Source organism: Lepeophtheirus salmonis, chromosome 6, assembly GCF_016086655.4.
Source record: "Lepeophtheirus salmonis chromosome 6, UVic_Lsal_1.4, whole genome shotgun sequence".
Classification (NCBI taxonomy): Eukaryota; Metazoa; Arthropoda; class Copepoda; order Siphonostomatoida; family Caligidae; genus Lepeophtheirus; species Lepeophtheirus salmonis.
In genome coordinates this window covers 20853919-20998097 of record NC_052136.2, presented here as the reverse complement: position 1 = coordinate 20998097, position 144179 = coordinate 20853919, and the positions used below count along the sequence as shown (strand labels likewise).

At 29.0% G+C, this 144179-nt stretch overlaps 1 protein-coding gene and 1 long non-coding RNA gene across 6 annotated transcripts; one reads left to right on the top strand and one right to left on the bottom strand.

Annotated features, from left to right (window-relative positions):
- Window positions 1-63504: 63504 nt before the first annotated feature.
- Window positions 63505-127732, top strand: LOC121120280 (uncharacterized). Of its 4 annotated transcripts, none has more exons than XM_071889211.1 (4): window positions 63505-63718; window positions 77820-78074; window positions 115824-117120; window positions 126692-127732. In XM_071889211.1, exons 3-4 carry the CDS (start codon window positions 116223-116225, stop codon window positions 126928-126930), a joined length of 1137 nt encoding a protein of 378 aa, XP_071745312.1. In that variant the 5' UTR covers window positions 63505-63718; window positions 77820-78074; window positions 115824-116222; the 3' UTR covers window positions 126931-127732. The 4 variants fall into 4 exon arrangements, with proteins under 4 accessions (XP_071745312.1, XP_071745311.1, XP_071745313.1 ...); XM_071889210.1 differs by having other exon boundaries at window positions 115824-117129; XM_071889212.1 differs by lacking the exons at window positions 63505-63718; window positions 77820-78074 and adding an exon at window positions 104271-105097 and having other exon boundaries at window positions 115824-117129.
- LOC121120278 (uncharacterized) lies at window positions 121544-126696 on the bottom strand. Of its 2 annotated transcripts, none has more exons than XR_005864990.2 (4): window positions 126497-126696; window positions 125820-126443; window positions 125472-125596; window positions 121544-121813 (listed from the first exon to the last, which is right to left on the bottom strand). It is a non-coding gene; the product is annotated as an uncharacterized lncRNA (long non-coding RNA). The 2 variants fall into 2 exon arrangements; XR_005864989.2 differs by having other exon boundaries at window positions 126331-126443.
- Window positions 127733-144179: the final 16447 nt, after the last annotated feature.

Below are 144179 nucleotides of genomic sequence, written 5' to 3'. Positions count from 1 at the left end.
ACATAAAAGCAATATTGAGCAAATATCAAGTAAAAGATGAAATGCCCAATATGTTTTTTACTTCATATGATTATGTTTCATGGGTATATACCGGTCCATTAGAGGCTTCTATTCAAATTTTTGAGTCGATCTAGCCAAGAAAGGTAACCATAGTGTTAAACATTTATTTGATATATAAAAATGAATGTGTCTCCAATATGTCCCCTTTTTTTTGGCGACGTGTATGGGTTACTTGTTGGGCATTCAAATAACTAATCAGAATATTTTATGAACGAAAATAAAAAATAATTTGTGCAAGAATACAAATGTAATACACACTCTATTTTTAAAGAAATCATTGAAGCTTTCTTAAATATTGAAGAACCAATCGTTAATTTGCTTAATAGCAAATAGTAGACTTCACACATATATTTATATTGATAAACTAGAATTATGACTATTATATCATATATTGTAAATATATAATATACATAGATTTGCAATTCAAAACACGTTACAAAATATACAAGCATGAATCAAAGTCAATATTGAAGATGTACTGCAAAAATAAAAGAAGGCAGAAATGAAATATTTTTATGACTTGTGTATACTATGTGTAGTATGTTCATATATCATATTGTTTAAGTGTTTTTTTTTTCTTTTACATATATTTTCCTTTAAAAGGGATTTTTATTGTCTTTTAATTTGGGTATAAATTTAATTAAATTCTGTGAGAGGAATTGATTTTTGTTAATAAAAAACTAGAATCTATTCGTTTATTTAATAACCCTTTAGCTCCAATTATTATATATGAATGTTGTGTTTCTTGCAACTTGTATAAGCAAATTGTACAAGTTGAAATTTATCAGTCTATAAATAGATTATTTATTTACAACATTCTAGTTCCAATTACCAACTATTCACTGATACTATCATTTCATTTTAATCCATTAAAAATACATGACTTTAATGTATGTCTTAGTATTATTTGAACCCTATAATATGACACACAGAATACTCATATCTTAGTAATTTGTATTAAAATGGTCAAAAATTTCAACTTCACGAAACCGCAATCGGTTCATAATACCATATAGTGTGGGTTTTTTTGTGAATCCAAAACAAGTTGACACCTCAATATCTAGGCAACCCTGAGATTTATCTTAATGAAAGTGTACTCATCAGATTTAACTGACAAAACTGTTAAAGAATAATACAAAATCCTTAAAATGTCTTCTGAATACGAACGTTGTTCGGCCATTATTATGTGTCATTGTCCCAAACACATGCCCTAGGATGCAAATACCTTCATACGATACTAATTAATGTTAACAAATCGAGTGTTACACTAGAGTTTTAAATTAGGGAAGTTGTTCTAAATCGTGTAATTAAAACCGTACTTATTCGGGAAACCCCAACATTTTTAAGACCTATATTTTTTGGGACAAGGAAATGTGGCCTCATGACTCACTGTATCTGAACCCCTTGGACTACCATGTGTACAATAAACGTCCGAATAACACTGTTGACTCCTTTTGGGCTGCCATTCTTGAGTTAGTGGCCAATATGGACAAAAAGTATCTCATCAAGGTTCTTATCAAGTTGGAAGCTGTGGTTGAAGCCGGAGGTGATTGATTTGAGGGATTGACTTCATTATGGACCCCTTCATTGTCCTTAAATTTTTTGGATTTAAAATCCCCATCCTGTAACCGAGGAACAACTACATTAAGACTTGCAAGCGTATTAGGTCATATAACCTCATACCTAGCCCCAAAACCAAGGAGTGTTGCAACAGTTCCGAGTCTTCCCACCTCGCTTATACAACTTGTATGCAAGATATGTGTAATAATATATATTGTTGATAATCCTGGAAGAGACAAGGAATACCACCAGAGGGCGTTGATTTTGCTCCTCTTGGGTCTCAAAATATACACCATGTTCATCTATAGTAAGCAAAGGAATGTTGTTTTTGTTATTATTCTCCTACATGTATGTATGAAAAACGAATACACAATATAGAATTGGGCTGCTGTTGGTGGAGCAAGCACCAGCCCTCCTCCTCGTCGCGTAAATACATTAATTTTGTTTAATGTGAATTTGGTGTCAGGAAAAGAAGGAGAGAGAGAGAAGCAAAGGAAGATTTATGAGAATGTCTAATTTATTCATTGGTTGTTGCATTTTCTGCTTTTTATTATTGTTTTTCGTTGTTCCTTTGAGTTTTTGTTTTTTGTTTTGCTTTTTTTACCTCTTCATTGATAATCATGGTGACGAGGTAAGAAAAAAAGAAGCAAAAGCACAACACCTTTGCCTTGATTTATGTCTTAATTTTCTAAAACCCTACGAATTAATCATACTTATAATATCTTTATACAAAACCACGTCATCACTAATATATATATACATTAATCATGTCACAATACCAATACCGGTTTGGTCACTAAAATAGATATCGTTAGTCTCTTTCGACAAAAAACATGTTTGTGAATGTATAAATTCCAAAATTTAGCATCTCCGCGAATCGATCCTAAAAGTTATCCTGATTTACTTTGCATAATAGCCATCAAGGACCAATGTTTATAAGTTTGATTCCACTTGTAATCAAGTTTGTAAACTAACCTTACTTGTTCATAATTTAGTTTAGATATATGTCTGATAGAGGACGCTTTTAATTATAATATACCTAATTACCAATGCAACTCTACATTACTCGCTTACACTTACAGAACTGTATGCAGAGTTTTGATGTCTTTTTTTTAATGTATAACCCATTTTATATTCTTGCTGTTGTCATAAAGGATAATTATAAGAAATTATGGTAGGTTAAATCATTGTACGACTGATTTTTTTACATACATGTACTGGTCCAAATACTAATTTAGTAGAGTATTAATAAATATGCATCAACAACTTGGGTAACAACGAATAATACTAAGATATAAATGTATAAATATATATCGTATACGATTTGTTACTTTATAAGTAAATTGTACATCTTAAAACTATAAAAATAAACTTAATCATTATTATGAAGATTTTAAATTTGGTAAGAATAAAGCAATTATAACTGTTTAATCCATATATGGTCAATATAATAATCAGGTAATTGCTGAATATTTTGATTGAAAATTAACAATTAATTATTAGTATTCTCTAGCACATTATCAAGTTTAAATGTTCACACTTCTAAAACTCGTTAATACCCAATAAATAATTAATTTTTAAAGAGCAAAGATTAATGATAGCATCAACTTATACATACACAATAATTGAAATGAGTGACGTTATTAATATTAAATAAATCCTTTTAAAACGTAGAAACTGTAACTTCTACAATCTATTTATACAAGTTAATATATAGAAATCGACACATATATGTCTTGTTTTCGTTTAAAATATATTAAAGTATAATAATCTATTTTGCTATAATATGTATGTACATTGAGAATTAATATTAAAAAGATGGGAGTATGTATGTTCGTACGTATACAGAAGAATGAAAGAAATAAGGCTCCAGATGTTTCATCCTCTTTTCATTCTACGTATAGAGAGAGGAAGAGACGAATTTGGTCGTTATTAAAGAAATTCAAAATATGTATATTAATTGAATTAAAAAAATACATCGTTTTTGTTTTCTTGAGAAATTTTTACTTAAATCAAATTTATAGAGTGATTGATAAATTAATATAAAAATTGTTCTGTACAAATTGCAATTTTGTACAAGTTACAACTTGTATAAGTTGCTGCCAAAAAATGATGTTAACATTTTTATATGAAAGAGAAACATTACTTGAGAGGATAAAGCAATAAGTGAATAATATTCCAGGGAAGATCAATATATGCATTAGTGGATTGACTATTTTAATACAAATTAAAAAAATATGCGTATTTTGTGAGACAGTTTAAAATTTAAATGTCCAGGGTTATTTTACTCAAATATATATAAAGCGATATAGTTAACATGTAATAGAGAATCAACACAAAGCAATTCTGACACAAATCAAGAAAAAAAGATAATTCCCCTCTAAGATCCAATTTAACTGTTTTGACATCATATATTCTACATATATCCCAATACTCTATATACATATTCTATTTAGGTATTGGATTATTATTCAAATTTAAGGAATTAGATGATATGCATGAGAATGTCAACTATATTCTAATCTCTATATTAGATTTATGAAACTCTCAAATACATCAAGTCGTTTAAATACTTATGATTTCATTGAAGCAAATAATTTGTGTTGATTTTAAGTGGATTTTGTAGCTTTTTCAAAGGATGAATCCAAATTATTTGTTAATAGACATTTTCAATAATTTGACGAAAAGTACAAAACTAACCTATACTCAATTTTGAGTAAAAAAATAATTCCACTCTGTTTTATGTTGATGAGCCACAACTTAACCATTAACCATGTATATAGATATATGCAGGCTATTTGTTCTGTATTTAGCTGACCTCTTGTTCCATACTCTCTGCTATAAGTAATGAAGTTATTAGAAAACCCTGCCAAGATCGTTAAAATATGTTGTATTTAGCCAGTGAATGTTTTTATTTTTTTGTTTTTTTTAAACTTCTACTCCAGGCCGAGGCGTGGTTTTTTTGTTTTTTTTTCTTCCCCTTCACGCATTTCAAAATAATAATAATAATAAAGAAAATTAGTGATGTGTTAAGCTCAAATATGTGTGTGTATGTAAAATATGTTTGACATCAAGACCCAAAGTTCATGAAATTCATTTTAAATAAAATCCTTTTTGATTTACCCCTTGATGAAGGAAAAACATGATGGAAGAAGGTAGATAACTAGTGATAGATTCCATATTCTCCCCCCCCCCCCTTATTTTTATAAAGCTATAATTTCTGTTCCTGGGCTGTTTTTTTTTTTTTTTTTTTTTCAAAGGTAGAATTATCATATGTACATAACATACTGCCTATATTCAGGCATAGATGTATCTCTATGTCATAATTATACGTTTTGTATTTTGTAGGAAGACGAAAAAAAGTTACATGTTTTATTTTTGTTAATAACAATAACGAAAAAACAAAAAAATAGACTCTACACATGATCTTAATTATCAAAATCACGTTTTGTTAGGAAAATTTATAGAACAATATCCAATGTTTAGTTATTACAAAAAATTATTGATTTTACGATTATTAAAACGAAAATTCTTTATTCAAGATGTTTCATTTATTTTAGAACGCAGCCTTTTCTCTGAAAACCAAGAGAAAAAAAAAGTCTCAAGCCCCAACTATGGAATTATTATTCAATAATTGTCTAGAATTGTTCAAATCTTTCGTACAAAAAATAATGGAGAAAGAAAAGAAAAGAACGTCGAACTCAAAAATGTTCCTAATATGCTCTTTCTCAAAAATGAGTCTGGATTAAATTTCTACTGGCAATTAAATTGTCTTATTCTTATATCAAGACGTTATTTTTTATAAACCCATTGTATTAAAGTTCGTATATATTCGTTGAGCAGTAATAGAAAAAGAATATGATAGATTGAAAAGTCATATCGGAGCTATAAAATATTATAGTATAACTGAAGGATAATACTAAAGCTAATATTCTTGTGTATCTCAATCCATCTCAAAAATTAGAATTTAACGTCCTGATTGGACCGAAATAGGTAAATATTTAGGATGTAAAATAATAGATAAGTATTTCTTTATTTTCTTAATTTTTATTTCAGATTGTTTTTGTGTTGATACGCCACAAAAATCAACAGTTGACAAAAAAATACAGTGAGGTAACGCCGAGTAATATATTAAATATGCTTTAAAAATCACTCAACCTTGATAAATATATATATATATATTTTTTGGATAACCTTTTATTCAACCACTTTTTTTTCTTCATGGAGTTTAATATCCAAACACTATATATATATTAAATTGAATAGAAACCATCGATATATTATGTACATAAGGAGGGTTCATACAACTGATACGATAACATGTACATATATTTTAATTCCATTTCGTCTTCTTTCTTCTTCTGGGCAAACAACATTGGCTCCCCCTACCAGATGGTGCTCATATTTTTGTGAAAATTACTTTGTTGTTGTCTCCTAACAGTTGCAAATGACGACATCCTTTTATTTATTAAGAATGATTCAATTATTTTTATTAAATAACTGTCCCTTTATAACATATTCGGGTTTTTTTTTCAATTGTTAATATTAAAGAAATGGGTAATATAATAAAAGAAGGCCTTAATTTCATGAAAAAGTTTACTATGGTTATGATATTTTATCAGGGCCGTCCGCGGAAGTATATATATTTTTTAGGGTGTGGGGGAGGAAGCTTGTTTTTAGGAATTATTTTGAAAAAAAAAATCAAAAAATCAACTTTTCTGCTGTGAAAAATTTCAAAAATTCACAGCTATTCAAAAAAAAAAAAATTTTTCGGAAAAAAATTGATGAAATCCATAGCCATTCTGAAAAAATTTCAATAGTAAAACTTTTCAGTAAAAAATTTGAAAAACTGATAGTTATATACAAAAAATTTCAAAACCTGATTGTTATATACAGAAAATTTCAAAAACGGATAGTTATTTAAAAAAAATTTCAAAAATCAAATTGCAGATATACATTTTTTTTCAAGTATTAAATTTTTGTAGAAAAAGCTTTCAAAAAACCATATTTATTCAAAGAAATCAAATTTTTTTGTAAAAAGCAAAAATTCCTCCAGCCCACCCCCTCCAGTCCTGCTTCTATAAAATAAATAAAATTGATTTCCATTATAATCAATTAAAATAAGCATAAATTACCAGACTAATAATATATCTAAATGTCATCACACTCGTTCCACCTATTGGCGAATAAATTGTAATATAATATAGATAATAGGACTTTACATAGGCTTTATTGAACAAAAAGTTTACTCTAGATTTGATATCTAGATTAACAATATATTTAAATTTCATCAAAAAGGGGATTTGTGTACAAGTTGATATCTTGTTACAATTAGTTTGTCTGATTATTTAATTTATGTGCTACATCAACCATTTTAATTACCAACTATATATAACACATTCATTCTATCATTTCATTTCCATCTATCAACATTACTTATGTAATACAGGCTTTATATTATATGTCACTTAGTACTTATATGATTAATTAGTAGTTTTCATTTGAAAAAATATGGAGAAAGGTCCTTAATATATTTTGTAAGTCAATATAAAATCAATCTAGAATAGTGGCTTCCAACCTTTCAAATATAGCGAACCATTTTAGAACCTTTAATCAGGAAACGGTTCCACTTCTTCAAATATCTTATATATATTATGTATTCATACTCCTCAATTTTTCCTCTTTAGTAACATCCCGAAATAAATTTGAGGAATCAAAAGGAAATACCAATTTTATTCTTACTTTTAATTTCAACACCGTTACCTTTACTGTTACACGCAATCCTTCTTCTAACCAAAAAGAAACAGGAAACTAACACAAAAATCAGTTAGTAATTATCAAATAAGTCAATCATACCAATTGGTATTTATCTCTTAAGTACTTCCAGACTATCATTATCATATTATTTATCCACAATTTTTAAAATGAATACAAATGTAGATATTTCATATTTATACATATATTAATACAGTTTTATAAAATTTCTTAGTAATATTTCATTAAAAGCGTAGTTATATACTTGTACTTGTATATAATAACTAAAAGTTGCCACGTAAATACCGGCCAATAAATATACAACAAGTGATTAATAAGAAATTACATTCCTATCCTTTTCGAAACAGTGAATAACTACTTTATCACAACGAATATATTTGGCAATTATGAATAAACAAGGGAACTGACAACAAAATACATTGTCTATTTTTGTGTAAGCAAGGTAACGACTTTATAAAGAATAATTTTGTTTGAAGTGGAAAAATTGTAGATTTAACATTTTTGCCACTGTATGTAAAGTTCGAACAACACTAATACCCACGTAGTAAATATATATTAAATTAAATAGTCAAACAGCTGTTGTTATGTTTATACAACTACATCATAATATATTGATTATTATTTAATAAAAATGATGGAGAATGATATCTCCATAAAGTTATGGCCTTAATCTTTATTTCTCATCAACTTCCTTTTTCATCTTTTTCTCCAGTCTACCTGATAATAATTAAAATATCTCAGCGGGGCAGAAAAGGACTTAGTGGGTTAAGTTGATACAAGACGCATCATCATCAAGGGCTTTGGGTATATTCATAAGGCAAACTGCATCAGGAAGAAAGGCATTTTACATATATGTAATAGATGTGTGTATCATAAATTATTTGGGAGTACGTAACAACAGCAATATATTTCACACTTTTATTTTATACTTTGGAAAGTGGGGAAGGGACAATATAATAAATGCTCTTGATCATGATGATGCTAAGGATTGGAAAATGAAGGAAAGAAAGAGAGAGAAAGAGGGGTGAAAGAGGAGGAGAAGGGGGTTAGTGAGGAGGGTACACTTGGAAAAAAAGGAGGGGGAGAGAGAATGAGTAATCCCTTATTTTAATGGGGGAAAGAAATTAGAAAAAAAAGGAAAGAGGACCACTTTTTTTTTATTCTTAAAAAAAAAAAGATTACCCCATTGAAAATAAATAAATACTCACGCAACCTCTTATAATATATGCTCTGTGGAAGTTGTAAGTAAAAAATGAGGTTTATAATTTTAAATTAAGGATTGATAGTTAGTACTAAAGAGTCAAGGATAATTGAATATTACATTGAATGGGATTTAATATTTTACTATTTTGATATGAATGAATAAAATATTAGTATTATGTGGTCCATTTTAAAGTTCAAATGCCCAGGAACATACATAATAACCAAGAAATTTAAACAGCTCGAAATCGACAACATCGATTAATTACAACTTGTACAAACATTAAAAATTTAAGCAAGATATATACTGATTTATTGTATTTAACCCGTCATCACAAAACATTAACAAATAAAAATCAAGAAAAGGAGAGATCCCTATTTATGTATTTACTTGATATATTGTATTGGTATATTTCAGTCAGTTTAAGGGCTTGTATTCCAATTTATGGGATGGATTACGATACACAAGAGTGTGTGCTTTTATTGAATAGGGCACAAGTTGTCCTGAATATGACTCTTTTAAAATATAATAATCTTTCAATTTATAATGATTTAATTATGAAAATGAATTTACTCAACTTTCTGTACAATTTGCAGGGCTTTCGATTAATAAATCAGAATAATTTATTTATAAAAGTTGGTGGTAATTAGTCAATAAATACAAATCAAAGCCAAAAATCTGCTAGCTCTATGAAGTGTTGACGTGGCACTTATTATTATTAAAAAAACTTATATATGTGTATATATAAACAAAAGACTCCAGCAACATTTTTCGGAATCATTTCATATGTATGTTTATAAAAAGGATATGAATGGCTGTAGAATGTAAATGTATCTATGAATGCGTGTGTATGTATGTATTAATGGAAAAACGACGGAGAAGAAGTAATATTATAATATATTATGAACAAGCAGAACATAAAAAAAAGCAGCAAGAAAAGAATAAATCATAAGCAAAAAACATTTATTTATTATTATATGGTATATGGAAGAAAAATTCGGGAGGCTGCAATATGAAGAAAAAAAAAAAAAAGAAGGGAAAAAAAAGGAAAAAGAAAAAGCTCAGAAGAAACTCCCAAAATTTATATTGGATGTTTTGTGTCCTTTTTATAACTTATATATACATATAGTTTGGATTAAATGTGACATTAAATGCGTGCAAGTATTTTTGTAGTTGCAACATGAATAATATCTTACTTTCTAAAGCATATTATTTTTATTAAAAGTCATTCAAAGTCCTTGAAAATTATTCAAAATTCATATTGAATTAGAAACGCAATGAATACTGAGAGACATATAAAATATTTCCTAGAAAGCAGTTGATAGCTGGCAATCTGTAAAAGTTTTTAAAAAATTTAAAAAATGATCTCGTTACTATATAACTCTGGAAGAAAGAATGGGCAATGTATAATGCAATAATTAGTGTGTGTGCTCATGAAAGACGAAGAGTAACACTGACAGTTGGCCCGGGAGCTAAAAGTGTAAGTCTTTGTTGAACTCCAAGTAGAATTGAGGATCTATATTGTACTAATTCCCGTTTAATATTTGAAATTTTATAGAGAAAATTTTAAACTGGAGCATAATTTCCCCGAATGAGGAAAACAAATTCTAGTAAAAAGGAAACATTCCTTTATTTGGGGAGGGCTAATTCCCCTTCTTCCCACTCCCTACAGACGTTCCTGATAAGTGTTTATTTCCTTAACATCATGACAGCTAAACTGTTTTCCTCCAACAAATTTTCAGAATTATCCTGTTCAATACAACTCAAATTAAAGAGGTCTAAACAATGGCATAATTTTGAGCACATTTTTAGTCGTTGATAAACGGACTGACAAACTTTGCTTTAATAACATCTATAATATATATTTCCCCCTTTCTTTTATTTTTTAAAATGACGTGCTGGCCTACTCGTTGCTACATTGTTATTTTTTAAAACAGCTAGTCACGCAGTTTTAATATATTAAGGGCACACTCAAAAATAGATAAAATATATCTTTAAATGACCTGAAATACATCAAACTTTACTTTAGTCAGTTTTTATATTGTCTTTAGAGACAAAGTCTTTGTATTGGTTTGAAAATAAGGGATAAATCCAAAAACGGGACAATTTATTATATATAGGTATATATTTATAGTAATAAAGCAAAGTTTATTTGTGTGTATTTATAAATTGTTAACCCAAATGAAGGTATTTTGGATCGAAGAAATTAATGTATATCTTGCAATCACTTAGTATGTAGCATTGAGTGTGTACACAGAGTGTACTGATTATAGTGGTCCCTGATGTATAACATATTCATATTTTTAATTAAGAAATAACAATGTAGGCATGTTAAGGAAATCTTCTCAGCTTTTTGCATGTAGCATTGAGCGTGTATACAGGGTACGCTGTATTTAGTGCTCCTTGGAGTATAACATACACATAATTTTGATCGAAGAAATAGTCGTATTTATGAAATATTGCTGGCCTTTTGGTATGAGACATTGAGGTCATATAAAGGAAGAACGTTGTTTGTACTTGAGTGCTCTAGAGAGCAAAATAGTGAAATAATATAGTCATATATTTTTTTCCCTTAAACTCTTATGATTATGTTTTTCATAATTGAGGAGAGAACACGTCATATATGTAAGTATTGGGTAGTTTCGTGCGAGTCTGCTCATGAAAAACAGAGAGTAACAATGAAGATTTTGAGGGAGGTTTATTCTATATTATTAAAGCAAATTTTGTCTGTTAGCTGGCGCTTAATTACACTGGACAATGCCGGGTCCAACCAAAACGTATATATATATAACAAATAGCAAAAAAACAATGTCCTGGTCTTAACTAAGAAACACGTTTTTTGTTGAAAATTGGTTTGCTTTTTAATTATTATTTGCTGTATACAGTGGAGTCCTCATGGCACATTTCAAGCATCATTTTTAAGGTAAAATGTTATTCTTCCCATCAAGAAGAAGTCTAAAATTAATGCAGGAAATTGTTTTTGATCCACTGTTTTGTAAATCAAAAAAGTAGCGTCACACCTAGTACAATAACTCACAAACTTACGATCATATTGTCATGTAGTTTTGATAGATCTCTTTTGAAGGTTGCTGCTAACTGAACATGGAGTGAATAAAAAAAGATAGCGCCATCTATGTTTTCAGTCCATGTGTTTAAGACAAAATTGTGAGGATGCAATGAGAGGAAGAATAAATGTAAAGGAAACAGGTCAAAAGAAACTCCCGAGTTTGTAAAAGAAAATGTTTTGTCCTTATTCTGACTCCACTATATATATTATACAAACGCAAATAAGTTGGTTTTTCTTGCTTCACTTCTTCTCCTAGAATCTTCTTTTAGATTCAAGGAGGGGAATGCGTAGAAGAAGAAGAGGAATATTTATAATAATAATACATACAAGTAAGAATAGTATGTATGGATACCAACTTGTATTCTAATCACGTAAACCTTCTATGTTCAAAAATATTTTGATTCAACCTGTATGAGTTTTCTTCTTCTTCTCCTCTTTTACCTACATCTTTTATTCTTCTTCTTCTTGTGGTTCATACATGTACGTACCATGTACATATTTTTTAACATGCTGTTATATATGATGGTTCGGGCAGTCTCATGTAAATGTTAGAGTACGTACATATATACGATTGAACGTACGAACGTAACTTCAAGATACGATCAATAATGGCTTTATTATTATTATTATGGTTCTTCTTCTTTTTATTATTATTTGTGTATCGATGATTTATAGAATCACATAAAGGCGCCCATTTTTTTTTTTTTTTTTTTTTTTTTTTCATTTTTTAAATGATGAAAAAAGAAAATAGAAATATTACGAACATCTCTATTTGGTAGGTGAGACACATCTATGGTAGTAGTAATAATTACGAGGTTGTACCTAGTAGTGATAGGTTATCTTTTATTGGGTTTGAGACCTTAGATTTAAATTTAAAATTATAAAATTTTGTCATTTTCGAGTTTTTAAATTTCTTTTGTGTTTGAGTCGACATTTTTTTAAAAAGGACAAGAACATAATTTTGGAGTTCGGTTGAGTACAAGAAATTTGTGTTGGAGGCGGGTTGGCGATGAGACAATATACCAATTAACAAGTTTGGTCGAATTGTTTTTTTTTTGATAATTTTCACAAATCATCAAACCTACAGAGTAGGTAAATAAATTACAGAAAACGTGATTTTTATTGAATTAAGAAAAGACAACCCCAAAACCAATTTCTGATATCTTTAAAGACTTTTTATTCAATATGTCCTCTCCCACAAACAATAACAGTCTCCATACATCGGTGAAGAGATTGGTAGCTCTTGCAGAGAAAAGCTGTGTACATGGCGTACAATACTGTCATATTGACAGATCGGAGCGAATCCAGATATGTATGAAAGGTGTTACATACAATTTTCTCCAAGACACCAAAAACTGCAAATTTCAGAAGAGATAAGGCCAGGCCTGGAGAAGGACCAGATGGATGTAGGGGAGAAGTTGGCCGTATTGTTGCTGAAGAAGTTTTGATTTTTCTAAGCTGTAAATGAACTTATTGATATTGTAGGGATTCCGGATGAAGATCCCAACGTTCTTTGCAGCCTTCTCGGTACTGAAAACGTCGTTCTGTCGATTGCACACACGGTTTTTTTGCTCTGACATTTTTACACATATAAAATGTCATAAAAACAAAAATCAATAATTACTGCTTCAAATGTAGCAAAATGAAACCCCTTGATAAAAAATAACTGAGATAAAATCATAATTGAATACTAATGCAAGTTTTGTGTTACAACTCTGTATATTAAGTGGTCAGGCAAGGGAAACAGAACAACCAATTACTTATTTCAGGTGATCTCTTAAACAGAATGTCCTATTTTGTTACAATACTAAATTTGAAAACTGTATATACTTGGTCGGTGACACGACTACAACAGGTGACTATTAGATCAGGTTTGATTGTATTATAGATGGAATGTAGTTGTATCTCTTCTTTAATACAATACATCGCTTCATCTTTTAAAAAGACAGTCCATCGTCTGTATTAGTTTTTTTCTGTTCTTTTGAGTTAAATACTACATAGAAATTTCATCTTATCTCGAATTTTTCGATTAGTTTAGATTATAGTTGCAGTTCAATTCAATTCGAATTTCCCAAGTAAAACTATAAATTTATTTGAGTCCTAGTTATCAACAAAAAGGAAAGTCGAGTTTTGTCTGATTTTGAGTAATACTGGGTTCCAACACTATTATTAATATATTATCTGTTACTGGTAGATAGGTAGGTAGGAGAATAAAAGGCGTACTAATAAAAATTTGCATAATAAAAAGGCCCCTTTTACATAGATATGTATGTGTGTAGGTCATGTAAGGATCCATAAGACCATAACTGAACTTGTATTCATGTACATACATATTATATTGGGGCTTCCAAGGAAATCTATCAAGTTAAGACGATGATTTTGATTGTATTCTTCAAATAACTTGTCCACAAACTTTTGCCCTCAGATTGATAAGCTTTTTTTCCTAATTACTTTTACCGCAAAAACATAAAATATCTGTTATAACCAAAAATTTCTGCTTTTGTGGTCGACAGAGAGTAACATTTTATGTACGATCAATTCGCTTTTTTTTCGAGCAATAAAACGTAAGCTTCATTAAAAAATTTTTATTTTTTTATTTTTTCTTTATATTTATCACAAAGTTGACTGTTTCACTTTACAACCAAATATTAGTTTCATCATTCTGATCAAAAATGAGGAATTTATTAGACTTCCAAAGAAAAGTTAACTTTTTTGTACTTATAAGGCAAAAAATAACACTAAATCACCTAAAGTTTGTATAACTTTTTTTTAAAGGTTCTAGGTAATAAAAACAGAAATTTAGAGATTAGAAAAGTCATTTTTAATCAATCACAAACAGACCATCTCAATCTGGGGGCAAAAAAAGATAAAATTTAATGGACTTTTGATATTTTTTTAATATTTCTTGAAATAAATTATTATGAATAATACTTTAAATTCCAACCTGTATAAGTCACGGTTTCAGTAACAGAATAAGTAAATGGTCAAAGAAATTATTTAACAATAATTCAATTTGAATGACCTTATTGGAAACAAATAAGGTATTATAAATAAAATGAAGGCTCTCTACCAGTGTGTTTATCAACTAGTTGTTTGCAATCTATAAGTGAGCTCCAAATGACTTATAAATTGGTTGTTGGAGAGTCAACCAAAAATGTTTTATTAATCATATTAAATACTCATCACCAGTACTAATAAAGTATGATGGCATCTACGATTAAAGATAATTTGAATATGAGTTGAAAAAATTTTATATAGAAAATCATGCTAATTAATTATGTTTTAGATCATTATAGCGAGTGCTGATTTTCTCTAATTGAAAACAATCAAAAGGGATCTTGGCTTATTGTAATGAATAAATATGTGTGCGTGAGAATAATTTAGAAACATATAAAAAGGAACAGAAAAGAGGCCTAAAATCTGTTTGTAATTATTCCAACTATAGAATGATTATTTAATAATTGTTGAAAAATGTACACAGTTTACGTACATGAGCTACTTCCAATTCAACAAATCAAAGTTGTTCAGAACACTTATTTGAGGAATAGAAATAGGAACATCGGCAGCTGGCAACCAAATATTATGTAAGTTTATCACAGATTATGCATTGTATTGGAATATTATGTAATAATACTTTTCTATAGGTTTAGTATTGTGCTACCAATATATCATTGAATGTGCCCATCCTTGTTCTAAACAAATTGGCGGGAACGCTTCCTCACTAATTTGCAGCTAGTACACACAACACCTACCAGAATTTTCACCTCGACGGTGGACTTCAAAGTGTCTATATCGAATTTAGAAACTGCATTGACCATAGTCTACAGTTCAATGTCAAAGAAGTTGTGATCAGTTGATGAGAGGCCGAAAAGTGATGTTCCAAAAATTGTTTTTCCATCAATCTTCTCTTTCATTTTCATTGTGAACTGGAAACTCATCTTGCCATTGCAATATGTCTGACTAGAGTACAAAACTGTATATACACGTAACTTATCACCAATAATACTTTATACCTAAAGAATTAATATATCTTGTAAATTCAATTCAACAAGTTTGACAAAATTACTTTTTATTTTTTGCTCTTTAAAGAAGGGTTTTTTCTTTTTTCTCTTTTACTCCCTTAAAAACAATTCTTTTTATATCTATCTTATATATAAATAAATAAATATCAACATAAATCCAGATAAAGAGAAATGGCTTCTAAGAAGAAACAGAAGGGGTTCTCTTCTCTTCGTCTTTTCTTCTTCTGCTTCTATCCCTCCTCTTTTTTCTTTTTCTTCTTCTTTTCTTATCCCTCTCATATATTTAACTCTAATCCTTCATTCTATATTTTATATAATACGTACATATATTATATACATATATATATATATATTAGGCTGTCCCGTTTTTGGGTTAATAATGGTTCCTTCCTGCACAAAGACTTTATCTGCCGGAGAGGATAAAAAAACTAATTTTGGCAAAGTTTGAAGCCTCTCAGAAGATTTTTAGCGTGGTACAAGTAATGTTGGATTGGTTTTAAATTACTAAAAAGACAGCAGTCCTTTCAGTTCGGTCCTAATAAAATTTGTCAGTCCTAGGGCAGGTCCTTAGCAGTCTTTGATGGTAACGACAAAAGCTGAAATGACATAACTACTATATCCTTCCAGCTGGTCAACATTAATTAGAAAAGATAACTGATCAAAGCTTGTTTTAAAAATAAACTAAGGATAAAAGATGTGCTCAATAATTATTTGCAGTTACCTTGTTGAAAAAAGTACTAGTTTTGCTGTAATAATATAGACTATAAATCCCCAAGAAATTCTGAGTCCTACTCTTCGTCTTTCAAGAGTACATTTTCAGGTAACTACTCAATACTTATATCAATTCAATTGACGTGATCTCTCTCCAAGAAAGAAAGAATAACCATAGAGGCTGATAATTTCTTTTTTAACATTTTACAATGACTGAGGAGTACTTTAGTCTTTATATTCCTCACTAACAAAAACAAACATATCAATGCACCACTTATGCTAAATGCAAACACCCTGCAAGAGTTAGTTTATTTTTACATATCAGCGTTTATATTTTATTCACATAAACTGAAAATGCATATGAGTTATGATTTACATCAGAGAGCAATAACAAAAAAAACAGAGTTGTTTAACAAAAAGGAGGAGTATTAATTATTTTTGTTCAAACTGAAAAACTTAGTGACCATTTTTGCTGAAAATTTTTTTGCTTTATTCAGTTTTTAATGAAATAACAAGTTTCCAGTTTGAGTTAAAGCTTCTACTGAACATTAAATTGCAATAATTGAAGCATAAATAAAGGAAATAAGAATGCATTCGTAGATTTCTCAAACAACCCTTCTAATAACATAAGGTTTATATTGCTACAAAAATTTTGTGGATATTTTTGTGATGACGTATGTATTTTAATCAATTTTTTTATACATTAACAATTATTTAGTTTAATTAAAAGCTGTTACTCTATTTTGAATTTTAAGAATCGGCACAAATAAAGGAAAGAAGATTGATTTTAGAACCCCCTTAAATGTAGTCTCCATATCTCATAATATCAAAATCTTTAACCTTGTTGTACTTTGTTAATATCAATGTCTAAAACATATAATTTATAAACATTGGCTTAATTTGACCTATATTATAATGAAATGTTGTCATCCATTTAAAATTCCATGGTGACTGCAATTTTGGGACCATCTAATATATGTTTATGTGAAATTGCTGGTGAGTCTCTCTCACTCTTTTTCTAAAAATAGTAAAAAATTGACAAAATGTGATTTCTAATATTGTTATACAATAATATGTTGTTAACATACATATTATTTTGGAGGCATTCGAATGCAATTGTTTTAAATCACGTTTGGCAAAAACACATGTTTAAGAAGATAAAATAACCTCTACATAATTTGTACACTTTTTTTCGCTCTCTTTCTTCCTCTTTTTTTCTATTAAATCTATGGTTATATATACATCTTTTCCGACACGTAGCTTTAACCACAGAGTCTACGTGATGAATCAAGATATCACGTGCCAATCATGTTTTGATTGAGATGATGATAAAACCGTATAAATAAAGACATTATGATTGCGAAAAACCTTAGTGGATCTTGTATTGTGAGGAGAGGGAGAGTATAATGAACTTTTTATTACTTTATATTGAACTGAGTAAGTGTTCAGTAGCATGCTTCATAAAACCAGACCATAAGAAATGTGTATGTATTTATTTGAACCAAAATATCACCCTTCTTCAAAATCTAATCTTCTCTAACAAAAATTATGAGATATAAATAGTCCAGACTTTTCTGACTAATAGATCTTTGTTAAAGTTGCTAATTTTCTAACTTGCAGGAGTAGGCAGAACTCCTTGGATTTACTAAGCGTCGACAAACAGATAAACTTTTGAATTGAATATTTATATTTATATGTACTCTCCTATTCTCTTTCTTTTTTTAAATTTGAATTTTGCTAAACCCACTTTTTCCTCATTGTTATTTCTACAAAAATTAAGTATCGACAGACAAACTTTGCTCTATTACGAAAGAGTAATTGGTTATAGGAGAACACAAATAAAGTTCAAAAATGTATAAAAAACACCATTACAAATATATGCTTGATGCATTCTTTGTTTTGTTTTTTGACCCAGGAGTAATGGGGAAGTGGAAGGCTTTGGCAAGATCAATTTAATACATAAATATTAGTGACGGATCTTGGGTACATATAAAACCGTAAATTACTCTTATTAAATTAAAAATAACAGTAAAAAAGACCAAAAGGTAGGTTTGACCTAAACTCTCCGATATATTTTGGTTTTTTTTGTTTTGTTTTTTATATTTGACACGAGTTAATTTTGAAAGGAGAGCCTAAGAATATAACCTAGCATAATAATAAAAAAGAGTATTTTTCTCAGTTTAGGACTGAAAACCAAAAAAGTACGCAAACTACCCGAATATTTTTTTAAAAAGAGCTGGATATAAAATTAGGACCCAAAATCTATCATTAATAAATTTCAATTATATATATATAAAGAACGCAAATAATCTATGAGGACCCCTAAATATGTACCATTCATGCTGAAATGTGTTCAAACTTGTTTTCTGAGCCAATGAAAATATATTTATCAATGAGGAATAAACTCCCTTACTCTTCGATATATCTATCAAAACAACCCCAGTGTACAAGTACATTTTAGAAAATATGATATGAAATGGGTTCACACGGTTCCATACAATGGTTATTTAATTGAATTCGGGTTCATAGTTACATATTCATAGAGATCTACACATAAATGTATATGTAAATATATTTTTAAAAACAACCAAGGATTTCAATTGGTTCATTATCAAAAAAAAAAAAAAGTTCACCCCTTGAAATTCCCATCAACCTCCACAATTAGGCTCTAGACTAACTGGAGGTTGTACTGTTATAATATCATAATAATTATGTATTATGACTATACAATATATATATATTTATGAATATTCATATGACCATTTAACGAATTTTATTTCATATTTTCACAAGCGTTACTGCCATTAACAGATGTCCCATATATTTTGATAGGTATATTGCGTACAAGTTGGGATTTTGTACAAGTTTTAATTTGGATAAAATACAAGAAGACTACAAAAGTTGCTATAATAATATTTGCAGACATAAAGTAATTTTAAATAAAGAATAAACAGTACTTGTGATAAGTATAAGTTCCATTATATCAGGGATTTCTAATAGGTGGACCGGAGACAGCCTTTTTGTTGAATCTGATATTATGAAACTATAGAAATCTTGCGTATCCCAGTTTAAAAAGACCTGATCTAAACTTACCGGATATAGGCTTATATATTTGGTTCACCTTTGACTTCCACAAAACTTAACGTCTGAGCCGTAAAATTTCTTTATTGAGAATCCCCATATTAGAAGTTGGTTCCTATGTTTGACATTTCTGATAAAAGGAACTTATATTTCCAAGAAAATTACACACATATAAAAGATAAATGAGTGCTCTTAGGTAATTGATCAAAGTGAAATGATGTCATCAATCTTTTTTCAACATCTTTTTTTTTCTGCCTAAATGTTGATACCATTGGACTGAATGGTATAAAAACATATTTTCTTTTACACAAGATCTTGATAACTTTCGTGAAAAAGTCCTTAACCTAAAGGGGACCATTAAAAGATATATATTCCAATTTAAAAAAATGTGAATATAAGCAAAAATAACTTGTTGAACCAAAGTTTTACAACTGGAGTAGTATCTATAGCGTACTACTCTATATGTTATCGCTCACTCAATCATTTAAAAAAAACGACCAATCATTTTTAATATGGCAAGAAATAGTTGTAGACCTTAGGGGAATCTTAGTCCACTAATTTGTCTATTTACTTCACTTCTAGGTAAGCTATGGACAAGAAATTATTATAATAATATGTAATAGCATTAATTTTTTTTAGGCTGAGCTACTAATTGTTACGTATATATATTTCATGTGGAGGCAATATTTTTTCATAAAATTACAAATTTGTACTCATATGTTGCATTTCAATAAAAAGTGAAAGATTTCTTTATTTTCCCAGTTATATAAATAAATGACGCATATTATTGCTAATAATATATTAAATATTTTAAAATATGCCGAAAAAGTAATTTGGTCCTTATAGGATTAAAGAGAAGTAACATTGATTTAGGGTCATCTAGCGAGTAAAAAGTTATTTATGAATGTCTGAAAAAGAATCACTGCGTCCACTTTAAATAGTGCTCCCTGATATATATTTCATATACCTAAAGAGTATAAACAAAGAAAAATGATGTAAAATATAAAGGGAGGACTGTATAAAATGAATGAAATGTCACATGTGTTTACTTCAATTCATATTAAAAAAGAAAAAAAAGTGTCTTCAGATGTGGTTTAGCAGTGATCTAAAGTACTTCATGGCTCGATAAATCTTTTTTTTTTTCTGGAACAGTCCTTTGTTTATTATTATTCTTGACGAGAGAACGTCTAAGTAATGAGACAGTACTGTGGGTGAATTTCCTAAACATATGCTCCATTTGGATAATTGGTGTCAGCTCAGGGCTTAACAAAGCCCTTGGGCAGATGAATGTAGGCATTATAGTCAATTTTAGGGCCAAAAAGTGGGGTAGCATGACTATACCATATGATGAGATGACACCCAAAGCCATAACTGAGGCTAGAAACTTGGTTTGGGTGACTCCTTTCACTTCTTCAATTGACCCAGCAATGCACCAGTTGTAAACAGATCCACGGTAAAAAGCGTCCTGTCGGAGAGTAAGATAAACACACATCAGTGTAAAGTAAATCAACAATTTGTTGCCTCGATTTTTGTTACTTCAACACCTTACAACCAAATGCCACATGGCACTCTTCCTTTAAAAGCTTGAAATCAAAGTATTCCAAATATGTAATTGGATCAGAAGAGTATCAACTATTTTAAACATAAAAAGCTAATTACTCAACCGGAAAGTTTTTTCTGGCCACCTTGTATATTATAAAAGTAAAATGTGTATGTTCGTTGGCGTCGGGTAATACTACTGGTTGTTAATAGTCTTTTGAGTTTTTGTTCGAAGTCGTATTTCAACCTATATTATTATACGAAATTATATTCTTTATTGTGGTATAGTATCGTTTAAACAAGTTTAAAAATATAAATAAAAATTGGACTATAAATATGAGTTATATGAACGATTTTGTTGGCTTACTTCTGGAAGGACACTGGTCCATATAGGGATATATAGAATGTCTTCAAAATATTGTGGCTCATTTAAGGAAAGTAAATATGTATTTTATGAAAGATCGTTTACAATTATAAATGTATATGTACTAGAAATGAAATATTTATTCTTGTGTCTTATAATATGTATTTATTCTTTTCCTCACTATATCCTCGAGGGATCTGCTATGTTTTATATTTTTGTCTTTTAGTCAGAGTAACTATTTTTACATTTCAGCATCTATTTTCAAACAACAATATACAGCAGAAAAAGTTTTTAAATTAGAAAACGAAGAAGTAAAGGAGTGATACAATTGAGCCTAGTAATCATATGAAGAAGAGAAGGAAGTCTCTAGACGACCATGGAAAATTAAACTGACAAAAAAAATTAAGTTTATTCAAACAATGTGTATTTTGTTGAGTGTGTTTTTTTTATTCTTTGATATAATTAAATGCACCATAAATTTTTAAGAGACTGTTGTTGTTTTTTTATTTGAGAATATATCTTTTTTTTTTTTTTGAGTACGTAGATAGAGTTATAACTCTTACTTATTTATCGATTGAAATGTATCTTGCGTTAATGATGCAAAAAATTCCCGTAAATCATTACTTACATCATACACTTATTTGTAATAAAATACCGGAAAAGGTAATAATGTAATAGGTAAAAAAAACTGTTTAATCCTTCTCTGAAGGTGTTTATTTGAGGTGGACGGGTCTAAAACAGTGGTCTGGAGCAGGAGTAATGGAAGTATTACTTCTTACTGTTAATGAAATAAATAAATATACAACATGTCACTACAGGAGTGTCCGCTGGGCGATGGCTGTAGGGGCTGTTGCACCCCCAAAGGAATTTTGTGTTTTACTAAAATTTCTGCTGTTAAGGATAATACAAATTCTGGATTTTTGAATTTTTTCAATTTTTTTTCCAAAATACTTAGATATTCACAGAAAATATAATTTTTTAAATCTATTTAAAAAACTATATATGCTAGAAATTTTTTCAAAATTTTTAAATTAAATGTATGAAATTTAATCTTTATATTTTTTCTCAAAAATAATCAATATATAAAATTTAATTTTTGAAAATTTTGGAAATTTTGTTTATATAGCCATATAATACACTAGTGTTATATGATATGTGATGCATAAAACATGCATGGCCTTCCTATATGGGAAATAAAAGAAAATGAGGATGACGGTCGTACTACTGCCAATTTGTAGAATGTCTGAGAGGAGAGCACAGACAGCTGTCAGCTGTAGTTGTATTAGATGAGTTGCAAGCAGTCGCAAGATAAAGAAAATAAAAAAAAATCCCACTTTGTATATAAAAAGGACATATAAGCTCGAATTACTCCGATGTCAATCCTTAATTATATTTCAAGTTCAAGAAGTACTTACACTTATAACTGATGTAAACCCTCATTGTTACTCTTAGTCTTTCATGAGCACACGTAGTAGTTACTACTTATAACTTAAATATATGTTTTGTCGTTCAGAATTAAACTAAAAAATTATAACAACAACTAAAAAAAATAATGAAAACTTTTCAGATTTTCAACTTGAAAAAGCCACTCCCGTTTTTGGGACATATTTGATACACCTCTGAGTGCTTATTTAAACTAAAAAAGACGTACTACTTATTTGACAAGTTTCTAATAATTTTTGAAAATTTTGAAGGACTTTTTATAAGAATATGTACGCATGCTGTTGTTTTCAAGCTATCATCAGGCAATCTAAACTGCATTTCCTTTTCTTAATATTTTTTTTCTTCTACTACTAAAATCACGGTACTATCTAAATTGCTTTTTATATACATAAACGTGTGTATCCACAAGAGGAAGAGAAGACGAAGAACAACGGTAATAAAGATAGGAATATTCATCATGTTTAATGCATAAATCATTGCGAAAATAAATTAATATTTCGCAACTTTGCATCAATAACATGGGGGGTTCAAAGAGCCTGAAAAAAATTTTTTTTTTTCCTTTTTGTTTTAGAATTTTGAGTTATGGCCTTTTTCGGTTTTGTTTTTCTTCGTGATTTTGTAAAGATGATTCTTCTTCATGATTCAGTATGTACTGTTATACTAGTGTTGATATTTTATCCAGACCCATTTTTCTCGAATCGGTCTTAAATTATTTTTTCCAACAACATTTGAACAGATATTTTGTCAAAACCGCATTCTTAGGCCGTCGGCCGAAATTTAGTTATTTTAAATCGTAGACCTTTTTTTTTTATATTGGATCTGTTTCTATATTTTTGTGTGTCATTAGTATAAGTATTATTATCATTTTTTTGCTCAGAGTGTTTTCAGAATTTTTTTTCTTCTAAGACCCATAAACCCTTTCGGACCCAAGGGACACTAGTGTGTCCCTTTGCTTATTTTTCAACCTTTTTTTATATTTTTTTATTTGATATTCAAGATGTCAAACTATATTCCATATTTAATAATGATTGATCAAAAATGTGTAAAAAATATTTTTTTAGCTATTGAATACCATCATTTTTCCACATTTTCAAAAAAGAAAAAAAAACTTAAGCCCTTAAAACATTGAATTTTTAAACTCTAAAACAACTTATAAAGGTAAAAGTCCGGTTTATAGTTTCCAGACCAAAAACCTTCACTAATAGATGCTTACTTTGTTGTAAAAAAAGATCTATATTGATATTTAGTACTAAATATAGAATCATTAACAAATCTATGGCTATTTTAATTAACTTAAAATAATCCTAATTCGATCCTAATCGATCGATTATTTTCTAATGTATCAATTAATTACGCAAATATTTATCAATTAACAATTAAAAGGCTTTCAATCAATTGGTTATCTATTATTAAATTAATAAATATCCCCACTCACTAATGTTTTTACAATAATTTATATTTTTTATTTAACTCTCTGTAACTTTCTTTCCAATCCTTACGCGAATACAATCCTGGGTGTTTTAGCCGCATAAACATTAAAATGTGTATTTTGGCAATACACTTAACATTTTTTCCCCTTAGTAAATGTTACATATGATATCGAGTAAAAACATCAGTGAACAAATTGAAGTAAATTAATGATTATCTAAAATACTAGTTGGAGAAAAGAATATCCGATTTTGCAGACAATAGAGCAGTTTTATTATATTTTTTTTTATTAGACTATTTCTGAATCTCAATAAAGCATATCCTGCCCCCCTCCCCCACAATATATATTTTTTTAAATCAATAATATTAGTGTAAATATATATATATTTGAAAAAATAACTTATTTTTTACGTAGTATTTCATATTTTTAAGAAAATAAGTTTCATTTTTTATGATATAGGGTACATTTTTAATCTTTTGTATATTAAGAATTTGAAAATCTTGGGAACATTGACGCCTTGTCCCCCTCTCCTGATACAAGTATAAATTTTAAGAAAGCTTTATTAAAAGGTCTCCTGTTTTAAGAGTGTCACTGCACAAATGGGCTATGTCTAGTTTTCAAATTTAAAAAATTTACCAAATAGAAAACCTGGTTTAAGATGTTAACTGCATTAAGAAGTATCTTTTTCAGTATGGGAGGTACCAGGCCTTCCGCCACGGCTATGGGCGATTACATTAATGACTAAGAGAGCTCAAACAAACATCTATTATAGTCTTAATATTGTTAAAATTCTATTGTTAATTAATAAATTATATCTTGCTGAAGTCAAAAATTGAAAGGGTTCAGATTTTAATGGGCCACTCGGTAGCTCTGAATACATAGACTAAATAAATATAGAAGCCTAAAATAATTCGATTTGTTAAGACTTCAACAGAAACGAGACTCACAGATTCTAATAAGCCAACCCCCGCATCAATAAAACTTGGCGCATATACCTATGTACCTTAAGTAAGCAAGTAGAAATATTTTTCGATTTTTAAAAAATAAATAAATGATCAAAACTTTTTTTAACGTACCTACATTTATGAACAATTTAGTGTTTTTAATAAATAAAAGTCAAAAGTTGATTTACTATGTGCCTACTTCGGAATCCCAGTAGTATCTTGAGAAACCAATTTATAAATTTTGGTATCCTGGGAAATTCCGGAATGTGATAGCTGATAAAAATACAATAGAATTTAATTATTATGTATTATATTTCTTGATGAAAACATAAATTATGAGTAAGTCGTAAAAGATTAAAAAATAATTATTGTTCATTACATTGGAAGATGACTTGCTATGATTAAATATTATTTTTTAGATTGATAATAGTTGCTTTGTATGGGTATCATCATCTTTTTTTAAATACACATATACCACTATTTGCAGTGGCTAATACTTTATTTCTTAAATCTTCAATATGTATACAGCTTTATATCCAATATCCAAACTCAACCGAAATATTGTATAAAAAAAGTTTGTACTTATGTCTGTCGACATCTCATTTTAAGTGTGTATCTAATATTTTAAAACTACGTGACTACTTGGTCTAAGAAATAGCAATGTAGCAAAAAGCCTGTGAAGCTTAGGCTCAGCACGTCCTATTAGAAAGAAATTAAAAGGGGAAAGCATTCATATATATTATAAGATCAAAGTTTGTTTGTCCGTTTATCAACGTCTTAAAACTCCGAACAATGCTCCAAATAACCCTATATTTAGGCATTTTGTACTAGCATTCCTAATATGATATTGTTATAATTCACAAATTGTAACTTTTACATATACATTAGTAGTATTTAGTTTATGAGTAATTAAGATATAATTAAATCAAAATTGCAGGGTTTGCCTGTTATATCAAAGATAAGAATTAATTTCCCTTGTGTTTCTTCAAGCAACTATCCTTTCAACTACGAAAAATTACATTTCGCTATTTTATGCTTGATAAAACTGCGAAAACAGAGAAGTTTTTTGTGCTGGGGAAAAAAATATTACTACGATTTATTTCGTTTAGTTTCGCCACAATTTGTCTTGTTTTCGTCACATTAAGTCTGGGTTCTTTCATCCAATGGAGAAAAAATTTACTTTGCACAGATGAAACATTAATTTAAAAGGAATATCGTATTTATTATTAAATCAAATTTTGTCTGTTTGTAGACACTTTATAGTTCCGAGCAATACCAAGCACACCTGTTGGTTGCTTATATATTTTTTTTCTTTTGACTAATTGATGCCCAATTTTCTGCTTTTATAATTTTACAAAACGCCGTATCATCCTTATTTTCAGCTTTCATAATCAGCTGGTGTAGATCAGGGGTCTCCAAACTACGACCTGTGTACCAAAATAATATAACAAATTGGTAGCTAAGATGTGAATAAGCAATTAATATATTTCCAATCTTAGACGGTGAAATTTGCTTTATGAGTTAGAAATAATCTTATAGTACTTTAAATGAAAGTTTACATATGATACTATAAAAATACGTAACAATTTACTTTTTCAGTAACAAAGTAGTCAGTTACCACAGAGGGAGTTTTTTTAATTTGTTAAATGAATAGAATATATTGATTTTACCACAAAAAAAAATGATAGTTTTTCAAGGTTTGACCTTAATTCATAATATTCTTCATTTAAATAAAAATCCGCAAAAGTACACATTTTGTAATCATAATACAAAAAAACATATGATTATTTTCTAACCAATATTAATGTATACTAGGTTAGGTTTGTTCGGCATTACCCGGGACGTTAAGAAATTAAAATTAAGTCTTCTGCTTAACATAAAATAAAAAATATTGACTGCGAAATTTTAAGAATTATTCTCGCTGCATGTTGGTGTTGGTATGTATATTTGTATCCTTTTTATTAGGAGATAGGGTATGTTTTCCCGACGTTGCCCGGGACGTTAAGAAATTAAAATTAATTAAAAACTCTTCTGTTTAATATGAAACAAAAAATAAAGACAGTCAAAGCGTTTGAAGCGTTATTCTCAGGTTGGTTTTATAAGGAGATGAAGTAAGTTTGCCCGGCGTTCCCCGGGGGCATAAGAAAATTAAAGTTATTAATGAAAAATTAATGTGCTTAATATAGAATATAAAAAGAAGACTTTAAAATTTTAAAAATTATTCTCACTGCATGTTTTGCACAATTTTTTTAACGGAGATAGAGTAGATTTTCCCAGTGTTGCCTGGACATTAAGAAATTAGGACTTTAAAATTTCAAGAATTATTCTCGCTGCATGGTTAACGCAGATTATTATTATAAGGCTTAGAGAAGAAAGAATATTCAAGTTAAACGATCGTTCGCTCATCTTTCATCCGTTCATTGGTTTGGCCTTGATTCCCGGACAAATACACCCAAATACATACATTCGCATTCAATATATAAATATTGTATATATTTGTAATTGGGTATATCCCTATTTTAATCATGTGAATTTGTTGACTAAAGTATAGTTTTAATGGTGGTCAAAGTCAGAGTCTACCTTTATAAGTACATTGGTATACATACAATATATGATAAATGAATTATTCTTTGTAGTGTTTCCTACCAAGATTTCTTGGAGTTTAACACCTACAGGAAATTCCAGGGATTTATTAATACCAAAATTAATTGCAGTTTTTTTAATATAAGCTTAATTTAATAATAGATAATTAATTAAATTAAACGTTAAATACATATTAAATGTATTAAAAAAAGAATGATATATATTTTACTCATTTTTAGCTCGTGGGTCAGGTTGTGAATTTTAAAACTCCATAAAAATTTAGATCGCTCAATTAATTATTGGTAATTCAATAAGACGTTATGAAACCTACAAATCCTAACTTGTACGATTTGTTTGTACATGTTAGAACTTCTACACAACATATACATGGTATATGTATTTTAAATGATAGAGTCATTATTTTAAACTGTGTGTGATGAAGTGATAAGGTATGATTTATGAATATTTATATACATATTTCTCAGCTTAAGCTCGTACGTAATTTTTAAAAAGATATATTACCTCATCACAGAGTGTTATAAAATGCATTTCTGATAGAAAAATTAGAGTTAACTTGAAAATAAGGTTTGTCATATATATATATATCAATATAAGCCTTTGCGTTTAATACTTTTTGGGGGTTAAGGATTCTTGAAATGCTTGGGAATGAAAGGGCTTTGAATGTTAAATGAGTTCACTATCTACAAAAATAGGACGTTTGCTTAAGTCTACTAAAAGTTTATAATAAAAGGATTTATAATATTCCCATGTATAACAATATATACTGTCTAAAAGTTGCAATTTTGTACAAGTTGTGATTTGTATCAGTTGTACCGACTTAAAAAAATGAGATAAAACCTTTAAGAGATGAATTTAGAAAACTATTTGTTAAGAAAGCAATTAAATATTTATTCTCCATGGATGGTCGATATACAGGGTAGGGTGGGGGGTGGGAAACATGTGTATTTATAATACGTGGCAATCCGGCTGTAGCAGTAGTTGTGGAGTAGGCGTGATTTCATTATAGAATAAGATTCTCAAGTTTTCTTGAGAATACAGTTAATTGCTATCATGTGTTAAAAAAGTGAGGAACGCGTGTTTTTCGTCGAAAATAAATAATGCAAAAATATGGTTCACATATTTTTTATGAAATTAAACTAATTGCTATTTAAATCTTGAGTTTTATGGACGCGATTTATGAAAATCGTATATTTGCTTCAATCGCTTATATATAAAAACGACTATTTCAATTCATTTTCATAATTTGAAAACTCCTTTAATGCAAATAACTCAACTTTTGAAGGCTAAAAATTGGTGCCATGAGATTTGTTGTATTACAAGAATTCTAAACGTGTGCTGGTAGTTCAAATTAGGTAATCGGAACTGCATTTTTTTAATAGAAAAACAGACATTTTTTAAACCTATGCCAAATCGCCAAAAATATTATTTAATGAGATAATCCTCCACAACTATAATGATAAAATATTTAGCCAATTGTTTAAATTTTTGTAAAAACATAGTTATTCCTTTATAACCTTTCGATATAAATTTATTTGAAGAGAAACACAGAAATGAAAAAATCACCGGCTATTAAAATATCAAAATTCGGGTTATTTAACATTGAGGGACGTCACCTACTTGATTTAATTTTCAAAGGGATGTAAAATAGAGCTTTAAATGCTTGCTATCATTAAAAATAAAAAATAAAACTATACTGATTTATAAAACTTGTTTTATTGCCTTTTGGAAAAAGGAAATTATCTTGTCATACCCTGTATTGATGATGTAATTTTGGGCTATTTGACAATAATTACGCATTTGTCTTAAGTATTCTTTGGTACATAAAAAATTTCAACTGTAAATAGATAATAGATCAGTAATTTTAATATCACATCAAATGATACGATCAATTAATACTTGGTAATAAAATAGAACATTGCTTGTACAGAAATCTCAGCTTTTCAACAGCATATCCATATAAATATATATGGAATACTTTAAAACGGGGCAAAAAAGTAATTATGTATTATAAAATATAATTGTACTTGACCCATTAATAACAAGACTGTACTTAATTTTCCATATCAAATCCAGTTTTTGAGAATTATATATTTTAATATTTTGAGTGTTTTACCCTTTTTTTAAATTTTGAATAAACTCATCAAATATATTTTGCTGACAATATTTCCTGGATCGGAAAACCTCTTGATGTGTCATTTGTTTTTAATAAAAATATATTCATTAGAATCAATATAGCGTAATGAGAAGTATGTGTTAGCAAATTTTTTAAATTTTGGAGTCAAGTGTAGTTTACATATTTAGAAAGGTCACAAAATTACACAAAAGGCAAATTTTTCGTTATTAACTCTAATAATGAATTAATATTCTTCATATTTCTTATTAAATAAAATGGTTTAAATTCCTATTTAATTTTTAATGTGCTACTTTGAAGCCTTTCTTAGTAAAATAGATTTGATGAAAAAAACAATAGGAGTTTTCAAACTTGTCTTCGAAAAAGGTTTAGGACTATTGAAGTTTTGGCCTACATTCAATATTTAAATGTCTTTCATCCAGATTTTAAAACAAGGTTTGCTGAGGTTTTGACTAATGACACATCGAACCCATAAGTTGAAATTGAAGACATGTTACGAAAAAAGCTGATTGGAAATCGCTATAATGAAGAACTAAAGGCTTTTGGCTTAAAAATGAAAATCCCTATCGTGAACCATATTGAATACGAAAAAAACTAATTATGAACTCGAGATCCGTGCATCTTCTAGAATAAGAAGATTTTAGTTAACTATAATTTTGTTCAGTAATAAAATGAGTGTGTATCAAATGTATCAGATCCAAATTTTAATATCTTCTGCTACCCTTAATCTTATAAACAATTCTGAATAAGGTGCAAATACTGTCCTAAGCAACTACTAATGACGTCATTGTAGAAACCAGCCAGTGGCGTCATCAGCAATCAATCAAAAGGATCAAATACTTATAGGAATGATAAATACTTAAATAATGCTCTGAATTAAGAAAAATGACAATTCTGCTTTTTAATGGTATGAAATTGTAGAGATATTGACTAACCATACTCGCATCTTAACATGTTTTCTTTTTCTTTATTCCTTCTCTTGAAAGAATGAAATAAAAAGTGAAGTTAGCTCTTTTTTTCCTAGTTTTTCAACCAATAACTCCTTTCGTAGTCCTTCAAGTAAAAATACTAAATCTGTGAGACTATTCCAAGTCTTTAGAATTCCAAGACTACAATTGGGGCGTTGTTTACTTACATTAGTTTGTAAACAAAGTGTCAGAGAGTTGCACCACTTTATGGCAGAACAATGTATTTCCCTAATTGATAATATTATTTGATATAAAATATATGTAGGTGTATTTGTCGTCTCCAAGCTACAGGCTGTAATTCCAACTTGGGTGTAATATATTTTTTTTACTTTGCTCATGACATATTCAAAATTATAATATGAGAGAATATTATGCCTAGTAGAGTAGAGGGAAGCTTATTTTTTAAATGTTCAATATATGAGGTCCGTCAAGTCTCAAAAATTTCCTTTCACCCTATAATATCACTAGCTAATTTTGAAATATTTTGAAAAACAATTAAAAATAGTTCAAAATCTTTAAAATTTTGAAATTTTATTCTTGAACTGGAACAAATATGTTTTTGTTTTTGGTATCATCTATAAAATACGCAATACAAATGATTCTTTAAAATAACAAATATAGTTTAATGTGTTGAATATGATATTTTTCAAAGAAATAAATGCACATCACACTTTTTGCATATTGATGGACAAAATGCACAAAAATTTCGTCTATTTGTTCGACAATTAGATGACCATCATTGTCGTAACGTACAGAAAAAATATTAATTTTATACTTTAAGTTTCACAAAATTGTGGTGTTTATACTTTCATCATGATTGGTTACCAAAGATAATGTACAAGCTCGTGCAAAATCAAATACTGAAATATTTTATTTCGCCTTTAAAGTATAAAATCGAACAAAATAGCTAAAAGTCAAGGAAATCTTGTTGACATAATAATAACTATTATCATAAAAGAATAAAACAAAAGAGGAATAAAAACAAACTCGGAAAGCTGTCGTAAACTTTAAGAACATTAAAAAAACTGTAATTACTTTATTACAATTATGTATATGTTGTCCTATTCTTTGTTTTAATGTAATTAAAAATTGTCAATGAGACGCAGAAAACGTTATAAATGTATGTGTATTTACGTACGAACATATGGGGTACAAACATACATTATGTATGTAAACATAAGTAATGGCATAATAATAAAGCACTAAAATAATTTCCCTACTATCTAAAAAAAAAAAAAAAAACAAGAAAAAATTAAATTCAAAACATAATTAACGTAGGAGATTTGTAGATTTTTATTATTCAGGCAATGATATTCAGCAGTAATTTGCACCTACAATGTATCTTTTCTCTCTTGGGATAGCGATTTTAGAGAAGTTTCCTTGGAATTTACAGCTTCGAGAAATTCTTAGGGAATCTTACAAAAAAGAAGGAAGCGGGAAATTATATAGAGTATGTCTTTATAATGTTTTGACCCTTTTGGCGAGGGCGAGCGTTAGGGTATGCTTACATGCACTATAATCTAGCGTCTGTATATTATATGAAATGTATCAATAGGGTTTTACAAAAAAATATTATAAAATTCAATGAACATACCAACATAAATGCATGAAAAAATTTGTCTCGATATGATGAATCCATCTGTTATTTTTGGAAAAAAATATCAAATTGAAATAGCAAAAAACTTTTCTAAAAAAAATCATAAAAGTTGGTTGAATTTATTGGCATTGTAAAGAAGAATACAAAACTACCCTTTTTTCGTACTTAAAAAGTCTAAAACGTTATGGAGAATAATGTTGCTGAAGAAAAATAACCTAAATAAATGGTTCATTTTTGCAAATATTGCATAAAATATTTGATATTTGGAAAATTCAAAATCCTAAACTGTGTATCCTTAAATTTAAAATTCTAAGTCTAAATGCTGGTCACTTTGTGGCATTTCTTCTTAAAAAAGTGATGTATGAAAAAAAAAAAAAAAAGAATGAAAAAAAATTGAAAAATTATTTAGAAAAAGACAGACATTTCAGTTATAAACCAGTTATTATGTTTTTAATTTTTATGCAAACGAATTTTTAGACAAATTTGTATAAACTTTATTGTATTTTAGAATCCATTATTTCATCGAAAATGTATTTTTTAAACTTGAAAAAAAAAAAAATGCAATTTTCACCGATTTATTTTTTTTGCCCATAACTTTTATGATTTTGAATAAATTTAGAAAATGTATTTAGATAGTTTATTCTTTAAATGCCAGTCATTTTATGATTTATAACTAAATCCCTTATTTAGTTTGCTTGAGCTCGCCAAAACGATTTTGTGTTTTGTCTATAGAATAATCCCCCCTTCCAAAAATCTGCAGCCCCGTCCATGACAATGTTCAAAAGAGGCGCCCATGCAAAGGTTCATTTTCCTAGGCCTAACAGTGTGGGCATCCATAAAAGACACAAACACAAATTGCATTTTTATATATATACAGATTACAAATTCACACTTGCCTATTTACATTCGTAAAAATTTGTTAAAAACAACTACAATAAAATAAAAACTAATGGAATAAAACACACTCTCAGAAAAGTATTGTCTTAATTAATTGTATTAATCTCTTTATATTCTTAATTTTATTGGACATGAGGTATCCAGTATAATGGTTGGCATTACACTTCTAACTCACAAGTATCAGGTTTTTTAAATGCAGAGTAGCTTACTCCCGATTGTTAAATCTCACAGTCAAATCTCACAATTAATTATTTCATAGTATTGGGTAATTACTCACTCACCCTTACCTATTAAAGAGGATCATAATAACCTCAATTAGAATTATAACCCTCCTTTATAGTCGGATAAGTCTTATAATACATATGTGTTGAGTCAACATAAAAACAATCTTGAGCAAAAATTAAGAAAAGGAGAATACCCTAGTTATTATTTTACTTCATATATGTATTAATGGAGCCAAGTACAAGGCTGAGCAAAAGTATCCAGACAATATATTCAAGTCAGTTTAAATAATAGTAGGTGGCATTTTCATGCGAAGTTTGTCTCATCACTGAATAGCTTTATCATAATTGAATTTGATTTACAAATTTGGCAGATTTTCTTCCTACTTTGTAACCTGATGTCCTTCATCTGCGTAGTAAGAAGGTCAAGTTAGATTAAGCTCTAACTTTACCTGAAAGCTAACCCTAATTGCAAGATAAACACACTAGATTAAAAAAAAAAAAATATGTCTGGATACTTCTATTTTAAAGACATTTTTGATTTAGTTATAGGTTATGTATTCAAATTTGTGGGATGAGTTAAGATACTACATAATTTTAGTTATAGTATAAAACGTTTAAGAGATTATTGATATTGTTCGAGATATTGTCTTTCAAGTAAAATACATCAATTACTTATTCTTTTATGATGACGATCAATTTTACTACTTTAAGTGCAATTTGCATCAACCCTATTCAATGTTGAGAAAAACATTCCAGCTTATTTTATGTTGACGGTGAATATCTATTGAAACTCACTCAACCCTTCAATTTGTTCATTTATTTCTTTATATATATGAATATACATTCATATATATAAATGTAAGTATGTATGTTTTAGGAGCATTCAAAGAGAGATAAAGAAGATATTTCAAAAATAAAAAACGAAGAGAATGAATTATTTAAATATTTAAATTTAAAATGCGCCAGTGCTTTGCTTAGCATACAGAGAAGGGAAAAAATAAATACTATATAGTATATACATGTATACATATAAGAAGGAAAGAAGAAAAAAAGAAAAAGAAATGATTTATGGGGAAATGGGAGGCTGAAGGAGCTCCCCTTTATTTTTTTCATCCAATAAATTATCAGTATGTACGTGCAACCATCTTTTTCTTCTCCTTTTATGTAGTACGTATGTGTCTGTTGTGTTGTTATACATATTCACTGAGAGGAGTGTTGTACCAGAGTACTAGTACCATGAACAAGAGCTATGTATTATTTGTTATATAGGGAACATTATTCATTGGCTCAAAAAAAAAAAAGGAAGAAAAGGAAAAGTATAATACAAAATTCGCAAGGGACAAAATACATTAATCTGATAAACATATATATGTTGAAAACAAATCGGGAGTTTTAAAATGCATTCACTCAACCTCTCTTCACTTTTGCCTTGTAATATTTCTTCTTTTTCTCTTAATTAATAAGGGACACCCCAGAAGTAGTGTTGTGTCGGTCCTTAATTTTTTTATTTCGTGCAATCTTCAGACTTTTTCAGTACTAGAACAGACTAAATAAAGAAGACAAACAGTTGAGTGCCTTCATCAAGACTGAACGATAAAAATTTTAGGACTGATATACAGCACTAAACTAATACAGAATGTGGATAAAATGGGGGATACTACGGTCTTCAGACTGTATAAGGACCGACAAAATACTAATGTTCAATCCATCCTATCACTGGTTTCCTAATCAAGTCTTTCCCTGTTCCCTTGTAGTCTTTTTTCTATTTACTCCAGTGTTTGTCGCCATTCATCAGACGTAAGGAGTGGTTAGTCGGTCCTTCAGTTCTACTGCTACTGCTAGGATTGAAAAAAATAAAGAATAATTGATAGCTTGAACTCACTTATTGTTTCGACATTGAAAAGCTAATTCACGATAAGCAATGCCATTTTGGAGACATACATGATGTAATTGACATATTTTTATAAACAAAATTCCCAAATTAATGATCTAAATGCATATGGTAACATTGAGTTTGACTACATAAAACATGAATAGGATTTCATGCTTAATAAATTCAATGTGATGCCATTTTGGAGGCATAAATTAGGTATTTAAATAAATGAACACCTTTTGGAAAAAAAAATCGTATAAATCCCTGTGGTAAGATTGAATTTAGCTACATAACACTCTCCATTATCTCATTATAATAACAACGTCAATAGTCACAAGAGGATTACTTGTATAACAAACTGAAAATGACGACATGTTGAAGGAATATCTTAGGTATATTTATATAACAAAAGGAACAGATATTCAAAGGTTTTGAATGAGTTTCTTTGAATTCCTTTTAATAAATCTCTGGGATAATTCTACGATCTAATCGATAAGGAAAAAACAGTCAATAGTCACTTAGGATGTCATAGTTTGACTACTTTTTATGTATATATTAAGTAGCTGATATATTAATTATAGTAAAATATAAAGAAATCATCATATATAAAAACTTCATTTAATGGCGTTATTATTGGAATGAGCCTCAAAACCTGTGGTGTATACTACATGATCCCAGAAAGAACAATACATAGTGATATTTGAAGTAATGTATATAAAAATCTTTATAATATGGTTAAATTAGTATAATCAATAGTATTAGTGAATCTATAGGGATCATAGAAATAGGATAACTGAAAGGAAATATTTAAATACTTCTTTTATAATAGTTAATTTATTGGCAATATTATGTCAATAAGATTGTCTAACAATATAATAAAATATTTGTAAAACATATAAGGGTCTGATAAACTTATAATACAACTAGAAGATAAAAGTTTAGGCCCTCTCTGTTTGTCTTTCATGACGTCACGTATAAACACTTTATATGCTCCCGATATTTATTTCCATTATATTTAATGTTTCATCAATAGTTTTTTTACTCTAATGCTACATAAAAATAAATATAAACTAATTAAACAAATTACTTTAATTTACGACCTCATTGAATCAAAAAGAAAAAAAAACAAAAAGAAAAAAAATCATTGATCCTCTAAGCTTCCTACGAATAATACACTCTTTGATTAGCGATCCATCACTAATTATGTGACTTGGGAAAAAAAGACATAGAATATAGAAAAATCCCTTTCAAGCATTTTATTGTTATCCATGAACACAACTTCTCTGGCTCCCTCTATACGTGACTTCTTGTACTTATCGAAAGAAGTGCTTATATCTTCTTCTTTTTTAAAAAGAATTCTCTTTTTTTTTATATTCTAGAATTCACAAGCCTATATATTTCACGGACTTTCTCTATGAAAAACGCGTATAAAGGGATGGCGCAGTTACTACGAATACTATCACTACAAATTTCCATATGAATGCTTATAGCGGATTAATCAAAATCAATCTGTTTAAATATAAGCTAGATTGTGTATTCTCAAAATTAAATCTGGATTACATTTGTATTCATCCACTAATTATCTATGTTAATCAATTATTCCAATTAATCCTTTGGACGCCCTACAAATGGTATTTAAAGTCGGAAAAAATTCATCATCCTAATTAATTAATTAAAAAGACATTGATATATTATAAATTGAATGGACCATATCGGGGCCAACTGAAGCCTCATCATTCAAATAAAGGTGTAAATTGAAGGAGGATTCTTAAGTATCATACCATTAATTGTGATTTGAGGCCTATAATTGTGCAAAACATGTTTATAAAATATTAGGCTGTATAAATGATGTAAGATAATATGTTTTCTTTTCTGAATTTTTGTGCAGGATTGTTTTTGTGTTAACTTACCACTTATGAACATAAATACATAAGTGTTTATATAATTCGGGAAAGGGTTTATGTGAGCGTTTGACGAATTTCGATTTTACTTATTCCTACAATATATTTCTTCTTTTGTTGAACATACATTTTCTTAATAAAGAAATCTTTTTCCTTTTCTTCTCCTTCTTATTGTTATTATTATTTTCTTATTCTCCATTAATTAAAGTAAAGAGAATAAAAAATATTTCCCTCCCTGAAAATTTGATTTATTAAATAAATTTTTTAAAGTCTTTATTTTCCCGAGATTCTAATAGAGTTATGTTGTATGTATATATATATACAAAGTGGTTATTAAAGTATTCTGTATATGTACATACAAGATTTATGTACACGACAGGTTAACCTATTTTTACGTACGTGAACAAATTAAATTTACGTTCTTAAAAATCTAGGTGTTGAACATAGATTTTTGAAGGAATATATGGTCTTTAGAGTTCAAGCCTTATAACAAAGTGGCGAAATTCATGGTCCTTCAATAATAATTTTCCACACACAAGACGTCACTTTTTATTACACAAATTATGACGTCACTATATGTTTTTTGTCCTATTCCCTGTTAGCAAGCAACGATATTCATTTATTGTCTAAAAATTTACTAACATAACGTTTGACGTCATTGGGATCCCTAAATAAAGGAATATAACGATTGAGAATAATTGAACTACCTTTAAAATGTGTTGATAAATAAGGAATCAATGGACAAAACTAATTTAAATAAATATATTTTTACTTTTTTGTAATACATTTACGCAAAAAATCTGTCCAATGACGTCACCAGAAAGAGTTACTTTATAAATTTGCTGTGTTTGCCTGACAATTTATTATTGCCTAGCCGTGTTCTTACAACTTTGGTCGCATTCAAAACATTAATTTATTTTCCTTGTTCATTCTGTTAAAATCTGGTGAATTTATAATATAATTTTATAATACTCAAATATACTCAATACTTAAGTGTTGCTAAAAGCTATTTTTGTACAAATAATAATCATGTGGTCTTTGTTTCGCCCATAGTCCTTTAGTTAGAGTAGTTGCGATCAGTTCACTTAAACTACTTTTTTTATTTTTCCTTTTTGTTATTTGAGTGGAAATGGCTACTATTTATATGTTTGTAGTAATAGGACGAGCATATTGAGTTTATTCAACTTATAAAAGAAAATATAACAATGATAAATTGTGTAAATTCTTGACTGAACTCAAGGTCATATTTCTTTAAAATAATATAAAATACTTAATTATACATAAAAATAATGAGAAAAAAAAATCTGTTTTTTTAAGTTCTTTAAGGGCTAATTATAACATTAAAAAAGGGTATTAATTAAAGTTTTTGTTCATGATTAGTTAATATATGTATGTAGGTTTGAATTAAAGACGAAATTTTATAATTTTTGCTAATAGAATATTTAAAAATCCTTATAAAGGATAAATTATATTTATACTCCAACCAGAGCTTCTTAGTTAGTGGTGGCTTAGCACGACTTTCACATCGTTCCATGTTTAGATATTGCAGGTTTTTAACAATATTTTTATTTTTTTAACATGTAGGAACTCTACTTTTTCAAAAGACATTTAGATTGAGAAAAACTCAGTCTAATAAAATGTTGACATTTTAACTTATCCTCTGATTGCGTACTAAATTTTAAGAACACATTCAAATTGGACATCAAAGCTGTCCTATGCAGTAATTTTTACTAAATAACGTCATCATAGATATCAGCCTTTGCCGATCACATCAAATAAATCTACCCTATTGGAGATGGTATACAAATAATGCTTACTTAAGTATAATTAAGAACAATTACAAACTATTCTCGTGTTTGAAAGGCAATTAAAGTTTCACTTATTGAATTCAATAGATTATGAACAAACTTTTTTTTTCTTCGCTAGATGGTGTGACAGTTTGTAGTTTGTTTTTTAAAAGAAATGGCTCATACTCGGAAGAATTTTGACTGTGCATTCCACGTAATAAACACACGTATATAATTCAATAATACTCTCATTCAAATAGTTGCATTATTTTGCTACAAAACGGTGCTACTCTTTGTTGCTTTGTTTACCAACGAATATAAGTAAACAACGTTCATGCTCCCTTGGTAAACCGACTATAATACTAGTCCAAATTATGTCTTCAGAAAGGTGGTTTAAAATTTGAAACATTTTTCAAGGACCAATAGAGTGGTTAGTATCGATTATAAGGACCCTTACAGCCCTTAGGCTGAAATATATATATCTGAAATATTTTTTGAAGGAAAAATAAATCCAAACCTTTTATTTTATAAGAAAATTGTGTTTATACAATGATATTAAAAAAAATTAAATTTGTATGGTGACTTTAATGAGAATACATAAATTTTGCTAATTTTTTGCAATTTTGTTATGACTTAATAATTAATAATAATAATAATTTAAACAAAAAAAAAACTTTGACGAAGGAATCACACACACGACTACATGTTTGTACAAAAAGAAAAAAAAACACGATCTCAGTAACCACAAAAAAAAAAAAAAATCGACTTCTGTATAATGACTCATAAAAAATGTAAACCGCTAATTTTATGGTTGTGTGTGTCTATTATTATTATTATTATTATTATGGCATTATGCAACAATTTGCAAAAATAAATATAAAATAAAATTAGCATTAATTTTTATCTTTTAACGCGGATTGATAGTTATGTATGTATTTATGTAAATATATTTATATACAACAAAGTCAAAAGGGGCAAAAACATATATTTAATTTAGCAATGTGTTATAATGAGCTTAATATTAATTAAAAATCCATTAACTCATTAGAGCTTATTAGAAAATCAGCATTTAGGGAGTGATATCAAAGTTTTTAAGGCTCTTGGTATATTGTTACACCATACAGTAGGAAAATTCAGATCCATTACATTTCACTCCCCCCTTCCCCCTACGAAAAAAAACAACAACTCATTTAACTCATTAGCTAGAACCATTTTCTTTATAGATAAAAATCCAGATTATATTCGTAATATCTTACAAATTAATTACACTTTTTGTTTTAAAACTTGCTAATTTAGTAATGACTAGCAAAGTTAACCGAACTTATTTGCATTTTGTTCAACTTTTGGCCCCATTTTGAATACATAAAAGGTATCAAATTAAATATTAATTGAAACAAAAGTGGCTTGAAATCTTCACATTATATTGTTTTATAAAAAAAGTAGTTTGCATAGTGACAGCCCTTCTAAGGTTATGTGGTTCTACTAAGAGCGTTTATTTGATTTATAAATATTATCTCTTTCATTCTTAAAATCAAAAAAAAATATAAATATATATTGCTATATTAAAGGTTTATTGCAAAATATTGGAAAATTTTAATTATATATATTACCGACGATGCAGTCATGTATTCACTTGCCAAATTTCAGTTTGATTGGTTTATTCGTTAGCTAATTTACCTTTAAGAACCAAACTTTTATTAATATAGGTTAGTGATTTTTAATAGGCCTGTGTGCCAAGTCTGGTCCGCTAGAGCAAAAAAAAAAATTGAATAGCAATAATTAAATAAAATATATGAATTTGATATTGATATAGTTACTCTAAATTGTGTCTTTATGTCAAAACTGACATGTCCAACACTCTAATTTTGGGAGGGATATTCAATTGCTACAAATTGTTTCTACTGGGTTGAGGCAATGTCCTATTATTTTGAAGCGGCATGTACATCCCCCAACATTGCCTACACGCTAAATCTTTCGCTAGTAAAACTGATTCAACTATCAATTTCTGTTTTCCTTGGTTTGTTCCTATATTTATGTTTATAAAGAATGCGAGTTCTGAGATATTTGCGGTGAAAACTAAATATTGTACTAAACTCACTCATGAATACTAAGATTAGACAATTGTCAAAACCAGTCTGAATGCAAGCTTTAAAAAGAGTTTACGAGCAAATTATAGACAAAATAGTTATAATATGTATAAATAAAAATATTCAAACGTGAATTAGTTTTTTTCATGTTTATAGTTTGTACTTTCCAATTAACATTAAAACTAATGTTTTATCAGAGTGGCCCACAAGGTGATATATTCATCTCATTTTTCCTAACGCCCTAAAGCTGTTGAGAATCTCTGATACTGTTAACCTTAAACCAATAAACCAAGTGAGGAATCAATATTTCTACAATGTTGTGGTAGTAGTTACACTTTTTTTCTTCGCTAGAGGCGCACAATATTACTTTATAACCAGCAACGCAGCCTTTATGAATTCACCTATGTAACACTATTAAAAAAAGTTAATTATGCGAATGGAAGAAAAAGTTGCATACGCCATTAAGGAAAATGACAGAAATTGATAAAGTGACGTATAATGTTGTATCATAAAAAGTGACATTTTACATTGGAAAAAATATATCAGTACGACCAGGAGTTTACTAAAGCTAACAGTCGCATTTTGCCAATTTATTTGCAAGCTTTAATTAAACTTATCTTAATAAAGAAATATAATAGTCAAATTTAATTTGAAATGCCCTTTTGAAATTACAGTTTAAAATACCAATAAATGTTTCAGCATTTCTTCGTGTAGGTTAGCAATAAACACATTACTTTACAATTACACTGAACTGGATATTCCAAGTTAATGCTTGGAATTGCAATACATAATTATATTAGTAGGATCGGATGTAAGAAAAAATCGGTTTTTACATAATAGCAAATTTTTTGGGTTTCGAAATATATTTCTGATTTTCTCTAATAAGCATATTTATTTTGGGTTTTTTTTATTGAAATATATATGATCTAAAGCTGCATATTTCAAGCACAAAAGTATTTTTGCATTTTTGATGATTTAAGACCAACATTAAATATATTATTATTCTTACAAACATTGGATCTACTGTCCTATACTATACCTTGTTTTGAGTTTAGATCGGCTTTCATGGCATTTATATTACACCAGTTGTAAGTAGCCATAAGAGGAAGAGCACGAACAAAAATCCTGATATAGTAAGGACATACATGTATATATATATATGGCTAGAATTACTCAGATGTTAATTCTCAATTCTTAAAGGATTTACACTTATAACTCCCGAGAACCCCTGATTGTTACTCTACGTCTTTCCAGAGCACACGCACTATTTATTGCTTTATACGTAGATGTTCTGTCTTCAAGCATTAAATAATAAGGATAACAGTTTTGGAAATTGAAAAACACGGTTGATATTGCCAACTAAAAAAGCCGCTCCTGCATTCTAGGACATATTTTATACAATTCTGGTTCTAAATGTGCAACCTCCATCCATTCAATATTTTATTATAATCATTAACAAGGTAAATACTTCGAAAGGAAAATCAAATTGAATACATCACAATACAGAGACTTCATTTGTGGTATTATAAAAAGTAATATCTAGTAATGTAGGGGTGAAAAATATCTCGCATTGGGGTGGAAAATTACTTAATCATTCGTTAAAGGAGGCAAAAAATTGTATTTGATACACCATCAATATTTCAGGGGCATTGATTGATTGACCTTACTTATAAGAAACTTAAAATAATTTAAAGTGTTGAAATACTAATTGTTTAGAATAAATGTAACAGTTTTGTATTTTTGAAATATTTGTCCTTAAATTCTTACAAATTTGACATTCATAGGAATTTGAGACAATTATTATTTATTTTTCTCAACAATAAAATATATTTATAACAAACGAAAAAATAATCAATGGCTTACCTTCTAAATGGTCAACAATTTCGAAACTCTCTAAACCTGAAAACACAAATGTGTACATACAATGTAAATAAGTTATGAGTAAATAGGAAGAAAAGATTTCACATATTTCATTAGATTTTAAATAAATAAAATAATAACATCATTTCCTGCTGAAAAAAAATGTGTTTTTTTTTTTGTTTTAATGGTTTTTAATCTATTTTATACGCACATTTCACTACATACTTGAGCTACATAGTGACTTGAGGAAAATATACTTATATGTATACAGAGTGCGATATAATTTTTACACACTCTATTATTTTGAAGACGTATAGAAAAACGAAACAATACAAGCTGACATGTAAGCTTTTTTTTCGTGACCCAATATATATTTTTAAGAATCGGACGGAAAATAAGTTAGACCACTGGTAAAATATAACACAAAAATTGTAATAGTATGAATACATTTCGAAAATTGTGATTTTTATGTAAAACAGAAAAGACAACTCTAAACAAAATTGTGATATGTTGATATACTATATTAAGCTATATAATTTATTTGACATATCTTCCTTTATAAGCATTAACAGCCTTGACACGCAGGCGAACAGTTCGGCAGCTCTTAATAATGAATACCCTCTCTATTGCGCACAATAGCTATGAACGAATCCAAATTTGGATGATAAGTGAGACATACATTCTTGTCCAAGACACCAAAACTGTAAAATGCCAATAGTCTCTGCAGCCTTTTTGCCAATAATACCGGCGCGGAGGAGACCGTACTTGCGTAACATTTTTTTATTGTTTGATCCGATATTTTTACTCATAGAGACAGGGTATGAAAAAAACTTATTTATTTTTCTTTCAGCAGACCTTTGTTTCTTTAAAAAACCTCGTAATTCATAATAATGTGGATTAAAATCATAGTTAAATGCTGCTACAAGTTTTAGGTGCCCATTTTGTTGTTTTCTCCTATAATGATTATTTATTGTAAAAATAACAGATTCATCACATCGTAATTAGAAAAGGTTAAAAAAACCTTCAAAGAGAGCATCCAGCTACTCAGTACTTGAGTTTGGGCATCACCTATATTTCTTCTAGCCTAAGATGATATCGATGTTTATTACACAGTTTTTAGGTAAACTATTTTGTTATGGTTCAATACTTAGTGTCCTAAGGGATATTATGTATGTAATCGCCCCCCCCCCTCATATACCTGCCAAGGTCCTAAAGATCTGCTAAGCGAAAATTGCCCGTGATTGGACACATCGGGAACAAGGTTGATAATACCCTTCCTGCAATGGGGATGAGTTGAAGCCCAATATGAAGGCCACTACAATCGGATGTCAAGGGACTGCATCCCGAAGACTTAAATCAGGTTTTGTTCTCGTGTCGAGAATGTGATTACTACCGAGAGACATGACAATAAGTCATAAAATAGCACTGAAACTTTTTGTTAAAATGATTTTGAATACAAAAAACAAATAAATCGATATTTTACTATTTTTTAAATGAATAAATTTCCAGAATATTCCCTTCTTCACTCAGTATAAATAAATGTATTTGTTTTTTTGCCTCTCTCTCTTCCAAAAAAAAAAAATCTTCTACAAGGTAATAAAACAATGATTTATAGACTTTGGAGCTTACTCACACCTGACGGTGAAGAATTAGGAAGGTATAAACTGAACAAAAACAAAATTTGACAAAGTTTTTGCTTATGAAAATTTAAAAAATAAACTTGTAGAAAAATAAATAATAATACGAGAATATAAATTGTTTTATGTTGGTGTAAAGTTTAATTGTTGTAAGCCACAAAGAAGATAGTAGCCTTGATATATCTTTAGCCGCACTAAAATATGTAATTCACCGACCGTGTAGATCAGTTTTTACATAAATAATTATAATTTAACAACTTTCCCGTCTTAAATGAATCAAAAAATGGTTAAAGCTTGAGACTTTTTTAATAATGATTAAAATAAAATAATAGCATTTAATAATTGTGTAAATTAAATTAATTTTCCGTTAATATATTTAATACCAATATAATTTTGAAGTAATCTTTTTTTCGGATATAAATCATCACATATTTAATAATAATTAGGAAAATTAGTTAATTTTCGGTCAATATACTATGTACATACAATTATAATTTTTACAATAATAATTATGCAAAAAATTATTGTAGGTATTATGTTTGCAATCGGTTGTCAATCGGACAGTCTTACTTTTTTAGACATCTTCAACCGATCGTGGCATAAAATTATTTACTATAGTTACATTTTCCACAATGTTTTTACATATGTATCTGATTGTAATGGCAAACAAAGGCAGTAACTTAAAAAGTTCAATATGAGAATATAACAAAGGATTACACGAGTCAAAAAGGTGAAGAAAAAAAACTACTATAAGCTATAATTTTTGTTTTTTACAAAATACAAAAAAACTTATAATTTGGTTGAAAAATGTACGCGCTCAAATCATAAATCAAAATTTGCATATGCGAAAAATACTGCCCTCAGCGCTTCAAGTACTTTTTTTCTCTTTGTATGATTGATGGCGGAGAAGTTTTTTTTTTTTTTTTTTTTGAGGAAAATATAATAGTGATGACCTGTTATTTGGTTAGGAATGAAAGGCACACAAGGTATAATGAGGGCTTCAAATCCAAGCATTATCACAGATGAGCATTTACATTAAAAATGAGCCCTTAAATTTGAAACATTTTTATTTTTTCCTCACAAATCAATGCGTAAAGGGGAAAAAAGAAAAATAATAATAATAAGCTAGGAGCTTTTTGACTTTAAAATTACTGTAGGTTGAATTTAATTAAATGTTGTGATATTATTTATAGCTATAAATTAGGTAAAGTATAAATATGCCTTTAAATAGGCATATTTTTTTAAAAGAATATTAAATTTCCTTTGGCCTAGGTATGCAGTATGTATGGGCAGCTTGAAACCAACGTCACACACATTTAAGAACCATAAGGAATTGAAAAGGAAATTATAATCAATTCTTGTTTGTTTTTTATTATATTAGATCTAATTCAAAATATTTTTTTTATATATATAAAAATAATATGGTCACCAGAATTTGATGGGACACTGTTTAAACTGTTAAAACCTTCTCATTTTTCATCAAAACAGAGCAAAATTTGCAACAATAATTCCATATCTTAGGTAAATACAGAATAAGCAACCAAAATAATTAAATTATCCATACATAAAAGGATATGATAGGTGAAATGTTATTTTATATAAAAAATAACGTAGTTTGAAGACTTATATAGCAGGATTATAAAGCCCAGTGATATAATTTTTTTATATATAAATTTTAGAGATCTACTATTATTATTTGTAATATTTTAGATATAACATAAATATCAGTTAAAAAAATGCAATGACGATTGAATCGAAATATGGGACACCAGTGTGAGATCAATGCAAAAGGGTTAACCCTCTGTGTATTTCTAATCATCCACCCCAAAAACAAAACAAAAAATTATCGCTTATTTTTGTTTGTTTGTTTGTTTGTCTTTTGGTCACCAAGATTACGAAAAAACTAAATATTTATTTGGATCTTACTTGGTACGAAGTAACAGTAAGAGACCATTAAAATTGGAGGGGTTTTAGTCAAAGGTCAAGGTAGTACAAAACAGAGCTAAAATTGGTGTCTTTAGGTAAGTCTAATTAAGATGTTCCATAGAACAAAAAATATAATTTAGGAAAATTGATCCAAGGGTCAAGGTTTGGGCTCTACCCAGTGCCCCTTCTAGTTTGACATATTTTTGCTCCATCTTTTCTGTCTCAATTCTCAATTTCTTCCGCCCAATAAGTTCAACAGATGTTTTGTATTTGCCTCTGTTTTTTTTATACACCAGTATTAAGCCAAAAGATAGAAATCGATTGTGATCAAACTTGGTACTAATATTTTTACGTCACAGTAAGGGACTATTAAATTTTAAGAGGTCAAGGTCGAAAATAAAAATAAATAGTACGTAAAAAATGCACAATCGAGCATAACTTAGGAATATTGAGATTGAGATTTGAAGGGGTAGGTTTTACGCAGTACCGAATGCCTGTTTTAGTTTATATATAAATCCACTTTTAAATTGTTTGAGGATAATACTTCATAATTTTAAGAGTCATTGCCATTTTTATCTTATTTTCATTGGTTTGAAGGAGTTGCACTGATTATAAGTATAAATTATAATATTACATTTAATCCATCTTACATAGGAATCTTCTTTTAAGTCCATATATGTACATTGAGTATATTTCTATCTCTAGGAACAACCGGGACGCAAATCTACGCACATTGAGTTCAAGAGAATAATTTATTTCGAGTGCGTTGTCCGTTGAGCTACGTCATTCAATTGACAGATTTGGAATTAGTTATTGAGGTTTCCAATAATTTTTTTGTGGGTTTTTATTATTTATGAATAAACCAACAATAACTTATGTCTTATTCTGTACCCTTGGAAAAAACAGTGCCTTGTTTGATAATATTGGTGTACTAATTTAAAAATAACTATCTATCTTTTACAGTCTACAAAATATAACATTCATTTGCACAATTATTAGTTTGGGTCCTTATGAATTCACAGGTAATAGATAAAATGGTAATAAGTTTTTTTTGGTTCACTCATGCTCATAATAGGTGTCATAACAAGTCTTGAACATTGCTTTGAAAATTATAGACCAATCTGCTCCCGTTATAAATTTTGGAATACCGAGCTAATAATGTACTAGTTCGGTATGGACTGGCCTAGTAGTAAAATTTGGTCCGGCAAAAAATTTGTTTTTTTCAATCCTACAATAATATAATCTTTTTTGACGGCATTAACTTTATTGTACCACACAATCTTTCCTCCAAAAAGAAACAGAAAAAAGGCACAACTGTAGTTAATAGTTAGCTAAATAGATCAATCATACCAATATCATTATCATACTAATTATTCATAATTTTTAAAATGAAGGACATATGTTATATTTCATAAAATTAAAATCCTACATAGTATTTTATTCAATACTGTTTTTTTGTAAGCAACGTAACACTTGTTTTGGTTCATGATTTCAATTTCTTTCCAGGGTTTAAGACCACAGTCTGGACCGAAACATTAGTCCAGAAAAAAAATGATCTCGGTTTAATTACCAAAAATTAGTAACCTCTACTGAGGGCAAACAAAGTTATTTATTTTTATAACATCTTTGCCAACGATAAATATAAAAGAGGATGCTATCTTTTCCCGTAAAAGACATGTCTTGTTTAATTATTATTTCTTAGGTACACTCTACAAAATTAGATATTATTTTCCCCAATTACCATTTTATATTATGCACATATAATTTGTTCACTGATGCCCATATAAGTTATATCATATTTAACAATTAATAAGGGAAATTAAAGTTTTTAATAACTTAAATATTCATTTGAATGTTGGGGTAGCTAAAATCCTCAGGTAAGTACTCATGCTAGGATTACAAAGGAAGATACGGGAGGGTTAAAAAAAAAGACCGTGAAAAGCCTTATGTCCACCTCTAAACTTTTCAACATTGAGTTACATATAAATTATTTAGCATCTTTTCAAAATATTCAAACTAAAAAAAAGAAAAATTGTCAAATCAGAAAGTAACAAAAAATAACTTTTATTTTTCACACATTAGACATCATTAGTTTTTTTTTGCACGATTTCACGAAAAAAAAGATAAATATTTTTTGTGTGTCTTTTTCCTTTTTCTCCCGGACCAGGCTGTTGATGGACAAGTCGTTTTTCATATATTTAATAACAAAAATAATAAAGCACTGCTTATTGGCTTAGATTTTGTGTCGAAACAACGTGTGTTCCTCTCTCTTGTTTCTTCTCCCTCCTCTGCTACTTTGTCTTCTTTTTTTTACTTTTGTATATAAAATAAAAATTCTTAACAATATATGCCAATTTGTAATATATATATATATAATTCAAGATTTAATTTTGAAGATTGCCAACAAATTATTGAAAGAGAAAAATTCTCTTTTATTTCGGATATAAACATACATTATAACATAAGTATACAATACAAACTGCTCTAAGAAATGTATCTTAAACATTCAAAAAGAATCTATAAATAGGTACTCAATATAGTTTTATAATAAGCTTGGCAAAACTATAAATAGATATGGATAAAAACATGATTTTGAGTAATGATAATTTAGAGTGGGTCACTCCAAATCCTTGGATATATGAAGTTTATGTGCCGCAGCTCTTGCTCTTTTTTTTTAGCTCCAACCTAAGTAGAATTTTAAATATAGTGTGAGACAACATAGGGTCCTTTTTTTAAAAGGCAATAAAATAAGTTTTATAAATCAAAAGAGTTACAATTTTCTTTCATAATGATAGTATACATTTAAAGTTTTTTTATACAACTTTAAAAATCAACTAATAAGTGACGTCCCACAGCCATTTTGATATTTTATTACCTGGCTTTTGGTATCTCTTTGAATAATTTTTCGTTAAGAGGTTTTAGAGGTATAACAACATTATCTTGTTTCAGAATTGTGGATGCTTTGTTGATGAAGTATTTAATAACACAATTAACAAAGTTAAACTTTTTTTTTATCCTGAATTGTATAGCATTTTTCTAAATACATTTCTTTTGCGCTGAATTCAAATCTGATTTTGTTTTCTAGCACACAGAGTTTTCAAAATACAGTGGTTTGAAATTTTTATCAATTGTGATATGATATAGATCAAACTTTATACAAATAATCTGATTTCTGGAACACAAAACAGACACAATACATATACGAGATCATATATATAAGAAGCGTTGTAAATGTTTCTTCCTTTTGTATATTTTCCCTGAATTGTCACGATACAGCAACCAGTAGTAGTCTTTCATCGACCTTTCATTCCAAGATCCTTGGTAGCGATTCTCCAATGTGCTAATACCTTGGTGAAATAGCTCTCCTTGTTCGTCACTCACTGCACTAAGGTTTTTGGCTAAGAAATCTAAGTGGGAATGCAGGAAGGACATTTCCAACGACATTCGGTACTCAAGTTATTTGTAAGTATCAAGTTGGTTTTTGACTACACTTTCATACGTAGGTGACTTTTCCATTGAAATTTTCGCATATCCATTTGAATGCCAGCCAATCCTTCAATTCCAGTGGGCGTAAGGCTATTTTAAATTCAATGTTATTCAAAACCTCGCTTAATTGTGGTCCAACAAAAATTACCTCCTTCAATTTTGCTGAACTAACCTACGGAAAATTTCCCAAAAGGTACTGGAACCCTTCAGTCAGAATTGAATTTACCCATTACTTTATAAAATTCTTCATTTAACCAAGTTTAATGTGGAAAGGTGGAAGGGAGACTCTGGACAATGTTTGTCCCTCGGAGTTATGTAGACTGGGAGATAAACGACCTTTTTTAATAAAGAATGTTAAATTTAAAAAAAGTATCTAAAATAAAACTTATTTTGTTTTATTTGCTTTTCTAAAATAAAATCAGACAGAAATTGTGTACTTAAAAAAATATATATACAAATAGTTTTTTACAGGATTTTAGCTATCTGTATTTTTTTAATATATCTAGACAGTTAAAAACATAATTTTTCTCAAATTTAGCTCAATACTCATATATAATTCAATTTCGAAACCTGATATGTGTTCAAGGATTGGGATTGCTCCACACTAAGCTCTAGTCGGGGCAAGGGCTCTTGAATTGTTGATTATGTTGAGATGAAATTATTATCAATTCATTCTTGAATTTTTAATGACTTTATTTTATAGTTGTCCAAAATTGAAAATAATGCTGTCCCTTTTTTTAAAAAGACAATTTATTTGGAAACTTTCTCTTATTATTATTACAGCCTTCAGTAGTCATAGCCCAAATATCTTCTTTGAAGCACAAGTTTATTGAACAGGGTCATACTTATACAGGGTTTTTTTTTTGCTGAATATAATATAAATTACATTAATATCTTAATATGTATGAAAACGTCCCGACTTACAAATTGGTAATTGTTTTTGTTTTGTTTTAGAATGAAGTAATCAAGAGTTAGTAACGGAACGCAAGAGTTGCTTCATGTTTTTGTTGTTTTTAAGTTATTTGTAATTGGATAAATTCTTTTGACTTAAAAGCTCCGTCGAGAAACGAATGAAACTTGCATGTCAAGATATTACTGTGTTTTTATATTTTGTTTGGGCCTAATCATTGTTTGATGGACCTCCTCATTCTCTCTCTACTTAAGACACTGTATTTTTTTATAAGATTTTCTTTTTATCACTATAAAATATTTTGATAAATTAGTTTTAGATTAATATTTTATAAATTTACATAAAAGATATATTTAATTATAAATTAAACTTATAAAATATTTAATATTAAAAAAAATTACATTGAAAGAGTACAAATATCTATTGTATATGCAATGCCAACAAAATAACTAATCCGCAATAGAAGCTAAATTATTTTGTTGATGAAATCGTACAAAAAGTCTACTATTAAATTTATTCACGCGAACACACCAATAAATTACTACAACCTAAAAATTAAAGAGTGTTTTCATTTGAAGTCAGCATTGTTGATGTCGAGCATATTTGAGAAGGCCTAATCAATAAAAAAATTTAGGAATGGAAACTGTTCTCAGATTTAGATGGTGAAAAATAGTGAACTACTATCAAGTACTTTCTTAAGCTATTTGATTAAGTTATGATTTAATTAACATATCGATCATAGGTATCAAGTCGTCTCCAATATAAGGTATTAAGTTTTTTTTATTTCTAAAGTCATTGGAGAAATATTCATCAAGATTTCGTGAAATCGGTTTATAATTCTTACTATATTAATATAAACTATTTGTTCACAAAATGTATTGCCTCCGTTTACGATGCAACATGTAACGTTAGTGAAGAAGCTATATTGATATAATGGAAACAACTTAAGTAATGTTGTTGCTCTTATCGGGACTATATAAATACTTTGTATTAAATATCATTTGAAATTGCAATTTCAACACATTTATTGTTTATGTTAACATGAGTCCACAAAAATAGATCCATCAAACTGATGAAATAGTCAGATTAAATATTTGCAATATTTGAAAAGTTTGATTAAAATATATATATACAGCTTTTGATTATTTTTAGTGTATAAGGATATTGAAAGGACAAATAACTAACTTGAATGTGTTTTTGGTAGATATTCCTTCTCTAAATAAACCACTTGCTTTCATTTTTATAATAATTGTGATGTGTCAACACAAAAATAACCCTGAATAAATGTCAAGAAAGAAAACAATAAAAGGGGTATGTATTCAAATTTTTGTGATGAGTTGAAATAACCAATAAGTATTAACGTAGTGATCTCGAAATTTTAACGCCTGGTTCAATCCCATCTTATATCTTATGAAACGTCCAAATTGGACACATAAACCGTCTTAAGAAGCAATTATCGATATACAATGTCCTCATAGATATCACCCTGTGATGTCATCCTCAATAAATATTCACCTACTTTTATAAGAATAATAAAAACATAAGTTAGGCATAAGTTGATAATTTAAGAAAACTATTCTCGTATATGAAAATAATTAAAGTTATTCAAAACTAATTCAATTGGTCAACTGAGGTATTTTACAAGAACATCTGTAAAAATTATGGCTTCAATAAGGTGCTCTATAACTTGGGACGCTTTTCAAGGATCAATGATAGGGCCAGGACTGAACAAGATAGGACGGTACCGATTTTTAGTCGATATTTAGTACGGATACCAACCTATAATAATATTTGCTATATATTTAAACACTCATTTGATTTAGAAACGTTAAGTGGTCATTAATTACTCCTTTCAAATCCATCATATTATTTTAAGTGTTATTTCCGATGCGCTATAATGATTAATCAGAATACTTTATCAACACAAATAGAAGATAATTTTGTTCAAGACTACAAATGTAATCCATACGAAATTATAGGAACAATTACTCTGACTTACTTTAGTGATAATTGGACACATCTTATGTATTTTAAGGAATGGAGATGTTTAATCTACTAATATTAATTCTATATTTATTTTGTTAAAGTAATTTGACAAAAATATTAATCATAGAGAGTTTTCTTCAGTTCATGGAGAACATATTTTTAAAATAAAAGGGTCAACTTACCTATTAATTGTAGAATTTTAATACTTATTGAATAAACCAATATGCCCTATGTATTTAAAGATGGCAGCTTACAGGCAACACATTTCCTTATTTGAGGGGTCTTCAGTACTGAGAGATTTTGTTTGAAATAAGTAAAAAATTTAAATTTCAAATAATGACCCTCTTTTTTAAAAAAAAAAAAAAAAGTTTTATTACCATATGGATATAGGCTAAGTAGCAGCCACCATTTATTAAAATCACCATTTAACGGATTTTTTTCCCTTTTTTTTCTTTAGAGTGACCCCCTTTCATTGATAATAGTATTATAATAGCGACAGTGTCCTTCATTTTTTTTTTTTTGCATGTTGTAAAATATTCATTTTAGATTATTTTTTATCTTTTACATAATTATTCAAGGTCGCATAACTATGGACAAGGAACACAAAATCCTTTATTATATTCCTCAAAAAAGGGATTTTTTTTTAGGTTATCTGAAGGATTGGCAATTTGGGGAGGAACAGGGTGGGGGATACCTTTGAAAAAATATGGCTCAAAAAAAACAAGATAATTTTTGACAAAAACAAAACAAAACAATAATTTGAATGGGCAATTAGTTGCTCAAGAGATTCTCCTAAAAGTGATCTTACACACTGTGCGTAAGAAAATCGTACTCTACCAATAAGAACTTTATAAAGCCATTCTTACTTGCAAGCCATTTTGAGTATTACAAAAATTGATTCAAAACTAAGCAGCTTTCATTGCTGTATTATTGCTTGCAATACTTCAACAAACAACGATCATTGAGGCAAAAAGACAACAGATTGTATTTCTTCAATTTTTGTCAATTAAAATATGTTGACTTTTGTGGCGCAGGATGGGGCCAAGGAATACCAGAAGGTGATGAAAGAAGTTGTGAAGCCCTAGTTTGACGTCAACTACCCCAAAGGGGATCACTAACAACAAGACTCCACACTTGGCCATAACAACTCATGCTTTTTATAAGGAAAACCTTAGCAATATCGGGCCTCCAAACAAGTAAACTCCTCATCACCGGATTGCTGGTAATCGGAATAAGAAATATGGGGCTTCATGGATAACAAGGACTGCAATATCCACCGCCAGAATGTTAAACATTCTAAATTACTGTGCTGAACAATTTTTTGCACACTCCAGAACTCCAGAGTTACTTCTGTTACGTCTCAGGGGTCATAAATTAAAATTAATTGTCTCTTTTATTTAAAAAAATTACAATATTAGTACATTTTGAGGTATTAGGTAAGGATTTTTTTTTTTTTTATCAAATAAAAATGAAATCTCAAGCTAGTTAACCTCCAAATAAATATCCTCGTCAAGATCCTGAACCCTCCAAAAATTTGTAATAGATATAAGTCTGATTAGGGAGCTTGATACTTTTGGATTGGTTGAATGGTTATTTTGGACAGAACAGGAATACAATATATTGTACTGTTGAATAGCGGTAAAATACTTAAAAAACTATCTTCATATTTCAGGTAAATATTTTTGGAATAAATTATTTATTTGGGAACGTGAAAAGTTGTTTTTCTTCCGCAAATAGATCATAAATATTTTATCTCATACAAAAGACTTTTTATAGAAAAAATAATTTATTTATATGAACAACTTCATTTTCTCCAGATTTCCCTGAATTTTGAGGGCTTACTGTTGTGTTCCCTCGTCAGAGGGACAAAGGGAATTCATATACACATAAATAGATATGATATTCCTCTTATTGTGAAACGTTATCTCCAATCTGCCCATTACTCATAGCCCTGATCAAAATGCCAACTTAATATATTCTTTTGTTTTTATCTTCTAGAGATTTTAATGTATTAATTTACTATAAAACCAGTCAACCAAGGGTTTTATTTTTCTTTAGTTTACATTTTTTATCTTCCAAAAGAATGTTTGATTTATTGCCATATTAGTTAAGTAAGTATAATCAAGAATATGGAATATGTATACTGTGAGATGTCCCTGGAACTTTTTTACACTATATTGCTGTCTAGATTTTTGCATCTTCATTATTTTGTATTTGTACCAAATTATAATCTTTGTTTATTTCTAAGAATAAACATATTTTGTTTTTGAAAATCTATAAAATTGAATATTTTTGAGTTTTTGGAAAGTAATTGAGAACTTTTGTTATTCAAATTAACTAACCAACTATTCTTGTTGATGTTCAGGAAAAACAATTAATGATTTCAAAAAAGTATTATTTGGTATACTGATAATTTAGCAGAACTGGAATACTAACGTATTGAAAAGGATACAATACTAAATTTGTATTCTAGACGGTACTTGAACAGTCACAAACCCATTAAATTTACAGCCCATCAATGATGTGTTCCCAAACATACAAAACCACTCACAGTAGTGTATATGAATTGACCTTGTCAACATTTTTAAATTTTTGCCTCTGTTTCTTTGTCAGTCATCAGAATTACTCCAATACTCACAAATTCATTTTGAACAAACTTTGTATGAAGATTATTTATGTTATAGTAACAAGCACCACAACATGTAAATTAAACTTTTGAGCAAATTGAGATACATTTAATTTTAAGTTGAGGTTTTTCACTTTACCGTATGGGGAAGGCAGATCAGTTTATCATGAATTTAATAAATAAACCAATTCTAATACTTAATTATTATACGGTTCTACTAATTTTTTGGGCTAAATTCCATCCTCGTGCCTAAAATAATGAAAGCTAGCAACGCCTCGAATATTGTCGAGACTCCTCTAAAATCCTTTAATTATCCATGCTATAAAAAACATGGATTTAATTTTTTTTAGAATGATGTAATACGGGTTTGCAACACTGGAAGCGCATAAATAAGAAATTTACATTATTTTATTTTAAATGAACCTATGATTATATGCTTACAATTTTAAATCTAGGATTCTAAAACTCAAGTATCAAAACTAATACGTAAATATAGCGTTTAAAAAGAAAAATATATTCTTTAAAAATATTGATGACTTGCACTGATTATAAAGAAAATATAAAAAAACATAGATATATTTTTATGATGTAAATCGCATAAATCTTTCATTATTTCATAAATAAAATTAAATTACGTCAAGTCAAATTAGATCATAAAATTAAATTAAAAGCACTTATTACATTTTATTTTATATGTTATTTTTGCTTACTTAGGCTGTAAATTTGAACTGAAAGAGTTTTTCTCACATATTGATAAAAATTATTTATACTCGTATGTATGTATATATATATCGTATGTACATAAAAACTTCTATTACTTTTCTGACTGTGTTTTTTTTTTCTTTCTCTATTTCATAGATAAAAAGTATGAGTTAGGTTTCAAGCTCTCAAAAGAGGATGTCGTAAAGGCATATGTAAGTATATAAACACCCCATTTCTCTCCTGTAAAAACAAGCATTCACATTTTCTATGAATAAGTATACATAGACATAAGCCCTTAGGGTTGAAACAGTAATAAAACTTTATTCAGGAGCAGGATAAACCATTATCCAGAAAAGTACTCGGAGCTACTTTTTACTTCACATGAAACATCTTGAACAACTACTTATTAGTGTTGTCACACTACCAATATATACGATTATAGGTATCGATATTTTGGCACTCTTCATAAAAATTCGAATGCCCTTACAGATGCGTCTAAATAAATTTTACATATAACAAGCTCAGAAATTTCATAATATTTTTATTAAAGGAAAATTTATATTCTTCCTGTCAGTTATTTGAGGGGATACGTCATTGACAGAACATTTTATTATGACGCCAATGGACAGATTGAATGCACTTGACGATGAATTCTGTACCCATGGCGTACCACACTGTCATGATGGCAGCTTAGAACGAATAAAAGTTCGGATGAGATATTCTTATCCCACACGGCTTCGACTTCTAAAGTCTAGAGGGATTAGGTAAAGGGTGGAGGATGGCCAAATGGAGACAGGCCAAAAGTCAGCCATATTGTTGCTGCAGAAGTTTTTGTTCTTCTTGGCTATATGGTGTTGTAATGGACTTCTTGATGTTGTAGCCAGTCTGGATAGAGATGCCAAGGGTCTCAGCAGCTTTTTCTCCACTGACACCAAGGCGGAGAAGATCGCACAAGTATTGCCTCTTTTTTTGTTGTTGCTTCGAAATGTTTACACTTAGAGACAAAACTGTATATTTTTGTTTCAGCTGTCGTTTGGTTGTGTAATTTAACCTCGTAATTGGAAATAAAGGCGATAAAATAGACAGCAAATGTTACTGCGGGTTTTGGTATCCCCTTTGTATATTACTGGTCAGTGTTGTCAGGATACGAAAATGTTATCAGTATTTTAATACCTTCCGTCAATTCTGTTCAATTTGCATGCAATTACAGGGTTGTTTACTTATTTTTAGGGATAGGTGTTGGATAAGTCTATCTCAGAAACTTGATGACATTTTTAATAAAGGAAAATTTTATTTGGGAGGGGGTCCCCATTTTATATAGAAACGTTATAAATATATCATTATCCCGGTATCATAATGGCACCGGGTACCGAACAATACGCCTAGAACTTTAAAATCCATAAATATATACATTATAGCAGAATAAATCAAATCAAATTAAAAAATTGTCAAAATGGTATTGATAAATATTTACAAAATTCTGCAAAATAAAGATATAATTTCTGTGAAAAAAGCAAAAACAAAAAAACATTATCTCCTACTAATATTTTGATGTTATTTTTCAAATATTAAACATCCTAAATATATGTAAATTGTCAAATGATGGATGAGAATTTCAAAAAAATATTACTACACATAAAAACTTAGTGGGATTGACGTGTATATGACTTGAACTTTGTAATTATTAAACATTATCATGCTAACATTGATGTTCGCTAAATAATTTACATTATTATCAAATCATTAAAGAAAATCGTCAATGCAGAAGGGAGGGTTGTAGCAGACAGATTACTAAACTTTAAACGATACCATGTTAAAAATATATATGTGTAGTTGATCAATGGGGATATCTCAGGGGAAGTTAAGGAGGCTTAAACCCTCTGAAACTAATATTTCAAGGGATGGAACATTTTATAGGGTGATAGATTCAAAATTTATATTAGAATTTTTTTTTTTAAAGTAGACTTATTTACTTTTATTAGAAAAATATCCAAAAGTCATTGTTCATCAAACTAACCAATTAAATAAAAAAAAATATAAAGGACAACAATATTTACGGATAGTTAATCTGTTACAGTAAAGCATGGTGCCCTATTAATGGTATTTTTGTCATAAAATCATCAAATTTCTGAGGAAATCACATAAGAAAAATTCATAAATGGCATTTAAAGAATGAAAAACTTAAACTACATTATAGAATACGACTTGATGACGAAGAAAAACAGTGATATTTGAATAAAGTCAAATTAACTGGGGTATTACCATATAATACTTGGTTACAAATAAATTAGAGATAAGAAAAGAATTATAATTATTGGAGACAAATATATGTACCCTTGCAAAAGTAACAAGTAATTCTTGTTAGTGATCATAATTTATAATAATAATGAATTAATTAACTAATTCAACATTTCCCTTAACATAAATTTAAAAAGGATTGTTCCTCATTTGAAATTTGGTTGTTTATCCCAATCCTTATCCCATTGCAAGATGGCCGACTTCAACAATAAGGACAACGCATAAAAACTTTATTTCAAAAGAAAACTAAACACACCTAAAAGGAGGTAAATTATGAAACGAAATTAAAATTACATTATGTGAAGAGATATAATTTTTGACTTGTTTGTTATATTTATAAATATAAAGATACAATATTTATGCATCATTGTACAGACAAAGACATTCCTTCAATGAGGTGGCCATAGGCTGACTATCATCACACCAAAAGCTCTATTGATTTTCGTGATGCTCCCTATATATGGTGAGTAATATTTATTTACAAACATTTCTTCATTTCTTATCTCACGACTTGGTATTTTTTTACTCTTTGGGTTTTTTATTTTATTTAAGATACAATTATTGTTTTTTTGGATAGTCAATCTGCATAAGGATCCTGTAATCTTGTTTTCTCTAGGTTTTAGACACCTAAAAAAAATTCCCCAAGAAAAAAATATTTCGCATATGTCACTTATTTTATTTTCAATAAATTTCATTCATTAAAACTACAAATTGATGATTCACTTGATATAAAGTTTTTGAACGATTTAATCTATAGTGCATATAATCTACTACGTGTTTGGAGCTAAAAATTAACTATAAGTTCAACAAATAGCAAATTATAACTTCATATTCTTATGTTGATTGTTGTTCGGACTAGCTATACTATAGTTGTACCGGGGTATTGCCACTTTTAAATGGTACTATACTTAATCGATATTAGAACTATTTTTTACTTTGTCATTTTGTTATAAGCTAATCGTTTGCCGAATATTTTTAAAATAAAAAATTTTACTTGATAAAGCAAAGTATTTATGAAAATTGTCTTTGGGACGTTTTCATATTTTTGAACTAGTTTCTTCCTCCAGCCTAAGCAAAAAAAATCTTGCAGACATCTATATAAGTACTGTTGATTTGCTGTAACGACATTTTTGTAATATATTTTGTAGTCGAATAAGTAGCAAAAGGAATTGGACTATCTATATTAACTTTAGTACTAGAATTAGTACAAAAATAGCAGTATCGGGAGAACATTATTATCTCGGATTAATTTAGGATATTTCACGAATGTATATTTAAATTTTATAACTTCTTCTCTAAATATGAAATAAATTACTTAAATTTCATGGCGTTTTTATTATTATGTTTCACCCCAGAATATTACAGTAACCTGAAATTTAAAAAAAGAGTTTCTTGGAATCTCCTCGAAGAACTGATTCCTAGTAAATGAACCACCTTATAGTCTGTATACATAGATATAATCATTGACAGAAACAAAACGTTTGATTTTATAGTGGGTTGTTTTATATTTATTTATGATATGCGCATTGTTTTTGGTTTATGGCTTTACTTCCCTTCTAGGTATGTCATTAATTAAGGAGTGATGACGACTAGTACCTACCCCATCAACTCAAGTATGAATGTATTTATGATTATCCTCTATGTGTATCATCGCATTGTTGAGCCATATGGCTCTTGGAGGAAAGAAGGAAGATATTTATGTTTTTACAGCTTGCTCGCATTACAAGTCAAATACAAAAAAGCAGAGAATTTGAATTCGTTTACCTATGCATATCTTAGCCATCTATCTTTACACATATGTAGTTTATAAGCACAAAAGCAAGTTAGAATCGTTTTTCATTGCATTTGTATTACTCAACAAATAATTATTCTTAATTTCCATCAACGAGATGCTGCAAATTGTGCTAACTAAAGTTGAAAAAGTTCATCGTCGCAATGATAGATTTTATTTGAAAATGGATATCAGCTAAATAAATCATATGACTGTTTTTTTATGGTTTATATTTTTGTGCATCTCATTCCACCCTAGACATTTGAATACTAATGTTATAATTGATCATAATTTGCTTACGAAATATTGGGATGCATCCAATATATATGATGTAAGAAAAAAAATTAAACATTTCTTCGTGATTTTTGCTAAAAATTGTTTCTATGTTAACTCACCCCATATGTACTTCAGGATACTACCTTTTTCCCAAGGCAAAATTATCTTTCTACACAAATAACACCATAGAAAATGCTCATTTTGTGAAATAAGACGTGGAATCTACGTCATACTACAATATAAATAGTGAAACAACTAAATAGAAGTGTTTTCCCCATTTGCAGACTTTTTATTGACTATAACATTACACACAATGTTAGACAGATCATAAAAGTGCTAGACCCCTTATAGCACATACATAAAGAAGCACATCATCCTTCCTCATAAAAACTGTACTATTTAAAAAAAATAATAAAAACTGCACAGTAACCAAAAAAAAAAAAAAAAAACAAGGTTACAAAGTACGCATAAAATAAAAATAATAACAAAAACTGCTCCTTCTAATACATATTATAATGATAATACGCCTTTTTATTGCGTCATTAATGTGGTAGTTGTATGTAGTAGAGTACCACTTGTTGTATTCTATGGTTTTTAAATGGTTATAACAATAACCATTTAATATATGATTATTACTACGGAGCTTTCCTTGCATTTTTATTTTATTATTTTTATGCATTTTTATTATTTTTCTGCGTAACTTGAAAAAACATGCACATGGCTTAAAAATACATATTTAATATGTTATGTACAAGTTGTAACTTATATAAGCAGTCTATACAATTTGATCATTAAGAAGAGATATGAATAGTTTGAAAGGAAGGACTTTGTGTAACATAGTACTTGTTATGAGTGAATCATGCCAAAATTGAATTTTCTTTGGATGGTTGATATATAACTATCTGTATCCTGTACCAAATGCAATTTTATACAATTTGTAACTTGTATAAGCATATAGTTCAAATTGCAACAGTTTAAAAATGGTGGCAATCATTTTAAATGAAGAATTTAGAGATGGACTTGTGACAAAGGTTTGGGAAAAAGTCCTTTTACATATTTATGCAAATTCAAGTCAAGTCTCAAGTCCACGTCTTTAAATATTTTCATTAAGTACAATTTGAGGTGTCCTCAGATTTATTTTGAACTCATTTCAAGTCCATAATTATGATATATGATTAAGGCTTTTGGAGTTGAGTATAAAATATGTTTCGAATCTGAATGGAGTTGCTATCTTAGTTATTGAGTTTGAGATAAATCCATTTCTACTCTTAAAAATATGAGATCAAGTCCAAGCAGAGGGTGCAAGTCCCTAGTCCAAGTGTCTACCTATGACTTCTGGTGAGGATAATTCAATAAATGAATATATAATCGATGTTTTATATATCAATTTTAAAAACTTTTGACTTCTTCGATAGAAAATTACTAATAGATAATTATTCTGTGCCACATTATAAAGATCAAATGACGACCATTTTTTATATTATTATTTGGAATACAGCATAAATAAGTAATTATAATGGATCAAAATTGAATCATAACATCAGTTAATAGTTAATTAACAATATGCACAATAATTAAACAAAACGTACTGAGACGTAGAAATTGTACTTTGTGTAATCTTCTTATACAAGTTACAAGCAATGGTTCCTCCATCCAAGGGAAGCTATCCTCCCAATCCTTTGAATTCTTTTGAAGTCCAAAAGCATCTGGTTATTAATTCCTAGTCTCTTTATATCTGTTTCTCAAATTATTTAATCTGGTACGAGTCATGCTTATTTATTCCTAGTGTCCTTAAATCCAATTGTCAAATGGACCATTCGATTCATATATTCACTTTGGCCCATGATCCAACAATGTAGATGTTATACCGTAGTAGACCCGGTTGTTGTTGACAAGGATCCTTTCATTCTCTACAACTAGGTGGTCATCATATGTAGCGAAATGGTTCATTCATTAAAGAAAAACTATTTTCCCAATCCTTGAGATATTTGGGCGTAGAAGATACATATTATTATTCATTCTTTGTGTCCTTAAATCTGATTATCAAAGTAGTCATTCTCTATAGTTGTTGTCCTTATATGATATTGTCAAATGATCTACAAAAGATTAATATACATACATACTCAAATGTTCACCATGCCCAACAATCCAGTAATGCTGATATTATGTTGTAGGGATTCTGGTTATTGTCAAGGATCCCCTCTTTCCGTATACATAGCACAATGATTCCTCAGAGGAAATATCTTCTCTCAATCCTTAAGACCTTATTGAGCAGAAAAACCATTTATATAATTCATGATTCCTTGTCTCCAATTTCCTCCAAAGATATATTGACCACGAAATCCAATCCAACAGCTGATAAAGTCCTTTTCTCTTCTTCTCATGTCCTTACATAATGGCTAATCATGGGTCTAACTATAAGAGTAATAGCCACAGCAAGAGGAATTACAATAATACTCACCTAAATATGTATATGAATACAAAAGGGCTCAAGAACATCAGAGGAATCCAAATTTATTATTCATTAAGAGTAGTAGATCACGTGACAAAATCTACACACACTCGCGGACCAAGCTATCCCTGAGAAGCAGCAGCAGCAGACAAGTTTCCTTTTCTTTCCATTAGTACAAGCAACTGCTGCTATACTGCTGCTGTTTCTCCCGCACTCCCGCAAACTGATAAAAAAATATTTTATGAGGGGGGGAATTTTTTTTTTTTTTTTTTTTTTACTCTTCGGCAATATACACCGATTTTGTTTTATGGGATTTAATGTTCATTTTGAAACAGAGGTACAAGCCTACACACACAAAACATCGTTTTATTCATCACCATAAAAAATAATTAGAGTAAACATAAACAATAATATCCTTATCAAGGAAGGATCCGATCCGTCTCCGACTATTACTCATTATTTATTAGAGTTATATAATATTACACTCTTTTAAGAAGCTTCTTTTCTCATCAAGGAGATTCAGGTAAGAAGATCATCAAAATAACAATTCGTTTAGTGTTCATATTTACGGCTCTTTAAAAGACAAGTTTATCACCCACTAATGTTCTCTTTAACGGAGTTTAAGAGAAAAGAGGAAAAAATGGAGGAGAGGGGGGAATCTCGTAATCGTAAAATTTTACGAGTTTACTCGTAAGAATCTTTTCCCTTCTCCTTCTTCACCGTCTCTCACGGTTTGTCTTATAAACATACACTTTTTACGCTTCTCGAAAATAAGATGCGAAATTCTTTACTTCTATTTGAAAGTGTTTTCCTCCTAATATAAGTACTCAAATTGACAAAAATATTAATAGGCATTGTTGCTTGTAATATTTTCCATCACTTATATTAGTAGTCTTTAAGTAGATGATTCTATGCCTTGGAGGAACAAATAAATTTGCAAAATAAGGAGAAAAAAACACCTTTTATTTATTTATGAAACTTTTTCATAATTTTACTTAAGGAGTAAGATAAAAATACATTCCAGACTTTCAATCTTCCGTAAAATGTTAATGATCCTCAAGAATTTGACACCAAATGACCCTCCCCCCTTCTTGCTCGCTCATATTTTGGCTTGACACGTGTAGTTACAAGACATAAGAATTTAAGTCAAGGATTCATAATAGTTAGATTTGACTTAATCGTCACCTATATATAATATGTTTTTTTTTTTTTGCTAATCAATATTCAGATTTAACTAATTCTATGGAGTATTTTGTTAAGTTTTGTTGTTAGCTATTTGAGAAAATACCTAATTAAAAGGATTATTACTTGATAAAAAATGTATATATTCTTAGTTTGAATGCAAAGAACATTGATACAAAATTAATTTATGAAATATATTAGGAAATTAAATAATAAACTAGTCAAACATGAACATTCAGCCATATTCTTTGTTCGAAAATTATTTAAGTTCGTTCCAAAAAATGCAAAATTATATAGAAATTAAAAACTTTTTATTCCAATTTTATACAAATTTTATATCTTTGTCAAAACTTTATGTTAAGCCATTTCATGTTGGGTAAAATTTTTAAAGAATTTACTATAAAATACACATTTTTCTAGAATGTTTTCTGGAAATAAATTATAAACATATTTAAAACAATGTTGACATAATGTTTTTGACAAGTTTTATATGCTTGTCAAATTTAATATTTAACCATTTTATTATGCTAAAAATCATTCAAAATTTAATCCAAATTATATTTCTTTCTATAACGTTATAAATACACAAATTATTTAAATATTAAAAATTATATCACGATCAAGTTTTTATAAATTTTATATATATTTGTTAAAATCTAATGAGAAGCCATTTTATTTCTCTGTAAGTTATTTAAAATCTACTACCAAATACATACTTTTTCGTACAAAAATATTTGAACATAAAAACATTTTTAGACAAATTATTTTTAACTAATTTATTTGTATAATTTTGAATTGTTTATTATGGTAAAAAATCTTAATATTTAATTATATATGCAAACAAAATTCAATTCGTGTTTAGTTCTCTAAATTATGTTTAAAAATATTTCAAATTTTTTTAAACTCGCAAATGTCATTTTTATTTGTCATTAAAAATTTTAAATTAGTTCTTTTTTAACAAATTTTATATACATATATATTTTTGAATTGATAAAAAATTATTATATTACGTTCCTATACCATTATATTTTTTTATAAATGTAAACAAAATTTAATTCGTGTATAATTCACCAAATTAAAATCAAATATTTTTTTAACTTTTCAAACGAACATTTTTACGTAATAAAAGTGTTGTGTTAATAAAAAATCTTTTAATATAACGTTTTTTATCATTTTCATATGGATGTTTCTGAACAGATAAAAGATTGTGCTTCTATTATATATATATATAAATTAAATTAAAAACCCCAAAACTAAATTTAAATAATGTTTCTTGCTTCTCCAATTTCTTTGGTAGCTTCCAATCACAATGAATATAATATACACAATTTTCGGTTGCAATTTCATCAAGCCAAAAGATGGAAAATGATTTATACTCTTTTAAATTGTTTTCGAAAAAAATACAATAATATGTATATGATAATTGGCACTTTTCTGCAGAAAAATAAAGCAATACGTGAATTTAATTGCACCCTTTCATAAATAGATATTTCAATATACGAATTTATGTGTTTTTCTAATGAAAAATAAAAATAAATAGTGAGATTCAAGTAGTATTAACATTGAATTATTTGTTTTTCATTTTTCCTTAATATAGTTATCATTATTATCATTTTATGCTGACAGTTTACTAAATCAAATCATTTTTTTAAAAACATAATTTGATTCTTATTTTTTTAATAAAACTATAAGCAATTATAATTATAAGTAAGTTATTGAATTATTTTATAAGGAAAACATGAATACTATATTCAACGCTAGATTTATCACCGCCAAGATATTTCTAATTTATTTCTATCGATAGAGAAGGAGGGGGGAATAGAAGCCCTGCCACTAACAACTACTTCTTCTGCTGTTGGTGGTTGTGAAGCAGTGTTATAGAGGAATAGTCCTTCTATATATAATACAAGGAGCCCTCCACCATTTTGTTTCTTTTGTACTTATGTCTGTGGATATGTTGTGAAGAGTGAAACTACTTAAAAAAGGCAAAATCCCTATTGGATCTTCATTTTGTTGGTAAGAGGATGGCCAAAGAAGGCTGTTTAATACAATCCACAACAAACAAAAATATCTTGTATAAAATATTATTTTTAAGATATAAAATATTACATTTTCGACACAAATAACTTGAATAGAAAAATTTGTCGAAAATAATTACTTTTAAAACAATAAGTTTTCTATGTAATCCAAAAAAAAAAATCAGTATTATTGTGCATATATGGTTTTAACTCTTGTAATAGTATATTTATCAAAAAAAAAAAACATTGCACTATTATTTGAATTATTTTTTTCATAAATTGCAACATTAAATATCCAATTTTTTCACTTATAAATTGAATTCAAAATTTGTAAAGGACTTTTTATCATTGCTAAATAATATTAGAAATTATGCATTATGAAGGATTTTTGATAAATTTCCTATTTTTCTATTAATAATATCATTTTTAAATTTGCCAAAAATTACATGATGTAAAACATTGAGTTTTTTAACATTTAATAAGGAGTGTTTTGTCGTGTTCTTCTATATGGGATCTCACAATAATCCATATTCAACTGTTTCAGGTTATATTTATAAAATATTTACATATAAGTATTTTATTAGAACTAAATAATAATAAATTGCGAAATATTTATGATTTAGATTTCAAACATTAAATATTAAATTTTTTGTTTAATAACTGATATTGAAATTCTTCAAAAATACTAGATCTGAAACACTTAATTTTTAACGGACATATATTGCTGATTTACAATAAAAAATTCTTATTTAAATACCTTTCAAAAACCTTTTGATATTTTTTTAATTTATTAGGTAAGACATGAATTAAATATGTCATTAGATAGTTCTATAAGTTTTGAAAAACTTTCAGAATAAGCTGAATATGAACATAGTAGTGATTACTCTTTTTTTTTTTAATGTTAAAGAGATAGAACATTTTGTGTTCTAAAGCAACGATAAATAAAATAATGTTACCCCTATTGATTGATAAATATTTATGAAAATCCTTTAGAAAATGCTAATTTTCTTATTATATATCTAAATTGTTCAAATGAATATATGATATAAATTAGCTTTAAATAATTAATGTATTCAAAAATTGTACTTCAAACTACAAAAACTTGTATGTTTACTAAATAAAATATACATTGTAAATTGGTATTTAGGTAAAGTAATGATGTGTTCAAAAAGTCCAAGTTGATCGTTAAATAGTTAAATATAAACAACATATAAAATTATAGCATAAATTTAAATTTGTCATCAAATTGGACAAAAAAATCTATTTTTTGGAAGAATTCACAAAAAGACTAAAGAATGCAAATACTTATATATTTATACAGTGGGATCGGTTGGATTGCATCATAAGTTTAACATAAACTAATTATCTTTATGGCAATACCGTTGTTTTAATAACAAATTTGAACTTATTTACAATAGGACAGTTCTTATCTATAACTCGTACTTTTTAAACAAATCAATCATTTAGATGAATATTCAAATTATATTTTTGATTGAAACAACTCTATTGTAAATAAAAAATGAAAAATTTTCATATTCATTTTCATATACAACTTTGTAATAACCTACTATATATCAGCACGTTTGAAAATGTTAGGGATGGGGGAATTAATGTTTTATTCGATATTTGATAATTGTATGAGATTCTGCATTAATTGTATAAAAAGGATGATATCCTGAAATATTTTGCTGATATTTGAATATATCTAAAAAAGTTTAATTTGTTAGAGTAAAATTAATGTATATATATTCATTATTGAGATATGCCCATATTTCATGTTGCAAATGGTATTATATATATATTTCATTTCGTAGTAGCACTTAATCAACTTCGTTGAAGCTATTTATTATTATAAAACTACGGGAAAAACGCGTAAATCAATACTAAATGTTATTGAAAAATAAATAATGCTTTATTGTTTTTTTTTCTCTTGTTTTTTTTTCTTAGTAAGATAATAACGTTTTGCTCGTATTTGTTTTATAAAAAGACTTCATTAGATTCCAAGAGTCTACAGTAAATTGAACAATTGGTATATATGAATAAAATATATTATAATTATATATATAAATATTGGTTTGAACCATCTGTGAAAATAATACACAAAATCTCATTTTATGTCGAATCCGGGAAAGAGCCTCTGTGATTCCAGCAAAAATGTTGCTACTTCTACAAAGTACAGGGGGAAAAAGTTCCATTTTAATTATTACTTAAGTATCTACACATTAACAAAATTATTTTATTTGTTGTACGTCAATATAAAAACAATGTTGAACAAAAATAAAGAAAATCTATATCTATTATTTTATTTACAAATACATACAGTCCAATATTTGATAGGGATGTTTGAGTCAATTATAGGCTTTATAATCACATTTGTGGGATGACTGTAGATGTGCAAAATTTGAAGCTATGGTTTCAAATCTTTATTTAAAATATGAGGCTTAATTTGGTCCTGATATGACTTTTCAAATGAAATCTTTCAAATTCTCTATATATTTGTCTGACGACTTATTTGGATACTTTGAGTACAATTTGCAGCCGCTCCAAAGGTTTATTGCGAATAATTTGTAGCCATCAATTGATGATCATTCCTGGAACAAAAGAATCCTTCAGATTTGTATTATCAGTTATTAATTTCACAGGATATTGATTTTAAATACCTACCCGGAACTCTTTCCTACTTTTTTTATACTAAGAGAAATTTATTATTATATTCAATTTCCACAACACTGATTGGATTGTCAATCTCATTTTTATATTGAATATCTTTAAACATCATAATGAAATAATTTTTTGTGATAAGAAAACAAAAGGCTTGTAGGAATTGAAAAATATCTTTATTTCTTTTTATTTGTGGGTTTTTAAGAATATTCTACACGTACACATAACGTCAAAAAATAGCACGGACTTTTGGCCATCATGTTGCTTTTATGCAAAATATTTTATAGAGTCTTACTTAAAAGGGAATCTTTGTTAGTTTGAACCATGGGTAAAAGAAAAAAAAAAAAAACAACAACATATATTTTGAAAAGCAAACTTTCTTTAATAAATTTATACCTTTAAAAATGTTCACCTATAGGAAACCCTTCCTTCCCTAGAACAAGGTACAAAAACCACTTTATTGACCCATCAAATTTTATTAGTTGCTGTTGAAAAAAAAAACTTATCTTGAACTTTTTTACGAGAAGTCAACAACAATGATTTTTATGAACTACTGTTTAGTACTTCAATACTTCTGGAGCACTTTATCTCTCTTCATTGAGAAGTGTTAAAAGTATTATAAAACAACACACACAACAAAAAAAAAACCTCCACACACAAAAAAAAATGTATGAGGAAATTTTTATTGGCAAGTTTTATATTGATTTTTTTCATTTTTTTGGGTGTTAAATGTTAAATATATATATATGAAGTATATTTGAGTATGAAGGGGAATTATGGATGGTTCTGCATCTTTTTTATGCAGTTATAATTCTATATATGTAGGTGGATATGTAAGTGAGGGTTGTAAAGCTATATATTATAATCATTATTGTTTTGTCAGTTAGTTATTTCCTTTAAAAATTCAAAAAGAATTTACCTATGACAATTTTAGTGAATTGTCCCTCAGTGATTCAAGGTTAGGTTGGGTTTTTTTTCTTTCTTCTTTCTTTGGAGGTGGTTTTTACAAAAATCTCTTATTCTAAAAGTTAAAAATAAAAAAAAGGAATAACGAAAAGTGACAAAAATTAACGGTTTATGGATATTCATTAAGCGTTAATGAATTTTTTGTTCCAAAAAGAAAGGAAAAATGAGAGCAATGTCGTAAAAATAGGATCGATATTAGTAGATTTTTTTGTATCCTTTGACTATGTACATAAAAAAACGTCTAAAGAAGTTCAAAGATAATTTGAAAAATATAAAAAGCAACACAAAATTTATATGCATATACAGGCTCATGAGGGATAGTTCATTTATAGCCTTATTTATTGATCACATATAAAAAAATGGACGCCAATCAAAGTTTCACATCTAGATCTTCACATAAAGGTATAATATACTTCAGTAGCTATAGAGATTCCGAAGCAAAAACATCCAGGACAAATATTTCTTGATTTACTTTTCCATATTAAGACGATGAATAAGATCATCGACGTCTTGGAAAGCAGAATTATTCTAATTCAATGGAATTTTGTGGCTGGAGAATGATATTATTTAACGTTGTTCCAGAAAATACCAAGGATAATTTGGATCACATTATCACCTAATGGATAGATTTTGATTCAACGGTTTCCATACGGGCAATGGGCCGAGAACTTGGAATCCATGAGAAGACAATCTGCCGTAGAAAGATATATCCCAAGGGGAATTATGTATGCCAACATGCCCACCCTCTAATGTCACACAAAGATACCGTTTAATAGTTTTGGGGGAAAAAATGTGTAAAAGAGAAATGGCTTCCATCACCAGCAGAATTATATCATCTGGATTCTTTATTTTATAGCGTTGTTGAGTGTACAACAAATAATCTAAATGATGAAGCCCTGAATGCCTCCATTTCATGAGAATGGGCGTTAATTGATTTGGAAGAACTAAGCTGTGCCTGTTGTAGCTTCCTGTGTCGTTTGGAGAAATGAGTGGCAGCAGAATGGCAAAAATTTAATTAAAACTATTTATATTTATGAGTATATCTAAATTATACTAAAAATAATTATATAGCTATTATTAATTAGTTACAGCATGTCAAAGCAATATTTCATTTTTCTGTCAATTTAAAAGCTGCACCCTGTAGACAGTAAATCCAGAAATATTTTGGAGTTAGTGAGCTATATTATGCAAGCAGAAAAAAGAGATGTGAAAATCTTCGAACCCCTTGTAAGAGTAAATCAATATAAAGTATATGTTGGTAACTTTGAGAGACGATACAAATTAACCTGCGAGATATAATGTAAGTGCTCTTATTAATTAAGCATCCGAATTTTGAAAATTCAAACTTATTAACGAACAAGGAGCACTTCAGTTTTTATAGTGATTTCTGTTGGCAAATATGTCGTTTTTCAAACTTGCCAGCATATATATTTCTTTTTGATTCAACTAGCGAGGATTTGGACAATTTTCACATCCCTTGACATAATACAACAATGTAAATTATATTACTTAATCACAGCGTTATTTCCCTAGCACAAAAATTTATAATAACATTTTTTATCATCTGTCGATGTTTCAGCTTCTTTTCCCTTAATCAGTGTTCAAAACAAAGTTGATTGGTTGAATTAGAAGTAGCTCTTGGTCCGACAAAAATATTCCAACAATGATAGAGTAATCACTTCATTGTTAGGAAGATTTATCCTAGAACCAACTGATTTTGGAACTTTTTCTCTGTTTCTTTTGGGAGGTTACCGACATATACTTCCTTTCAAAATGTAAGCCTAAGAAGATTTTGACAATTTGCACACCCTTAGTAATGAACAAACGTGTTAGCACTGCGTTTTTACAGCTATATGTCAGCTTTATTTAGCAATGAGTTGACTTTTGTACCAAGTTTGGTAAGTTCGAGTTTGTTGAAAATTTATACTACATATTGTGTGTGATATGGGATTGTATTTAATTCCATTACCTCTTCTTTTAAAAAGAAAGTCCAGTCTTGGTAGTTTGATTTTTACTGTCCTTTTGAGTGTTACTACATCCGAATTCATTCTTCATTACTCGAATGTTTAATGAAGCAGAATCTCCTACTAAAAAGTATTTCGTGCGAATTCGAGTAATCTTTAGAAAATTGTCAACTTTATTAAGGTGCAGTTGTTTTTTCTCGAGTTCGAGTAAGTCTCAAATGCAATACCAATGGTAAGTAGTTTTTCCCTCACTGTTTTAATATTAGCAAGTATATATAATCAATAAAAACCCTTCAAAATAAGCTGTGCTAGCTAAGCTAGTAGGATGTACAAGAAGTAGAGAAAAATAAGACTTCAAAGATTAGAATAGGAAAAATTGTTGGTGCTATCGTTTTTTGCTGTGTTTGTTTTGCATTATTTAATGGATTGTCGTGGCCTTAACATATCTATCTCAAAAAAAATAGAATTAACACTTACCTTTGGTGTATTCAACAATGAAATAAAGATAAAAAACTTACCCTGCAATAATCATAACATAAATGTAGAAGGGATCTCAGTAATTCATTCTCTATCCCCCATAATCAAATAATAAGCAGCTGATGTTAAAAAACGTCTTATTTCAGTAATAACATATGTGTCGCTCCTGCCCTTCCCTCGCACTCTCCGAAACACACACCCCTAGCTATACGTATGCTATAGTTGAGCATTAGAATGTTTGAAGATACCTTTAAAAAATAATTACTGTTTTGCGCAAAAAATTACATCCAAAAATGATCCTAAAGTTGCTTAACCAATTCCATCTATAACATCACATTTTAGTATTAACTAAATTAGAAATGTGTCATTTATTAAAGAATGAATGAAGGGAGGGAAACATATTATTATAGTTCAATTGTGTACAAAGTATAATACACTCAATCATAAATCAAAGTAACTCTCTATTAAATCATCATTATGAAAGCAAAAAATGATTACTTAATTATGATGTCCAATTCAGAGGAGCACTGGTGCTTTTATGCGATGGAACAAGATATTATTTATATATATGTGTATATACGATATACATTCATGCTAGGCATTATAATCACGCAATGCTTTAAAGAAGTAGAAAAAAGGGGAATTTTACAATAAATGCAATAAATCTTAAAAAATGTTTTATTGTATACGAAAAATAGGTTTATATGTATAATATATTACTTCGAATTAAATGGAAAATATATATTCCCTATTTTTTATTTGATTTTGTTTGTGAAATAGCTATATTGCAACAATATTGTGCATTGTAAATATATATTCTGTGTACAAGTTGCAACTTGTATAAGTAGATTGTTCAAGTTACAAATTGTACATTCCATTACGTCAAGTTGAAGCTTCATAACATCCTACCTTTTAGCTACCGGCTATACACTGTGCGTGAGAAAATTGAAGAAAGACATTTGAAACCAATTTCGATAAAAAAAAGTAAACTTTTCAGGTTTTAAAGGTCTATATTTAAGCTTTCAAATTATATTTGTTTTGATCAAATCAGACAGCAACAAGTGTTTGAAATTGAAGCAGAGAGACAGGGAGTTGCTGACTTGCTCCGCGTCGGAATACCAGTGATCTCCGTTAGTGAGATTGTCCCTTGCAGAAAGACACAAGTTTATGCGTTGAAGAAGAAGAATGGGATGGGGAAAGTCTGGAGAAGAAGCTGGGCAGTGGAAGGGATAATAAATTTGGAGCAATTGGGGGACACTATCGACAAAAACTATCAGTATAGTTGAGTGTCTCGGAAACCATAATGCATAGAGCGGTATGACCTCATAAAGATATCTGAAGAAAAAATAAGCTACTTACTGAATCCTCCAAAATCAGTAGAATGGATAGTGAAAAAAAGTAATTAATGGGCCATCCAACTTTTGAGCCCACAATTTCCTTACTTTGCTCCCTAAAATCATGGAATTTAGAGCTATGTGCAAGGTTTAGCCTGTGCCCACCCCCACTTGTCTGCCATCGCTCTTAAAGCTGCTGTTGAGAAGCAGAGGGATGCCACGCCAAACAACTTTGTTTTGAGAATCTTCAGTGCTTTCGGGGGAAGAATTAAGAACATGTTTGAGGCAGACGGCGGACAATTTTTAGAAACGAAAGTTAAATATGTAAAAAGTTAACTGCATTAATAACTATTTTTCTACCACCACCCCACAGCCCCCATGAGGCATTGGACTAGGCTAAGTTTATTTCCGCAATTCGTTGACGCTCTCTGTAGATTAATTTGATCATTCCATTCTGATCTATTGAAAGGACGCATTAATAAAGTATTTACGAGTAGTATATCTTACTGTACGCATTTGTGTATCATTATGTGCCATAGCGGGACCATACTTAATTCATCATTATCGTTTAAATAATAAAAAATTTGACCATAAATATATCAGCAATCTAAGGGAGTGGTTTTTCACTGGGATAGAGGATGTTATGTATTTACTGAGAGATATTATTTAAGAAAGTCTGTTATAATTAGTTATCTATTTAGTAGCAATTGAACTGTTGTCCCCTGGGTCATCTAATATACCGTAGAATGATTACAATTAGTAAATATTGTACATAAAAACAGTTTCCAATTTACACCAATAGTATATTAACTATTTCACGCAGTGGGTCTAAACCTTTGTATATACTGTAGGGATCTTGCTTAAGAAAGTCTCTTAAAATTACATATTTATAATATATTTAGAAATAATGTAACTATGGATCCTTTTATAATTTATGTAATATGGAAAATAAAGCTTATTAGAGGGATTTTGCTTAACAAGTTTAATATTTAGGAGAATATAACAGGAGATCCTTGAATGGTTATCCAATGGGCCACGAAATAGTTGTAATTAATAAGTTATTTTGATCAAATTATGTCTAAAATTATACTATTAATAAATATCTAGCTTAATTGTCACCTCTTATACAACTTGTATGAACTGTGCGAATCATATTCAAAAAAGTTTATTAAAATTAGTGATTTATTAATAAATTTAGTAAAAATGAAATCGTGGACCTTTATGTTTTATAATTTGCTACAGAATACTTTTAATTAAGAAATAATTTTAATAAAAGAAGTCTAAAATTACACTAAGAATGTATCAACTATCTAACACAGTGAATTGTGACCGAGGAAGAGAGGAAAGGATTTATCTCTTGTTTAGAAATATCCATTTGCAATTACTAATTATATATTTTCTGTACAAGTTGTAAATTGTATAAGAAAATTGTACAAGTTAAAAACAAAAAAGAAAGTGAGTAAGTTTAAATGAATAACTTCCAGTACTTTAGGTTAGGTTCATGCAATAATACAATATTCCATCGATAGTTGAATGGTTTAATTATTGACTATTTTTGGTAAAAGATACAAATTAATTATAAAGTTCAAATGCTCACAGTCTGTTATACTCGTAAATACATAATAAGAAAGTAATTTTAATAAATGAAGATGAAATGTGAACATCAATTTATAGATTGTAATTGAATTGACTGATGTGATATAATTAAATGAAGTATTTTATGACGAATAAATGTCAACTTGTACAATTACATTACACCAATTACAACTTGTATACAGTACTGGAGGTTTGTTCAGAGACCTGCACAAACATAATGAGGTTTTTAATTAACGATAAGGCAATAATAAGGCTACAAAACTGAATTTGGACCTTCTGAATGTTGTTGTAAGTCAAAGATGTTTCATTTTCATGGTTTCGTGTTTGAGGAATTTATGGTACAATGTAAATATAGAAAAATTTATAAATACACCTTTGCCTTGAATAGTAGCCCCATACTGCAGATATGGTGAATCAACTAAAAATCAATCCAGAATATTAAAAAAAAAAGGAAAAAGGCTTACTAATTTTTTACATACAGCTAACTATTTCATGGACATATTATGTGCAATTATTGGCTTTACATTCCAATTTCTGGAATAAGGTGAAATATTGAATAATGTTAACAATAGTTTAAAGCTTTTTAATGATTTATTTGACTTGATTTAACTCCGATATGGACTGTCAAAGAAAAATAAAAGTCGTTTTTACCTCTTAATAATGAACAAATCATTTTGTTACTTCAAGCTCCAGATTTCAAAGGGCTAATAAGTAATGTTTATTATTAAAAATAAAAGGTAATTGTATGATAAATAGAAAAGTAATCATTTTGGCTTTCTTTTGTGTTGCTAGGCCAGATATTCATATGTATATCAAAAAATCTCATAATCAAAAAGAAATCCAAAAAGTTCTGTTTTCATAACTTTTTGCAAAAATTTACAACATTCATTTTTTCATAGCTATAGAAGAATACAAGCATATTTGTATTTATAAAAATTGTCAATGAGTGAGACACGCATGTTATGTTATGTGTGTTGCGATCATTATTTAGGTGTTGATTGAATTAATGTGCTATATTTTGTTGTTGTCTGACTATTCAACTGTGAATGTCTTGTGTACAATAATTTTATATCTCGAGAAACATAAAAGCACATTCAAAACAAGGGCAGAAAGAGATGGAACAAGATAATGTTTCAAGCATATGTATATGTGTTGCATAGGTGAGAGTGATCAAAATGGAACAACATGTTGCAGACTTGTGAATCCTTTCTTCTTTTTTTTTTTTTCATTAGGCTGACAAATTATTATATGATTAAGTTTAGAAAAATCACTAATCCGACTTACCAGGTCTAGTTACTCTTTCAATTGGTCTTGCACACCCTCTCCAACGGGATTCCTAAGACATAAACTCAATAATTTGCGAAATAATAAAAAAAAATAATAAGCAGAGAGCAACAATGGTTTGTTTAACCAGTACTAAATATAGAGCTACAGGATAATCACATGTTAAAAATTTTACAATACTAAATTGGTATTTACACTAACACTATGGCATACAAACATTGTGCCGCCGATGATGTAACCCTTCAAATTATTACATATTCCTCCTTTCTTAGCCCAAACAAAATTTTCATTTACAAAAAGGCAAGGATATAATTATTATCCATAAAAAAGTCCTCCAATTTCTGTACGAGCTCCCACACAAACAAAAATCCTTTTTAATGAATGTAAATTCCTCTAAATGATTATTTTGTCAATTATAATAAAAATACAAATATATAGCAAAAAGTTAAAAAGTTCTCAAATCGTACCCTTTTGTACCAAAACCCGTACGAAATTATTTGTAAAAATATGAGACTGTTCTTTAAAGAACAATAACTGTTTTTATTTTATTTTGCCGGAACAAAGGCCTCGACAGGGGATGGGCTGGAGGGATATAGCTCTCCCCCCCCCCATCAAATAATTTTTACCTTTTACAGGAATTTTTTTTGTCAAAACAATTAATATTTGAAATTTAATTTCAATCTTTAAAAAAAAAAGTCATATATGAAGTTTAATTTTTGAATTTTTTTCACGGAAAAAAATTTAATTTTTTGTGAATATCCATGAATTTTTTAATTTTATGTGAATAACAGTGGATTTTTGAAAAAATTTAATATTTGAAATATATTTTATATTTTGAAAACAAAAACAAAATATATAAATCCTGCGGACATCCATTTCACGTTTTTGTTTGGTATTGTTAATAACAACTTCCAAGAGTGTATATTAGGTTAAATTTGTTTAACACTTCCATTAAAACTTTAAAAACTGAAATGAGCCAGATCCTTTCATTTTGAGCAAAAAGTCCCTTCAAAGAGCTTCTTCTGATTTTGAAATACAAATTATAATATGACAAAATGTAATATTTTGTATAGTTTTTTTTTATATATATTTTGATTCCTCTTTACTTCTTCTAATCCAATCTTTAACATTTTTGTTTCCAGGCCAAATATATTAAGAAGGCTCTCAACACATGGACTTGAAAGACAGAATAATAATAATGTTTACCTTGGATATTAATCTCATATATCTGTAATTAGACTCTTTTCAGTGAATATTTAAATAGAAGGAAAAAATAGAGTCCTATAAGAACTAATCGTAGACAAAAAAAAATCAATTTGAGTTCATCATTGAATTGAAGGGGGAAAAAGCCTTTTGGAAGTGGTTTTCTTTTGGATTATGGATGTGAATTCACTCAGGTAGGAAGTATAAATTGATAATAACATGCAGATTCAACGTTTAACTCAAGTAATGAATAAATAAGTATTTTGATAAATGTTATATTATATAAATTGTACTAAGCAGGAAACCCTTGCTTTAAATAACAAAAAAAAAACACATCAACTTAAGATGAAGTAAGTCAACATTTTGACCAATACTCCTATAATATTTTGTTAGGGGAAAACAGTGAACATAGAAATCGCCTATTTAATCTTGAACAAATGAGCATTTTAACACATTTTAATAGTATTTTATGGTTTTAACAGGGAGTCCTTGTTTTAAACACACCCCAACTCAAAAACATCAACTTAATATTGAACAAATCAGCATTATGACAAATTTTATAGAATTTTTTATGTTTAACAGGGAACTCCTAATTTAAATTCCAACATAAAAATGTCGACTTAGCTTTAAATAACTCTGTAGTTTTTAAAATATTATATTTTATACATAATGTAATAAAACAGGGAGCTCTTGTATTTCAATGAAAGTACAATTAACATTGAAGGGATAAGCATTTGACTCATTTTTAATAATTTAAAATGTATGCAAATAGCATGCAGATACTAGATACAGAATTTGAATAGCAAATTCAGGAGCCTCTTTATTATTATTCAAACATTTTAATAAAATATTATATTTATCAGAAAATTTTAAGAAGAAATGATAAATGTTATAGTTATGATTGATTCACAGTGAAACTTCTTCTTTGCGAACGTTTGTTCTACGTGAGACATCATACGAGAGGAAATGCGTAAATATATCATATATAGAGAGACACAGAAAGAAAGTACACGGTGAACACTGTAACTACAACTTTAAGGCCAGCCTGCTTGAGTGTGTGTGTCTGTCTGTATGTTGGTTACTTCATTCGGTTTTTATTATTCTTATTTTTGAAGCCTACTCATGAATAAAATTAAGTTATAAATTTTGTTTTTATTATCATTAGGAGAGATAAGAGAATCATAATCATAGTAACAATAAAATTAGTAATAACTTTGGGGATAATTGTAATTTGAAATCATTTTCAAGCTTATATCCATCACTACATATTGGACCAATTCCTTAAAATTAAACATAATGTCTGCAGGACTTAATCTATATACATATATAGTGTCCGAGACAAAAAAAAAATGTTTCCGGTTGGGTCTTAGATGATGTAGACTGAATTTTTCATTCACCAAAGTTCAAACTGATGGCCGCAGTTTGTTTTTCTAAAATTACCGTCACATTATTACAAATTTTACAACAAGACGGGTCAATACCGAGTTAGCTGTTAAAACTCTAGCAGTCTCACCCTAGTTTCAGATTTTAATACCATAACCCAATAATAATATTTGTATATATATATGTATAGTACGCATAAAATTAATCCTTTTTCGCACATATAATAATTATAAAAGTTGTGTTATAAACTGAGCACATCACTAATTTTCCCTTCCTTTATTTCGATCGTTTTATTTAGTTATGTTTTTTTAACAAACTTGTTCCATCTCCCTTTTACCTTATTTAAAGAAGGGGTCGGCATTTGAGAGACATCTAGCGGTAAATGTACACAATAAACATGGGGGGGGGGTTCTTTTCTTTTATAGCTATGACTAGGACCTACCTAGTCATATCATCATTTACATATTGGCAATAAAATGTCTGTTGATGATTATGGATAATTAAGTATGAAATGCCGAAATATCAACTCATAATTTGGCAAATTGTGTCCAACACAAAAATTAAGGAGAAAAAAAATGCAGGAGCACTCATAAATGAACTCGTTAATTATTAAAAATGTGCATTGAAATTCAGGGAAGTTCATTTTGCTCCCTCAATTAATACTTTTGAATTCTTTCAATATACATAATATAGGTGTACGAGAGGTTGTGTGATGAACAGAAAAGAGAGCGTAAAAAAGGATTTTTAACAAAGTTATTGACCATTTACATCTCATAATCATAAAATAAAAGAAATAATATATGTGTATTATGTATATGAGTACGCCATGACCAAGAAGATCTCCGCTACTTTCCCGCACATTTCATATAAATATTCTTCCGCGGGAAAACGCGAGGTTTTTGTCGCTTTTCTTCTCTTCTCTATCTGAACAAAAAAGAAAAAGAGGAGAACAGCCAAAACTACCCATGCTGGCTGTTCTTCCTGTCTCTTTCTCTCTTACCAGTGCGTAGGTAGTAAGGCACGCGCTGGCGCCATTTTGAATTCTCTTTCTATTTTCCCTTCTTCTTTTCTCCCCCCTGAAAAGCGGAGTATTAAAAGTTGTCGCTTTTATCTCTCTTTTGTACAGCTGTCGGGGCGCACTGAATATAAATTACTTTTTATATTCTTGTAACGATCAAATATTATAAGTTCTTCTAAGTCTATAAAAAACAACTTCATGATGTGAGCTTTGACGCAAAGGTTGCGTCTATAGTATACGATAAGTTTTATAGCAAAACTATACACTTTGTTTTTTTAATTTCTTCATTTGAACAATAATGAATAAATTCAAAAGAGAAGAAGGCTTCTTTCGCTCCATAAAATACAAATAAAAATTCGCATTTTTCTTATTCCTTTTTTTAACATATAATTTATATATTTATTTTTTTCTCCCTTTTTTTCAAAGGAAAAAGAAGAGAAGAGAAAAATTTGAATATTGAACATTTCATTCAAATACACACAGTAAATAAAGGAAAAACAAAATGGGACGGTTCACGGGATGCTGTAGCCTTTTGGTGGCGTTGAGGGTAGCATCTTCTTCTTGCTGGAGTATTATTACGAAGACTCATAGTAGAGGCTAGGGGGAAAGCAAATCAGCTTTCCCAATGAAAGCTTTCTTTAAGAAAAGAATAAAAGCCTTTTTATTAGAAAATTATGTTCTTCCAGCAAATCGATAATAACTTGTTTATTTATTTGTTAGAATAAATAAAAGTCAGGAATTTTAATTGTATATTTTGTTATTCAGTAATACTTTTAAGGTTTATTTCTGGGGGATTTTCAAAGATACAACAGAATAATTCATGCTCTTATCAGAGATTCGTTAGATCTCTTCTTCTTCTGAGGGTTCATAAATCGATCAACTACATTTTGTTATTATTATTCTTCTTTTGAAGGGAAGGAAGAAGGGAGGAAAAACAGAAGAAGAAGACAGAGATTAGTGATGTGCTACACCTCGAAAGGAAAAATAAACTTGTTTTAATTTCATTAACGAAAATTGGCAATGTCCTTGTACATATGAACCATTTGTATAATTAAATAATTATCCGATTATTTTATTAATATACTTTTTATTTAATTAAAATGGAAAAAAGTAGTGCTGTTTGTCGACTTGAGGAAATTCGAACTGAGTCAATATGTTAAAAATAAGGAAAAATTGTTGATATATGAGTAGTGGGAGATCCTATAATTCGTTACAAACTCCTGGATCAAGTTGGCCTTATGATAGGGCCCGAGGAAAAGAAGATTTCTACAATATACAAACTTACTGCCCAACAGTATAATAATAATTCCGCTTGGTAACCACTAGGAATAAGTCCAAGATAACCCTGGGATTAGAGCTGCCCTGATTATACCTATGAATCATCTGTCTTCTAAGGGATAAGAAGGTCCCCGAAACTCAAAAGATCTTTTGATGTGTAGGTTTAGTGAGAGAAACCACTACTCCAACCGACTCAATAATAAACTATGAAGGTATCTGACTCGTATTTGTAGGCAACTGACTTTTCGACACATCACGATTTGAATTCTGTTGTTGATGATAATCATGGACTCTGGTGGATACAACACCAAATAATTATTTTAAAGACAACTTTTTGGGGCAACATTCCCTCGTCCCACGTACATATATATAAATAGAACACATCACTACAATTGTCTGGGTAAAAGAAAGAGAGACGCAGTTTGAGTTTTTTTTTGTTTTTTTTCAATATAAACACATAATTCTTTTTTCTCTTTCTTTCTTTTTCTCTCTTACACCCCCCCCCCCCATTTCCACTACTTACTACTGCCCTCCCTCCATCTGGTGGAATGAATCATCACCACCAACAACAAAAACAACATATCATTGGATGCTTTCTTCTTCTACGGCTGATTCTTCTTCTTCTCCATCATCGAATAGGTGGTTGTCGTCTCTTTACTCTGTAGTACAGTAAATCTCTGTGATACGGGCTCCCAAATATACGTGTAATAAAGAGAGAGGATGCTGATCACAAATTAATATTGGCATAAGAACTGTTCAGGAATTATTGACCAGACACAAGAGTCACTTCCAGCTTATTTGACAGTTTCTTTTTTTTTAAATAAATTGCTTTGATTTACAAAATCCGGTCCAGGAACTATGTAATTAAACTTGAAAGCCAATGTATAGCTGTACTATAATAAAAACCATTTAATCTTATGAGTAATGACTAATTATTATTATCGAATAGCAGGTATTTGCAAACCCTCCCCCTCCCCCAACTAAAAACATAAGAACCACAGGAGTAGTAACACACAACGGAAATCCGTTGTCCTCACCTGGTTTCCCAGGTCAAGGGCACGCTACCCAACGACATCTATTGGTGGGGATCACAAAATGCTTTTATCTCTATTAATATAGTAATATCAAGTAGGCGGTGATCTTTTATTTTGATTGCCTGAAACAGAGGACGCGATCAAATGTCACAAATATATTTTGCATTTTGTAATTTTATAAATTAAAAAATATATTTATCGTGTTTGAGTTTGAATAGGTCGATTTTTTAGAGTTTGTTCTACAAATTAAAATTTAACATTTTATACATATACACATATATGTATAAAAAGAGCCCTTTTGGACATCCCCGGATAGAGTGTAAAAGGTGAATATATCCAGGAGGATCGAGGAAAATAAATCAGTCAGTCACCCTAATGAATTATAAGAGTAATTAAACTAATACTCAAAGCTACAATAACAAAGTGACAAAAAGCGCGTTTTAGCTTGTAGGAGTTTAATTGTCAGGACCAGAGCTCTCCCCACTACAAAGTTACATACAAATAATCAAAGTTTTCTCCCCACCCCAGATGTCTGTCTCTTTTGAGAAACTCCAAATGAGATTACTTAATCATTTTTCATATGAATTATGCAATTATGTCTTCAATTCCCATCTAAATTCATGCTACTAATCAATTAAAGGGTGAGTTTATGGAAGCTGCGTAGTCTGTTATAGAGTAATAATAATTGCACCCTCAACGCCCTTAGCTGCAATACAGTGGACATGTAGCTCAGTATATTTGGATCACTTTTTCTTTCCTTTCCCGAATTTATCATGTCATTACTTCAATTAAAAGGGTGAATTGATGGATGTTGTGCAATTAGTTATTGAGTAATACTCATAACAGCCTTAGAGGACAAGAAATGTGTCCTTCTTTATTTTTAGAAATCAATCATACGGTAAAAGTTTCGCAACTATGTTATAGCTTTACTCATCCCTATGTATGCACTTTTGATGGCCGTGGACACACAATATAAAACTATGTACGTAAAAGCCTCATTTTTGGTTTGTATGTAGGGAATACAATGACAAGGATTCCTTTATTTTTTTTTTTTTTGGTCTCTCTCTCTCTCTACTGATTATTCTCAATTCCCTATCTTATCTTATTCATAATTGACTAGTTTTCGTTTTAAATATATATATAACTGCTCCGAGGATTTTCTTTATATTATATTCCCATTCCGTTCTTTTTCTTCTACCATACGAAGAAGAAAAGGTCTGATAAGGAATAAGAAAAAAGAAGGGGGATTTAGTTATATGTATATATATATAAGTAAGAAATGATAAAGAAAATTGTCAAATTGTGTGCAGAAAACTTTTATTATATGTATGTAACTTTTGAATCGGTTTTTATTAGTTACAAACGTATGTTGTACGAGTAGGTTTAAAGAACATAAAGATTATGGTTTAAAATAATCATAGGAACATTTAAAAAAATTCACGCAACCTCTTTTATATATTTATATTTCCTGTTTAAATTACATCTAATATGTAGTAGTGTTTTTATCCAAATTGTAATTCATATAAGGGGATTATACAAACTACAGCCGAAAAATATTCCCATAAATAATGAATTTACATAAAAATTTGGAATAGTGAAAATACAATAATTCAGTATTTTTGAGATCTAATAATGGTGTAATTGCTTACTCTTTTAATGAAAAGTACTTATTAATTATATGTACTCTGTGGCACAATATAAAGTTGAAATGCCCACACTCACTAAATTTCTCGTAAACATATAATAAATATGTAAACTAGGAGAGTCAGTTCATATTTGGCGTTAATAAATCAAAGACTGATTTTGTAATAAAGTAAGGCATTTCAAGACAAAGAAATTGCAATTTCTACTGTTCACTGAAAAGTTAGGGCTTTATGTACAAGTTGTAACTTATATAAGCCGACTGTAGAATTTGCAATTTCTATGTATTATAACACTTTATTTTCATATACCATAAGTCATATTAATTATCAACTATTCCTTTATGCTACAATTTCATATTGACCTATTAAAAGTATTTACAAGTAATTTAATAACTGTGTGCATCTAAGCTTATATTGTGCTACACATTACCTATAATTAATATGTAATTTTCCTCAAAATAGTGAGCAATTACACCATCAAAGCATCAAAAGAATATTCATTTTTTCGTATAATCCTTATGACAAGGAATTTAAATTACTTATTTAAATGCTTCATCTCATTTTTTTGGGTTTGTGCAACTTGTAAAATTTCATTGCACCAGTTAAAACTTGTACTCCGCATATATAATGATTATGTTATTTACGAAAGAACAATTTTGTTGAAGAATATAATATGTGATATATGAATAAAACCTTCCACATATAGCTTGAAGGAATCAAAATTCAATATTTTTTAATACGTTGATAGAAATACAGAGATATAAATATCATAATGTCTGTGTATATTTATGCTTTGAAAGGAAATTTATGAAGGAGTCTAAGGAGTAAAAGAAAATAATTCTTAAAGATTATTTATTTTTTGAACGTTTTTATGACTTTTCTATATGATTTTCATTCTTGATTCCCTTATTCTGTAAGTAACTCCTTCATACATGATATTCAGTTTTTCTTTACAATTTAAAGGCTGTAATCAAAGCTTATATACATTCAACGTGGAATGTTTATATATATACATGAAGTAATATTGGAAAGACTTCAACTAAGGGACAATTTATACTCCATAAGAACAACTAAACAAGAAAAAGTTAAAATCTAATGATAAAAACCACTATTGGATTGATAAATTATATATCTAAGTCATAATTTGAAAAGTTAATTATATTCATTTACAAATTTTATTCTAACAACAATGAATTATTGTACATTTAATAAAGAAATAAATGTTCCGAAGACTTTAAGCAACCTTTAACGAAGTTTTTAGTTTAACATATGTGGCCCGTCAAAACAAAAGTTAACTAGTATAATTTGTCTCCTAATTTCATTATTTAAGTATTCTTGGATAAATTATCATTAATTTCTATGAACAAAATTTTCTCATTCGCCCTTTGGAGTTGCCTCAAATTAGCCAAAATTGATAATAGTAATAAAAGTATGAGAAAATGACAAATTGTTTGACAAAAGATCATATCGGGCCAATTATACTATGTTAAATCAAAGAAAATCTTGAAACTCTTCAATATCTTAATTCATCACACAAATTTGAAAAGAAAGCCACCAGAGTCTTTCATATAATTTTGAAATATTTGCCTGTGGGTATAAATATGATGCAAAATAATAAATTTCGACTTACTCTTTTTCCTGATTTTGTTCAAAACTGTTTTTATGTTGACATATTCCATTTGTGGACAGCTAACATAAAAACAGTTTTGAACAAAAGTCATACAGTTTCATAACTTATAAACAAATTTTGAGCAGATTATAGTCTTTTTGTTCTAAGTTATGGATGAATTGAGGCACCCAAGAATGTCAATAGTTTTCAATCCTTTAATTGATGTATGAAACTTAAATTAGACCCGATTTTATGGCCTATTTTAAAAATATATATATATTCATAATTCTTTCATCCTCAAAATAAAATTTTGCTAAAACAATTTATATTAGCCTTTCTTTTCAAAGAATTAATCAGAATAATTTGTAATATTACAACTGAAGACAAGTATTCGTCCAGGAATATTGAGTAGAATCCTTGTAGCTTGCTTTCCTGTGCACAAAAATCAATTATATTTTATATCTACCTATTTATGTACATATTGAGGGCCCTAAGTAAACAATATTTTTTTCTTTTATCTCTATACGTGATATTTTTAGCTTATATTAATAGTTTACTTTAAAAAAATAATTATATTAATTTTACATGCTTAAGGAGCTGATATTAGAAAACAACGGAGATTATTGCTGATATTTATTATACATTGGCCACAGGTACAACATATATAAGTGTTAATTTATCTCTCTATTTGAACAGTTTGGCATTTTGTTTTGGTTCAAAAACATGATGGATGTAATTGAAATTATAAAGTCAATGGATCACTTAGAATGTAAAAATTAGAATGTCTTACTTATAGCTTCCAAGTGCTGCAGAAAACATATTACTGCGTCATAACATTGCTCAAACCATGTGATTTAAAAAAAAAATACAAATCTGTTTTAAAATGGGTTTTCCTTTTCCCTATAAACCTCAATAAAAACGTCCTCCAGTTACTTTGAATATTGAAAAGTTCTCGAAATTGAACCAAAAGATCAAAATTTCGAGTTAAATATAAATCTATAATTTTCAATTTTGACTATTTTTGAAATTAATTACGGCACAATTTTACTCTTAAAATAATTTTAATTAAAAAAATAACAAAGTTCTGAACATGCATTAATCATAAAAATACGTTTTAAGATTAAAAAATATATTTTAAATTAATTCATTTAGTTACAAAAAAATCTAATTAAAAAGATAAAATGTCAAATATAACCCTTTGATTTTATAAAAATAAATATACGAGTATATAATATTTTTATATGAAAGAAAATTGGGAAATATTGATATTTGTATGCCAATTTTAAATGATCGAAATATTTTAGCAACGTTTAATTATGCATTTTCTCAATACTTTGTACTAATATAATTTAATTTGAGTTGTTTTATTTAATTAAAATTAGAAATTTATATCTAATGTTCGGAGGTAGGGACTTAAACTTGCTTGTCACTTGACCTAATTATGACAATGAAATACATAATTAATATGAGAAATTTATATCCAATGTCCAAAAGTAGGGACTACAACTTACTTGTCACTTGACTTAATATGACAATCAAAGACTTGAGACCAGTGTTGGAGTCGATAGGTAAGATTTTCTGACACGATTCGAACTCGAAAGCTAAGTATTTTATACTGTAGTTAAGAGACCCACTAACACTTATATAGATAGATCCTATATTATAATTATGGACTTGAAATGAGCTCATAAGAAATCTAAGGGGCATTGAACTGGAGTAAATGTTTTAGACTTGAGACACGACATGAGCTTGCGGAATAAGAACATTTTCCTACTTCTACCAATGCATATTTGTATAAAACCAATGTAGATTATTTTTTGTTTGTATTTTCTATGAACATAGAATTTTCATTGTCATTTACTTTGTAGGTTCAAATATGAGACATATTAAATGAAAAGTTGCTAAAAAATTTCATAAGACATTATAATTCAAATAATTAGTTATAGATATTGGTAGAGGAATACAAAAAAACAGCAATAAGAATAAAAAAATATATAATAATAATAATTTGTGTGAAACTGCAATGAAGACAAAGACTTCCTTTTGCCAAAAAAAAAAAGATTGCAATATACGCTTTCAGCCACTAGAAATGATTTATTGCCTAAATTATTGTTTGCTATTATATAGGTATATATTTGCAGTAAACGTGAGAATCACATAGAGTATCTTACAGCAACAATAATCAAAAATAATAATAAATAATTACTGAGTCTTCATTTATAATTGTAGAGCCTCGTAGAAAGGTAATTATCTATCTTATTTACTTTTTAAAAGGAAAAAACGGTATTATTTGAAAAACATATTTAAAAAAAATGTTAAATACATTATAAATACACGGAAAATATATGTTACATATAATTAACGCAACCTCGAATAAGAGAAGAATGGAAAAGAGAGAAAAAAAAAGAAAAAGGAAAGGCAGGAAAAAGGAGGAGCATTGGTGATGACGTAGTAGTAAAAAGACTTCTTCTTCCACAACAAATAAGACGTCAACAAAGATGCTTCTGAACATATTTTATTTCTTCACATACAATTAATAAGAAGAATAACAAAAAAGGAGGAGTTATTTTTTTTTTCGCGGATGAATATGATAATAATATTATTTACTTAAAAAATATCCGCAGTTTGACAAATAATATTTTTAATTATCTTCTTCTTAATAATTTGGAGAAATCCTATTTTGTGTATAGAAATCCGTTGTTTCCAATTTTTAAATTAATATATCTATATATTTTTTACAATTTTGAGCATGTATAAATAAATTGTACATGCTTCAATTTCTTTGCCTTGCAATATATTATTTGATTGTAACATTGGTCATTCTAATTACAAATCCTACATCTATTAAAATTACAAGTTTGTTAGTTAAATTTAAGTTATATAACTGTGACTATTTAAACTTAAAATGTGGCATATCATACTGATATTTTTGTAATTTTTAATAAAAATACTCAAAAATGATGGTATTAATATATCAATCATCCATGGAAAAGTCCATTATCGTATGATCCTCATCCCAAGTACTGTAAATCCTTCATTTAATTTTTTAGTTGCAACTTGTACAATTAAATATACAAGTTACCGCTTGTACAAAATAGCAACTTGTACATAAACTTCTACGTATATCCCAAAGTCAATCATACTCTTACAGTGTAATAATTTGATGATCCAGGGCTCTTAAACCTTAGGCTATTGTCGTGTAACATTTTTCAGTTTAGTTTTTAATGATTTTTTTGTATTGACCGATCAATTAGGATAATCTGTTCTAGACAGAAATTGAGACCGTCCAACTAAAATAAAATCGAAAATTTGTGGATAGAGCAATATTCATTTATATTAATCAAATTTGCTATTGAAAAAGAATAGTAATTGGTACTGGATTACAGAGGTGTCCGCATCTTAAAAATCTTTTTATACCAGTTTTAGCATTTGAAAGTTTCCCCCAAAAAAGGTTAGTTTTTGCTGCTAACGACCAAATGTACTTCCAACTCCAGCATGAACTAACTTTACTATGAACCAGGTGTAGACCAAATATATTGGTATATGTCATACATTGCATTTACAACACATCATCATATGAAACAAATCAAGAGCCCGATTGACCTACAATAACTGGCGTCATAAAACTAAGTGACAAAGTTTTTCATTTGATATATCTCTTATTGCGTTTCTCCACTTATAAAAAATACCTTTATCAGCTGTCGATTTTCTCTTTATTTTGCAATAATTTTGATTCCTCATGTTGACTGGTTAAAGTATTATGGGCTCTTCTATGCAAGCTTTGAGCCATTTCCATTAATTCATTATTAATATAAAATTCCATAAGTAAGAAGAAATTAAGAAATGATTTCGGGCCTTTATCTTTGTTGTTTTTTTTTTGAGGAGAAAAGGTTGCGAGATACAATAAAGTAACAACGTGCCCAAAGTTAATCCAAGAGATGTTATTGAAGACTTTTCTTACCTTTTGAGAACCTTTCTTGATGATAATTGATCATTTATAACTTTATATTTAAATAATATCAATTTGATCCTTTGATGGACTCATTTCACTTCTGTAATACTCAAGTTAAAAAATACAACTGGACTTGCTCCTTTTCATCCAAGATTCTAAAAATAATAAAAAAGCATGAATATCTTTGATGTCCTAGATTTAAAAGTCCAATAAACGAAGAAATTATCATTTTTTTATTTTCCTTCTTCGGAAGTACTTTGTGTTTCTTGATTTTATTGCCCATTATATATTAGAGTTATCGCAGAAGTGAAGTCAGAAGACGAAAAAATATGCAAGCAGGTAAAAAAACCTAAAAATTATTTTCTTTTGTTACGCATATATAAATTTCATGAATATGAGGGCTCATAAAATTTTACTTTTTTTTTTTTTTTTTTGTCCATTTGCTTCCTTGTTGTGATCTGTTCAAATGAAAAAGCAAAAAAGATGACACAAATGAGGCCATTAGATTGAATGAGAATTTTGTGTCTTATATTTGAAGTGTTAAAATAAGTGGTTTTCAAACTTTTTACATCGTGTATAATCTGTAACAAAATCAATATCACCAAGTAGTATCATAATTTAAAAAAATTATATGTGAAAGTTTTTGAAAAAACGTTATGCAAAGTTTTGAATGACCTTTTCTTTTAAAACTAATGTTGGATTCAAATAATGCTCAATTTTCAGAAACAAACTCGACTAAACTAAAAATTTTAAGTGTCAACATTGCATAAAAATTTGATAAATTATGCCATAATGTTATACAACTATTCTATAGCCTACGGATTTTCTAAAAATTACATTGCTCGTTCAAAATATATCCCGATTACTCAAAACTTTTAGCATTTGATAATTTAATGACCTCTCTTTTGAGAATACATATTTATCGACCTTGTTCTTATAAAATCAAGTTTGTGGACATTTTTGATAAAAACTATTTTTTGAATCACTTTTTTTACAGAAACTATTTGAGAACCATTGATTTGTAATATTATATAAAAAGCAGTTTCGTTTTTCGTATACATAAGATCATTTATATCTGTCAAATGTAAGACAGGTTTACAAATTTCAAAATATTAACCTTCTTCCCCAAAATCGACAGTCCAAGTGAACTTTTTTTTTTTTTTTTTTTTTTCAAACTTTATTTACTTTTTAATTTAAAAAAACAACCACATTTAATCAGGTTATTCGATTAAATGAAACAATTAGAAAGTTTATCAATTTTCCTCCATATACGTACAAATAGGGGATTGTAAAGGGTCACATTGCATACATATAGAGGATAACAATTTATAAAGACGTAGGGTACAACACAGTAGCAACCCTCTTTCTTTTCAACAACCATAAAAAAATTTGGAATGCATTCATTTAACCTACTATAGCTGGGTTATAAATAATACTAAATACCTCATTTAAAAAGAAGCGCACTCAACAAGAGCGTCCTCTATAGACGGTTTTCTCAACTAAAACAGAAGAACAAGAAGAAAATGTTGAATAATGACCAGTGACGTAGGGAATTATTTTCCTTCTTTATTTTTTTTAACTCAATACCTAGCTATAGAAGGAGCTAGAAAAAGAAGGGTAGGGATCAGGGATGCCATATTTTAAGTGAGGTTGCGTTAGAAAATAGTGGAAGAAGATAGAGGCGAATAATTAAATTTCCAGGGAGTGATTTAGTGGTGAACTCATAAAAGGGGCCCCAACAATGATTTTATATACAGAACAATACAAAAGGGAAGGTTGCGTTGAGTTTACAAACCAAAAATATTCATTTTTTAGCGTATTTTGATTTGTATTTTATTGAGTATATTACAATTTGTAGGTTTTATAACGCCTATATAATTATATAATAGTAGTCATTGAACACGTAATTACCAACTATATATTTCATATTTTTCCAATTATAATTACTTGGTTTTTATTTATTTATAGTTAGAAATGCTAAATTATCAAAAAAATAAAGAAAGAAATCAGATATTGTATATTTTTAAATTTTTTAAGAAACCTACTCAAATAGTTAAGAAATTTGATCAAATGACCGATTCTTTCAAAAATGCATTTATTAATAGATTTTGAAAATCAATTATTCAAAATAATCAGTTCCATATCAGTAGATAAACGTAGAAAGATCGGAAATCGAATATTCTTGGTTTGATTACCTTATACCATGTCAACTATTAATTGATGTTTTATATAATTTCATTTGATCTGTTAAATAACGCATTTATTGTGTATTTATAAGTAGTATATCTATGGGTATTTGAACTTTATATTGTGCCACAAATACTTACAATTAATTAGTAACTGTCATTATAAAAAATATCCAATACACTATGAATATATTTAACATAAAAAGGAATATTAAATTATTGCATTATCTTCTCCACAAATCCACTGTAAATTCTTCATTAATATATTTCATTTCATTTTTAGATTGCAGTTCGTATAAAATAATCGATTTCACAAAATATATAATGAATTAATAAAAATAATTGTTTTGGGGTTGTTTTTTTTTAAATAATGTAATTTGTTGTTACAAAATATAATTTAACCAAATAAATAATTCGATCACAACAGATCTATGAACATCCAATATCAACCATTTTTGAAATATTCAGTCATTGCATTGTACTCATCACAATCACACTGAAAATCCATTCTTTAAAAGATTTTGTCTCATACTTTGGTTTATGCAACTTGTATAATTTGCTTATACAACTTACAAATGTATACAACATTTAATATTTTTTTTTTTTTTTGCAAATTCACTCGTCATATTAGTACATAAATATCTTAAAGTGATAAAGCAGAGTGGCTTGACTTTTACGCTGATCTTCAAGGTATTTCATATGACAATTTAGAAATGGTAGTATCAAAAAACAAAAACCATGGTCTTCAAACCAAGAACGGAAATAAGTCAAAACAATAAATCAGTAAGAAAAAAATATATATACAGATCATAAATCATATTCACATACAGATTTATTTATTTTTGCCTTTATTTACTCCTAGTCAACAATGAATAGTCATAAATCATAGTCATAGTTCTACAAATATCATCTCATGATTATTGATATTTCATTCTTCTTGAGACAAAGGACCAAATCACACAGAATTAGATGTTAAATGGCAAAATTTAATTAAATACATTGAATGTAATAGAATATTTGAAGTACATCTTTTACGAAATTGGAATAAAGAGAAAATTATAGGGAGGGGGGAGGTTTTTGGAACTTTATGCCCATTTGGAATCACAGAACCTCTTATAGAATAACCCAATGTAACATACATACAGTTTTAAATTACTGTTTCAATAAGATATATATAATATATTAATACTTACTTTGTGGGGAGTAAATACAGAAGAAAACACAGAAGAAAGCTAGAAACATGTTTTGTTAAAATGGATCCTAGATAATATTCGCATTCTTCGAATAATAATGATTGCCAATTTTTATCATCAAATTACTTCCGGATTAATCCTTTGGAGGTGTCACAAATTGAACTTAAATTGGCAGAAAAACATCAATACAATGGACGAAATAGATAGATTTGATTTAAATGACCATATTGGAGTAAAATTTACTTTGATATATCAATTGAAGGCCCATAACGATAGTAAATAATCTGAGTTGTCTTAACTCATCCCAGAAATTTGGATATGAAACTCATAATTGACAAAAATATGTAAATGAATTTTTATGTTCTATATTTCATGCATGTTCAAAAAATGTATGGAGCATTTTTCATTCTCTTGATTGTTACTCAAGTTTTTTATTTATTTTAATGGACCAAAAGTAAACAATATTTGAAAGACATATTCAATCAGTTATACACATTATATTCAAATTTATGGGTTGATTTAAGATACCCGCCAATGCAAGCTATAGTTTGAATCTTCATTTGATGTATTATACTTTCTTGAGCCCAGATATCATTAATTGTGGAAATGAACTTTTGCTACTTTAAGTTAGGGCTGTTATAGGCTTTGAATTCAAATTTCTAGGATAAGTTAAGATACATAAAAATAGCTATATTTTAAAATCTTCATTTGATTTATGAGACTTATTTTAGGGCAAATATTTCTTCATTTTAAATAGGCATATCTTATCTAATTATTTCATTGTGACAATGAAATTTTGCTACTTTAATTTTTAGAAGAATAGAAATGTAATCAAAAGTCATTCTAGCTTGCTTTTTGGCTGACGGACCACACACTTGTTAGTGAAGGTGCTTACTTCATTCTCATTATTTTTAATAACATTACTAATGTCTTTAAATTGCACAAAATGAATAATGCGTGATGACACTCGTATTATTTTTGTTGTAATAAATATTATTATTCGTCAATTTGTATATTAATTAAAAGATACAAATTGCTAAAATAGGTAATCGTTGAAATAGAATCATTAATATGATGGCTTAGTCAATTAGTCTTCTCTTTTGTAGCTACCTGTGTCAGGTCATTGTAAAGCAACAAATTGTACATGTACAAGAGGTGACACACAGAGTGCTTTGTACTGTTTTTGTATTCATTTATAATAGCACAGTCATACCTCCATTAACGAACAATGTATCACTGAAAGAGTCTTTGACTATTGATAGTGTTCTTGAGATCCTTTTTGGTCAAAAAACCAATTATTAACCAAGGTATTGATTTTGTTTTGAATACTGAAGGTAATTTTGTGTATGGGTTATTTCATTCTTGTGACAACCAGGTTCGGTTTCAAAATAGGTGGGCCATACCAAGACTTTTTTTTCTTTTTAACGTGATTTAAAATTTGATTTTTTTTATAGGAAATAATTTAAAATTCCAGGGATTTTTTTTAGATAATGAAATGTTGGGCCTAATTCATGGTTTTTTGTTTTCAAAATAACCTTTTAATTGAAACAAATATTTCAAAAGACTTTTTTAACTAGAAAAGACGTATCTTTTTAATTAGAAAAGACATCTCAAATGACTTTTTTAGAATATAAAAGGGGAAGTCCCTATTTTATATTAGCAAGTGTGACACAGGGTATGTCCCTCTACCCCTAAAATCAACCTTGGTCACGACTAAAATACTTCACAAAAATTTTATATTCTTATTTTGATCTCTTTGTCAAAACAAAGCAATACAATTAAAATGTTCATTTTCTCAAAAAGAAAATGTTTTTTTTCTCTCTCTCTCTCTCGTGATCTTGACTCACCAAAGTTCAGATCATAAACAGGGCAACTTTAATGCAAGGTATAACCTTATCTGAACCCTGGGAATGTACCAAATTTAGGGCTCAATGGATTAACATCGAATTCCTATTTTTATGCTATTTATCTACAAAGCTATTCATCCCCAGACCCTATCATTAAAATAAGTCGTCTCTGATCAAAAGTGTTGTTGACAATGACTACTCCATTGGGTTTGGCTATGGATTCAAAATTGAGTTGTGCCTTTTGTAATATTATGTTCATTTAAAAATATTTTTTGATGAGGTTTCCCTTATATATAAATATCTTTATTTTCCAAGACAATTGTACGTACTAATTATACTGTCTGTTGTTTCCTAATACCTACATTTATAAATGATGAAAAGAGCAAGGGTAAATACAAAAATAGGCAACCACTCTTAGAATTCCCTCTCCCAAATTATCATGAAGTTCTCTTCCACAGATGACATTTCAAGATCTTCCTTTTCTTTATTTCTACGTTCTTTCTTATTCTTTATTGTCTTTGATTATAATGTGTGGATCATGGGTAAAGTAGAAGAGTGGTATGCAATGAGATTGGTCTTTATTTCTATTTTTTTGGGCTTGAGGGGAAAACAATGAAGCATGGCGTTAGTTTGTAAATTTTATAAATGTATAGGTGGAACCCCTTTATTTACCAGCTGCTTACTTGGTTGCTTCTTCTGCATGCACTTTTTTCTAGTTGTTCCTTCTCAGTCATTAAACAACTGCTGTGTTTTTTTTATGGGTTGGTTATAGGTTATATCAGTTCCATTTTTGCTAGAAGTACAAAAAAAACTTTTTAATTAGATACAGATCATAAGGTGAGGGGAGAGAGGGTAAATTTGTTTCATGCCCCCCTTCCTCATTACAGAAATAATTACAAGATACATAACATAAAATGATTAGTGTTGTATTTACTACTTGAATTGAGTCAAACAGTCATTTAGAATAAACTGGAGTCGATTAAATGAATAAGAAAAGAAAAGTTAACAAATTAAGTTGCTACGACACCAATTACACAGTCAATTTGGAAATCAATTCATGTTATTTTGAGTGTCGTCGATGATCAATCAGGAACTCAAGAAAAATAAACGTCGAATGATTAGAAAGTAACTTACGTCACAAAATGTTCCATGAGATTTATCAACAACTTAATAAAATGTGAAGTCGACTGACTCGAGTTTTGAGTTGATTTGGAAATTGACTCACCATTTGAGTCGAACTGAGTCGATATATCACTAAACAACATACTATCTCATAGTACTTGTAGTGAGTAATTAAAATATAATGAACGTAATATAATTAAAAATAAAAGAAAAAAGTTGTCAAAAAAAGGGTAAAAAATAATCTCCCTTCTTCCTCACTTTTTGTAGTAGTTGTTGTTGATACATACTTATTTCCCGATTTCTATATTTGATTATTTGTTCCTTTTCTTTCTTCTTCCCTGTTTTTCTTTCTTTCTTTCCCACAGAAGATTTATGATATTTTTTTATATTCTTCATGTTCTTTAATTTATGTATAATATATTTACAATAACATACGTTTGAATGTATTAACAATCTACGTACATATTTATTCCTCTAAAAGAGAAGGAAAGCCAACAAGAGTTCGATCCATTGGAAATACATACTAGAATATGACGTCATCAAATCAATTTGGTTATGCACAAAATGTATTAATATCTTACAATATACAGTGATGTATGTTATATAATAAAAAGAGGGGTCATAAATCATGGAGCCTCTGAGAAACAGCGCTCCATGAGGAAGAAAATCGTTGTAGTTTTTTTGTTGGTTGTTGGTCAGGGAAACCCTGACTTACGAACTACAATTTTAATTTTATGCAAATACACAAATATTTCCCTGTACTTTCATTTGACCAACGTTTTTTTCAGCGAGTGTTATCCTTCATTTGAGCAAGTCTCAGGGTCGTTCATTTCGGGGATATTTACATATAATAAACATTAAAAGATTAATAGATGAAAAAGATCTATAGTTTATGTCTTCATTTAAGAATTCTGAACATTTTGTAATGAAACTAACAAAGTGATCAAGGAATACCCCAAAAATCGTCCCAACTCCCTTGAAGCTAAAAGGAACAAAAAACATAGTGTTCTGAGCAAAGTCAAAAAAGCCACATGAATCAAAAGTTTTCCTCTCAAAAAATTGGGCAACGACAATGATCGGAAAATGGACATCCTTTTTCAAAGTTGCTACTCGATGATTACTGTATATATACATACATAGACCTAAGTCGCAATTTAACAGTGTTGGATTTGAGTCGAGTTTTAGTTTGGAGTTGTGCGTCAAGTTGATGTGTTTTTGTTAAAACAATAAAACCATTTTCGATATTTAGTTCGAATTCGAGTTTTTTAGATATTTTTCGTGTATACGTGTTTGTATTAAAACAATAACCCTACTTTCGACGTTGGGGTCTAGTTCAAGTTTTGAAAATTTCAACTTATATATTGTAATGTGATTCATCCTCCTTTTCAATACAATATCAACTCTTCCTTGAATAAGAAAGTCAAACGTATAAAATTATTTTTTTATTGTCATTTTGAGTAGTGATACTTGGGTAATTACTCAAATGCCGTTACTTATCAAAGGCTATCATAATACCGTCAAGTAAAAATGAGGTACTGAATGTCCAAGGATAAAAGAAATCTATGTACATATGAGATACGCTCAAGCCTTTAGCAATGATTCGGGATTCTTATTATGAAGACATATCTATTTTGATTAAATATAGAGGAATATTCTAGAAATAATTTATTTTAATTTGACAGTAGAGTAATTGAGTATTTACCCTACTATGAATTTGACTACATAGTCATTACTACTTGAATTGATTTTTTTAATATCATTATTATATTTCGAGCTATTGAAAAGTGTATTAAGCTTGAAGCAGCTCTCACGACACGTAGTCAACTCTCGACCAGCTCATATCTAAAATAATACAACAATAACAGGTATGGCAATGCAAATCTGGGATCGGAACCCAACTTGTATCCCAAAACTCCTCGTATATTGGGACACTCGTATCTCAAGGTAGCACTGTATAAAGATACACAATATCATTTTAATTTTTTATAGGCTACATTGCTTTGACTTACAAACTTCGTAGAAAACGAATTAAGGTATTAATCTCAATATATGCTGCGTACAAGTTTTGTTATAAGTATCTGTAGGCCTTATATTGTCAATGCAGGTTCAAATGCCAGGAAGGCCTAGACCATAAAATAAATGAGATCGATGAAGACAGATTTTATCTCACTAATACGAAAAAATGCACTGCATTTGTTGTTAACTGTTGCTTTTACTGATTACTTTCTCCTTATTTGTAATGTTTAAAGGAAAATAATTTTGCCATTGAGTATATATATAATTTTGCCCCCCCACACACAAATATTTCAGGTGATTTTGAGTAATTTTCAAGGAATTGCCAACTTTAGTCGACAAAATGGAGTTATTTCCCTAAATTTGAGTAATACTCAAATCCAACACTACAAATGAATTATCTTATCATCAAGCGCCTTGTGTTTATTCTTTAAATATGTGTTTGTGCTCACTAAGAAGAGAAGAATATTCGTGTTGTTTTTTTTCTTTTTCCCTTCTTTTGATGGTTATTTTTCCTGTCTTCACCACCTCACGTCACTATTACTTACATGGACTACCTAAGCCCCTCCTCTTTTCTTCCAGTCTCCTCAATTTTTTTGATGATTGCATTTCTTCTTTTGATTCGACGTCGAAAATGAAAAAAAGGAAGAAAAAGAAAAAACCGTACAAAAACAAATTCATACAAAATATGTGATATGTTACAAATGAAGATGGAATAAGGGGGAAGAAAAAATAATAACAGGGAGAGGGAGGAATATCTGCATTTACAATATATTTACATATATAGTTACGATTTTGTACAAGTTGCAACTGTTATAAACAGATAAAAACCATTACAATTTCATTCTGCCATATTTAACTGATATAAAATGTGTCATATTAGTGCCTAGCAGACACAACAATAAATGTAAGTACTTAATACTTAAATCTATTCATATGACTTGTAATAAGAGTTTGAAAGAAAGTTAAATGATGAGCAAGTACTTACTTTAGTCTCTAGAGCGGCGCTCACTAACAAAAAAAGTTCTCTCTTTCTACACGCTCGATGCTACATGCAAAACACCTGCTTTATTTCATTACTATGACACCACTTTTATTTCTTAGATCCTAAATATCAATATGATATATATCAAGAAGCATATATAGAGTGTACTCTGTATACATATTAAATTGCTACATGCGAAACGCTGCATTTGTATAAAAATTGTCAAAAATGACACCAATAATTAATCGATGAAATATTACATATTCAATTATTGTTTGGTCTTCATCCACAGTTATTATCCATCATTCAAGGAATATTCAAAAATTCCGTGTTCCTTATCCCAAGGGAAATAAATTGTTCATTTCTATTAGGCTTTATATCATTTTATGTATACAAAATTGCATCTTCCACACGACATATTTATATAAATAAAACAAAAAAAATCAAATCTCATCCACATCGTTTTTTGATTTTTTTTTTTTTTTTCCTTTTTTTTCAGGGTTTAGCAGAAAGTCATTCTAATTATGTATTTTTAATAAACAAACTTCGATCCGAAATATATATATATATATATACTTTTATCCCCCGAAGGGCCCTTCAACAGTAGAGGAGGGAGTTTTATATGGCTATAAATCATTGTATCATCTATATTGTACATGTAATTGAAAAGAACAGGAAATTCATACATTCTTACACATATATACATACACGTTACTCTAATTTAGGAAAAAATAGAATTTAAGTCAGTCATTCTTTGAAGAACTTGCAATGCTACCTAGGTAGCTATTAGTGATGGGTCTCGATCTGGAAATTCTTTTAGCCCGATGCAAGAACGTTATACAAAGAGACAGCAAAAGAGATTTTAAATCAGTGGTGCCAATTCTTCTCTCAACTAAGAAACTATTATTCACTAATTGTTGTTAGCAACAAGAGATAATTCAAATTCAACGAATCTACAACATTCAAAACAAAGATAAAGGGAAAACAACTCTAAAAATCGACAGCTGATAACAAGATACGGTGTACATTTTTGTATTGGTGAGATAATGACGCGCGTTCCCTCAAAAATCGGTCTTTATCGATCTCGTTTAAAATTTGTCTAGAGCAATTACATGGATAAAGAGTTATATGACGTGTATTTCCAAATTAGGAACATCGCTACTATAATGACGTTATAGGCAGTTTAAAGTATTTTTTTAAGTGTATAGGAATTGTTTATCTGGGATGAGGAGAAAAGAGTTTTTAGTTTTTTCGGTTTTTAGAGTGAGAGTGAAAGAAAATCTTTTCACGATTTGATAGCAATTTAATTTCTCTCTACTAATTAAAGCCACAGTCTTGATCGAGATACAGGTCCAAATCGCTCTATAAAAAATTTAATATGAGCGAGCCGGATATAAAAATAGGTCTCGGACCGACTCTCCTCAAAACTACAAAGTACTCGTCAACAGGAACAACAATAAACCTCATAAACTTGACCCATGTCCTAAAATAATCTCTGTTATTACATATTAGTAGAGTAGTACATATTTGGAAAAGATTATTGCGTAAGGGTCATAAATTATTATTTAGTATGTATGTAAAGAAAAAAAGTCTCTCTAATTCTAAGTTAGTTATTATTGCGTATGCTCCATATTTCTTAGTAGTTTTTATACGCACTATTTAATGTGAGAAGATGAGGGTTTGATCTCAATAAGGGTGGGAGCCAAACAAACCTTACAACTTTACGTCACTATTACACTTTGTTTCATTCTTTTCAACTTAAAAATATGAGGGCAATTTGACAGTTTTGTATTTCATTCCATTTAGATAATTGCTTGATTCTTCGCTAGAATTTGATGATGATTTGGGATTTATGTATGTGTTCTATACAAGTTGTCATTTGTACAAGTTGCAACCAAAAAAGTGCGGAAGAATATTTTAGAATAGGGCTTTTGAAGAGGATAAAACAATAGTTGAGTATTTCTATGATCAGTGATTCCCCACCCTTTTATGACTGCTGAGAACTTACAGAGTGGGTTCCTAAAACATAAAAAAACCTCAACACGCCGGCGAACAGATTGGCAACACTGAAAGATGAAGGACATATTTGCTGTGAGGATTTTCCTTAAATGTTTTTTGGACTTTCTAATGAAGATCATGAATGACTTTTTTATAATGACAATTACCAATGAGTTATAAGCATGCAATGATACCCTATATTAAAACTTTAGTGTCCATATTAGTTCAATTATATATAAATCATTTTAATTGAAATGATAGCATCATTGTAGGATAAGTAATATATAAATTAGATGTTTTGATTAGTGATGGATCGGTCTAAAAAAACTAAAAAGACTGTTGTCCTATCAGTCCACTCCTAATAAAATTTAGCAGTCCTAGAGTGACTACAACAGCTGAAATGACGTAGTTACTAACTATATTCTTTCAACTGTTTGACAAAACTTCTTTCAATTTACAAGATGGATGAAGTTTAAGTAGGAGGTGTAACTCATCCAAAAAAAGTAGTTTTTATATTATTCAATCCTAGCTATGAGTGAAGAGGATTGTAGAACTGGCGGATAGAGGTATCGCTCCTTAGGACCGTTTTTTGATAAAAAAGACCCCGATAGAAAAAACTGAAAGGGAGGGGAGATTATTTAGGCAATCAGTCCTAAGACCGATCCAACACTAGTTATGATAGTTACAGATTTTAACTTGTATATGCAGATTGTACAAGTTACAGCATGTACACGACATATGCATATATATAAAACTTGGATTGCTAATATTGAACACTTTACTTTTGTATAGAATAAGCTGAATAGTGTTGAGTTTTAGTTTGGAATCATTTTCACCGGAAAAGGATTCCAAAATAGTTCTCAATAGAGCGTTTTCACGTGACGTTACTATTTTGATGTCGTCTATTTTGGAGCCTAAAGAACAAAGGTTTATAAAATGTAAGGCCTTTATTAAGACATATAGTGAACTAATGGATTTCAAAATGAGACCAACAAATAGAAGGGCTTGCACATAACTGTATATCAAAAAAACGTATTGCCAAGTTTAATTATATATCTATCCCTAAAATGTGTGGAAAATATTTCATTATGTCGGGTTACAATCTAATTTCCGTTTGGTAGATACAAATTATCTATAAAACCCTTTGATAGAGTTTTATGAAGGTATATAGGAAATTTGTACCTTGCATATTGTAGTAAAAATTATTTTTGAGCCCTCAAGGTGGCATTTCCTTCATTTATGATACAATTTATGACGTCAGTGAAGACCGAAAAAAGCCAATTCGATTTCGGACCAATTTTATACACTATAGAACATAGCAACTCATGGTTTGGGTTGTGTATGACTGCCATTAGAAAAGCGTCACCCTGTATATAAAATTACAGCTATTGGATAGAAAAGAGAGAGAAAGGAAAAAAAAGAACTAAATAACCGTTTCAGGTCTCAGTATACACGAAATGATTTATGAGATGTGTATTCTCTTCTTCTTCTTGTTATTATTATTATTATTCTTCCTCTTCTCTTTTTCAAATAGGGTGATAATGAAAATGGAAAAAAAAGAGAAAAAATATATAATTCGGGAGTGTAAAAATCAATAATCATTATTTTATAATAACATTAATGTTTATTTAAATATTATGTGCTCGTCTGGTTAATAAATTTACATTGTATATCAATAGAACTAACACTTGGTAGTGTTTTTCTTCCTTTTTTGACCGCTAGAGTGTGCTATTTGTTCATCTTTGTTATTTTGTAAGTTCGCTTCCAAATGGACCATGTGTCTTACTTTATTTTTGAGCATATTATGAAACTAAATTTCTACAAGAGGACCTCTTCATGACAAATTACAAATATTTGTTTTTACGAGCTCTTTTTTTTTTTTTTTTTTAAAGAAACGAAATACAATTGTGATTCAGCATCTATTTGACTCTAATGCATTATTATGTTTTAAGGAAAGACTAAATTATTAAACCAATTGGAGCTTTGTTTGATCATGAGTATTGGGCCCAGTAGGCAAGGAAACAAATATGAGCCCTTCTTGATGTTTACAATGCAATGAGTACCGATTTATTACGTTAGAGTGAATTGCCCCTAGTATGTACTCCACATGTCATCCCCTATATGATCCAAATCCTAAGAGATTTTTTTGTATTTAACATTTTAAATTGTCATTAAAAATCCTCAAAATCGGCAAATAATCCTAAGAAATGCGCATTAGTAAATCCTGGAAGAGTATTTACTTCAAAAGAATGTACTCACTTCGTTTGCCTAGAAGGAATCTATTTCAAAGGATGTAACTCTCCTGTAGTTACTCAATCATTTACTCTACTCCAAAACCGGACCTGCAGAGTCCATATTTATTATATTATAGAACATACCCTAGTGCAAGGGTCCCCATTGCCCTACACCCGACAATATACGGAACATGGAATTAGAGCCGCATATTGTTGTTGTTTTTGAATGCTCACAACGACATCAAAAACGAAATTGTTTTGTTATGTGACCTTTCTTAAAATTTCACTAAATTAGGATAAATTAAATTAAAGCTTAACCAATTTGTTAAAATTGCCCTACTTGTCTCCACGATTGAATAGATATGTAGCTTAAACTGCATGCAAACAATGCCTACAGGTATCCGTATACTCCCCCCATAAACATGGATACATTTAAGATTGAATAGTAGCTTAAATTGGGATCGTGGTCGGATCTGTAGCCTAAACTCCATTCACAGAATGCTTGCAGACATCACTGTACTCACCACCCTTCACGAAGAGAAACCAGACTTCTTAGCATATAAAAGCCCTCTCTTTGCCATTTCATGTACTACTATATAACTATTTAGTCCCCATAAATCAATTTTTTGATTGGTGATATAGAATGTATATCAGTACAAAGCAGCTGTTAGCCACCATACATACATATACATATATATACAAACAATATATGTATATTGTATACACTATGTGTGACGTGTAGAACCCCCCTTCGCCTCTCTCTCTCTCTTTCCTCATTCAGAAGCTCTCTTTTTCTTCTTCTTATTGTGTTATGTGTAACAGAGAGGAAAAATATTCCCCTTTTTTCTTCTTTTGGGAAACTCTCTTTTTTTCCTCTTTCGTTTTTTTTTCAAATATATGTATATTTTGACTGTGAAACAGTCAGTCAGTTTGTGTTGAGATAAGAGTGTTGTGTCCCTCGTATTTAATAAAATCCATTCCCCAAAATACACAGACAATTAACGAATAATTAACTATATATGTATATGTTTAAGACGGCGAGCGTCAACCATTCTTCTCCCTTTTTTATATTATTAAAACCAGCACCCAAGTCTCGCTGAGTGCAACCCTTTTCTTAAAGAAGAGATCAAGAAACGAAGTTTTTATTTGATTATTATTATTATTACCTGTGAAGTCGTGTCGTGTCGTTTCGTGTGTGTGTACACATAATCCAGTCCCGCTTTGAAGGAACTACATACATACTACATATTACAGCTCCAACCCAAAAAAAAGATAAAGGGGAAGAAGAAACCATCTATCTATCTATCTTTCTTTCCATGCTGTAGTAGTAACCTTTATTTCTCTGCCTGTGATATATCTATTAGTATTAGTAGTATTCATAATTAAACAACTCTACTCTCAGATACGAAACTTACATACTTAACTGACTATGAAGTTTAAAAGTGATGTGATCAAGTGATACAGTTTTATTGATATTAAATTATTTACGCATTTTGTCATTCCTACTCCATACTCCTAGAAAGTTAAAGTTGAAGATATTATTTTTAATAATAATTTTGAAGGAATCCTTATTTTTAAACCGACTCTCATCATCATGGCAACAACGACTACTCCCTAATGCAGCATATAGCAAAAGGCACATCGAGGATCCACATCCCGGTTTGAATCATTTCATAACACACTATGTGTATCACTTGTACCTGTTGGAAGAGTCGATTCAAGGTAAATATAGCACTACCATTTCTCATTTGGGGACATTCGGATTTCTATGTAAATGACATGAACAAATTGGACCATGTTTGTCAACGGGTCTGGATAGGATACATACTTGTGCCCGGGTTTTATATTGTAAAAAATAAGACATAAATTACCAGCAAGATATCTTATTCTCTTTGTATTTACTTGTCGCCCATTGAAATTTGCAAAAAACAGTATTCAGATCATTACTTATTGGAAAATATCCATTTGATCAAGGGTAATTGCCCCCTATTTATCATTATTGATGGGTAGTTTAGAGACTTTTTCTATTAGTGTATGACTACATATCTCAAATGATGACTGAGCAAATGAAGGGCTTTATATTTTTTTGTGATATCATCGTATATCTGTCTTGAAAACTCAGCAAATTGTTTACCATTACGTCCGTTAGAACTATATATGACAAAATAACTAATCATGCAACTTTTCATTTGTTTTTGTTTTTTAAACTGGGAGGGAGACAATGACCCCTTATGTACTGGCGCCATAGCTCATGACTAACTAAGATGCATGACTCTGTACTTCTAAAGGTCATTCGTAATTAAGGGGTTTATACTCATGTTCAGAGATCAATTATACATTTCTTCTGAGTTCTTGTACTTAAAATAACCCACTCTGGTACCTTAGTGTTGTCATACCGTAACTTGAGAGATAGGTAGGGTCTACGCAGAAAAAGAAGGCTCAACATTAGGTAACTTTGTGTTCATCCCTAATCCATGGCTAGCAGCTAAGGGTTGAGAAATAAGAGTAGGGGGTAGCTACTCCGCCTTCTATTCATTGTATAAATGAAGACATGATTATTTTACAGCCCTTCTTCTTTCTATGACTTCAATTGTCTTTAACCTTGAAGTTTTTTTCTATTTTTGTCTAACTGCATACAATTATCTTCTTCCGTACAAAGAAATTGAAAAGCTATGACCAAAGGAATTTCCTGTTTCGTATTGTCGTCTATAATAACGTAGAACTAGTGTAGATAAACGAACCATTGCCTGATATAGAAATATTCAGGATTTCCGATCATTAATCAGCTCAACATTAGAATGGATATTTTAGTTATAAAGTATTATAATGGGTTGGTGTAGTACATATATGATCAATTAATAATTTATGAAGAGCAAAAATCTATGTGACATATCAGAATTTACACGAATATTTACATATCCGGGGTAGATAACATCCTAGATTTTCAATAATAAATATTTATATTTATAAATATTAACAAATAATAAAGATGTAGAATCGAGCCAATAGGAAGTTGTCTTTCAATTTCAGCTATAAGGCAGAATAAAAAAACCTCCCTTATAATCAATAGGGAAATGGGAGAAATACAGCAATAACCAAGAGACGAGAAGACGAAAAAAATAAGAAGGGTTGATTTGATGTTGATGACGTTCTCTCTCTCAAAAAAAAATTGAATATCAAAAAAAAAAAAAAAAAAAAAAGAGGAGGAGCCAAATAATATTGTGGAAGTTTTTTGGTAATGGCAAATGACGTCACAAATAACTGTTGACGTTTATATTATATTACATATCATACTTATTTATAAGGCATTTAGCAACTACTTAAAAACTCATTATTTTTCATTAAATCTTTCAAGAAATTTCTTCACGATATATTTCTAAACGTAATATTTTGAATTACATAATAGTTATACACGTGAGTATATATACACAGATAATTCTACTGTCCTCGTAATATAATATTAGGACCTTATAGGCCCGACTCCTATAGATAACACTAGTTGCTTTTGTCCCACCATGGCTAACATGAGTAGCCGTATTATGACGATTGCCTATATGCCGGGGCACTGAACAATGTCTAATGCCTGTGCAACTAGTCATTGCAGTTTATTTAAGGATAAGTCGTCAGTGTTCACAGCCAATAAAAAACCCGTGATTACGCCATTGAAATATATATTTCAAACTGGAATTTTCAACCATATTCAAAACACTCAACATATATATATTTTTAGTTAATTTGGGATCTTAATAGTAACCTTGATAGTTTTTTATAGTTTAGGGGATACTTTTCTTAGTCCACAAAATTCTGGTAAATGTTTTGTATTCCTGAATTTGTCAAGCATATTTTTATGTATTTTGGAAGTTTACAAGTTTTTTCCCCTACATTAGTCAAAAAAACCGACTTGTTAAAAGTATTAATAGATTATTTGAATATAGTCAGTTATTGAAATATAAAAATATTATTTCTTGAGTTAAAAAAGAAAACTCGTCTTGAGAGCTTTTATTTTAGCTATTCAGTAATGTTTCGGAACTACTTGTATGACTTCACAATAATTACACACTCATTATGAGCAATTTATAATAAGATAAAAGTTAAATATACTAACCTATACGTAAAAATATGATTATTGAGGTAAGCTTCAAAAACATTTTTAGACCAATTTATTTATTTATTAATATTTACGTATAAATGATGATAGTTTATATCGTTTTTACTTAAATAAAACAGTATTATTCCTGATATTTTTGGTGTACTATTGTTTGTATATGTTGTGAACTCGTGAGGATTGTAGGAGAAGTTGTTAGTTGTCTAAAAATATTGTGCAAGTTACAACTTCAATATCTCAATTGGGTTTATTTAAGTAATATAATATTTATAATTTTAATCACCAGCTATATATAAATACTATTATTTAAGTTTGATTTATAAATATTAAGCATTTATTAAATAACTGTGGTCATATGAACTTCACAATGTGCCACTAACTGCATTTATTAATATTTCTTATTTAATCAGTTAGTAATTAGATCAATAATAAATATATCGACTCTCTAAATAATGTTCAATTCTTCAACACAAATAATCATTCTAAAAGATTCATTCTACTTTTAGATCGTAACAACTTGTACAATTTACTTATACAAGTTGTAACTTGTACATGAATTATATATACTCACTTCCCACGGGCTTTACAACATCCCACATGCAAAATCTCTGCTATTCTCCAAGTCGTACGCTCGTATAAATATAGATTTTTTGAAAAAATAAATAATTGGTTACTATTGGGATTTATGTATATACTTATTTTGACTAGCTAGTTTTGAGCCACTCTGTTTTTAATCAATTGATTTATGACTTTTCCTTCTTTTTCTCTCTCTTTTTCTTGCCTAACTCTCTACTTATATAACTTTAAACATATGTATGTATTTTTGAGGTCCCCCCTCTAATATTTAGTAAGTATGTCTGTACATGCCCCCCCTGCATAACTTTTTTTTCTTCCTAGGCAAAATAAATAAATTTTAATAATATATCTTAGTAAAATAAGGCACAAATATATTGTATTAATATTTTTAAATGAAAAAACTACAAATTTCAGAATAGATTGGTCTTTCCCCCAAAAAAACTTGATGACAAATTTTAGTGTCATATCAATTATTTTCGACAAAAATTTTAAATAAAAATTTATGACTCAATATTGTTGAATATATTTATTTCCAAAGAATTACGAACGAAAAATGTATTTACATGCAAATTATTTACTTGGAAGTGTATAAACTATACATTATAAGAAGGGGATGTATGATTTAAGTTGCAAAAAAAAAAAAAAAAAAGGAGAACGAGATGAGGTTAGATAGACCACTATGTACCTGGTTAAATATTCTTGTATTATTTATCCTTGCGTATGCCCCCAAAAGTAGAACTACCTCATTTCCTCTCTATTATTTCCCTCTTTGACCACTAGAGTGTGTGAAGCAATCTTTGATATTTTCGCAGATATCTTCAAAATTGATTACATATGTTTATAACTTATTATATAAATCCCAAAATGCCATTAAATACGATAGCCATACAACTAACCCTTATAACAAGAGGGCAGACACACTGGAACCAAAGTGGCCAAAGGGGCATTTCCCCTCTTTTGTCCCTTAAATCTACGTACATAACATTATAAAGTAAGCAAAAATGAAGTGAAAACGGCAAAGTAAATATATCTAGTTTAGTATTATAAGCCACCGTCGCATTTGTATTCCTTTGAGCCATATAAGATTGATTACGTATTTTTAGCAATCGTTACTGAAAATTGTTTCAAAGGAATTCCTTCAAATTTTATCCTTTTTTTTTAAATATTACCGAAATAAAACAATATCAATGCCCCCCCCGGAAAAAAGCAAAAAAAAACCTCTGTAGACGCTCCTCATGACATCTGCATTATATAATTTGCCCCGATCCACTAGAAAATGTATTACGGCGTTCGTGCAAGACACTCTAATTCCAGGACAGACTAATATACAGTTGGCATAGAAATGCCTAATATATAAGGGACTTTTTGTCCATGACCAAACAATGATGCCTACTGCATTAAAGTTTTTTGTTTTTTTGAAAAAAAAAAAAAAGTTTCACTTTTTCCCCTTTTTCTTCATTCCTCCCAAAGTTTTTTCCCTCAATTTTTGACACTTTTTGAACACACTGTGATTTATGACTTTCTTTTCTTCTTCAAATTTTATTTTTCTTTTCTACAAAAAAAATGTAAAAAAAATATTTTACATTTAAGGCATTTAATTATTACAAAGGAATATTTTTATTTGGCTCTGAATGCCCAAGGACAGAGAATGGTCCAAACTACCCTTTTGTATGTTCTATCTGACGAAATATTTGCTTAAATACTTATGTTAGGATTAAATCCTAAAATATATTTTACCAATATTATAAAAATACTATCCATACAAGGTGTGTTCAGGGAAGCCACGTAATACAAGCCTTGTAGGGGAAAAAAGGTTAAAAATATGTGATCTGTTAACTATAATTTTTTTCATAAAAGTTTAGTCCAGATTAAGTACATATGTATTCTTCATCTAATTGTTATCGTTCAGTTATGTTAGCAAGTTATACTACAAATTTCATTGGAAATAGGGAAAATAATGAGAAATTGCTACATTATGTTTAAAAGGGCCCATATTAGGACCCAATTAGGTGATATACAAAATAAAGGCTTTTAAAGTCAAGTGAATACTACTTGTGAATACAAAAACTAAGAAATGATTTTTTTTTTCATTGGAAACAGTGATATAGTTAAATATATCATGTTATAATAATATATGGCCTTTAAGGCCATCATCCTATTTCCATGGCAAAATAAATAATAATTATTATCCCTTTTTAGAGATCGTTTTTTTTATGTTTACATTTTGTGATCTGTTTATGAGCTTCACTCTTGTTTACCCCTCCCCATTTAATTTTCTCACACACACACACACAGACAGAGAAACTGATAGAGTCATTAAAATGTCCAATTTTATAGGTTCATAACTTAGGATCTAAGTGTTTTTTCCCTTTTTCGTGTCATTGTTCCTTCCTTATTACTTTTAGGGGTCGATGTTTTTATATGTTACAAAAAAAAATGTGATAAAATTTTATGAGATACACTTTTTTTGCTTTTGTCATTGTTCAATAGGCGGCTACCGCCACCGACGACGATGTGGTAGAAAAAGGGTAGTGATTCTACTCTGAAGGATGCTTAAACGATAATGATAGACGTATGTCATCAAATAATGATGCTGTATTTTTTAAGGGGAGGGAAGGGGGGTCTTTATGTCAAATATATATATATACATGTGAGTGCACTCTTCAGGGGGTACTTGCTTGTTTTTAACAGTCGTAGAGAAGTGAAAAAGGGGGCGAGATAAAAGTAATTTAAGAGAGAGATGATCGTTCAACTATTCTCACGCTACTCTCAACTCTTTTATTCCTCTTATTATTTAGATACGTCATGAATAGATAAAAAAGATTCAGACCCTTGATGTCTATTCTTTTTCGTATCAAGTCAGCCAAACAAAATGACAAAGTTTTAAATGTATACGAACCAGGTGTCATAAGTTAATCAAAAATATTAAATTTTATTTTAAGTAATCTTTTGTTTTCATTCAAGAAGATGGAAAGATTTAAATCATTAGCGGTTGTTGAATTTATCAAGCCAACAACCTTATATATATATAAATATATTATCATGCTAGGGAAAAAAGAGAAAAAACCCATAAATCTCTTCCTTTTTTTTCTTTACCATTTTTCTCTTCCAAATTACCGCACAGACTTATTTCTCGTTTTCTTCCAATGTCTCAATTTCACCCAACAACGAATATATATTTCTTCACCATTCATTTATAGCAATATCAGCCTCATACCCTAGTAATTCGTTTGCCTTTCGTAGACATTATTACTATCTAAGGATACTATATTTGTAGGCAGTAGGAACTTCCTTTAGGGAATCACTCAGAGGAGACTACTTCCTGTCGTGTTTTGAAGTGATTTATCTTTTTTCTTACATTAAGCTAGTGTATTTGTATTCGAACCAAAATTTTCGATTTCGGCCAAGTTAGTATTAGGGTAATGTATTCAATTTCGAGAAATAGGCATAGTTTTTTTTTGTAATTTCCCCAATTTATTTTAAGAATGTAATATGGTCCTTTTTCATAGACTCTTCTTTTAATAAGAAAGTAAAGCATTTGTAGTTATTTTTTACTATACTTTTGAGTAGTGATACATTCTATATATTTGATGAATTATCAATACTCGAATATTTTCAATTTGTACTGATAATACTTCCAGTTTAAGTAAAGTCGAATTTACCCCAAAAAATATTTCCCCAAAGTCTAAAATGTAATTTTCAGGAGATTTTCTATTTTAATAAATTTTACTAAATTTTTCGAATTCGAGAATAGATCGTAGTACATTCATTCTAGTTTTCAGAATGATTCTGATATCGATATGGTCTTAAGTAAGTTTTGATGGACCAAGTTGGATCGATATTTCGGTTGAGACCGGGATCAGAGACTGTGGACCAATTTTCTCTCCATTTTAGGACTTATACACCATTCATAAAACACTTTAAACATTATATACCATAATTGTGGTAACAATGTTCACAATTTGGACTCAAAGGTGAAATTGTCATCAATAATTCATTTATTAATCGGTCTGAATTGAACATATTAAATGAGACCAATCTAGATCTAAATGACAACGGTCAAATTAGTAGTTCCGTCCAACCAACCCCCTCTAGTTTCAACTGCAGCATCTAACCATAAACTTACACAGGTCTTGAGAAGGAACTCCTTGTACATGTTGGCCACTGCCTCGAGAACGGAAGCCTACAAGGAGTCAACAGTGTTATGTGCATGATTATAAGACACTCCAAGGCGCTCCATACACAGTAGGTCAAGGGGTTCAGACCTGGCCAGTTAGAAGGACACATTTTCTTTGCCTCAACAATAGAGGGCTTTAAAATAAATCCGGTTCCAATTAACTAATTTGGGCAAACCCTATCAATTTAAAATTTTAGCATGGAACCAAATATGTTCACATCAATTCAAGCTGACTAGAATAATTATTAATTGAGTTATTTGCGTCCTTGAGGTTGTACCTGGCACAAAAGCATATAATAATGGATGCACAGTGTTTTTATTCGGAGGACATCTCAAAACTTTTGTATTTTTTCTTATACAGTTTTTCTGCTGAATCCAATGAGCACACTTTCATAAACATGGGCCCCAGGGTTTGAAGACTTTGAGGTATAAACTTGTTCCGGATTATAAATTCCTACCCGTACATCTTTGAAAAGATATAACCCAACTTTCAATGAACCCAACCCAAAAAATATTATACGGGTCACAGACCACTCTTGTAACTATAGAAAGACTGGAAATTCCAAATTAATAAATATATCCATACTTCATATAACTGCTCTGATTTGATATTAGAAAACTATGTATGTAAGTATTTAAAAGCTCATGAATTAAGTAATGTTTATAAGAGAGTCAACAGAAAGTGGGAGGAGATATTTATTTAATAAAAATAATAAGAAAAACAAAAAATGTATTCGGTAAGAACAGTACACACAACTAAGACACACTCTGTAACAGTCGTGAACGCACGCAAAAAGCAGACGTTGATTGATACAATAATATATATGAGGAAAAAAGAGACGAAAGAGAAAAAAAGAAGAAAGTTATTTCCCTTTTTGCTCGCTAGGTGACGTGTGCGTGTTTGTATATACGATACTCTCAAAGCCTACTACCATTGATTATTTTTGTTCTTGTTTTTATTACTACCGTACCATGAGAACTTTATATATAGATATATACATATCACATATCAGTCATTTCTATCCATTGAATCTGTGATAAACTAACAAACCAAAGAGATATATTTTATTTATATATATATATATGTACATATTTAGTACAACAAGGCTTTTATAGTTGTGATTAACGCTGCCGTGCCTACCCTCACCTCATATATTTTTTCTGTATATATATCTATGTATATACTCAATTAAAAAACAATTAAGCACCTCGTAAAAAAATAAAAGGTCATAAAACATGCGTAAGGTAATTATTATTATATTGTTATTTTTGTTTTAGTATGATTTTTATGGGTTTTTTGTACTCTTTCTAAGCTGTGGTATGTATGTAAATATTTGGCATTTTTTCGAAAGGAAAATAAGGCAAAAAGAGAAATAATAATTAAATATTATTGTGTGTTCAAAATCGAAAGAAAAACGCTTTAAATAAAAAGTATTTCCCCCTTTTTTTCTTCATTTTTATGAAAAAAAAGAAAAAACTTTTGTACCCCAAGAAAGAGAGAGAGAGAGAGAAAAAAAAGCAATAAATCATTCTGCATGAAAAATAAAAAAAGTTGGAAAAAAAATCGTCAAGTTATGAATGCCTTACTTAAATGTATATAGAAGCTTTTTACTCACCCTTGTTTTTATAAAGTTTGTTGATACGTATGACGATGCTACTTCTACGCACAAATTGTACAAGTTACAATAGCCAAAAAGTGAGATGAAACATTTAAAATGAAGAATTTAGATTAGTATTTGTTATGAGGATACTGCAATAATTGAATACTATTCATAAAATGACAAACTTTTTTATGCATGGATATCATCTAATTAGTTATAGGCATACTGTTGTACATTACAAGATTCAAATATCCCCTTGTAAAGGATCTATTAATAGATCCAAATAAAGTATTTGCAATACTACTTGGGTTAAAGATTAAACAATCATAGAATATTCTTTTGATGGTCCATATGTTAATTGTTCAATAAATGGCTTTCTGAATGAAAAATACTATTTATTTTTAAGTATTATGTGGTGTTAAAAGATCCGTAGTAATTAATTACTAATAAATAATAGTACATTAGTCATTTTAATAGATCAAATTGAAATGATAGCATCACTCCATAATTAGTAATTAAAATGAATGATGTTATAAGACGTTAAAACTTATGTGACATAGAAATTTTAAACTGAGCAATCTCTTTATTTAATTTAAAATTGGCATATTTTGTAATATTTTCTACTCCATCTTCTCATAGGAAATTCTTAATTTATCACATTTTATCATTATTATTATATGTTTTTTGTTGTTTTTTTTTGGGGGGGGGGATTGTACTTAATTATTTTTTTAGTATTATTAGGAGTGATTTAAAGAGTAGTTTAATGATCTCTTATTGTTTATTTACAACCCCAACAATGAATATATCATAAATGCAAATAAAGTTTTACATTTCTAAAATATTCATATAACACTCCAACAAAGTACTTGTGTTAGGATTTAAAGGAAAGAGTAAATAAATGTTAAAACATTTTGGGGAAAAGTGTTTCTATTATGTGGAGAAATAGATGTTTTACATTCATTTTCTCAAATTCTATTACGGTCCAGGCAATTTTAATAAAAATATGCTAAAACATTCAGGGAAAAAGTGTTTATATTTAGGAAAGGGATTATATATAAATACGCCTAACATGTATATGTATATTTTGTCAAATTGAGCATTTAATTCATACTTTTTTATGTAAATATATTTGAACATATATCTCTCTCTGAATGATGGAATCAGTGATCATTAGTACGAAGGTATATCATTGGCTCTCTCTCTAGCAGAGTGTGTCTCAAAAGACTCAAAGCTCATTTCTCAACCTGACAGCTGTTATGTACAATCACAAAATAAGCAGAAGAAGAGGAAAGAGTATATATATGTATGTAGTTAAATACATTGAACATGGAATAACCGTCGTCCTTCCACACTTGATTTATTACTCTTTTTCCCTTCCTCTCTTTCTTTCTCCTTTTTCTTCTTTTGCCATGAGCAGTATTAAGGGAGCGCCATCTACAGCCTTCACTTGTACCTTCCCAAATTATATATATATATTTATTTATTCTATACCAAGCATGTTAACATTAAGCATAACCACATTAAAACAAATGATTCTCTAGATCCCGAGTTATTATTTAATATAAAGTATAATTACTTGTAATTTCCTTTCATGCCTTAATTTAATTATATACATATACATATATTTTGACAAAATACTATTTTGCTCCATGTTTAGTGAATTCTTTGTGCTTTATTGTCCTTGAAATATACACTAAAAAACCTTCTTGGCTGTAAGGAAAATAATAAAAGTACTGGACAATGAGTTAAGTTGACGTTTTTAATTCTTCTTCCCTTCTTCTGTTTGACCCCTTGTTGAAATTCAATGCTGTCTTTAATGAATGCTTACATGCTGGAAGCTTGGTTTATGTGGGAGTGTGTCAGGGAAGGGGTAATAGTTTATTTCTCTTTTATTTGAGTAATGTGCTTAGTATTTAAGTATTGTATATATTATTTTGTTAACTTAAAGGAATGTATTAAAATGATCTGTTTTTCTATTTTATTTTGCAGGTCTGTTTTAATTTGACTGCAAGTCAAGAAGATTCAACAACCCTTCCGAATCGACAGACTTGAAAAAAATAATTTTTTTTTATTTTTTTCTACTTCAGTTATCATTCATTATAATATATACTCTTCCAGATATATTTTTTTTATTCCCTGAAAAAGTTTTAGTTAAAATTTTTTATATTCTTTCAATAACTACTTTTTTGTAAGAAGAACAGAAAAAACAAACATATAAAACAAAACTTCAGCCCATAAGACAAAAAAAAAACGTTTCTAAGAATAAACACAAGCAAGGAACCCCACATACATAAAAAAAAGGCCAAAAACCCGTGATTTATTTTATACACATATTTTTCAATCTTCCCAACATACCTACATAATATATTTACGACAAATTACTTCTAAATGATGTCAGGAATGACGGGCTATGATCAGACGACGAGCTACCCAGCTTCACAGTATAACTATGTACCTAACCTGAGTGGAGGTCCTGCCTCACCCGTGGATGGAGGTGGAGGGGATCCTCATCGAGGGATGCATCAATGGCATCACTATAGTGGCCATCATCAGATGCAGCAACCTGTGGGTGGAGATCCCCATTCTCCGAATGCAAACCGTTACCCTTCGTACTATGATTCCCGTAATGGTTATTATATGCATCACGGAGGAGGTCATCAGCAACAGCAGATTGAACCTGGAAGTTGGCATGAACCCGTTCTTCCAAGGGCAGATAGTCCAATTAGTCAGCAATTAGCGCAACAGCAAAATTATTCCCCCACCCCCGTAGTGAATTCAAGCGGTTCGGGTGGGTCGTCATACAACAGTAGCTGTAAAATGACTCCTGCCGTCGGTGGTGCTGGACCTCCAACTCCTCCTGGAAAGACGGAACCCCTTCATCCCGGATATACTCAGTATAACGCGTGTCCAATCTCTTCACAAAATAATCAAGTCTACAACAACAATATTCCACCTCCATTACCCCCCGTGCAAGTGCACAACAGTTATGCCATGTCTCCAGAGCATGCAACGGCACCCAATGCACAAGCAGCTCCGCAGCAGCCTCCGCCACCTCCTCCTTCACAGCAGCAACAGGTGGTCGGAGGGGGTCCTGTGACGTCACAGGTACCTCCTGCACCACAATCCGTAGTGTTAGATCATAGCAACCAGCAACCCCTGGAACAGCACCAAGCACCTCAACATCAGGAACATTCGCCAACTCCACAAGGCTCACAAGGATCTGGTCAGAATGCATCCCAGTCTTCTCTACCCTCTCCGTTATATCCGTGGATGCGAAGTCAATTTGGTAAGCAAGGTATCATCCTCAAATTCCTCCTCTCTCTGTAGAATCATTGAAAATCAAAATATACTTAATGACCTTATATATTCTTTGAGTAATAACCATTAATCAAAACTGTACTCTGTTTCAAGTGTCTCAATGCAAAAATTAACATTGGCAAAAAAACAAAAAAAATAGCAATAATTATAGTACTGTATTAATTTGAAATTGCATTACAATAGCTCTCCTCACGCCCAAAAAAATAATTATTTATATCATACATACTAATAGTAAAAGTCAAACACGGGCTACGTACATCAAGCCTTTGAAAGTATTTTATTATATAAAGTGTATGAACATACAAAAAATGTCAAGAAAATAAATATTAGATTTTTATTTCTTACATCACAAAAACAATATTTTATGGACACATTTCGCTCAATTATAGACTATGTATTTAAATTTCAGGATCGAGCTTAGATACCAGATAATATTAATATAGCTTAAAGCCCTCATTTAGCTGATGAGTTTTAATGAGGCCCCGATATAGTCTTTCAAATTTAATCAATCAATCTATAATTCTTTCATTGTTGAATTTGTGACGTCTCTCCAAATGTTCAATTTAATAGTTACTCATTTAAATTTACGGGTATTATACGGCAACCAATGTAATTCAAACTCAATTTTGACAGAAATCATAAACATAAATAGCTTTGGTGTTGATAATATATATTTTATGTTCATAAATACAGGGGAAAGGTTGCGTAGGGTTTTTAAAAGCACCATTGATTGCGAGACACTCTCCTTTTCAATGTGTTGATTTTTTTAAATACATACACAAGTGTAATAATTGTAATTAAGCGTATCGCCACGCTCACATAAATTATGCAAAATAAAATGTCTTATTATGATAACAAAAAATGTCCCTACAACTTGATTGTCAACTCTTGTAAAGCAATTATTCCATGTATTTATATGATAACAATTTCCTTCAAACACACAAAAAAAAAAAAAAAAATATATATATTCAAGATTACATCGCAATTGACGAAACATTGACATGTTCTAAATATATATTGATAAGCATCAATAAAATTTTGCAAACACGAATAGGTTATAAGTATTTATAAAGTATTTCAAGACAACACAACATCAACACAAAAACAAGTTAGAATGAATTTTCTTAAAATTGAACATCGCCAAATGATTATCTATCCTTTAAAGTAGAGAAAATTGATCGTAATAATAAATTCATAGATTTTTTTAGAGCGGGCATACCGGGAACAAATTAAGTTTTTTAAATCAAATAAAGGATTTAAACTATTGTTTAAGTTTTTGGATATCTTAAATCCTCACACAAATTTGAGTTCAAAGCCTATAATTGACTCAAATATATCTATTAAATAATCTAGTAAACTAATAAATTGGAATTGTCTCTTTTTCTTGATTTTTTTCCGCGATTATTTTTATTGCGACGTACAACATATGTTCTTTATTTTTAAATGTGAACTTGTATATGTACATTATTGTAAAAATAACCAGTTCATATGTAAATTGTCATTAGTAATGTTGGATTTGTTTCAAAATTCTTGAGTTTGAGTAATTGAATATTCATTCTAGTTTAGTACGTATTTTTGAGTTGAGTCAAGTCGAATTCATGTGAATGCATTAGCCCAACAAATGCATGTTTTCTATGAATGGATAAAATCTAAGTTCAACATTTAAGTAGTCAGTTTGACTTCATACTTTCATAAGGTTATTGTTCATCAAAGAATGTTGGTAGTTTATGAAAATATTTGTTTGCATGATTATTTCCAATTTAGTTATTTCTATATAATCAGAACCAAGCATTTATTAATTTCATTTAATTAGCCTTATTGTATAGTTATTAACACCACTATATTTATTCTTTTCGATACAATTTCTCAAGAAGTAGAAAAAACCCTTTTGTTGTTGGAAGGGATATAGAATTCATGACTTTCTCAAACAAGTTTTGACAGGCTTTTTTCTCCTTCACTGAGTATTAAACCACTCTCATGAGAATGAGTTGTGTTGTGTCCAACCTTATGTATGATTGAGGACTGCAGTCCTGTCCAATTCAATCTTGGTCTCGGTTCAGTCCTGCATATCAGTCCTAAAAACTTATAAAGTTCACCTTTTGATGATGTAGAACAACATCATTTCTTCTTCTTTTAATAAGTTTTAATACCGACTGTCCTCAGGACTGGTCCCAAGGAGCAATAGTACCGACTCTATAACTGAACTAGACCAACAAAATAAAGACTGGCACAAAACTAAGAATAAGTTTAATATATACTCAAATATTTCGAATTTAGTTGAGTTTTTCAAATAATATTTGTAGCAGGTTCGAGTTTGAGTAATTTTCGAATCCAACACTACTTATTTGGCAGAGTTATGATATAAAAAATGTACTTATTCACTACAAAGCTTAGTATATACCTTTTTTTTTGTTAACATACACACAAAATAGAAAATGAGAATGACCACATAAAGATTTATGACCCTTCTTACGCAATTAAGACTATAATTTATAATGATGACTTCAAATTATTTTAACACTTTCCAAACATACATAGTACATAGATAAAAGGATAATAACAAGATGGGATTTACCTCCCACAAACATTAGTGATAAAATGTGATTAAATCATTTGAATTTACATGGTAAATAAATTGGTAGAATGTAGTATTAAATTAGATTTTTATCTGTAAAAAACGTTTTTTCATGTATTTTAAAAGTGTATATATATTTTGTACAATAATATCATACCTTATTTAATTAGTAAATATAACATATCATTTTAATTACCAACTATCCAACTCTAACTTTGATTAATAAATCATAATGTGAATTGATGAACATAATTGATTCGTAATATTTAACATAATTTATATTGTCAGTCCAAGGTATAATTTAAATGACCATACAAATAACTCAATTGCAAAAGAGTTTTATGAACAATTGAGTCTTCATTTTCATGAAAACGTCAAACATTACCTAATAAATTTTCCCTCAATCTCAAGTTGTAAGCTTGCATATGCAAATTGTACAAGCGCAACCATAAAATAATATGAATAATTAATTGAAATCAATACTTGTGATCAAGATAACACCATAACTGAATATTACTTAGATAGTTGTTATTATGAACTACTTTGATCAAAATTACAAATCATTAATAAGTATTCAGTGGCACACAATAAAGTTCAAATGTTTAAGTTACATTACTAATATATACCCATAATAGCCATGTGAATTTAATAGGGGAAAATTTTAAAGATAGTTGGTCACTAAATTATTCGTTTTTTTAATTGAATAAGGAGTTATATAACATAAAGTTAAAACTTGTACAAAACATATATATATATATCGTTAATTTGGGGACTGATAACAAAATAGCACATTTAAAAATATACATAGATACAATGAAATCTCACTTTTACGTATTACATATTTCATGTACATATTTGAGTAAGTTATAAGCTTTGTATTTAAATTTTGTAGAATGATTTAAGATACCCATGAATTATAACTATATTTGATTTAAAGGCATAGATTTCCCAAATATGGCCCTTTTTAAATGAAATCCATCAATTTATCATTATTTCGTTATCACAATTAATTTTAGTTAATTTATCTGACAATTTACGACACAACTAAAGGGTAAATAAGAATAACCATTGTAAATAGAAACTGAGGATTATACAAGTATGGTATTTTGAGAAAAAATATTATACCTTGTTTTGTGTTGATGGGTTCCGTATTTAAATACTTTGAGTATAAAATTTGAAAGAAACAAATTCAATAGATTACATATAAAAAACAAATTTACTGCAAATTAAAAATGTGAAATACAGTCAAATCCGCATATTATTTTATTTTATTTTCTAAAAAAAATTGGTTTAGTCGATAAACAACATTACAATGATGTTCCTTTTTTTTACCCATTATTTATTTAATGCTTAAATATCATTCTTTTTATTCGAATGTATTGTTTGGCTAAAGCCCTTGGCATCTTTTTAAGTCATTATAAAAAGAAATATAAATATTTAAAATGCTAATATAATTTAAAATTCTTTATACATATATATATATATATATATATATTCTTCCTTTTGAAGAATCCCATAAATCTTATTGTACAGAAAAATATTGCAATTATGTTATATATGTCTATATAAAAGGTTTTTTTTTTTTAAAGATGAACATATATTTAATGTGAAGAAATGATTGTAATATTATGTGAAGGGGGACAAAAATTGTTGTAATAATAAAAAAATAGATATTGTTTTTTTTTTTTTGCTGATTCACTTTGCAAAAAAAAAAAAAAAAGATGAAAATCAATAAATCAAATAATTTATTTGATTTCCAACATAATCATGTTCATTCAGAGATAAATTGATTTATGAATTCATTTTCATTCCAAAGAACGTGACTTGGGGGAAAAAAACAATATATATATATATATATTTTTTTTTATAAAACAAAAATGACTTCACCACAAAATTTACACATCAAACTTTTTTTATTTATTATATAAATGTCAATAGACATATATATTTTTCACTAATTGACATATAAATGTCAAAAAATATGTTCATTGTCTAATAGAGATGTTATTTTCTGAGTTTTTTCTCAAAGATAGAGCCTTGTCCAACATTTATTTCAACAAAAGGAGCCTCATTTTGAATAGTAGATCTGCAAATATATATAAATGTATAATTAGATTTTATAAATCACCTGTTAACATCTTAATTCACTTTAATGTTCTCATATTGTGTAAATAGTTGTTAAAATATGCCTTTAGATTGACTTTGCATATATTTTCTCAATTATATACAAATATAAATCGATTTGGAGTCAACATATAAGAAAGCGAGAATGATTTTTTTTCTAAATTGAGTTTCTACAACTGACTATGATCATTATTATTATTATTTTTTAAATTAAATATTCTGATTAATTTTTTTGGAGACACTGTAAATTGCAGTTAGAGTAGCAAATAGTTCATGGTTATAAAATTGAAAAGATCAATTGTATATTTTACTTAAAAGAAACTATCGGGGTCAAATAAACCTTTTTCTAAATCAAACTATTGATAACATTCGTGGGTACTTTCTCATCCTATAAATTTGAATATTAATACTATAGTTGGTCAAAATATGTCAATAGAATATGGGGTTGTATCGTATCTATATATGGTATTTAAAAATATACTGGACATCTTTATTTCTGTTCAAGATTGTTGATGTACTCACTCAGTACATATATGTGAATCCCCATTATTTGTGAGCTATTAAAAGCTCAATAAAAATGTTATAATGTCTTTACTTTCTTTACAAGTAGTTTGAACATCAGCAAAAAAAAAAAGCAATAAATGTCACATAACTCTTTTTGACTGCCCTTCCGGTATCATAAATTTTAATTTCGTTTCATCCCCAATAGAATTCTCTTAAGAGGAGATGAAGGGATAATAAAAGGAGTTGGATCAACAGGTGTGAATATACTCGCATGTTTCACCATGTGGGTCCTTTTTTTCTATGAACTAAAATGAGATGTATCGAATATATGATTGTGTGTTTTGGAGAATAAGGCTTAATATATGGATACTTGATATTATGAGGGATGCTTTAGTGATGGGTTGATTCATTAATGATGTAGTCGTCTTTTAATAGTTTCCATTTTGTACACTAGCTTATTAAAAAAATAAGAATCACTTGCTATAAGATTTGTAATAAGAATTACAAATATGTATTCCGAGTCACGTTATAAAGTTCAAAATATGTTTTCAGCTATTTTACACGTAATTAGATCATAAATGCATACTTTTAATAGATCAAAATGAAATGATAACATCAATTAGTAGTTGGTAACTAAAATAACAGATTTTATTTTTAAATAAGATCTTTTGCGACCTACAAACTTAGTCGTGGGTAGGATTAACAATTTATACAAAATGGTACACATCAAATAGAAATCAAATTAAATAATAATTTCGTAATGTATCACGCAAAGAAGGACTTATTCTTTCACTATAAGCAATGGGGTATCCTACTACAAGTAAATAACACGTAAAAGGATTAGAGGTTATTGAAAAAACATGAACTTTCATCCAACAAACTAAACTTTTTTAGCATTATTTTTGTGCTAATACCTAGCATCTTTGCAAATTTGTGTCTCTATCATATCTATTTACTTTGTTTAATAATGATCAACTCTATATTAAAGTTACTATTTTCGTCAAATAAGAAAATGGAACTTCAATATGTACAAAAAATTGGCCATATCTCATGAATTTAGCAAACTATGCTTATTTCTCCCATGATTAATAAATTTGTGTGAATAAAAGTGAGATCAAATTATGTCGAGTGGCATTTTGTCTTTTTATTTTTTGTTAATAAATTTTACAAAAATTAATACCAGATCGAGTTAGACTGAACCTCGAACTATCTTATTCAAATTTCACAGAGAAACTTAAGATTGTATGAAGAACATGATCTGAAGAGTGAAAATTGATTACTCCTAAATTTATTTATTCTAGCAGCTTTTAAACTGTGTTACTTCAATTTGTGACTTCCAGACTATAATTTTGTTCTGAAATTTTTTATATTTTGCTTAAAAGACAGGGTTTCCAGTGAGACAGTATTTTATTATTTATTAACAGAAAATTCTTTTATTTTTCTTTTTACAAAATTAGAAAAATATTTTTAAAATGATGGCAGGAATGAAAAAATTAATGTTACAAAAGAAAAAACCCTCACGGGTCTTTTAACGAAAAAAAAAACAGAACCCAAAAATGTTCTAAAAATAAGTCATTTGAAATTTTTTTTTTTTTTTAATTGGTTATCCCAAAGATTTTGTCCAAATTAAAAAGATTTTAAGTGCTTTTTTAGGTGTTAGACACTGAAAGAAGTTTGAGAACCACTGATCTACTCCATAATTAAGTAACAACTACAGAAAAATGATAGAATGAATATAAGAATATTAAAAAGTTGGTAACAACCACTGTGAAAAGTTTGAGAACAATTGACATATGTAACAAACACTCCAATAATTGAGATTTTCTCAGCTTATTGTCTAAAATCAAAATACTACAAATAATACAAAGTTAATTAAACACATTTAACTATCTTCAAACGTCTTTGATATATAGTCAGTTAGTAGTAACAATAACATGCTTTTATTCCTTATCAGACAAGAATGGAATGCTTAGATTCTCAAATATGCAGAATGGATCTTTCTCATCACGAAATCTAAAAGCGAATAACTGTTGTACGAACAAGTTTTCTTTTTCAATGAACAAATATTAAGGGTGATTTTCTTTGTAAACTTTGTAAAAGAAACCTTTGAGAGAAAATCATCAATATTGAAGGGTATCATCACATAAAAACCCTTAACTTTCTTATTTTTTCCTAGAACCTAATCATTTTGGGTATTTTTGCAATATATGTTGATATTTGTGCTATTCATATGAAATGCCTAAATTTGATACCAAATATGGATAGTTTCATAAGACTCATATTAGACATAGATATGCGATCAATGGCCACCTCGGACCAACTCTGATTTTGTTGAGTTTTGTATAAACCAAATATCCTATTTGAGAGAGAATATATGTATAGGAAAATCCAAGGATATCTTGGATTTGATGCTCTCATATTCATTAGAAAATATGTTGCCCGTAACACAAAGACAAGCTACAATATTTTTTTCTAAAAATTGAGTGTGAATTACATTTGTACTCTTTGAGGAACCATTTTTTCAATTTTCTATCAACAAATTAGTCTTTTAAGCCATTTGGGTGTGTCGAAATTGCACTTAACAAAGTTTAAATTCATTGTCACAATAAAAGAATAAGAAATTGACAGATTTTATTTGAAAGGCCATATGTGGGCTGATATAAGTATCTTAGATCAAATAGAGATTCTAAATTGTACATAAAGTTCTTGGGTGTCTTAACCAATGCCATATATTTGAATTTACTAAAATATTGGCTTTTATGTATATATGAAGTAAAAAAAAATAATAGGGATTTTATCCTTTTTCGTATTTTTGTTCAAGATTTTTTTTTTGTTTTGTGTTGACGCACGATATTTATAGTTTAATAACAATAATGACTTTTGAACTCAAGCTTCACATGCCTTAAGCCTGTACACGCTACAAACATGGATATAGTGCACATATAAATCCTTGATAAGCATCAATGAAAATATGATGTCCATGAAAGACTTACAGAATACTTGTTCTTTAAACATTTAAAAAATGTATGTTTTTTTAGATTCTATAAAAAATGTTTTAGTCGATGTCATGATATAAAAAATTGAATTTAAGGGTGGAGAGGTGTGGCAATAATTACACTATGGTTGAATAAATACGAGTCTTCCCATATGACGGATTGTAACTCTTCGTTATCCTTGAAAAAATATCCCATAACTTTTTCACGATCTTTATTTTGACGTTTTGACTTGGAGTTGCTCTTTCCTAAAGAAAAAGTTAAAAGAGTTAATAAATTTTACGACTCTTGGGATCTATTAAAGCCAAATATTTATGAGGTTTGAAAAAAAGAAAAAAAAACCCTAAAACATACAATAAACATATCTTTTTTTCCGAGATCATAAAAGGCAAAAGAGGGTTAATAGAGATATTGTAAGTGTGAGTAAGTTCTAGGAATTGGGAGGGATCTTTAAACAGATTATAACGTTACCCTAAAAAACCGAGTTGGGAGTATAAAAGGATGTTCTGACCAAGACAAGGAGTGAAACGAATTTCTATGAATTTGGACATAGACAAAATTGAGTTTGGGCAGTAGTAAAGATGTACTGAGCAAGTCACGTAATAAATAGGTTCCATAAAAGATCCATGAATCCCCCCTATGACGTCACTTACTTTTTTTACTTATGGTATTTGTTCAGATAAAAAAAAACCCACAAAATTAGGGTGGAGGAGTTAAAAGAAATGTTCTGAGCAAATGGTGGAATGAGAGGTCCATGAATCCCCCTATGACGTCACATACTTTTTTTCCTTATGGTCTTTTTATGACTGATTGATTATAGAGCATTTATGTGACATTTATTACTTATTAAAAAATGACTCTCTTGAAAATTATCCTTAATAACATCTGAGATACCAATTGAGTCAGTTCTATGACGTCACCATATTTTTTGTCCATAAGGATATTTGTATTAATTATATATTGTAGTTGTGATTATTATTACCCCTTAAAAAGGTACTCTATGAAAGGACCATTTATGTATATCTAATCCACCAAATGCACATGTTCTATGCCTAGGCATCCATGAACAGAGACTATGACATCACATTCGTATTCCTAAAGGATAGATTTATAACAAATGAATTATAGATATTTGACGTGAGTATTACCTTTTCCACAAATGAGTCATTGGAAGGAAGGGTCCTCTTAAGTATATTTGATCAATTTCTTTTCTTCATATCCATAATGATACATTGAGTTGTCGAATCCATGATTTTGAATGTTTTTTTAAATGTTTCCCTCAACAAAAATAATTTCTTCCTTTTTCTCATTTTTTTCTTTTTTTTTCCCTCTCTTTCTTCCAGAGCGTAAAAGGGGTCGACAAACATACACCCGCTACCAGACCCTGGAATTGGAAAAGGAATTTCATTTTAACCGATATTTGACACGAAGGAGAAGAATTGAGATTGCACATGCTCTCTGTTTAACCGAAAGACAAATCAAAATTTGGTTTCAGAATCGGCGTATGAAGTGGAAAAAGGAGAATAAGTCAAAACTCGATGGTGGAGACGGCCTGGATGATTCCCCTCCGGGATCACAATGATAATGAATGAGCAAACAAACAAATGTCCTTTTTTTCGTTCATTCCTCGTTTGTCCTCGATCATTTGTTTTCACCCTTCTTCACAATTCTTCAACTTCAAATTCTTCATATATATTTCGTCTACTTTTCGTCAACTTTGTTGTTATAACCAATTGCAGATCAATAGCTGTTTACATACACAAAACGAACTTCGAAACATCTTCATAAATTCTCGTTTTCACACACACACATACACACCTCTGTCAAAAAGCATTTCAAGCAATCAGCATAGTTTTCCATCAAGTTTTTAATGCAAATAAGTGCTAAGTGATTTAAACAGAAAATATACAAAATGCATAGATAATTAATTAATTATACATAAATACATACATATATTAAAGCAATTCCTTCATTTCTCGACAATATCAAGCCAAAGCCAACGTGTACATAACAAACTTTCTACTACAGATATAAACAAACAAAAAACAGAAGAAAAAAAACAATATTTTTACTCATTCCCGGAATATGAATAATTATTTTATTAATTATTATGATGATTATATTATTATAACCATGGTTTTAAAGCTATCATATTAATAGTATTTTCTTATACAACAAATACACTTCCCTTCTACTCCAAAATACGGATTGTTTTTTTCTCTTAATAATAAATAATATTAAGAAAGAAATGAACAACACTTTTTTTTGTTGTAGTCAAAATATGTAAGTGTACTTTTATTTTAAGAACTTTGTTTTTTATTATTTTCTCTTTTCCCAATAATTACTCATTATTTTGCGAAAGGAAAATGTTATAATTTTATTTTTTTGGCAGAAAATTATTTTTAATTTTTAATAATAATTATTATAATTTACGATTATTATCAATTATATAAATAAATATATATATTATATACATTAGGTAAAAAAACACTAAAAAATCATGAAACTACATAATATTTATAAAATAATAAAAAAAAATATTATAAAATTCAGTTGTTTTGAACGATGAATACTTTGAAGGCTATCCACGAAACCTTTCTTTCTTTCTCTTTCTCTCTCTTTCTTTGTCTCTAATGTTTCCTTCTCAACATTCAACTCACTCCTTCTCCTATGTAGGATCAGAGGAAGAATTGGCGGTGTGCTTTTTACTTTGCGTTTACCTTAGGGCTCGTCCACAAGTCCTTCCTTCTTTCCCTCTACTTACTAGCAACGTGTTCCGGGAGGCTAAAAGACCGGGCTCTTGGAAGGGTAGTCTCCTAGCTCCTCCCAATAGATGGAGCAGGGCCAGCTTCGGAATCAGATGTACGTTTGGGTATTGGTGTGTTCACGACATTTTGCTCTCTTTCGTTTGTGTATAGTTGCGCTTTTTGAAGAGCCATCTGTCGAGAAAAACGGACAGTCTGTCAATCAATTTGTATTATATATATATATATATCGTCTTTAGAGGGTTTTATAATTGAAAAATGTTCTATTAAAATGAAACAGTATTCTTATGGAAAATCTCCCTATTGACATAGGGAAATTCTACTACTTATATAATTACATCCATATTCAGTAAACTTTTATAAACATGTCTCGACGAACTAAAAAAACAACTATTAGCATATACATTCATAAAACTCCACTTGTACCCCTCAATAGTTAACCCACTTGCCCAAAAATACCCTCATTGTAATTCCCTGTTAATTTCCAATATTTTTTAACTTTTGTAAAATTGACATTTATTAATCAAACCTCTCACTATATCCGTCATTCAATCACAAGAATCCCCGCACATTTTTTTTTTTTTTTTTACTTCTTGTTTAGTGAGTTATAAAAAAAATACAACTAGAATTTTTCCGTCGTGTCGGCGTTATTGTATAAAATAAAATATCGCTCCGATGATTCCCCGCATTATATATATTATTTTTTGTGTTTATATATTTTATTAAAGTTTTGACGGAAGATATTAATATACATATGTATTCTAACATGTAACATTTTTTTTTTTTTGCAGAAAAGTTAATGAATTAATTTTCCATGAGGTTATTGACTAAATACTTCTTGTTTTAGATACTAAATGCGTATTTTCATGATATACATAAATATATATAATGAAAATAATTTATTGCTACCGTGTGTTTCAAGAAGATCATTCGTATACCCCCCCTATTCTTCTTTATGGATAATTTATTACCCATTTGTGTGTTTTTATATTTTTATATAATATGTAGATGTTTAGAGTACAAACTGCAATAATATAGTTTTATTTGACCTCTGATATGACCTTTCATTTTTTTAAATGCAGTCATTCATATGAAGCCTATGATAAAGAGAGATATTTGAATTTAGTTAAAGTAATATGCACTATAAAAAGAAATAATTGTGTTATTAAATATTTTTTTATCGATTAGAAACGAAAATATATTATTTTTTCCATTTCAATTGTTAAGTTTTTGATTTCACTATGGAAATAAAATTATGAACAATGTATTAACGTATTTTTTTCTGTTATTTGTTAACCTTAGATTTTGAGAGGCAAAAAGAATAATAGTTCACCATTTTCTTTAATTTGAATGAAAAAAGAGGAATTAAGTCTTATAAAAATTAGTTTTTAGGCCCTCAAAATGGGAGAGATGGACAGCAATGATAATAGTTATTATAATGATTATTTACCAATACTGAAATATAATTTTGAATTTTTTTCTTCTCTTTTTTCTATTTTATGTATTAATTTTGTATTTTATATTAAAAAAAAAATAAGGGAGAAATTTATTATATATATAATAATAATATAGCATTATTTTTTAATACAACAAAAAAATTGGGAGATTTTTTTCCCTTCTCTCTTTCTTTCTTTCGCATACAAAACAGCTGCTGCAACCGCTCAGGCAAAGCAGGCAAAAGAATGTGTGTACGTTTTTTTCCTTCTCTCTCTCTCTCTTTTCGTTTTTTTTTAAAGGCCGGTAAGAAGAGAGATGCCATTTATCAAGCCAGACCAAAGGCAAAATAAATCCCTCTATGTCAATATCCGCCGAGAAGTTGAATTTAGCGGTGTTTAATGATTGTTTCTTTTTCTATTTTCCTCTCCCATACGAATAACAAATTCATTTATTAATATATATATTTTATCTTTTTAAAAACTTGTTAAAATGTCTATTTTGGCAGAAAATAACATATTTATTGGATATAATAGGATTTGTATCTTGCTATGGTTTGGTAATGGGTCCATAAATTATTTATTTTGTGTAAAAAATGCAACTTGCAATGTTTGGCAGGGAAAAAGTGCATATAATTGGCGGGGGTTTTTTCTTTGTTTGTTTGAGTATTTAATTTATTTTATTTTTCTTCTAATGAGGCGTTCATTCATGCCCACATATTCATCCTATGAGGTGAGTTAACACAAAAACAATCATAAACAAAAATTAAGAAGAAAACTTCAATTTATTATGAATTTTATACAGCCCAATATTTCATTCAATTATAAGTAGATACCCACGAATATTGGAAAAAGTTCATTTGAGCTTACTTTTATGTTGACGACAATTTATGTAGAAAGAATGATTATATATCAATGTACATACAATATATATGATTATGTGAACGTATTGACGAGGACGAAAAAAAAATCCAATGCATTTTTAATAGTATTATTATAATTCTTTGCACCCTATTATTTAACATTTTTTAATACAATTTTAATATCATTTCTAAAGCAAGAATAAGAAAAGGAAAGAAATATTCGTATATATACATAATGAAAAAAGAATATTTTTTTCTTCTACAAGAAGAAGAAGAATATACCGAATCCGTCTAAGACATATATCAATGTCAGAAGAAGAACGAAACAAAGAGAGGAGAGGAGAAGATGTGAGGGGGTATGTACTAGTTACAACACCCGAAAGCCGCCCAGTCTAACATCTCTGGCAGCAGCAGAAGCATCAGCAGACAAAGAAGAAGGGAGGAAGAAGAAGAAAAACCCTCTTTGCTCCCTCCTCAAGAACACATCTAGCAAACAACAATAACAATAGAATTCTTCTTTGCCTCTTCTGTCGTCTTTACATCCATGTATTACATAAAAAATATTGGATATTTCATTTGTTTAACTTGTACAAGTTGTAATTATTATAATATCATTTATTTTTATTAATATCTATCATTTCATTTCCATCTGTCAAAATTATGCATGTATGATGTATTTATGATATATAATATAATCACTCTGGGCCTTTCAACGTATAATGTCCCGCATAATACTTATAATTAATTAGTTATTTTCAATAAAAAAGTCCATAATTACACCATTTGTCCATCTAAAGAATATTCAATCATCCTCATCATATATTCCACAAGATATAAATTCAATGTCTTCTATTAATAATTACAGCTTTTAACATTTTAATATTTGATCAATTAAAATTACGCATTCATTAGATATTTAGGAGTAATATGTGGGCATTTGAACATTAGAGGGTACCATAGAATACTTTTAAATCAAAAAATCAGTAATTACATGATGTATATATCAAGCATCAGTGGAATAATTGATTATTGCATTATTGTCATCATAAGTATCTTCATTTAATGTAATTATCCATCCCATTTCTTGATGTTGCAGCTTATACAAGTCACAACTTGAACATGACATATAGAAGTTGTTTACAAACTCCTTTTAAAAAGAAGATGAATTAACTTTCATTATATTTGAGAATCCAATGATTACTTTCATGGGTCTAGAATGTGCAGTTGGGGATATTTTGGGACAATTTTTCAGTAACCCTAAAAAGCCTTCCATCCCCCTGAAGATTCAATAAATACTTTTTAATAAATATTTTTAATCACTTGTAATAAGTACATGTAATTAAATAATTCAAATTTCATATTATGCTATTCATATGCTAAGTATATGAACAGGATAATATTTGACATTTTTGGTCAAAAAATGTGTTATCTCCTATAAGTATCTTCAATATGGCACATTTACAGAGTTCAAATATCCCGAGATTCACAAAGTATTACTCAAAAATAAAGTAAATAGTTATTAATTGATTTTGTAACGTTTGGAAATTGAAATAATTTGTTTTATAGAAAAAGGAAGTAAAAAATTTCCATGTTAAATAGATGAATTCATTGAGATGCAAGCTAGATTCTAGAACTAAAAATTTGCATTGCCGTAAGAGTGTTAATTTATATGCAAGGTGGTCGAGAGCCGCTTTAACTGTAAATTTATTTCCAATGGATAAATTGCTCCGAATGATGAACTTTGTCTAGGAATAAATTAAAAGGATATGTCAAGATAATATAGTAAAAGAGTTTCCAACTTGTAAAATCTCCTTGTACAATTTAATACTTTATATATCTACAGGGACCTTTTTATTGATATATTTATTTTTAATCAATATTTAATACAACTAAACCTGTATTAAGCGGCAAGACAAAGGGAAATTGAAGAAACGACTGCTTAGTGTAGTTTCTTATTCTGTCAAAAATCAAAAATTGACAACTGGATATGGCCGCTTAGTGCCTTAGATTAGGTACAGTTAGATTAGTTTTGATCTAACGAAAAATTGTATTTTTTGAAAAAAAAATAATAAAATCCACAGCTATTCACAAAAAAAGTAAATCTCTGGAAAAAAAATTTAAAAAATCCATATCAATTCTCAAAAAATAAAATTTTTGGAAAAATTTCAAAAATCACAATCGCTGTTCACAAAAACATTTCAAATGTTAAATTTTCTATAATATCTACTCCTTTTTTATCAATTTTAAAAGTTTTTTTTTTTTTTGTCTATTGCTCGTAAAGGAGCATCTATCACTACAACTGCTACAAGAGGCATATTCATTAGAGCTATAAAATATGTAATGTATGTTTGTACTGCATAATATAATTTATTGGATTCATAGTAATGTATGTGTGTAGATAGATCCTTGAAATGCTATGTATAAAAGGATAGATAGAAGATACTCTTACAGGAGGAGAGGGGAAACGATTACCAACCTACCTATCTAAACTCATTAGTCATTAACCAATGCAATCATCATCAACCTCATAAAAATAATTATGACGATCATAAAAAATGTGCGTTTTTTTTATGACATCATTAGAGGAAGGGGGAAGGAAGGGTAATACATAATATTATGCAACTGCATTTAAAGTGAGTGACCATTCGTGATGGAAGGAGTTTGGAAAGTTGCATTCAAATTTCAATCCCTATTTTGTTTTTTTTTTTGTTTTTTCCACATCATTATGTCACTGTATGGGATGGGAACATTGTCTAATTCACCTCAACTTAGATAACAATTTGGTAACTTTGTAGGAGGGTCTCACCTAAATATATCATGTCTTTACATTTATTGTATCTTACAACCTTTTTTCCCCAAAAGAAACCAAATAAAAGGGTCAGAATCAATTAGTATTTGCCAAATCTTTCAAACTTTGAAACTATTGTTCAATAATTAATAGTTAAAATTCACTCATACTTTAACAAGGTCTACATTAAATTCAACCAATCAACGGTCAGAACAAAACAGATTATGAGAAAAGAAGGAAAAAAATCCTCAACTGACAAAACAATACCGTAAAAATATGTATGTTATTGAGGTAACTATATTTCATATAAATTATATGTGAGAAGATGATTGTTTTTTATTTTTATTTTTAGATGTATAAAAGGAAATTTTTAACTATTATGTCATAATTTTCTTTTTATGAATTTAGTTTTTTAATTTGTATATTTACATAAATAATTATGAATAAATACCTCGCTGTTTTGAAGAAAAAAATATATACGAGAAATTAAAAAAAGGGAGTTAAAGACACGTCTACCAATTGCAAACATGAGGGTAGATTGGGTCAAACCGCTATAAGCATGTGTACATACTTTGTTCATGGGCCCTTAACACTATTTACACGTTTTCCAGTTCGGCCAAATTCGATTATTTTGAGAATTTCCACATATCATGTGAATTGATCTTTTAACAAGAAAGTCAACCGTCTGTATATAGTTTTCTACATGCTCTTTTGAGAGTGATGGTATTAGGTATAATCTTCACACCACGAATGTTTCGAGTTTTGATATTAATTCGACCTTATGTAAAGTCAAATTGTAAAGGAACCTAAATATTTGGTGTGAATTGAAGTGAGTTCAGAAATTGTCAGCTGCATTAGTACATTCAATCTTTTTGAAATTCGAGTTCTACTCGAATCCAACATAAATATTTATGTATCTTAAATCCCCACATTATTTAAAATGTATATGAAGAAACTTGATAGCCCCAATACTAGATCCCACATATATGGGCTGTCCATAAATTGATATTTGTTGAAGAGGATGAGTCAAGGGGGGGGGGTCAATCTCTGGGTACTTACTTACAGTACAAATAAATGAAAATAGATCTAGATATTCTGCTTAATTATAGCGTACATAACGAAAACCATTGATTTAGGATCATATCATTAATCAATTTGTTTAATTAAATAAATAGTTTACTGTATATTTGCTATTAAATGATGGATTTCTGATTTTTCGAAATAACATGTGATAAAATTTATAATAAATATAATAATTTATATGTAAAATAAAAGTCAATGATTAAGCAAGTAATCAGTTCCAATGCTGAAGGGGCTTTGTTTTCTCACAAATATCTTCATAACTTTAACTGAGATTCACATTTATAAATTTAAACTTTATAACACTAGATGTTAATTAATTAGAAAAAAAAATTGGTTCAGTATAATTTGACTTCAATTATAAGGATAAATACTATTATTTACCAATTTACTGTGAGACTTGATGGGAAAAGTTGGCTCAAAACTTGTTAAAATTAAGCTGATATTGTAACTAAAGTACTAATAACTACATAGATATAAAATTGATATCATTATTTGTATATTGATTTGAATTTTGGAAATATCCCTTCTACAAACTAAAGAATATGCTAAAAAGGACAAACTAGCCCCGATATTCCTCCTTCTACTGATTTTTTAAATTATGTAATAAAATATATAACTAATTGTCATTTTTACGTATAAATAAGCTAACGATAAAATTAGTACTAAAAGGGGGCATTGTCCTCTCACGTGAACCTACTTACCTCTTAACTGAGGCTCAATTTTATGTAACAAAGATGTTAGATTATTCCCTTATACCCTTTCACGAACTTTATTTGCCCTCTTGGTTATGGTTTTCTGGTAGCAGTACTGTCAGTAATAGAAGTTAGGACCTATTTTAGAACTAGTAGAGACTCCTTCTATTCTATGTACATTGATGGGAAGTTTTCCAACCATTTGTTTGTTAATATCTATACAGATTTAAGGTCTTTAAGTTCTTCCCATGTAAGGGGGACATTGACATTCCAAGTAGAGGACTGAATGAGGACTGAATGTTTTAATAACAGATATTAATTTGATCAATTTATGTTGTTCTGAGGATCTCAATAAATAAGTTCTAGGAATATATGTTTATAACCTCTGTTTTGTAGAAAGTTGAAACTAAGGCACACTTTTTAGGTCCATTATAACCTTACAATAATGTTGTAGCAATTTCTTATGTTACTTGTACATAGATGAATAACTTTAACTTTCATCCCTTTGTCAACAGATAAATTGGATGTATAAATACACTGATATCACCACATTGAACCACACTATGCAAAAGATACCACTCAGAATCCAATCACTCTCAAAGTCCAAACTCAACTGCGAAAAAAAATGGTTTCCCTAATGAAAATTTATGATGATTTTTTTTTTTTTTTTTTTTTTTTTTTTGACAAATATAGTAAAATTGGAATAAATTTTACAACACATATTTAAGAAACAAAACAAAATACATCAAGAGGCAGATTACAAAGATATATGTATTTTCTCGACCATATTTTTAGAAAGGTCATAAATTTTATTGCTATTATCTTCTCTTTTACTCACAACAACGTTATATAATTTTTGTTTAGTAATATGTACATATTATGGGAAACTTTTTGAATAAGGTCATATTGTTGTCCTCTGGCTCTCTTAAAAGTGGAATGCAAGGAAGGTAAACAGAAAAAAAACACCACAAGATATGTATTATAAACGACCTAGGTATTATCTAAAAATGTTATATTTATTTCTCCAAAAAAATATATTGCATTAATTTTTTTTGCGAAATCATGTAACAAATCTCTGTTTTGAAACAATGAAAAATTATCCTTTTTTTTCAGTAGTTAAAACAAATTAATTATTTAGAATATTTGAACCTATTTATATATATATTGCATTTGTAGGGAAGACTGCTATAAGACTTTTTACATTTCACTAAATTACTTAGATACACTAAAGTTTAACACGACACTTTACATATGTATTCTTTTCACAATTATGCAAGTGTGTAGTTTATCTAAAAATTGCAACTGAATGTGACTCGTGAAATGTTTCAACTGTCCCACTAGCCGATGAAAATTAATAACCGTTAAAATTGAGTGTGAGTTATAAATGAACAAAATTAAACCTAGCAATATATTTTAACAAATATATAACTATCCCTTTCAAGATGTTGAATTTTCAATCTATTACATCAAATTAAGATAAAATAAAATTTATAGTATCAATTACTCAAATTAGTTACTGAAAAAAAAAAAACAATAAAAGACTGACTATATTATTATAAAGATACTATTCCAACTAAAAATTACTTTTATCTGACTAAAAATAAGTTTGATCTAATATGTCAAAGAAAAATTAGCAAAAGTTAATCATTTTTTTTCCAACTCATATTATTGAAGTATATTTACATGTTTGGGGGCATAGAGAAGAGGGGACCAAAACTTGGAGTAACGTTATTTTCAATTACAAGATTTCATCATGTAACAAACGACAGCTAAAAATAAAATAGGGAAGATTTGTTTGTATCCTGGGTCTTTAAGTGTTAAAATGTCAGAGGAACAACAAAAAAGTAATTATCTTTGCGATTTCTTCTGGGCCGTTTTTGTGCCAAGAAGGCTGTATAGACCGAAGGCATTTCTATCCGAACTGCCTACCACATGAAAAAGTCAATTGCAGCCCCATATAGTCAAGAAGAGCCAAAAATGTTGCAGCAACAATAAGGATGAATTTTGGCAGGAGTCCATTTGACCCTTCTACATCAATTATCTTAACCTCTGGAATTTGCAGATTAAGAAATCTTGGATAAGAATATCTGTCACACCTCACATCTTGTACCAAGTTTGGATTTCCCTCGAGCTTCTATTATTAGAGATTGGTAAGCCATGTACACCGCAATCTGATTACCGGCGTAGCGAGGCTATTATCACTTGTAATGGAGAACATACTGAATAAAAATGTAACTAAATACAAATATCACAAATTAATGTCGGTTTGTCTCTTCTTGGTTCCCTAAAAATCACGTTTTACGTAATAAGTTAAGCTAAGATTGCTCGAGAAAAGCATCAGGCTAGCCTAAAATATTTACATAAAGAGGGATTATTAAAGAAAACAAAAAAATATAAATGAATAGATAATCAAGAAAGGATCATTTATTTTTAGTTGGTGTAAAAAAAGTAATCCACGAGTCCTTAAAAAAGAAAGAAAAATTAATTTATGACTCTCATCTTTTAAAAAGAATAAAAAAAAACTCTTTTATTCGTCCCTTTAAAGGATTCTTTGTTACAATATGTGTCAATGGGGTACCCGTGTGATTGGATCGTATGAGTTATGAACAATTGTGGCGAGTTAACAAAAAAAATCTTGGGCTAAAATCAAGAAAAGCAGAGTTCCATGAATATGAAGAAACTTGACTCGAGAAGGTTTAAAAGTAAAATGACTTGATTGAAAGATCATTAATATCCCTGATTATGCAGTTTTGATAATTCATACAATAGATCCCACAATATGAGCCATTAGATTTTTAAATATTATATATATGAAAAAATTGTCGAAAAAAAAACTTAGTGATAAAAGAATTAAATTAAACTCTTAGAGAAAGATTCCAACCAAAAGATGCTCTCTTATCAATTCTAAAATTCGGAAGTATGTTCACAATTCCATGATCTATTTTGAAACGATCGATTGAAACTAAGTCTGTTCGATGTCCCAAATTCGATTAGACAATCGTGACCGTGCCTAGAGAAAAGTTTGAAGGGGTCGAGGAAGGTAGCCGCCAATGTAAACTTTAATGGTTCTTTTTAATAAATAAGTAAGTAGTTTGCCGGATTCGCTAATGAAGGGCATGCATTCGAAAAGGTTTAAACTTAAAATAAATTTATTGCAGGTTTTTTTTAATATTAACAGGCTAGAACATATACGATTCAGTTCCACATATACATTTATATTCCCGTTTATCCCCTGTACATATATATATTTTTTGCGAAGGACAATCAAAAAACTGATTCTAGCAAGGTTTGAGATGGCTCAGGCCATTTTAATTCAAGCATCTTGTACCGTTTGAAATTTTATATATTTTTTATCCTTGAAAAATATTGTACAGTTTGCCTTTTACAATAGAAGGGTGTCTATGACGTACTCAATGATTTACAGGGTTTCCTGTGTTATTTCAATCAATTAAAGATATTGTATTCAAATATATAAAATTTGTTGAGATAATCAAGAATTTTTACTATAGTTTAAAGGTTGCATTTAACTTATGAGAAGTCTAATTTGGATCAAATATTACCAGTTTTAAATAAAATCCATCAATTTCTATTTTTGCATCAAAAATAATTGTACAGAGTTTATTTTTAGCCGGTTTATTTGTTTTTTAGTTACCAGAATTAAGGCAAAAGTTAAGGATAGATTTTGATCCCGCTTGGTACGAAGATTATATATGTTCAAAGTAAAAAGTTATTAAATTTTGAGAGATCAATGCAAAACAAAATTATTACAGCTAGGTTTTGTGTTGAAGGACACCATATATTACCTATTGAATTCACTTTGACTATGTATCAATTGAATTATTTAATTCAAAAGAAGTGGGGGTTTCTCTTCTTTTCGGTTTGAACATTATTCTAACTTCAATTCCCCTTTATAACCAGTCACACAACCATCTTTAAAGTAAAGACCTTTAAATCCGTTTAAAGCTTATATTATTATTATAAAATGTATTATTTAGATCGAATTTCAATATTGTGTATGTATATATGTACACTATAAACCTTATACATTTTATTTATTTACATATAATAGGACCTAAAAGGAATATGTAAGTAGGTAGTGGGGGGAAAGAGGAATTTCCCCTTCCCTCCCCCCTACTTTCTTCCTATTTCGTCTTTTCTTGGTATACCATATTCTTGTTTTCATTTTTCTTATTTCAAAAAAATTCTTATTAAAAAACTTTTCCTAATAAATGTTTTGTACAAATTACAACCCTCCCAAAAAAATAAAGAACTGAATCATTTTAAATAAAAAAATTACAGTAGGAATAAAGGTGAGGGACTATATCTACCTTGCTTGTACAGGCAGACTATTTCTAAGAATTTTGGATATTATAATTTACAAACCTCAACAATTCTCCCTTTCAAAATAAATCGGTTCTGATGGTTCAAATGTCTTTTGTTTGTAGGAGTGAAAATGCCATGCATTTTCGATGCACAAAAATCTTTAACGGGGCATTTTCTCTCTACCCAATCAAGACAAATTATAAATCACAGAACCTTTTTTATTTAGAAAGTGAGAATTGATTAAGTTTGAAAATTATAACATTTCTTACTAAAAATTGTCTATCGGTCCTTTCCAAAATTATACCATTATTATGACCATGCCTGACAGATATGATAACTGTAATTGAGGATTCACCATATACCAAAGTGGTATTAGAATTGATAATTACTCTGCCATGAATTCGTAAAAATATAAGCCTACCAATGACCAAACAAGAATGAAAATGAAATTTGCAATAATCCTGCAGGCACCTCTGTAACTCATTGGAATAGGAACCTCATGGAGCCCCAGTATTAAAAATGCAGGGTTTTAATATGTTTCGCTTCCAATATAAAAACGTTTTCTTCATCCCTGTAAGTGTATGTTAATAGACTTCGAAGATATTTTTGTTTACAAGGTAAATATGTCGAAGAATGTCGAAATATCGAATCTAATTATTTACTGGATCCTGTACAAAATATTAATGTCATGGCAACACTAACGTGTAATTAGTTAGTAAAAAGGCTGGTGATATAATAATACTTAAATCCGTCAATGAAATTGAATAAAAGTTATGTTTTTGGCTCTGTTTGTTTGTTAATTTGTCTGTTGGTGACTAGGATTACGGCAAAAGTTAGAAATAGATTTCAATCTAATTTGTTACGAAAAATTAAGTATGGTCACAGTAAGAAGGCATTAAATTTTGAGAGGGCAAAGGTCAATGAAAAGTGAACATAAAACGTTGAAAATACGTAATGGACGCTAATTTTGGAACATATTAGGTATAGAGCTCAAATTGGTGCCCTGACGTAAGCTGCTTCATACATCAAATCAATCCAATTTAGGTAAAATATCCATACGCAGGGGTTTGCGCTCTACAGATTGCCCATTATAGTTAAAACGTACTTTAATAGGCAAACAAATTGTAACTTGGCTTTTAAAATCCATGTTTTACATTTTTTTTTGTGTATGAATACATTCTTACTATTGAAACTGATTGATAGGGCAAATAATGAAGTTAAAAATATTTTTTTTCAGTACACAGTAAGATTCACCCTATTGTACGAGTTACAACTTGTACACGGTTGGATTATTTGCATACAATTACTGTAGAATATCGTCACCCTGTACCCTTCTAAAGAAAAAGAAGAAAATGGGAATGAAAAAACGACATGCATAATATTTGCATTATTCCATGCGAAACCAAAGTTAGATATACTTCATATATATAAAAGCTATAAATCTTACTACGTCAATGTCACGAGCAGAGCCAATGGTTGTAAAAAAAAAAACGGGGAAAAAAACATGAGAAGAATCGATTGGAATTGCATTTTGGTTTTTTTATTCATTATACATAATCATCAACCAGGTGGTCCAATGAAGTCATATATGTACATATAAAGATTCTGCTCAAATTTGATTTTGAGTCAATTACATGTGGGTTCAATTGCAATGCACATCCATATTAGGGATGTGGTTCTCGCTATTGGTTTTCACACCAAGGCCAATTTTTGTATATTTCGTTCCGGTTTCAAACTCTTTAAAGTCTTGGCTGTGGCGTCAAAAGGCAATACCAAAGTAATTAAGTTGTAATTTTTCTTTTCTAAAAAGCAATACACAAAAAAATATTGGTAGGTTTCGATCCTTTAAGGTCTTGGGCGTCAAGGGTAAAACCAAAGTTATTCTGTTGAAACTTTCAAATTCTAAGAAACAGAACAAAAAAATTATCTCTAGAGTATCGATCCTTTAAGGTCTTAGGCATGGGATCTATGGCAAAGCTAAAGTGAATAAGGGAGAAATAAGAAGAAGAAGGAAGACTTACATATCTAGTATTAAAATCTTCAATTTCTAAGATTTAATTTCTTTTTTTTTTGCTGTCTCTCGAAACCTGAAGGTTTCGGTATAGAGTTCAGGACATATGGAATAATCCTGCATGCAGCTTAGCTTTTTGTTTTTTCGTCTTAAAGTAATGAAATAAAAAATGATGTTCCCTCTCTTTTTTTTTCTTCATTCATCCAATCACTCATTTTAAAATATCCTCATGTGGGAATAATAATTATGCTTAATGATTTTATGCCTCTAGGATTCCATGCGTCTTGGCTTATAGTTTAAGGGTAAGTGAAAACAAAATAAAAAAATAGATTGATTAAAAAAATAAAAACAAAAAATACAACCATTTTTTTTTCTAAATCTTGGTATCAAACTTTTCAAAGTCTTAGTTTCACTATCAAGGGCAATAGATTATATTTTTCCTTTTTTAGATTAAAAAAAACCCTAATATTTTCTTTTAAGTCTCTGTTCTATAACGTCCTGATCTAAATACTTTCTTGGTCTCAGCCACAAGGCTCAAGGCCAAAGCTACTATACCCCCCTTTTTTTCTCTACATTGGACCTGGTGTCTACCCCTTAAGGCTTTGATCTTCACCTCTTCAATGCTTTGATCTCGGCCAAAGTGATTATATTAAAATTTTCATTTTCTACAAGAACAATTTATCTTCTAGGTAACCATTCGCTAAGACAGTGATTCCCAACAAGGGCTACGAGAGGTTATGAAGGTTAACAATAATTGTCTTTTATAAATAAAAAAGGTTATCAGGAATTTTTTTAATAAAAAAAAATTTTCATCATAATTCCTAAGAAAAATAAAAAGTTTAAAATAAATATTTAAACCCAAATATTCCACCTATATTAGATGTTCCTTCAAATACTTTAGAGATGATAAGGTCGTAAATCACTGCCCAAAGATCATTTTATAGAAATTGGTCTCAGCGTCAATGTACAAAAATTTAAGATTTCCTGTCTAAAAGAAAAAAATACTATTTATTTCTATCTACATAGGCTTTGATACCATTAGGTCTTGAGTTCAACCATTTCAAAACTATGATATTGGCTTCAACACAAAGTAAATTAAAATAAAAAAATTCTACACGATCATTTTTCTCTATGGGTGGTCACCTAACCCTAATGCAGTAATTTCCAACCAGGCCCTTGCAAGGTTATACAGGTTAACAAAAAATATATATTGTAAATTAAAAAAGATATCAAAAATTTATTTACAAAATAAAAAATTTCATCAAAATTTCACGAAAAATTTTCTGTTTTATAAAAAGCTCATAAAAAAGTTATAGACTCAAATATTCAGCCTCAATTAAATGCTCCACCAAAAACATCACTTATGAGTTCTGTAGTGATGAATAGATTGAGAATAACTGCCCTAAAGGCTTGGTCACAGTTTTAAGTCTTTAGATCTTACTCATGTTCTTGGGAGTAATGGGGGTTTGACGACCATATTATGTAGATACATGCCATTTTAGAGTATAAAATAATTTAGTTGTACCAATATATTAGGTAATTTTATAATATCGAATTCAATTTCGGGAGAAAAGGGGTTCATAGAAAGAAAAAAAAGGAAAGGAACAATCAATGAAAATTAAAAGACGGGAAAAGAATTGGTGAATTACATTATTTATTTCTGTCTATATAAGAGTGTAGAAAAATGTAAAAAAAAGAGATGAAAATTCTTAAATGTATGTATGTAGTTTTTATTATTTTCCGTGTTCTGCTCATGACGTCACCTTGATAAAGCTCTTTTTCGGCAGGCTGACAGAATACATTTATCAAGTTACCCAAACATACAGACGACTTATCGAGTGAGCTCACAACAACAACAACAACATCGGCTGTGTGACTACTGTGTATAGTACAATAATGGAATTTAGTCGAGCCAATCTAAAAAAAAAAAGAAGAAAAAATGAAGGTTATAAATGAGTTCTTCTATATATATATATTTTATTTTTATTTTTGCTTCTTCGTTGTATATATACATATATAAACCCCTTTTTCTTCATCTTTTCTCCTCCAAGATGATGAAAAAAGGGATGAGAAGAGAAGGGGGGGAAGAAAAAGAAGGAAGACTTACATATCTGGTATTATTAATTACAAATGCTTCATTTTGGGGATGGAAGGAACATCCTACATGAATTCCTAGAGAGTTTCCCTGTTAAGAAGGAAATTTAATTCTTTTTATTTTCTGTTAAAAATTATATTTTTCCTTTTCTTGTGAAGAGAGAAGGAAAAAATAGGACCAAAAAGGAAAATAGTTATAAAAGAAAATTTCAAGTTTTTTTTCTTCTTTTTTAAAACAAAAAATCATTTTGTAAAAAATTAATTTGACAAAAAGTAATTTTAATTATTTTATAATATACTCACATGGTAAGTAATAATATCATTAGAACTTTAAACATTTCAACTGTATAATGTGCCGCAGCGTATTTATAATTAATACGTACTTTTCATTCTAAAAGTAGTAAATTACACCTAATATTTAATGTAATTTTAATTAATGCACTATATTATATTTTGATTTCCAAAAAAAAAAAGTACACTTACCACCGATCAATGTAGGTAGAAGAAGAGGTAAAGTTGTCAGGGGCGTCTGCAGGGGATAGTGTAGTCCATCCACCCCTAAATTAAGGAATTATATTTTTATATAGATTTTTTTATCGTTATTTGGGGAAAAATTAGTATTTGAAATTTATTTAAAGTTTGAACTTTTTCTATGAAAAGCTATTGATTTTTTCTTCATATGTCTTTTTTTTTTTGTTTTGCTTTTCAACCTGTCGATTTTTGAATTTTTTTTTTTCAACAAATTTAATTTTCTGTAAGTAGCTGTGCTTCTTCAAAAA

Bases quoted from the DNA above. Each gene is read 5' to 3' on its own strand.
- LOC121120280 (XM_071889210.1), top strand. From the start codon at position 116,223: ATGATGTCAGGAATGACGGGCTATGATCAGACGACGAGCTACCCAGCT. The intron at 117,130-126,691 runs GTATCATCCTCA...TCTTTCTTCCAG, and splicing joins AAGTCAATTTGGTAAGCAAG to AGCGTAAAAGGGGTCGACAA.